Source organism: Phyllostomus discolor, chromosome 1 (genome assembly GCF_004126475.2).
Source record: "Phyllostomus discolor isolate MPI-MPIP mPhyDis1 chromosome 1, mPhyDis1.pri.v3, whole genome shotgun sequence".
Taxonomy (NCBI): Eukaryota; Metazoa; Chordata; class Mammalia; order Chiroptera; family Phyllostomidae; genus Phyllostomus; species Phyllostomus discolor.
Window position 1 is genome coordinate 41,827,504 of NC_040903.2, and position 119,230 is coordinate 41,946,733.

At 35.3% G+C, this 119,230-nt stretch overlaps 2 protein-coding genes across 2 annotated transcripts; both read right to left on the reverse strand.

Moving 5' to 3' along the window:
* Positions 1–3,127: 3,127 nt before the first annotated feature.
* On the reverse strand, positions 3,128–38,857 carry LOC114491857 (transmembrane protease serine 11G-like). Its single transcript, XM_028506188.2, has 10 exons — positions 38,700–38,857; positions 23,620–23,741; positions 22,939–23,057; positions 19,968–20,035; positions 19,162–19,319; positions 12,732–12,770; positions 11,819–11,990; positions 10,588–10,847; positions 6,564–6,706; positions 3,128–4,214 (listed from the first exon to the last, which is right to left on the reverse strand). The coding sequence occupies exons 1-10, from the start codon at positions 38,708–38,710 to the stop codon at positions 4,053–4,055; spliced, it is 1,254 nt and encodes a 417-aa protein (XP_028361989.2). The 5' UTR covers positions 38,711–38,857; the 3' UTR covers positions 3,128–4,052.
* A 6,886-nt stretch (positions 38,858–45,743) lies between these two features.
* LOC114491858 (transmembrane protease serine 11F) lies at positions 45,744–101,970 on the reverse strand. The gene is made up of 10 exons (XM_036021318.1): positions 101,472–101,970; positions 75,733–75,887; positions 71,187–71,305; positions 65,482–65,549; positions 63,267–63,430; positions 60,452–60,490; positions 56,947–57,148; positions 52,169–52,428; positions 49,720–49,862; positions 45,744–47,947 (listed from the first exon to the last, which is right to left on the reverse strand). The coding sequence occupies exons 1-10, from the start codon at positions 101,480–101,482 to the stop codon at positions 47,789–47,791; spliced, it is 1,320 nt and encodes a 439-aa protein (XP_035877211.1). The 5' UTR covers positions 101,483–101,970; the 3' UTR covers positions 45,744–47,788.
* Between the last annotated feature and the right edge of the window lie 17,260 nt (positions 101,971–119,230).

Sequence of the window (119,230 nt, forward strand, 5' to 3'; positions counted from 1 at the left end):
ATGATGCCTTTTTTAAAAAAAAGTGGGTAAACTCTTTCTAAGTGTATGGATTGTTTATGTTTTTATAAACAGAGAGAACAACATGAAAGGATATATAAAACTTTAAACTTTGATGAACTTAGGAGAAAATTGGGAGAGATTACCAGATTTTTCTTTGTATTAGTCTACATTGGAACACAGTTCATGTAAATTATAGCTTGAAATGATGACAACAGATAATTTAAAAATAACAATGACCAGGAGATGGCGGCATAGTAACACATTTGGTTTAAGTTTCTTAGTACCTTGCAGGGATTTATTTTTTTTTTTAATTCAACTTTAGTTGGCATGCATATTATATTAGTTCCAGGTGTACAATATAGTTATTCTACATTCATGTATTTATATATTTTCAGGATATTAGTGACTATATTCCCTATGCTGTATGTTAAATTACTGTGACCTATTTTTTAACTGGGAGTTTGTGCCTCTTGTTTCCCTTCATGTTTTTTGCTTGTTAGTCTTTCTCTTCTGGCAACCAAAACTACATCACAGATTTCACAGTCCAATCCTTGCTTTATTTGAGTTGGCTTCTTGCTTAAAACATCATTTGATATTTTCAACTTTGTGACGAAGTCACTGTGATTACTTCTCCATTACCTGGTACTCTTTGCTTTGGTTCTCATTAATATATCTTTTTGGGTTATAAGAAATTCCCTGCTTATTAAAAAAGCAAAAAAAATAACTCTGATTCTTTGATATGCCATTAATTGTGGCATTTCTGGGATCTTTGGAAGGTGGAAGGCTGGTTTCTAACCACTTCCATCTTCCTGTGAGGGTCTGGTGGGCCTGCTGTAGTTCATACAGAGTTTCACCTCTCCACTAGCGGACCAAAGATTTGCTACTTTCTACAGTGGTTATCAAAAACACTTTTTACCTTTTTATGTGGTTTTGAATAGAGGACTTGGCTTTATAACACAATTATGTACCCAGTGTCCAGAATACCCAATGTCTGACACATAGAGGCTCAAGAATTATTAAATGAATAAGTGATTATATAAGTCAATAATTTTCAACAGGTGTGCTACCAAATTTTTAAAACATGCAATATTTGACTATTTAATTAGGGGCACTGCCCTCGTTTCCTTTAAATTGTCAAATAAAAAAATAACAACAGCAACCCAATAGCCATTTGGTGTGAATGAATCAAAATTATACCTATTTTTTGATGTGCCACAGAATTTTTGTAATTAGTTTGTGTGTGCCATGAAATGAAAAAGGTTGAAAATCCCGATGTAAGTAGTTACATTGAATGTTCTAGGTCAATAGTTCCCAGTGAAACTTTCTGCGACGATAGAAATGATGTATCTCTGTGCTGCCCAATGTGCCAGAGGTGGCTATTTTGTGTTTAAAATGAGATTAGTATCACTGAGAAAATGAATTTTTGTTAGTATTTAATTTAAATTAATTTAAATCTAAATAGCCCCATCTGATTAGTGGCTACTGTATTGGACAGTTCAGCTTTTAGTGCATAGTGTGGCTGTGCACTTTTCTGCACTCTACACTGTTGGTGAATGATGGACTGGACCATCCTGCCTTAGCCAAATACAAAATGCTGTTTCAAGTAGTATCTATTTATGCATTTTGAAGAGATACTGATGAGTATATATGGTGAAAATTTGCAGGATTTAGGTGTTTGAGAAATCTCTCTCAAGATCTCTCTCTCTCTATATATATATATACACACACGCGTGCACATATACACACACACACACCTCTCTATATAGGTCTCTGTATAGTTCTCTATATCTATCTATCATCTATCTATCTATCTATCTACCTACCTATCTATCTATGTAACTATATATAAAGATATAGATGGACAGACAGAGAAGAATTATTGCCACTGCAGCTCAGCCTTCAAAAAGCCTCCTCCCTCTAGCCAGGTTTAGGTTCCAAATAATGGTAACGTGGCTAGAATGGTCTAGACACAAGTGTGATCATGATGGTCTCATAGTATCCTCAATGCATCAGCATTATAAAAAGGGGGAGAAGATATTCCCAAACTCAATAAGGAAATTATGGGTGCAAGGTTTTTTTTAAAGATTTTATTTATTTATTTTTTAGAGAGGGAAGGGAGGGAGAAAGAGAGAGAGAGAGAGAAACATCAATGTGTGGTTGCTGGGGGTCATGGCCTGCAACCCAGGCATGTACTCTGACTGGGAATTGAACCTGTGACACTTTGGTTCGCAGCCCGCACTCAATCCATTGAGCTATGCCAGCCAGGGCTTGGGTGCAAGATTTTAACAGTGAATTTTTCCTTTGAGTATTGACCTCATGGCAATAGTTCTTAATCGAGGGTGACTTTGCTCCTCAGGGGCCATTTTGCGATATCTGGATTTATTTTTGTCTGTTACAGCTTGGTGGGGTTACTGCTGGCCCCCAGTGTGTAGAAAGAAAGAAGGCTGCTAACCCTTCCACAAAGTGGGGAGTAGCTGCCACCCTCCATGTGCTGTGCCCCCAAAGATTAATCTCTGACAAAATGCCAGTTGTACTGAGGATGAGAAGCTTTGCTGTATAATAATGAGTCAAAGAGAACAAGTTTCACTTTATCATCATAAATATATTTTAATATATATAACAATACTATGTGCAGAAAAAGAGATTCTCTCTTGATATAAAACTAAAAAAAATCTTAACATTGGCACTTATTTCATTAACTAAATTCATTGTAAAAAGAGGAGGGGAAGAAACTAAAGGTTTAGTTGCACAGAAAAACTTTCAGTTTTGTGGCAGTTCAGCTTTTCAGTGTGGCAGTTTTGTGGTACCCTTCATGTACAGTGCCACAAACATATATTTAAATATATTAAACATGACTATTTTATCACAATAATTAAACCATATTACAGATGCTTTCTTGATTATTTGACTATTATCTACAAATACCACTCATCAAAGAATGGCTAACTTTTTAACAGAAAATTGAAATATTATACAAGGTCTTTCCCAAAATCTTGTATTGAATTGTCTACAAATGTCTAATTTTTTATTGGCTTCTGGTGTAAGTTATTTGTGAATATCTTTGTATTGACTTCTCATTCTATGGGTTACTTAATTGTTCTGAAGTTGATTTTAAAAACTGTTTAAAAAATAAACTGCATTGGGAGATAATTAAACAGAATTGAAAAGTAAATTTACACCAAGACTAGAACTTCTCCCATTTTTTGAGGGAAAGTTGCTCCTTTTCATCCAGTCGTTGCCTCTTCTTCTCACTCCTACCCAGTGAAAAGGCCAAGAAACTCTATTTTCTGAACCTCAAATGACATTTTTACAAGTTTAAAACAAAACCCGGTGCTAGGCAATATTTTCAGTTCTCCTGCTGTGTGATTCAAGGATTTAGTTATCATTCCAAAGTAAAAATCAGTGTAGTTGTTTAAAGAGATTAAAATCTGCTTTGTTGGGTGTAAGTAGAAATTACAACTCTTTCCAAGTTTCAAAGACAGGTTAAATATGCATCTGAGGGCACAGGGGGAAGGACTCACAGCAGTGCTACCTCTTAAGTCCCAGTTTCATATCTAGTGCCCCTCCATCCTTTGTGATAGCATTGGCCAAAACTAATTACCTTGATTTGTCTAGTATATGGGCCTATAGATTTTAATGAGAATCATATGATGAGGAAAGTAAAAACAGTGGAGTCAGATGAGAGCAGTGTGCTCTGTCAGGGAAAAACACAGAGAATGCTTAGCCGTTTGGTACTTAATGTTTAAATTACTGGATTACTCTAAAATGAGAAGTTGTGTCGTAGGGACAAAGGTGAGGAAGGTGGTCACCAGAGACACTTGGCAGCAACCTTGGATTTTTGAGGAGTTGATAAGTATCTTTTATGTTCATGGCCACAACACTTCAGATTATGTGGAAGAAAGCCTACTTTTTCCTCTTGTTTAAGGGGAAAGTTGTCAGATCATGCTTAGTTGCATCTTGAACTCGAAGACAGAATATATGGCAGCACACTCTAGACACAATTTGCTAGACCACACATGACATTTACATTTTGGAGGTAGATGATTGTTGCATTAGATGTTAGTTTTAGATTTAATCCAGTCCCGATAACGAGTCACTTTTGTATAAATTCCAGGCTTGTTTTCTTTTCCACAGTCTATTCCCCAGCTTACTATTCCAATAAGATACCAGATGTCTGTATCACGTGCTATAACTAGAGGTCCCCCAGAATCTCCCTAAAGAAGAAGAAAAAATATTGTTAATATAATAGATAAAGGAGTGTAAGAATGAGTTAATCAGCATCTAAATGTCTAATACATTAATATGTTGAAGTATGTAAAATTAATTCTATTTTTACTTACTTTTAGTATTAGTATGATAATTGCGCTTATCATATTATCTCTGCTTATCTCTATTAATGTCTTTGTATTACCCTACATTGGAATGCATCTCATATAAATTATAGCTTGAAATGGACCAGGACATTGCAGCATAGCATAGTAACACATTTGGTCTAAGTTTCTTAGTGCCTTGAAGGAGTGTTATTTTTTAAAATTCAAGTTTAGGGGTATAACATATTCAACATTTATATATTTAGATATTATTGTGGTATTAGTTGTTTGTATTCCTTATGCTGTATGTTACATCACTGTGATTTATTTTATAACTGGAAGTTTGTGCCTCTTATTCTCCTTCATGTTTTTTGCTTATCACCTCACCACCCACCTTCCCCTCTGGCAACCAAAATGTCACTAACATATTGCACAATCCAATTGTTACTTTATTCAAATTGGCTTTTTGCTTATCTCTACTAATATTTCAGTTTTATCCTTGTATAGATTTTTAGTTTTGCTTTATCTAAAGAGAGAGTGAAAACTTTACCTGAGTTTAGGCATTCAGTTCCTACATAAATGATAACCTCAAGCTTCAACTAAATAAAGCCTCTCCTAAGTCTATTATATAGCAAAAATCTCTTGCTTTGAGTTGAATTCTCTCTTTGTTCTACTCACACCAGTTGATAGGAAGGTGTCCGAGACACTGCATCACTGTTTGGCAGTAGGTTTGAGAGGATGAAGGTATGCAAAGGGCACTCAGAGCCAGTATACACCATTTATTGCACACATCATTTTGCTTCCAAACTAAGGTGGAATCCTTAGCCCTAGTGAGCTGGTTTGAAGGTTGTGAATCTTGAGGACTTCCCTAATATCTCCAACCATAGGTTTGAAGAACTGACTTGTAATTTCATCTTTTAGCAATGAACCTATGCATTCTAAAAAAAGTATTATGTGGAAGCAAGCACCTTACAGACTTCTTTTTTAAATAAGAGAAATAATCCCATTTAAAGTAGACATGGTATCTCAGTCTTGTGCCTTTAGTTCTCCTTCCTTACCATGCTGCTCAGTACACCTCAGTGCACTGTGGACCCAGTGTGAAAACCCTGGCCTACCAAAACCTATCCTTCTTAATTCCTTTCCCGTAGTCCCACAGCCTAATACAGGTTCTCAGTATGCTAGTGGTGAAGGAAGGAAGAGAGCATGAACTAATGCAGGGAGGGCATCTGCCCTCTTACAAACTCAAATACAACTCTCTACTCAACAGATTCATTGTTGTGGATTTGAAACTGTTCTAATTATAGACGTATCTGTGTTCCTCTTTGAAAGACATGTTATCCATTTTTATCTTGGACCACTCATGCTGTTTCACTTCTTAAGAAGTAAAGCCAATAGAAGGAGACTTTGTATTCCAGAATATGTAGCCAAATCCTTGTCTCTTGTTCATTGCTTTTAGTTACTTTTATGCTATATTATTAGACTATAAATTCTTTGTGGACTTGTGCTGTTCTGAATGTTTATGCTTCTTCCCTCAGTAATTGCCATAGCCCCAGTAATTCACAAAAATTTACATGAAAAAGTGAGTGAATGTTTACCATTACATGACAGACAGCCAATGGTAAATCAATGCTAGCACCTTTGCATGTAAGAAAATTGCTCATATGTGTGAAACTCTCAAAGCTATTCTTAATCTTTGAAGAATTGTGAAAATTTTGGACCTAGTTTCTAATGCTATAGATAAAATCTTTATTAATTTTGATATTTATTTTTCTCTTTAAATAGCCAGACTTTAAATGTGATATTCTCTTTAAGAGCTTTAAATGTTTAGACAGTTTTTTTTTTCCTCAATCATGTCATTCTATCTGCATGTAGACTATTTAAGGTCAATGGTTCAAGCACTCATAGGATGACATTCTATTGGCTATGGAGATATCTGTTGATCCCTTCTCACAGTGGCTTACAACTTGTAGGAATTAGATATCTAACCATCAATTATAACTATGGCTTGAAGCAATGATTATGTGATTTAGTTTCTCTTATCTGCTGCCACACCTTTTCTCTAATCAAAGCCCTAATGAGGATCAAGGCAATAATAGGAGTATTTCTTATGGTTCTCCCATATCTTGTTTTTATACTCTGGTCTCTCCTCCAAGACTTAATTGTATGGAGTTCCATTAAGTGACATTGATCTATGGTCAGTGAAGTCATCTCTATTCATCAGATTAACTTTTGTGGATTTGAGTCTATTCTTACCTCACAGGCATCGAGTTTTCCTGACAAGAATCCAGCACATATCATTCCTGATGACACAGCACCACCATATACATTAATTTGATTACATATATCATTACTTATGATCTCTATTTCAACTTGCCTCAGAGTATTGGGAAAGGGACCTAAAGAAAAAAAATACATAAATAGGTAAAGAATTTCCAAATTCTTGTTTATGATAGTTAATTGTGTCTTGCAAAGCACAGACCAATGACAAAACATAGTCTGGAAGTTGTGGGACTCCGGGCTTGATGACAGTGCCCAGAATCAAATTGTATTTCTTGGATGCCTTCTTACTTTCTACATGTTAGGTATCATTCTTGTCACATTTACTTCCACTATCTTAATTCTTGTAACAACCACTAAAGGTAGACATGAATATTCTCTTTTTCAATGAATAAACCAAAGCTCAGAGAGTTATGTGCCTTGCTATGATCACTAGCTAAATGGGGACAACATTAGATTTAAACCCAGAGCATTAATCACCATGTAATATAATCTGTGCCAGTTAACCTAATTTACCTGGCAATTTGCCTTCATTGCAAGTTGAGAATTTTTTAGGAAAAGCAATATAGAATGTGTCTTCACTCTCAGGAAGTAACTTCAATACTAAACAGATGGAATACTATTGCTTCATTAAAAAGGCCATATTTACTTTGGTAATAGCTCAAATTGCTATCCAAAAATAATACCAAGGTAAATAACAAATACCAACATAAGAGCTATATTTCATTTCATTAATGACCCACACATTTATGATTTGTTATAATATGAAAAGTATTATTTAATTGTGCATACTATAGTTTTAGCCAGTTTGTTCTCCTCATTTCCTTTTAGTAGCTTTTATTTTAAAGACTGTATTAGTTCTTCATATAAAGATGATACTCTGTTTATAACAGGTTCAAAGACAATTGAGAGGATGAAAGAGGACAAGGCTATTAATCTGAGGAGCAGGTCAGGGTAATTCTGTGCTAAGGAATCTGGTTTTGAGGAGAGAAGATATGAGTTTGTACACTTTGAACAATTTACATGCTGTTTGGCTACTTAATCTTACTAAATGCCATTCTACTCACTGTAAAAAGGGAGAAAATAATACCTATCTCACATATTTACTATGAGGGCTAAAAAATAATGAATACAATAAGTTATAATAATGCCTTGCCCCATATTTAGATTTCAATCAGTGGAAGGTATTGGAGAAATAAGGTTATGTATTTGAAACCCTAATGGTCTAAAAGCTGCACTTTAATGTTAATGAAGGATGGTAAGAGCAAGAGCTTTTAGAAAAGAAAATCTAGGTTACTAGGAATTGTGTCATTCATCATAAATAAACCTAATTCTCTATTTCTGAAACCAGTACATTCACTTACCTAGGACTGACCATCTCGCTGATAAACTAAGTCTTACTCCTCTATAGTCATTAAAGATTCTCTGGGGTCTAGTGAATCTTTCATCTCAGTCATCATTTTTAAGCATGGGAGGGTCATTAAATGACCATTTTCTCTTCACTTCATCTCTGAGTTTGCTTGAAATGCTCCCAGTGAATCTGCTTACCACCTCCACACAGCTGTTCTCCCCACAGCTTTTTTTTAAAAAGTATTGTTTATTGATTATGCTATTACAGTTTTCCTATTTCCCCCCCTTTATCCCCACTCTGCCCTGTACCCCCCAACCCTCCAGCATTCCCCTCTGCTTAGTTCATGTCCATGGGTTGTACATATAAGTTCTTTGAGTAGTCTGTTTCCTATACCATTTTTCCTCTCTCCCCGTCTATTTTATGCCTACTAATTATGCTTCTTCTTCCCTGTACTACATAGCTTTTTAAATAATACAAACTATTTATTTGTGTATGTGTGTCAGCAATATTCAATACTATCTCTTTTTCTGTCTCTAATCAGCATTTGAAATGTATAGGTATTAACAGGCTTTAATCAACTGTGCCCCAACTACTTTTAATTTCCATGTGCCTATTTTTATTTTAGCTCATTGTTATAGGGTGCTTAGTTTTAAATTGTAAGTGCTTTTACTTCTTTAAACTCAAACTTTAAAAAGTAAACTTAAGCACTTAACAATATAATAAATATAATAAGCTATTTTATATCAATACACTATTCAAGGAAGAAACTATCCAGAATAGAAAGTTTTTGTTATGCAAATTGGTAGTGAGATTTTCAATGAGATACAATGGGATAAATATTGGAAGGTAGAAAAAGAAAATCTGGGTAGTTTTTTTTTTTTTTCAGTTTAAAACTGCAGGGAAAAAACACATAAGCAAATATCTAATACTAAACCTTAGTCTGATGCCTAACAATTTCATAAGGTTATTCCTGAAAAGTATGCAACTTGTTGGAACAGAGAAATCAGTGCACAGTAATCTGTACATTCTTGGGCATTGAATAATTCATGATGAAGTCACAAGTCACTCCTAAACTACTACTCTTGAGAGAGGTGGTCTTAAGTTTAATTAGATTTTAGAGGAAGTACAATAGTTCTGCCCTATTGGTAGATGCTGTATGTTCCTACTCTAATCAGTAAGTGGTTTGTCTAATCCCAAACGATTTACTTCCCCTTCGTATTTATCTCCATTGTCTATAGAACAAGGCAGAACTCCCAGAGACAAGGAAAAGAACTCTCAGGTTATAACAACAGTGTATCAACCTGGATCCCATGTCAAAATTTTGAAGAACATATTGAAGGAAAACAGACTCCTATGAAATTCAACTGATGGACACTCAGTAGATAAAAGCTATACTTTGAGCCAAAAAATAAATAAGAATATAACTTCATAATAAGAGCCTGGAACGAGAATCAGAAAATCAAGGGCAGATTAAATCATATATAAAAAGTGCAACCAAGAGAGACCCATATTAGTATCTAAGTGCCTATCTGTGGTTTATTGTGTATTTATTACTAATTATAGTGAAATATCTACTTGTTAGCTTTATAAACTTTCAAATTCAAAAACTGTTTCATAGACACATGGATCACATGACCCCATGTAATATTTAGCATTAGAAATGCTATTCAAATTGCTTACCAAAGACTATTGCTGTTTATTTATGATACATTACAGAAGCTTATTGTTAGTACTGTTCACAAATAACGTACTTGAAGACTCATGCAAAACTCATATGTAGAATCTCTATATATGAAACACAGCAACAAAAGAAAAATCCTATGAAAAATTTTGTTTGAAAAGAAAATTATAACTACTTTTTTGGTTTTTTATTTTATTTTAATTGTTGTTGCAGTACAATTTTTTATCTTTTACTACCATCCCAGCCCACTGACCCAGCTCTCCTCTCCTCCCTCCCATTTTCACTCACCCTAGTTTTTTATCCATGTGTCCTTTGTACTTGTTCCTGTAAACCCTTCCCCTTTTCCCCTGAAATTCCCCTGAAATTCCCTCCCCTCTCCCCTCTGAACACTTATACTGTTCTCTATTTCAGTGTATTTGGTTATATTTTGCTTGTTTCTTTGTTTTGTTGTTTAGGTTCCTGCTAAAGGTGAGATCATATGGTATTTGTCTTTCACCGCCTGGCTTATTTCACTTAGCATAATGCTTTCCAGTTGCATCCATGCTGTTGCAAAGGGTAGGAGCTCCTTCTTTCTTTCTGCTGCACAGAATTCCATTGTGTAAATGTACCATAAGACCCTATGCACCCCAATGTTCATAGCAGCACAATTTATAATAGTCAAATGTTGGAAGCAACCTAGGTGCCCATCAGTAAATGAATGGATCAAAAAACTATGGAAAATTGTAACTATGTTTTTGAGAAGCCCATAAAGAAGACAATAGACATAGATACTGTGAAATAGTATCTAAGCCAAAGTTTTCATGATTCACTATATCTAGGCTTTTGCTTGTTGTTTTCACCATGTGTTTCATGGGACCCATTGATTTCACCTTTTATTTTCTATATTTTGATTTGGTAACTTATTTTATATCTCTATTCAGATGGAGGTTTTTATCTTTTTGCTTGGGTGTTTTTACTAAGATACTCACCATTTGCTTTAAATGCTCCCCATCCAGTGACAAACACTTTACTCTCAGGCAAGACTTCAAAAGTAGTATCTGGGAGACAGACCGTGTGCACATCTTCGGAAAATAGGACAGGGGTGGAGAGCTTCACCACAGCGATGTCGTCATCATGCTTATGGGCAGCATAGTTTTCATGAATGATAATTGACTGCACCTTTCTTCTCATTAGTGGAGGGCTTAGAGTTGTTCCAAAACTAGCCATCCAGAGTTTGGGGTTTTTGTAACTGATCACAGATTGAAAGGATTATGGTTGGTTCATTTCTGATCTAAAGTAACCAGGGAGGGACTCTGGATGAGCATGGGTGGGAGAAGGGCAAATTGTTTAAGATGATAGTTGATTGGGATCCTCCCAGCTTCTCATCTGAGGCTTCTCCCCTAGCTCTGCTTTGTGTTCATTTAGCGGATGACAAATCCCCCACCCTTCTAATGTAGCTCTAATTACTCTCCCACAGGCACAGTTTGTATGCTTTTTAAAGGAAACAATGTGTGTATGTTATTGCTATGTTGAAGAAAATGTAAATAAATAAAAATTAAAGATATACACACATATACACTCATATCCATGCATAGTTATACATATACATTTTTGTACATATATATGTATATGGTTATAGAGAGAAAAGAACAGAGAGAGCAAGTGGGGGGAGAGGGAGAGAAGGAGATGGTAAAATCTGAAGCAAAATAGATAAATTCTTCAATTCTTTTCTCATCATTTCTTTTAGGTTAACATTTTATCCAGAATATTTTCCCATTTTATATGAATTTCCCTAGAGGCTTCATTGTTTCCAAGGTTCCATATGTTAAATCTTCAATGAGGATATAAATAATCAAAGTAGAGACCAAAGATATTCATGTGGGATAATCAGATGTAAATTTGTGAACTGGGACATTATTAGCAGAATTTTTAAAAAATCTACAATATAGATCCGGAAAACTGGTGTGTTTACATTTTGACAATGTTGGCTTATTCCTAAAGTTGAGGCTGCTGGGTATATATATTCAATTAGAACTGAAGCTATTCTGTTTACTTTTTTCTACTATTCAGTAATTGTTACTTCTCCTGAGCCTGCAGGAAAATCGTCAGTACCATTGGTGGGGGGGGGGCTAAGATGACTAATGAAAAAATGGATAAGTACTATAGAAAGTAAAGGTGAGAAAAATAAATGAAATCTGTTGGTACAGACAGAGGACTTACGTGTCAAAGCAATGAGCAGCTGTCAGGAGCCACTCCTCACTGATCAAAGATGCCCCACAGAAATGCACGCCATCCATTTGCAGGCTGGCTTGCCATGGCCAGTCGGCTTTCTTGGCAACATAACCAGCAGCAATTTTTTCCATGGACGGGGACTCTCTCCCTAAACCACAACCTGTCACAAGACAATAAGACGGTTATTTCCAGAGTTATAAACGTGTGTGAGTATGTTGGCACATAATAAAGTTGGAAACATTCATAGGTTTGCCTTGCCTTAAAAATTAATCAAAATTATATGATAGAATGATAATTATTCACATTGAAAAAAAGATTAACTTTAAAAATGACATATTTAACACCATCCCTGATATATTTAAAGCAATTTCACTCAATTTTTTAAACATATATTTTTTGGATCATGTTCTTATTTATCTGCAGCATTTACCCCAGTGACATTTGACAACTTTGATTTTAAATGTACACTAATTATTGCAGAAAAATGCTATTTTTACTATATTAAAGTACTTGTCTAAAATTACAACCATTACATTACTATAGTATAAATGTGACAGTTTACATATTAAAGTTAGTGAGGATCATTCATTTCTAAGCAAGGTTTTCTACTTAAAGTGAGCCAAATAAAAAGAAATAAGATAAAATGAAGGCATTTTTAAAGAAGTCATCAGTGAAATCTTCTGTAAGGAAGAGCAACTTATTTCCAAGGAGTCCATATGACATTCCTCACTATTAGTAGTAATTATTTTCTCTTGAGGAGACTTAAATCATGTATCCACTCAGAGATATTACATATGTTTGGAAATGTCAATAGTAAACATGAGAGTAAAGAAACTCTCCCAAGTGTTTTTAATTTCTATTATTTGATTTATAACCATCTCAGGGGTGTTCTTGAACTTACCACTGTTGAGAAGGTGCTCTGCTTGTGCTTCATTTACAGCTGGAAGACAACACAAGATGATCACTCCACAGTGGAACAATTATAACTTAAAGCATTGTACTTATATGACATGAATATTTCTGGTTTAGTTTAAAGGCAATAGAATAAAATCCTACAAAAAGAAGAGGCTTAGAAATTTATTATAGTCTTCACTGACTACTACACACAGACTCCAGGAAAACACTGGTTCATGATTATAAAAACATTGGCCGAGAGAACAGCATGTAATTAATTAATGCCATACCAATTTATTAAAATATAAGTGAAACAGAAGAGGGTCTAAGAATATTTTTACGTGCTCTACCATACGTTGGTTACCATTCTCCACTGCCCTCATGTGCACGGCAGTCTCACTGTAAAGTGCTCAAGAATCTCAGACACCTGGAATCTAGGGTTGGTCCACAGATGCTCCCTGTGGAATCAAAATCCACCAATGTGCTAATGAATCCTCAAAATAAGTTAGGTATGTTTTCATGAAGTAAAATAGAAAAAAATGTGATTAGTCACTGTTCCCCACAAGAAAGATGGACTCTTTCTTATGCCAGATAGTACCCTGAGCGACCTAGAACCACACTTTGTTACAGCAAAAGCTACTGTAGCGTTTCAGTAAGCCTGCGAATTAATGAGCCTTTAATGTAGGGCAGACACTGCAGAGGATTATCAAATTTTTCTGCAGATAATGATGGGTAGGGAGTTTATTAGAATAAGTCCCTTAGAATTAAGTTTTACCAACAATAACACTTCTTTAATGGCCCCTGTGGCCTTTAGAGTAAACCCAAACTTCCTACCTGATCTGCATGCCACAGTCCCTATTTATGTCTTTGTTTGTATGTTGAACTACTCTTGCTTTTAGCCAACCCATTTGCCAACTTGATCTTCCTGCTTTTTTATTGTGCCCAGGTGTTTCTGCCTTTTCTTTGTTCTAGCTGCCCCTTCTGCCAGGAATGTTCTTCCCTTGGCCTTGTGTGTGTGTGCGCACGTGTTTGCGTGTGTGCGTGTGTGTTGGCTCCCCATTGTCATTTAGAGCACAGCTTTAACTCTTCTCCTCAAAGAGACCTTCCATGCCAACCAAATCTAAATTTTCCTTCTATTCTTTGCATAAAATTTCATATTATTGGATATTGTCTTGCTTATAGGATCACTATCTTTCTTACCCCAGTTAGAATGTGTGCTCTGTGAGAAGGGAGAATTTAGTTCTTGGCAAAGATAGATTCTCAATAAATAGTTACTGAATGAATAGATGGGCAGTAATGACAACTAATAACTTATTATTATATGCCAGGGATTGTGACAAACATTTCACATTACTTAGTTATTATATCTTCACAATAATATTACCAGCCAAATTAAAGACATGACTTAAATAGTTCTTGTGGCCAAAAGCTTGTCCTGTAACCATTTCACTGTAAGGTCAGTTATAGTTCAATGTCACCTTCTTCATGTTATGGATCAGTGAGAGAGAGCTGAAATTATGGTTGGTTCACAGCTAATTTTAACCCAGGCTCATATATATGAAGAAACTATTGATGAACCTCTATGATGATGCTATATCTCACATGTGAACATTATCCAATAGATGATTCTACCTGCAGCATACAAATAACTAACTACTCTAAAGATTACTCATCAGATAAAAAGAAAAGAACTCTGGAAGCTGGAAGGAAAAAAGGCAGAATGACTAGACACTTCACAATTTCAGGAAAGACAATATGGTGGGTTTCCTTGGTTTTCTCCTGTTCTCACATATACTTTGGACTGGAGACTGAGAGAGGCCTGCAATCTGGAATCACTGAGAGGCATAAACAAAAAGTCCCAAGAGGAATGTTTTACTCTCCATCCAAATCCAAGGAAAGAAGAAGCACAACAGAGACTTAGTGGGGAGCCCAAAACTTCTGCTTTACAACCCAGGACTGGCCATCCATTCTGCTAGCAGTAGTAACATCAATGACAGCAGAAGTCCCTGATCATCCCAACGTTCACTTCCCAACCAGGCCCCCAACTGGCAGACTGATATACCCACAGTAACAATATCAACCTGCATCCACCAACCAACATAAGTAGGTTCAGGCTCATTGTATGCCTCCACAGTGTGTGGTCCAGGGATAGAAGGCAGCCCAGAGAATCATGTTCTATTTCCACACATGGTACCAGCAGCAGGATTAAGAGGAAACCTCAGAAAACAAGAATAGCACTGTAAGGACTCTGAAAACTAAATTGTTATCAAAATGACAAAAGTAAGTGAGAATCAAAACTTTAAATCTAAACAGGTTGGCTGTTTCTCCCACAGAATGGGAGAACATATTTGCCAGTACATCTACTAAGGGGTTAATATCCAAAATTTATAAAGAACTTACAAAGCTCAACTCCAAAAACAACCCTATTAAAAATGGGCAAATGTCTATTCAGGACCTGAATAGACACTGCTCCAAGGACATACAGATGGCCAGCAGACATATGAAAAGATGCTCAAAGTCATTAATCACTGAAGAAATTCAAATTAAAACCACAATGAGATATCATCTCATACCTGTCAGAATGGCTACCATCAATAAAACAACAAATAAGTGTGCTGGTGAAGATGTGGACAAAAGGGAATGCTTTTGCACTGTTGGTGGGAATGCAGACTGGTACAACCATTATGGAAAGCAGTATAGAGATACCTCAAAAATTTAAAAATGAATCTGCCTTTTGACCCAGCTATCCTTCTGGGAATATGTCTGAAGGAACCCAAAATACTAATTTGAAAGAATATAAGCACCCCTATGTTCATTACAGTGTTATTTACAATCACCCAAGAAGTAGCCCAAGTAAAGTAGGTCCATCAGTAGAAGAGTTTATAAAACAACTGTGGAACATTTACCCAATGGAGTACTACTCAGTCATAAAAAAAATAAAAGTTTGCCCTTTGTGGTAGTGTGGATAGACCTGGAGAACATTAGTCTAAATGAAATAAGCCAGTCAGAGAAAGACAAATACCATATGATTTCACTCATCTATGGAATCTAATAACAAACTGAACTAACAAGGCAAATGGAGACAAACTCATAAGTAGGGAGCAGGATGACAGCTAATGGGTGGAGGGAAGGTAGGGGGTAGAGAGACTGAGCAAAAAGGAAAAAGGACTCATGTGCATGGACAACAGTGTGGTGATTGGTGGGGGAAAGGGACATAAGGGAACTAAATGGTAATAAAAAATACAATAAAGATTAAAAAATAAAGAATTTTTTAAAAAGTCTTGAATATTGCCAAAAAAGGAAAAAATTAAAAAGTACATTAATAATTGCCCCATGGAAAACAAAATATTCACTTTTAACTATAATGAAAGTGTGCAGAATTTGTATACTAAAAGTTACAAAATATTGTAACAAAATATTGTAACATTTGTACAAAAGAAGTTACTCAACATAGTAAAAATGCTAATTATTCTCAAATTATTCTATAAGTTTAGAAAAAAATTCTATCAAAATCACAGCTGGTTTCTTAGTAGACCCAGACAAAATTATTGTAAAATTTATATAGAAAGGAGTCAGAGTATTCAATACAGTTTTTTAAAATCTTCACCCAAGGACATGCTTATTGTTTTTTTTAGAGAGAGAGAAGGGAAAGAGAGGGAGAAAAACATCAATATGAGAGAGAAACCTTGATCAATTGTGTCTTGTATGTGCCTTAATCAAAGACAGAACTGACAACCAAGATATATTGCCCTCACCAGGAATTGAACTCATGAGATTTCATTCTAGAGGAGGGCTTTCTAACCAAGTGAGCCACACTGGCCAGGGTAGTTTTGATAAAGAATAATAAAGTGGGTGGAAGCATTTTCCTCAATGCTAAGACTTGCTATATAGCTACAGTAATCAAGAAGGCAAGATCCTGATGAAAGGATAGGCAAATCAATGAAACAGAAGAAAAAACTCAAAATAAATCTACACAAAAATGCCCAAGTAATTTTTGACAACAGGGGAAATGGAATTCAATCAAGGACAGACAGCCTTTGCAATGAACAGTGCTGAAGCAATTGGGCACGCATTCGCAAAAAAGTGAGCCTCTACCTACACTTCACGGCTTATACAAAATTTAGCTCAAAATGGCTTAGAGATCATATGTTATACAAAACTATTAACATGTATAAAAATAAATATAAATATATAAAAGATATAAGTAAAATAATGTAAAATTATAAACATATAAATGTTGGGAACCGCCCTGACTGGTATCAGAAGCTGAAACCCCCGCCTAGGCTAAGGCTGAGGGAACGCCCTTGGAACCATAAGCCAGCAAGGAGACAAGGGCTTATCTCCCTGGCAGGAATGCTGCTTCTGCTGCTGAACCCCAAAAAGCTTGGTCGGTTAGCCAAAGACGGGTAAGATTCCCCACGGGGGGAATGACCTAAGCCAGGCACGATCACTTTGGGAGGCCCCCCAAAAGAAGGACTTTGGGGGCTGCAGCCAAAGAGGGTGACGGACCCTTGCTCCTCGGCTTTGACAGAGCCTGAGTTCTCATCGTCTGGGAGAAAATCTCCTTATTGCCTTAGTTCCCACCTAAGCCTGAAACAATGACAGGGTGGTGCAGCTCTGTGCTGAAAAGGGGCGGATTCCCTGGGTGATCAGGCCTAAGAAAGAACATGTAAATTACTGTGAAACCTTCTTTGTTTCAAATGCTCTCAGCTGAAAGAGAGGGGTCCAAGGAGGAAGTTTGTTCCTCAAAGTCTTACAGCTCTTTGACCCCCACTCAATAGACCAGCAGAGTTCCTTGTTTTCTATGGTTCCTTACTTCCCCCTGATAAGTACTGTACTTTACCTGAATTATTATGCAAAATGAGCCCAATAAAAGCATGTATGGACGGTAAATCAGGGCCCTCCCCCACTAGGGGGGCTGGCCATTCTGTCCCTACTTTCCCACAGAAACTAGTTTGTCTCTGTATATGTTTGTTTCTCTTGTGTTTTTCGGCGAGCCATCCACAGCGTTCCGTGGTCACTGCTGGCCGGTGACCCACGCGCAACATATAAAAGAATATAGGAAGAAATTGTCAGAGACACAAAACCAGGGGAAAAGTTAGATTTACTACCCAAAGCCCTATCTATAAGAGGGAAGTTTGAATAATTGGTGTCATCAAAATTCAAAACTTTTGCTCTGTGAGAGATTCTTTACAGTATGAGAAGGCAAATAATATACCAGTAGAAAATATTTGCAAATCACATATCTGACAAAGGCCATATATCTAGAGCATATATGAAACTCTCAAACAAGGGTGGGAGGTGGGGATGGCTGGGATGGGGGGGAGAGGTGGGGCTGAAATGGAGACAACTGACCTTGAACAACAATAAAAATGAAAAAAATAGAAAACAACTCAATAGAAAAAAGTTGCACAGACACTTCATCAAAGAGGATATACAGATAAAAAATAAGCACATAAAAAGATGTTCCTTATTATTAGCTATTGAAGAAATGCAAATTAAAGCTACAATGAAATATCTATCTATCAAAAAGCCTAAGATGAAAAGTAGTGATTATGCTAAATTCTAGCAAGGATGCAAATAAACTGGGTTACTCATACATTGCTGGTACCTATAGGGGAAGGAAGCAACATGGTACTCTAGAAAGCAGTTTGTTAGTTTCTTTCAAAATTAAAAAGAATAGATTTACCAAGCAACACAGCAACTGTATTCTCGGGCATTTGACCTAGAGGAATGGAGACTTATTTTCATGTAGGAACTTGTACACAAATAGCAGCTTCATTGTAGTAGCCAAAATCTTGAAATTACCCAAATGGTCTTTAATAGATAAGGCATTAAACAAACTACAGTACTATGTGATTGATACTACTTGGCACAAACAAAACAAAAAACTATGGATGCACACAAAAACATGCATAAACTTCAAGAAAATTATGCTAAGCCAAAAGGTCAGTCTCAAAGGATATAAAGGGTATGATTCCATTTATGTAACATTCATGAAATAATATAATTCCATAGCTAGAGAATGGATGAGTGGCTGCCTTGGGCTACAGACAGGCAGAGGGCATGGACATGGCTACAATGAGGTGACACAAGGGAGCCTTGTCATGGCACGGTAGTAGAGCGCAGGTTTTTATCATATCTGTGCTTAATTAATTCCAATGATTACACTAAGATCTCTCCTTTAGAAAAGTAGGAAATACTAGTATATTTCTGTTATCATATAATTATTCTTTCATAGTTATTTTCATATTAACCACCAAAGGAAGATGTCTTGGTGTTGCTTGTGTGTGGTTTTGTTTATTATCGAGTAAATGAGAGACTTAAAAATGAAAAGAGGTTTCGTTTTGTGGTGAAATAAAGAATCTTTTTTTCATAGCTGAGAAGATAGTTAAAATAATTGACTAAAACAATGAAAGAAAAATGGTATTTCTTACCTGTAAGATAAGGTAATGTATCTATCCTCAAGAAGCTTTCATTTAATTTTAACTTCTGATATAAAATGTCAGCAGCTTGTCTCTTTATTGTGTCTGCGTTGTTAGAAACAAATTGAAATTTAAGTAATACATCTGTTTCCAAACCATCATTACTTGACCTGGAAAACAAAAACACCAGAATAAATGAAAGAGGTTGTAGCCATATTATTATTTTATACCTTATTATTTAAACATTAGTTATGTCATCAAAAAATACTACATAAATATTTTATATACTTTATTATCATGGATTTATTCCCTTTCATGTATCATATAGGTGTTAATATATTAATTATTTCCTGCTTGTATCGCTCAATCATGTTCAGGAAGGTAAGAACTAAGAGTTGTAACAGAGAGTTCTAGCATTTTCTTTCTGGAAAAATACATCAAAAGCACCTGTTAAATTCATCAACTCTGTCTACATATATTTTTTCTGCATTTTTAAAAAATTATAATATCTTTTTATGTTTAAAATTTAAGTAAAATTTAAAAATTAGGTAACTTTATTTAATGATTATGAAAATCTTTAACTGAAATGCAGGTCTTTAAAAGGACAACCAGTAGAATATATTTCATCTCTATCTAGTTAAGGAAGCCTCTTCCTATAGGTATATACAGGAGGGGTAACAATTAAATGTATTAATATTAATTTATTTTTGCTCTTGACATATCTAAAATTTTTGGATCCTGACCACAAAGCAAATAATTGAATAACTAAATAATACAAAATTGCCTTTTTATTATACAAATTGATTAGTTACAATTACCTGAAGTTGATAGCATGAGACTTGATGTAATGATGATTTAAACTGGAACTTTGGAATATATTATCTATCTGAGAAAAGAAAAAAAACAGTATAGAACTTTGCTAAATATGATTTTCACACATTTGAATGCATCACAAAAGAGTTTGTATAAAACATGCAGTGATTCAAAAAGCATTTAATTGTAAGTTTGTTTATACTTAACTATTTGGGCATAATCCTCTTATCATAAAGGTCATCTTTGAAATTAGATGGTGATAGTTGAACAACTTGTACCATGGTAAAGATGGCTGATAGAGAGTTAAATTAATTGAAATATTTCAATAGTCAGTATAAAATATAGAGTTTGAGGTATAAGATCATTTCTTTGAAAACTTGGTATATATGGACTTAAAACCCACTATCACTGAAGCTCAGTTATTCTCATGGAGATGATTAAGAAATCAATTTTTTAGGCTTTACTAAAACTTTTTAGGGCATATTTTTATCCTGTGGTAAATGGGAAAAGGAATATATATTTATGGAGTATGTTTTTAAAATAAATACACTCAATAAAAATCATAAAATAATTACTTAAATAAGACTATGCTATTTATGTGTCATTTTAAACTTCTCTGGGATAATTTCTCTGTAGTATAAATTCCTACAGAAAATTATTTCTTACTAAAGTCATAGCTTGTTACAGAATTTGTGGTTTTACAAACCTTTTCATTAGCATCAGTCTGGCTTTTCAGGGAAAATAGATGGATCATGTACCAAAATTAAGTGAGCCCAAGTCTCAGTAATGGTTTTCTCAAATCAGGAGTGAAGAACTGCCAGACTGTGAAACTAGGTGTGTGGTGAGCACATACTTTTCATTCATCTGATTTGGTTGTAAAATTTATTCTGATAGGGTGTCATGTTATATCATATTACATAGGTTGGTGAACATAAGTTTATTGAGAAATTAATAGTTATTCAAAAATCAATGACCATCTGTTTTTCTCCTATGAAGAATAATTTGTTTTTTAATGAAATCATTTTATATACCACACATGTCCATTTATATGACAAAACTAATGCATATCCATTGTTAAAAAAGTTATAAAAAGCTAGCAATACAGAAACATTTAATGAAAAGTATTAAAATAATTTAAAATCACTGTAGAAAACATGCTATTTATATTTTGGTATATGTACTTCCAGATTTTATATATTTTATTACAAATTCTGTGCCTATCTACTTCCATTCTCTTTTCAATTTTTTTTATTGTTTCCCTTTAAATCACAACTTTATGAACCATTATTGCCCATGGCAATTAAGCATATAAACAGTCTGGAGTATTGAATTTCACAAGATGTCTCTAAATTTCATTTTAGGTACTGGTTTGGGTCATCTCTTCCAGGAAAATGTTTGCTAGAACTGAAACTCACAGTCCAACTCAGGTATCAGCAAATTATAGCCTATAGGACAAATGTAGCCAGCATTTGTTTTTGTGTGCCCATCACCTAAGAGTAGTCTTCACATTATTTTGGTAGTCGGAAAAAAAAAGGAATAATGTTTTTTGACACCTAAAGATTTTACAAAATTCAACTTTCAGTGTCCTCAATAAAGTTTTATTGAACCACAGCCACGGTCATTTGTGGCTGTGTCCTCTGTGGCTGCGGAGGCACTACAACGACAGATTGGAACTTCAGAGAAGCCAAACAGCCTGCAAAGCCTGAAAATATTTACTGTCTGGCATTTACAGAAAACATTGCCAATTCCTGGTCTCAGTTACTGTGCTTCTAAATATGATACTTCTTATCTTGACATTGTCACCATTTATACTCTAGAGGAAAAGTCCTATCCTAGTGAACTCATTTATTTCCTCATCATCTCTCTGGTGAGTACTTTTATTATCCTACCATGGGGCAAATGCTGTGACAGGCACTAGAACTGTAAGAATACAAAGACTTCACCTCTCACAAATCCAGAGGGGCCTAGACATATGAAATAATAATGACGTCACAAAGTGGTAAGGGCTCTAGCAGAGGTGTGTGAAAAGCTCCATGAGGGCACTAGAAACAGATGTTAATGTTCATTCAGACATTACTTTTCATACTTTTTATTTCCAACATAAACTGATTCTCAGACTAATTCAGAGGTCAGTGTGATTATCCTTATTTCATAGTGGAAACCTTCAGGGGTCAGGTAGCTTTCCCAATGTTGAAAAGCTGGCAAAGGGTAAAGCTGGGATAGGAATCTAGATGTTCTGACTTCAAAGCTTAGGCTGTCTTTAATTCAATAGATTTCTTCTTGTAACAAAATAGTCTATGTTCTGCCAATTCCACTTTGTAGCATCCTTCAACTCATTTCATCACCTTCTGCTTTTGGTTGGGAAATGGCTGAAGAAATGTTTCTGAACATGGCAAGAATAATCTTTCGCCTTTGGTCAACACGCAGTAGAAGCAGTGTATATAACTGAAGTCTTCAGTTGAAGTCTGTGTGTTTCTGTGCTCCAGTTTTCAGGAAATGTATTAGGGTCACACATACATAGTAGGTGTGCAATAACTGATATACGGTAAGATTGTCTGTGCCTCAATGATTGAGTTATTCAATGAATGATTAAGATACTTTTTTTGTATTTAAGCCATTTATTGTCCTAATAAGCTTGTGTTGTTCAGTCTTTGGTGCAATTATCCTTTTTCCAGTGTACCTGAGATGATGTTGGTTAGAGTTGCCAGGATCACCAAATAAAAATACAGTTAACCTTTAATTTCAGATAAATAATAAACTACTTTTTTAGTAAAAGCATGTTTTAAATATTGAGTGACATATAGTTTGGGGAAGATGTAAAATTAAAATATAACTGGGCATTCTGTATTTTATCCAGAAAACCCAGCATAAGTGTGTAGTTTGGTGTGTTCTCAACTTGCCTCTCACTTTCTTTTATCCCCCTTCTTCCCAACAGTATTGTCAGAGTAGGAACGATCCAGAAAAACTTAGACTTACCTCTTCACTGATTTTTTGTTTCAGGTCAGTCCTAATTTTTGAGTGTTCTACTGAAAAATCAGGATTATATTTAATACTGGGGATCTGGAAGGAGGTTTGGTAATAGTGTACCGTTTGATCTGGAAGGGAAAAATGCATGGTTTCTCTTTAGTTCACATGAGTTATATAAGTAAGACAAATGGAGGGGATGGTGTGCAAAAGTGTCTTATAATTGTAAACTCCTGAGAGTCAAACATTCAATAGCTGCAGCCAATACCTCCCTCTTCCTTTTTAAGACCACACATTCTCAGTCCTGTAGTTTTCAGTTGTGTCCTGACACAAGTGCACCTCAAAGTTAGAATTGCTGGTAAAATCAATATTTTATTCTCAGTGCACTGAGTAATATTAAACCATACAATAACATAGGATGTAAATCTATGGCATTGATCAAGAGATAATCTTATATGAACCAAGTCAAATTTTAATGCTAGAAGCAATTTTTTGTACATAAAGAATTATAAATTTCTGAACTGTTGATAAATTTATGCAAATCAACATTACATTATGCAGTTTGTATGTACTCATGAAAATCCTTGCTGCAGTGAAAATTGTATTCTAAAACATTAGGAAATATTAAAATTTTGAAATAATTGAATATTTAAACCTTTAAATATAAAAAAATACAATGAGATAGATTCTTACCAAATGCCAAAAAATACACCAGGAGACTGATGATTATTGCTAGAGTCAACACAACAGCTGTAATGATAAGGGCAATCATCCATGGTTTCAAGGAATTTTTTCTTCTCCCTCGTATTGGTGGCCTTTTGAGAGAAAGTTGTGTTTTATGAATTTAAACACTAGAATCTCACTTTCACATAGTTTTTGGCATAGAATTTTTTTGAATTCATGGTTAGCTCATACTGCATTTGGTAGCATTTAAATATATTTTCTATAAAAATATAGAAAAAATACTGTCAATAAAAACTCATTGATGTTTGATTTTATATCTTGATTTTTAAAAGTCAGAATTATACTGTAGTGGCTATTGTTTTGTATATATCCCAGTCCAGTAACTAAATGTACTGAAATAGTTTTTCTTTGTAAATAAACAAATACCAGACATTTGGTTCATGTGTTCAAATCACCATGAGCCTAATGGAGTGAGGGCATGTGGGCCACTCCTCTCATTCTAGCCTGAACAAACAGAGGCTCAAAGTTGGATACTGGAGAATCTGGAATGAGGATTTGAGCTCTTAGGGCTTTCTTCACACTTCTGTACTTAAACTCATAATCCCTGTTTATAAAACAAGTAATCTGCAATACATACAAAGAGCATCTAAAACAGGAAACATAGAAGAAAACAATAGAGAACAATGAGGAAGAACTAATAAATACAACAAAAAATATCATTTATATAATGAACAAACAAAGATAGCTCAGGACATTGAAGCCAGGAACTCTGTGGCGTGAGAACCAGTGGTGATGTATGACGAATATCTATTTCATAGAGTTACAAGATTCAAACCTGTGATTTTGATAGATAATATTTCATAGAATAAGGCCATATTTAGTTGCACAAATAATGAGCAATTTAAAGAAAAATGATAATGCAATAATCGTACCAGTGGCATGCAAATATGGCAAAAAATATGAAAGAGGCATCCAGATGCTTGACATTTAGCACACATTTGTGGAAACAGGAAAATGTGACACAGCCCTTCTCCCCCAGTTTCAGGGCCTACAACCTAAAGACCAAGTGTGAATAATTATGAAATTGAGACAGGCTAGGAACAGACCAACAGGGGCTGTCCAGGAATATCTAACCCACAAGAGAACTGGATGGGAATATGGTTCTGATAGTTAAAGGAACTGCCTCTTTTTCTGTTACAAGTACACACAGGAGTAAAGAAGAAGGAATTACCTCCCTGGATTGGCTGCTGGTAGTGTTCAAGTGGAAAATATAGGCCCCCTGCTAAATAATTAAAGATATGACTGAGGTGTGCCTTTTGGCATCAACAATCTGGAAGGAGTAAAAATGCTCCTGTATCCTTGTATCTGGGCAAAGGAGCTAGAAGCAGTTTCCCCACCCCAGAACCTATAACCTGAGCTCTAATAAATACCTCATGTTGTATTCATTCTGAGTGCTGCTATGTTTCTGGAAGGATATAAAATTACTCTGGCCAGCTACTCTTTGGTTGGTGGCAAGACAAGAGCACTCGAAACAATCCACAAATATCTGAAGTATCTTTAGAAAAGCTGGGATCCCACTGGGGCACAGGCAAGAGCTGATAAACATATTCATCAGCTTTATTAATCCTTTTATTAATAGAAGATCATGTTCATTGTAGTGCAGGAAAATATAGACTTACAGAAACTTGACATTCAAGCAAAAGAAAAATATAAGTGACCTCATCTTTGAGGTATTCCTGCCAAAACAAAGATGAGCAGTGATAACAGCTACCTACTCAGCAGGTCAGTCTAGAAAATCCATTACGAAGAGTTAAAAAGTGTCTCAAAGAATGTCTTCCTTTTAATCCCTCCCCTATCTTTGTCTATATTTTGAGTGGCTCATTACCCACACTGTTTAATGGGGAGGTACTTTTTTTACTTCAACAGAATGGAATGAACTCTTCTTGCTCTTTTCAATGTCAGCCGTTTTCTTTCAGTAAACAATCTTTTACCAAGGTACATCTTCAGGTCCTTGTCCTTTAGATAGCTCTCCCGACACCTGTTATTTTCCCTCATGCTTTTTCAAGTGCTTTATATTACCAACTATTGTCACTCAATGATTCAGGGATGAGAACTAAAAGGATTTCCTTCTGCCATATACATGGCCACAGGATTTGAAGAGTTCATGGTCTCTGAAAGAGGGTGTTCTGCGTAGTGGTTAAGAGTATGGTTTCTGCAGCCAGCTGACCTGAGTTTCTGCTCAGCTGCATCACCATGAGACATTGGCAGTCATTCAACCTCTTTGTGTCTCAGCTCCCTGATCTATAAAATGGGACCAATAATACACACATTGTGGGTATTACACATTCTTGCAAAGACAAATGAATTCATATATGTAAGAGCACTTAGAATAGTAACTAAAACATGGTGAGGACTTATGAGTTTTGTTTATTTTATTATCAAAAGCAGCAGAGAAAGGATACTAAGGAGTGTGTGATGGAGTGGAGGGAGCTGATGGAAAGTGTGTGCTGGATGGTAGACATGCTGCTCTTGAAAGAAAGGGTGGAAACTGGTGCCCAGGACCTTGAAATTTGAGGGGCAACACTGAGTACAATCTATGCACAGGTTGGGAAGCAGTGGGGTAGCCTAGCAAAGCTCTGCTAACCTCCAAGGAGCATTCTAAGCTTAGGGGAAGGGGGGCCACCAGAGTTTTCAAGAGTAATGACAGGGTTCAGAAGTAGGTATCATATAGTGAGCATATTCTGGAGCATCTACTGGGAAAAAGTTATGGGACAACAGTAATTGATATGGAGAAATTTAAGACAATATAAGATGGGTGAATCAAGTAGTAGGGTTTTAATTCACTGCCTAGGGAAGATAGAAGAACTCTGGAAGCAATATGTTATTATGAAAATTTCAGTAGGTGGTGATGTTATTTTTCACAATAACAGTGGCTTAGCAATGATGATGATGATCACTTTAATTGTGCCACCACATATGAGGAGACTTTTGTAAAATCTGTGTTGTGAGTAGGGAAACTAAAAACTGTGCAAAAGATTAGAAAAACATTTGTGCTTCCTTTTACATTTCATGTTCTGACAAGCTGTGTGTGTTTTGCCTAAAATCCCACATTATGCAGATAAGAAAAACATGTTTCATTAGTGACATCATAATTAAAATACAATGAAAATAACTGACATTTTAATTGTTGAAGAGTTCAAAGGAAATACTCAAGTTCAACGAATGCTATTCTTCAAATGTCTGTTCATTCACGTGAATTTGCACAGTGAAGTTCCATGAGAAGCTGTTCTTTAAAGGACATTTTAAGAGTCCCGAGGTACTTAAAACCCTTGAGGATCAAAAAGAATGTGGATACTATTGACCTGGGCAATGAAAGAAAGGTGAGTGTCCAGAGCAGTACTTCACATCCACTTTGGCCAATATTGCTTCAGTTTTGTTGGTACGTTTTCCTATTTTTTTTCCTTACTAATGTTTTCCACTAACCATCACTTATCCTTAATTATCTTTCTCCCTCCTATTGGTATTTAACAACAAATTCTGACCTCTACAAGAAAGTAGGACTTGTTTTGAATGTTAATACATGCAAAAATGTATGAGCTACAAATCCTTTCTACTGAACAAGTCCTAATGCTACTGTATCTGACAGTTGGGAAATAGTTTTTATTTAAAAAATAAAATTTGGAATGTGAAAAGAAAGTTAAACAAGGCCTTTCGTGAGCAAGAAAGAAACAGTGAAAGAACTATTTGATTCTGCTGGAGATGTCACATGAGTGCCAAGAGGGGAGGATAATGACAGGTAGGTGACTTTCATAGCTTCAATGAACAGTACTGTCAGGAGACTTTACTTTTGATTCAAACACACATTTGAGCTTCCAGAGACTTTTGGTGTTTCCTTACTGCCTTTCTTCCTGCCTTCCTGTTCTCTCTTTCCTTCCTTTCTTTCTTTAAGAAGCTATACTGATATATAATTAACATACGTCTATTTCACTCATTTAAAGTATATCATTCAATGACTCAGTATATTACAAAGTTGTACAGCCATCTTCAAAATACATTTTCAAACATTTTATCATTCCTGAAGACCGTGGCAAGGTATTATTAATTCTAAGGGTTATAGGAATCCAATTTTAAGTATGAGAAGGACATGATATATTTTACATTTTAAAAAGGAGGGCCTTTCCTTGTTATGTTTAACTTACTTTTGGTCTCTTAATGTATAGTACTTGCCCTCACATGTGTTCTGCTCCTTACATTCACCCCAGTTTTGCTTACAACATACTCTCTGCCTAAAATGTTCTCCCGCCCCCCATAACTCTAATCTCCTTTTCCCCAGCTGCTGTCATTTCCATTTCTCTGGAAGCCTTTTACGGTGCTGCCTAATGCCTTCTCCCTCCTTTCAGGGCAGGCAGTTCCTCTGGCAGCTCTCCCACCCCAGTTAGCAGCTGCCCTCAGGTTTCCTATGGTGCTTTTTGCTGTCTATTTTGTTGTATTGGTCACATTCTACTTTCTCTTCCGATTATTTGTGCCCATGACTTTGTTCTTCTGTCTACTTCAGTGGCCCACTCTCATACTCCTACTCTCTATCTCTACCAACAACTTCAATTTCTTTGTGATGTGAATTTTAATTATCCAGCTCTTCAACTACCGGCACTCATTTTTCCAGTCCACTGCCTTTGCACCTGACTTCAGTCCTGCTGGGATGAATGATCCTGTCATTGTTTTACTGTCTCCCACCACCCTCTTGTTTGCACTGCTCTCTTCCCCAGAGTAAATCCCAGGGTCCCTCATTACACTCATCCCCTGGCATATACCCCCAATCCTATAATCCTCTTTCTCTTAGCCATAGTCATGCAGTAAAACTCCAACCCTGGTTAAATACAACTTTATAGCTACTTTGTGTTCATACACAAAGAAATCATCAAGGGAAACACTAAATAATTGGACTACTTTTTAAAAATGTAGTTGGGGGAAAAAATGCTCACTATGCCTATGCTGATGAGTCTCATTTTATATGCAAGACCACTAACCTTAATTTGGCCCTCATAGAGTTACTCTCCCCTAGTACAAGAAATAGACAATTATTTTTCCTAACTTCTCAAATCTCTAATACCTTCTCCTTCATCTTCACCCCTAGCCAATGGCCTTGTTCCATTTTACTGAGAAATAGAAACAATCATAAGAGAGCATTCACAAGTTCCTACTTACCCACCTGCTACCCCGTTTTGCCTTTTTTATGGCTTATTTCTGTGCCCGTGTTTCTCTGCTTTTCTTTTTATCAAATAGTAACTTTTAAAATAGTGCTTAGCCAAAATTCTGGTTAATTTATTAAACTGACACCTGTTTTCTGAAGAGACTGAATTTTAAGGGAAGGGGTTATGAGATGCCAAGTGAAAAGATTGGTTCTTGTCTTATCCTTCCACTTTCTTTTAATTGCCCAGATAGTTTCTTCAATATACCATTCATTTGTACAATCTGTTCTGTATGTGATCTATCACACAGTAATATAGTTCTCAGTGTTGCTGTTGTCTCATGAGCAATAAAGAACCTGAAAGTTGCCAACTTATTATTATTGGGTTGCATGTTACTGCATATATTGTGGACTATTATGAGTAGGGCTCCTAAGAAAGTATTTGATGATGATGCAGTGTTACACTATTTCATGCATTTTTGCACAATATTCCATGTCTCTTAGCAAACTCTCAAAGTCTTGAGCAGAAAATAAGCAATATTTCTCTCACATTAGATTTTTCCTAAAGTACTTTGGTCACAGAAGCCTCACCAACTCTCCGAAGAGAGTCTGCATATGTGGCGGAAAGAGGATGGATTCTTTTTAGATGGGATGCCTCGGTACTCATTAGTCATGTAACCTTGCCTCATTTGTTAGAGCTGAGTTTATTAATTTGTGAAATGCAGATGGTTCCCCCAGAGATATAATGAGAACCAAAAGGGATAGTAAGTTCTCACTCAATGCTAGCTGTTGTTATCAGGCTTGACTGAAGAAGCGACTGTGACTGACTCACTCTGCAACAAAATTATGTGGTTTGAAAATGTAAGCAGTAACTGCTCTGACCAAAGCAGTCCAGTCACTATGTAGAAGTTACACTCATTTGGGTGATTCCTGTCTACAGGGTAACCAAGGGATCTCTGTCCAGCTAGTGCTCTTGTCTCCAGTTTTTATTACTCACCCTCACATTTCAGCGTCAAAATACCTGCCAGAGGATAACTATATTACTTCAGTTAAGTATAGACAGAATTTATAAGTAACTGATGAGCTATCTCAATTGTCAGGAGTTTTTTTCTGTTTGATAAACCTGCACAGTGTAATCAGAGTCTCATGAGGGTGGTTCTTGGGAGTCTAAGGGCCCCTGAAAAGGTAGGGAGTGGTCCTTTACTCAAGGTGGCCCCACCTTATTCCAAACAGGTTTGAGAGCAAAGGGTGAGGTATAAAGGAATAAGGGTGAAACATAGGTTATCCTAACAACAGTAATAATGATGATGATAGTTTTCATTTACATAGCACTTTATAACTTTTAAAGAGCTTTAGCATACTTTATATCACTCAACATTTCTGTAAAATTCACATGATAAATATTATGCCCAATTTTAAATTAAGGCTAAAGTGACTTGCTCAAGAAATTAAAAGTACTAATTACTTGAACTCACCTAAGTCTCCTCTTTTCTATTTGGGAACATTTTCCTCTGTAGGACACTGGTTCTAATTAAACCACAGCAGTAACCAATAAGGCATGGTAGAAGAAGAGAAGCTTGGAAACAGGGAGGTAAATTTTGCCAAGCAGAATTTTACTAAAAATAATTTTACTCTCATCCAAGATCCAGGGGTCTGGAAGACAAGTACGGGGTAGCACTCAAGAGCTTCTAGCACTTTGTGGAATAACCTCGGGGTCCAAAGCCTTACAGTGGAGCTGCCCAGGAGACGATGTGGGAGAGGCATGCCTGAGTCACTTGGTGTATGAGTCTCAAGACTATGAAGTCACCAGCTGTCTGGACTGTGCCCTTCAGGGAACCCCCTGAAAGAGGTGGTGGCCAGGAAATGATTATTCCTTTTGGAGAGACCCAAAACCCTTTGGTGAGGAGAGTTAATTTACTTATTAGTGGGAACACATAAACCATTCTATTGGGACTGTTTTCAAGAACCTGGCTAGAAATCCAAGTCAAAGTAGTAAAATAAACCCTTAGAAAATCACTCGGTCATTTGTTACACAGGTGCCTCTGGCACAAGGGTCATGATCAAACCCTACTATAATATATGAAACTCTCTTTCCAGCGGTACCTCCATTTGGTCCATTAGCGATGATAACCTTTTACATTTATCTTTTGTAGTTTTCATGGTGTTTATCTCAAATACCAGTACAGAGGTAAAAACAGGACTTGAGTCTGGTCTAATGATTCATAACTCTTAACTGGAGGAATCTTGACTCAAAGTTTGTTCTGACCTCAAACCCAGTGCTTTTTTCTCTAAACTGCTCTTAATTTTGTAATGAAAGTATGTAAGTGGTCTGAATTTTAATCTATTAGTTTTTCATAAGAAAGAAAATTGTCAGAACATGAGTATTTTGCCAGAGAGTCAGTTTTTTAGTCAATTGCAAGAATTATAGAGGATTCCAGTTGTATAAGCTTGAAAGGATTGGCAAATACTTGTAGAAACTATCGAGACAATATTTAATTATAGTCATTATAAAAATAATAAAATTTAAAAATAAAATTATTCATAGAATTTCTCCTGCCTTGTGATATATTTTTATGACTGCTGAAGCATATAAATTGCCCTCTGCAATAAATGAGCATTTGTTTTCTAAACAAGGGTGTGTAATTTTGTATTTTGCTTGGAGATACCAACCTGGTCAAAAACAAAACAAAACAAAACAAAACAACACACCTCTTGCATTAACTAAGAAGGCATTCTGCATTGTTAGTCTGACAATCTCAATCTAGAATGGCCCTTTCCTACTTTCCTACTTGCAAAACACATACTCAGCTTTAAGACCTCATCCAAGTGCTCTACTAAAAGTGTTCATTTTCTGTCCTGCTTAAAGTTAATTGTTCTTTCCTTTTTTGTTTTTATAGCATATTCCAAATTTCCATTGCAGTCATAACAATTTTGCCATAAGCACTAATAATTCTAGATCAATTTCCTTAAATTTTTAAAATAGACTGATTTTTAATATGGCCAATCTCTAAGCAATAATATTCACCAAATACAGAGTTTGATGTACTAGCTTTATTTTCTTGAATATACATTAAAATAAACCCTATATAAAATCACTTCATATATCACCAGCAGTACGAATACTGGCCTTTTAGGTAATACTGTTGAAGTGTGTTGATTATACCTGTACTTAACCTTCATTCAGTTCTAAATTGCATTATATTTGTTATCATTCACTGTTCTTTTTCTTTCCCTTACCAGCAATCATGTTTCCTTTATCCTTCTACCATGTGCCCAGTTACTACTACAAGTCTTGTCCTTGGTAGGAATTGAGTACCTTTTTTGATGTTGTTGAAATGAAGTAACATTGAGCCCATCTTATTATTATTTAGATACTTGGTTGGCATGAGAAACATTTTTAGTATTCACTCACTACGTTCCCTGTGTATGAGCCTGAGATTCTCTGTCTGGTTCATTTGCCAAACCTGAGGGTAATGATAATATTCTAACTCAGTTATGTATCAATACTGAGGGAATTCAGTATTGATATTTCAGATTACTAATAAACTGGGAAATAAATTATAGCCTGGGCCGTGAATTTGTGAAACAAGATTAATTGTGGATGGATTAGACAATTGTAATTTCAGATTACAAACTAATCTTTTATCTGTCTCTAAAATAAAATAATTATTGCACATTACTACTATAGGGACATTTAAGTATTGTACTAGGTCAATGTTCATCTAAAAAACATTAAGTGTACTACTTAAATTCCATGTGAGGGGGAGAACTCTCCTTACAAAACTGCCTTATCTCTATAAATTGTATACTTTTCACTGTTTTATTATATTTCCTTATAAAGTTCTTGGAACTAAGAGTTAGAAAATTATTTACATGTGATTGTGGCTTATTTTTACTCTTTGCTATTACATTTATGAATGAGATATCTACTTCCTAAAAACAACACACAGAGGCAGAAATCATCAAGGGAAACACTAAATAATTGGACTACTTTTTTAAAAAAGGAAGGGAAAAACATCTGTTTATCAAATTTTCAAAAGAAAAGTCAAGTGGCACATTTTAAGTTGTATATTTATAAATATGGAAAGGAAAATTTAATTTATCAACATGAACACAAAGCCATTACATATGCATTGCTGTTAATCTAGCAATTTCACTTTTTCACTTCAAAATGCCAGGCCTGTATGAAGTGCATCATTGCATTTTTAGCACATGAAATATAGTAGATACTTAAGAATATTTTTTATTGAAATAATAGGGAGAGGAGAAGACTTGGAGAAGAATTGTAAAGAAATCTAAGATTTAAGATATGGTCAAAGACTGAGGAATCCTGAAAACCATAGAAAGAAATAAGAAGGAAAATACGTGTGATATGATAACAAAGGATAAAGAATATTCAAGGAGGGATTGACCAGAGTGTTAAAAGCTGTTGAGAACTAAAATATGATAAAAAGTTTAGACTACCCATTGGATTAAGCACTAGTGAATCACTGGTGACCACGGTAGCAAAAGAAACAGAATAGTGGAATTATAAACTGAATGTCAGTGAGTTTGGGGAAAAATTAAAAGTGAGGAGATGGGACAGTGGATATCAACTATTTTTTTCATGAGTTTGACTATGAATAGAAAGAGACAAGTCATCAAGGCATATGGGGTTAAGAGAGGATTTTTTTTCTTGTGAAAGGGACAGTTTTGAGTATAGTTACAATAGTGTAAACTAGCCACTAGAGATCCTGAGGTTGAGAGGAAGATTGAGTTGGGAGAATATTTGAAGGATCATGGATTCTAAACTATTAGGTTCACTCACATGAAATATACTTGTGTAGATCAGAAGTGGTTGCAATGTCCTGGCTGATGTGGCTCAGTGAATTGAGTGCTGGCCTGCAGACCAAAGGGTCACCGGTTCAATTTCCAGTCAGGGCACAGGCCTGGGTTGTGGGCTAGGTCCCCAGTTGACATGAGAGGCAACCATACATTGATGTTTCTCTCCCTCTTTTTCTCCCTTTCTTCCCCTCTTTCTAAAAATAAATAAAGTCTTTTTAAAAAGTGGTAACAATGGCATTTTCATATGGTTCAACCTAATATAGGAGAACTTGGACAAACTGTAGGCATCCTTAGGTTTGTTGGTTCCATGCCAAGAAGTTGAAGGAATTCTGATCTAACCATGATTAGATCACATTATCTCTTTGAAGTAGTTGAAACATGAGAGGGCTCAGGGTGAGACTAGGAACTTTGAGGAAGCTAGAAAAGTTGAAAATAATCTTGTGGAAAATTGAAGTATTAACCTAGGTGGTATAGTAGGAATAGTGTGTCAGAGTTGAAGGGTGAAACAAGCTGGCACTTCCTGTACAGTTGTGAGATTTTCTGTACCATGCCTCAGTGGTATGGGCAGAGTGAGTCATTGCTCAGATAGTTGTATTTTCTCTAGAATTTATCCAGATATAAATGAAGAAAGAAATATGGGACAAGAGAATTTAGTGGAGTTTACAGCATCATTAAAAAGTGGTTGTAATGGTGAAGCTAAAGATCACAAAAGAAACAAAGATGAGCATGGATGTGTGTGCATGTGTGTGTATGTGTGTGGACATGACAACTGATGGTGATGAAGAATATATAGAGTGGAAGAACTGTTGAATTTTTTTAAATGAGGCATTAAAGTAACTAAGTCTGTAAGAAGGAAGATTAGAATAGTGATAGTTGTCCAAAGTTATGATTCAGAGGGAGTAATTCCAAGTCATGACAAAGTCTAGGGTGTGGACATGAAAGTAATGTTTGAAAAGAATTAGAGATGAGATCAAGGAAATAAATGTCTAGGATGTTGAAGATCAACCATATCGGCACTGATGCAACTTCGACGAAACATAGGACTTGGACTGCAGAAGGAGATAGGAAAGCAAGAGTCAGCCTTCAGTGAATTAGGGCATAACCATGCATCCATCTGACAGTGATGAAGAAGGAAAGAGGGTGGAGAACAGGACTGTGAGAGCCTCAAAGGAACAAAGCAGTTGGATGGTGTGGAGAGTAATGGTTCGAGGTGGCATTAGGGAATAAGAGGAAAAAGATAGTTTTTTTAAAGATTTTATTTATTTATTTTTAGACAGAGAAGGGAGAGAGAAAGAGAGAGAGAGAGAGAAACATCAATGTGCGGTTGCTGGAGGTCATGGCCTGCAACCCAGGCATGTACCCTGACTGGGAATTGAACCTGTGACACTTTGGTTCGCAGCCTACGCTCAATCCACTGAGCTATGCCAAGCCAGGACAAAAAGATAGTTTCCAATAATAAACCCTTACTTGAAAGGGCTGTAAATATGATATGTCCTGAGGGGGAAAAAACTATATTTCAATTTTTTAGGTATATAGGAAATATTCAACAAATAAAAGAGAAGTTTAGGATGTACAGTAGTTTGTTAATCAATGGGTGGCTTTCCAGAAATTGTGAAAGTGCACAAGATAATTTATCATACAAAAACTGATTGGTGTGCAGAAGAGAGATGTTCATTATAAATGTGTTGTTTACAATTTTACCAAGGTTGAGAAAGAATAAAAAAGTAGAACAGGCTTAAATTAATCTATCATAACATTTTCCTGTAAAAATACTTAACTATATATAAAACAGATATGTTTTTACCTTGCTAATCTTACTTTTTAACACTATATGATAAAATATAAATGTATACATGTATATATGTAGCATAATATGTGTGTATGTTCTGATAAAGCTTAAATTGCACTTTTAAATTTGGAATTATGCTACTTTAGAGATATGCTTATTCATTTTAGAGGACATCTGTCTTTTTATTTTTTTGTATCTAGTTCTAGTCCTATATTGTCAGTACAGAACTTCTAAAGCTCAAGACACTATTATAGAAAATGAGGGCAAGCTTTCATTTAAATTACAACTTTGGTTTACAAATTAAAATCATTAGGCCCTAATGATTTATTTTATTTTATTTAAGTAATTATATATTTTATTTTTCTTTATATGTTTTCACTTGACAGAGTCTTTTTATGCTTATTGTTATAAAACTCAAACTTGATTTTAACAATGAATGTGGGAAATAAGTTCAAATCCAATAATGGGTATTACTGCATGAACGACTCGAGGTGGTTGCCAGAGCTGGAGTTGAGGGATTGGACAAATGGACGACGGTGGTCGAAGGGTACAAACTTCCAATTATAACATAAACAAGCCATGGGGGTATAATACACAGCATGGTGACTAGTTTTTAATGCTGTACTTTACATTTGAAACTTGCTAAGAGAGTAGATCTTAAAAGTTCTTATTACAAGAAAAAAATGTTACTATGTTTGGTGACAGATGTTAACTAGTTTTTCTGTGGTGATCATTTCACAATATATACGAATATTGAATCACTATGTTGTACACCTGAAATATAATGATATATACCAATTATATCTCAATTAAAAAGACTCTCATATTTCTGTGTCAGGCAAAGAGAAATGTAAAATTATTCAGAATCTCATTGTAGGAACACAATAATCCAAGGAATCTATTTCATAGTTATTCATATTTTAGAAAAAAACAAAGACTAAATATTATAAATGTATCTATATTTATGAGGAGACCCCCTCAAAACAGAATTATCTTCTGGAGGGCAGGCCCCTTGTAGTACAGTCTTCCGCTGCACTATGTGAGTGTTCTCGGAACCCATCTGTATCAGTGTACCAGCTGGCATTGCCCTGAGAGGCTGAGTTTAGCTTCAGTGAATTATTCTGAAGACTCTTTCAACATGTTTGTCCATTTCATGGTGGGTGATTTTTGAGCACATGTGCGCACACCGTGTTGAGTGTTCAGAAGTTTTAGGCCAAAAAATCAGATGAACCCCATCCCCAACCCTTCCTATTCACCTGATCTCACCCTCATTGAATTTTGTTTATTTGTTTCCCCAGATGAAAAAAAGTCCTCAAGGGGAAACGTTTTGCTAATGTGGAAGAGGTGAAACAACAAACAACAACAACAAAAAAAAAAAACAGGAAAAGCATTAAAAGGCATCAAAATTGATGAGTTCAAAAAGAGTTTTGAGTCGTGGAAAAAATGTCTCAATAGGTATTCTAAATCAAATGCAGAGTACTTTGAAGCTGACTTAAGTTTAAACATGTATGAATAAATACACAATTTTTTAATAAATAAATCCATTTTGGAGGGTGCCCCCATATTTATATCATGATATCCACATACAGAGTGTTTTACTGGAAAAGTAAACAGACTATTTCAGTGTAAAAAGAAGTCTTTCAATGTGTTATGAAATCTAGTTAAGTCAAATGGAGAAGATTGAAACAACCAGTAGGTGATGAGGTGTTACAAAGAAATCAATTGGTCCCAAATAAATTTGAAATACAAGTAAATGGTTCAACTAATCTACACATGCCACACATTCTATTAGATACTGACATGCAAAACAAAGAGTAAGGTATACTTCCTTCATGTTACAAGTGACAAAAATTAATAAATTTTTATATATTTCAAATTGGGGAAAACTCTCTGAACTTTATTAGACTGAGGCATGGATTATCAACTGGAAGAGTAGGGGTTGCTTTTCAATAGCACCTCCCTACTCATCCCATCCTCTGAGCAACAAAGCCAAGTAATACCAAAGCAGAAAAGTATAAAATAGTCATACTAATTTATCTTGACATGGAATGGAACAGTAGAATTTTCAAGGATTTTGGACCTTCAGGGGACAGTTTTGAAAACCTTTAAAATAGAAAGTAATAGGGTCCTGGCTAGTGTGGCTTAGTGGATTGAGCACCAGCCTGCAAAGCAAACGGTTGCCAGTTTGATTCCCAGTCAGGGCACATGTCTGGGTTGCCGGCCAGGTCCCCAGTAGGGGTCTTGCAAGAGGCAACCACACATTGATGTTTTTCCCTCTCCCTTTCTCCCTCCCTTCCCTTTTCTCTAAAAATAAATAAATAAATCTTAAAAAAAAAAAAAAAGAAGGAAAGTAATAGGAATGAAGAGACCAAAATGGTTTTTGGTCTATTACCAGATGTAGGTCTTTTGCGTTCCTCAGATTTTTATTTCAGTCTATTTTTCCTAATTCTCTACCTCTATGTCATTTTTATTTCTATAGAAATATTTCTATTGAAATAAAAAATCTTATGACTATTTATTTGCTTCTCACTTTTATATTCTTATGTACAAATTGTTCTTATATTTTTTTCTAAATTTTATTTTAAAAGGCAAAGAATTTCTCAAAGGACATTAAATTTTGGATATATCTTTTGCAGTTTTAATTATATTCATCAGTTTCAAAACAGGAGTTAAAACACAATACTTCTTACACAATTTGTGTATTTCCTCCATTTTCAGTATATCAATTAAGTGCATAATCTAGGCTCTTGCCGGGTAGCTCAGTTGGTTAGAGCATTGGTCCAATATACTGATGTTGTGGGATCAATCCCTGGTTAGGGCACATGCAAGACTCAACTAATGAATACATAAATAAATAGAATAAATCAATCTCTCTGTAAAATCAAGCCATAAAAAACTCATAATTTAGGAAGATTACAAATAGCATTATGTATTTTAAACTCTGGATTGAGAGTGAGAAAACACCGTCTTCCTTGCCCCATCCTTCCACTGTTACAAATTTACAATATTTTATTACCCTAGGCTCTCTAATTTCCGTCTTCTCCATCATTATCTTACTCTTACATTAAACTTTTCAATTAAAATCCAACCTGTTAAACTTTTCAAATCCTAAATATAAATTTGTTAGCATGGTTTCCTGAAATAAAGAGTATTATCATTATTATGTTATTATTTTCTCCAACAACAGTAGGATAAAAACTATTGAATTCCCAATTCAGAAGAATTGCCTTCATTGGAAACCACAGTCTGAAACGAATCTTTTTTAACATGAAGTAAAGTTAAACTTACTGATACATCATACACTGTTGAGAATGCAAACTCCTCCACCTCCGTGCTGCTTTGTGATTTCCCGTCAAATGAGCAGCATCCTGGCATTCTTTTCAGACTTGTAAGCTGACTAAAGAGAGACTGCTTAAGGGTTTCAAATAAACTAGTTTGACAAGTTGGGATGGGTGAACTCTAACCAATACTGTGGTTTGAGGTAAAGAATCACTTGATAAGCCTTTATTGCAGGAGAAATTTCCTGGTTCTGGCTAATTAAGTGAGAAACAACACCGTGTTCTAACCCAAGCAACACCCTTGAATACTCTGCATGATTTGTGTTTCACTTCTAAGAGGTGGCACTCTTCTTTCTGAGTCAGAACAAGTCTGGTGGTGTTTAGGCCCTGCATTTCATCTCTTTCAGAGGCAAGATCAGAGGTTTTCATCAAGCATTTGATACCCTTGACTTGCTTTTTTTAGTGCAGTGCTACATGTGTTCATTATATCTGGCTCAGGAATTCATTTGCCTCTACTCTGAAGTGGAATCTGGCTTTAAGGAGGGAAAATGAGAATGAATTTGTGCCAACTGCTGTTTTAAAAGGCTTCACCCGCTGATTGTCTCCTCTTCATGTGCTCTCCTTTGTAGTCATATTGTTCTACCTGCTTTGACTTTGAGTTTTCTGTTCATCCAATACTTTCCTTCCCATTGTGTCTTTGCCCACATGTCTATAATATCATTTCCCTTATTTATGGCACAGTTCTCAATTCCAAGTCCATCTCACGGTAAGACTCAAGTCATTTATTCAGACTGTCTACACAGGGTATGTAGATTCTGAAGATAACTCCTTCAGGATGTTTTCCTTTAATTCCCCAACATTCACACTATCTAAACAACGCCCAACCCACCCATACCTTCCCTTCAAGCATGAATCTGGTTTTAGTTTTCTGACTTTTAGGTGTATAGATCCATTTATCCTGTTAGTGAAATATTTGAGGCCAGAAACTGTGGTCCTTTTTTTTCATTTTGTTTATTTTTTAAATTCTTGTTCAATCACAGGTGTCCCCATTTTTTCCCACATTACTTTCCCCTGCCCTACCCACCCCCCACCTCCCACATTTAATCTTCCCCCCAGCTTCTCCTCCCCACCTTATCTTCATCCATGGGTCCTTTATACAAGTTCCGTGACTTGACCCTTCCCTTTCTTTCCAGTTATCCCCCTCCCTACGTGAGTCTGTTTCTATTTTGTTCGTTTGTTTGTTTTGTTGATTAGGTTCCACTTATAGGTGAGATCACATGGTATCTGTCTTTCACCACCTGGCTTATTTCACTTACCTCCTACCCTCATGACAGCATGGATGGAACCAGAGAGTATTATGCTAAGTGATGTCTTTTTAAATGCATGTGCCAGCACCTCTGCAAACACTTGATATTCAGTACTTAACTGAGTCTTTCAGTTGATTTGACAATCTACATTCATATTAAGATTCAGTCCCTCTTTTGTTTTTTAAAAAATGTTTTTTTGGCAAAACAGGAACATAAAATTAATAAATGCACATATAAAAATGTTCAAATTGATTAATAAATAAAAATTCTATAGCTTTGTCAAACTTCTATTCATGTATAACAAATGACAAACTTAGCTACTTAAAACAACAGCCATTTATTATCTATTATTTTGTAGGTCAGAAATCTGTGTGAGCTCAATCTTGTTTTCTGTTTAGTCTTAAGGCTGTAAACAAGGTGTAGATTCATGTGGGTTCCTCTCTGGAGGCTGTGGTGAAGAATCACTTCCCAGCTCATTCAGGCTATTGGCAGAATTAAGTTGTTTGCAGAAATACTAAGGTTCCTGTTTCTTTGTTGCCGTCAGCCTGGGCTGACCTTGGCTTCTGAAGGCTACGAATTCCTTGATACCTGGTTCCTTCCATCTTCCAGCCAAAAATAGTACATCTTCTCACACTTAGAATATCTGACTTCTCTGCTACCCTGAAAGGAAAATTCTTTACTTCTAAAAGACTCTACATCTAAAGAAGCAGATTAGATCCACCTGGAAAATCCTTTTTTTGATAAACTCAAAGCCAACTGATGACTAACCTTAATCACATTTTCTAAGAATTGTCACACTAGTAGATTTTTTAAAATATACCCCAAGTTCCATAATTTCCACCTGAATCCAAACTGAAGATGCAAGTTTGAGGTTCAACAAAATATATTTGTTTGAAAACAGGTGAAAGGTAGTTATTGAAACCATGAGGAAGGCAATCCTAGGCAATTATAAAATTTCTCTTTTTGGAAATATTTGAAAGGTGGACATCCAAACATCTTTTAGGGAGAATACCTAGGTTTAGAAGTGGAGAGAAGGAAGACCTAACAGGATAACCCCCTTATCTACAAAACTACATTTTACTGTAAAAGTTGGGGTACAGAGTCTGACCAGGCAACAAACTTTAAAAAAACAGAACTTCACAGGAAATCTATAATATCTGATTAGAAAACTCAGTGTTGCATAGCTTTGTGACATAAGTGGAAAAACGTTTAATAATTCAGAATATAGATTAAAATATTACTAAGCCAAATCTTTAAAATGTACTAGCAATGTTGACTTTGATATTTTCCACTGTTGGCTACAGAATAGCTCTAAAAATGTTTCTAATAGATTGATTACAGTGTTCTCCCAAATGCTATAGTAAAATGTAGTTTAAATAAAATGAATTTGAATTATATTAATTCTTAAAGCTATCAAATGAACAACTAATTTCATTTACCTGGTATATTTCTTTTTTTGGAATAAATATTAACCATATGAGCTATATTAAATATTATTTTTCAAGAAAATGCTGCATATAGGACTCCAAGCAAGAGGGAGGCATAGGTAGATACACTGTGCCTCCTTGCACAACCAAAACGAGGACAACAACAATTTAGAAATAAAATAACAACCAGAACTGACAGAAAATTGAACTGTATGGAAGTCCGACAACCAAAGAATTAAAATAGACACATTTATCCAGACCTGCAGGAGGGGCACAGTCGGGCAGCTGGGTGGAGAGGGGTCTCAGCAAAAAAAGCAGTGGTCCTAGGTGTGCAAGGCAGCAGCTGACAAACCCTGGGTGCACAAAACAGCAGCAGGCGGACTCTGGGCACTCGGGCGGTGGCTGGCAGACCCCTGGCGAGGAGTGGCAATGGGCAGACCCAGCAAGACAGCAATTGTGAAGCGAGGCATGGCGTGCTAGGCAGCTGGCTAATCTGGTGGTCCCACATTTGCGCACATTTAAACCAGGTGAAACTGAGGAGTGAGACAGACCTCGCAACCCAAGGACCCAGCGTCAGGAAATAAAGGCTCAAAACACCAATTGAAAATACCTGTGGGGGTTAAAGTGCAGGGAGAGACTGCCAGCTTCACAGGAGAGTTTGTTGGAAGGACCCAAAGGGTCCTAGAACGTACACAAGTCCACCCACATGGGAATCAGCACCAGAAGGGCCCAGTTTGCTTGGGGGAAGTGGGGGAAAGGACTGAAATCCAACAGACAGTGGAGCAAGCACCATTGTTCCCTCTCAGCCCACACATACTGCGTCACAAACCAGCGACTGGGTTGCCCTGCCCTGGTGAACACCTAAGGCTCCACCCCTCAATGTAACAGGTGCAACAAGACAAAAGAGAGAGAGAGAGAGAGATGGCTCAAACAGAAGAAGAAATGAAAGCCCCAGAACCTATCAGATGCACAGTTCAAAGCACTGGCGATCAGGATGCTCACAGAATTGGTTGAATTTGGTCATAAATTAGATGAAAAAAATGAAGGCTATGCTAAGTGAAATGAAGGAAAATGCACAGGGAACCTATAGTGATGGGAAGAAAGCTGGAACTCAAATCAATGGAGTGGACCAGAAGGAAGAAAGAAACAATCAAACAGAACAGAATGAAGAAACAAAAATTCAAAAAAATGAGGAGAGGCTTAGGAACCTCCAGGACATCTTTAAATGTTCCAACACCTGAATTATAGGGGAAGAGGAAGGGGAAGAGGAAGAACAACAAGTGGAAAAGTTATTTGAACAAATAATAAAGGAGAACTTCCCCAATCTGGCAAAGGAAATAGACTTCCAGGATGTCCAGGAAGCTCAGAGAGTCCCAAAGAAGGTGGACCCAAGGAGGAACACAACACGGCACATCACAATTACATTACCCACGATTAAAATGAAGGAGAGAATCCTAGAAGCAGCAAGAGATAAGGGGACAGTCACCTACAAAGGAGTTCCCATCAGACTGTCAGCTGATTTCTCAAAAGAGACCTTGCAGGCAAGAAGGGACTGGAAAGGAGTATTCCAAGTCATGAAAGACAAGGACCTACATCCCAGATTGCTCTGTCCAGCAAAGCTTTCATTTAGAATGGAAGAGCAAATAAAGTGCTTCTCAGATAAGGTCAAGTTTAAGGAGTTCATCATCACCAAGCCCTTACTATGTGAAATGTTAAAGGGATTTATCTCAGAAAAAGAAGATAAAACACATGTATAGTAAAATGACAGCAAACTCACAATTATTAACAACCACACCTAAAACAAAAACAAGAACTAAGCAAACAACTAGAACAGGATCAGAACCACAAAAATGGAGATCCCATGGAGGGTTAGCAACAGGGGAGTGGGAGGGGGAGAGAGGGGGAAAAGGTATGGAGAATAAGTAGCATAGACAGTAGGGAGAAAATAGACAGGGGGAGGGCAAGAATAATATGGGAAATGTAGAAGCTAAAGAACTTATGACACATGGACATGAATTAAAGGGGGGGAATGTGGGTGGGAGAGAATATGGAGGGTGGGGGGGAATCAAAGGGGGAAGTGGGACAACTGTAATAGCATAATCAACAAAATATATTTAAAAAATAAAATGCTGCATATAATTTCAACAAAACAGTAGTATTTGCAAAGTGCACAGAGCAACACTATTGATAAGTGAAAATGCCAACATATGAAACTTAATGACAGCCTTAGTGCCTGAGCAGCATCAGCTGAGCTGAAACTGGTTTGCAATACCATACATTGCACTTTCTAAACAGATTTGAAACATTTTATGACATTTCAACTGTATTATTCAACAGGATAGTCTCACAACATCATGAAGTAGATTAATTTTCTATTTGACACATCCAGTGCAGTTTAGGGCAAAGGAATATTTCTCTTTTAAATTGTGTGACATGATTGCATTTCTGTTATTTCTTATTAGGCATAGTTAAAATTGTCAGGCAAGAAAAATATTGAAACCCATAAAGGAGGTTTCATTGTAAACATTTACAAAAGCAGCTTAATAAACTACTGCATTTAAATGGGCTTCCTGTAGTTCTATTTGTTTATAAAACAGATTATCTAATGAGGCATTATAATAGCAAATAAAAAAAAACTGTTGTTGTTTTAGTAGGTTTCAAAATCTTTTGCTGCTTCCCATTTTGAAATATGTTGCAGATTTTTAATTTATACCATATCAAGGCTTTAAATTATTTAATTATAAAGCTTATTGTGGAGGGTGAGAAAAAGAATGAGTAAGGCATGGATTTGGTGGGTAAACTTTCCATGGAGCATTCTGACCTGTGCATCTGAGTGGCTCTATAGCTTTGCCTGCAGTAAAATCATACTTCATTTCCTTAGGGATAGTTGTATATAGTGTTGTGGTGTTGTTTGACTTAATTGTAAAACTGTTTCATCTATTGATATGCTTTGCTGAGCACTATAAATTTAATTTATGTCATATTTTTGCAAGGAAAAAACATGATTTAGTAACAATCATTTAATTCCAATGACTTATAGGACTGCAGTGTTACTGGCTAGTGAAATCTGAATAACTCGGATTAGAGTGATGAAGAGATAGCTGGCCTGGATGCAAGGGTCTCCTGGGTTTTGTTTCTATGCTGGCTAAGGCTTATTATGTAACTTGGAAAAATTCTCTTTGCTTTGCTTTCACATCAGTTAAAAAGGGGAGAGTGTTGAAGATAATCTCTTAGGTTCTTTCAGGTTATGACAGCTATGATTCTAGCATTAGTTTCAATAATCTGTAACAAGTTTACTTTCCATTTCCACCATTGCATGAAGGAATGCCTCCCACAGATTCCCTCTCTGTCAAATAAACTAACAAAGCAACAACTTTATTCAGTTGAAAGGTATAGATTTCTGTTAATATATTTTTGTTCTTGTTGTTGAATCATGAAGATTTCACTGAGAGAATATGATTAAGAATTTGCAAAAATTTGGGTTCAATCTTGTTCTAGCATTAAAAACTTCATTTAAGAACTTCAGTTCTTTTTCATGGCACCTCCAATTTCAAGATCCCACTGGGATTATGTGCTATGGTATTTACTGTTAGCTTAATGGATTTGACCTGTCTTTTAAAACAATGAGTCAGACGAATTAAGTGGTTTTTTTCTATAAAAAGATGTGAATATTATTTGAGCACTCACAGCATAAGAAGCAAAGGCCTATATATTTTGTTTTTAACCACAATATATTTTGCAAAATTCACAAAGCCAGAGTAGTGATAAATAAAATGCTAATACTGTAAAAAAAACTTCTTTATAATCTTAATGCATTTGCAGCATCATCTGTATTGATATGTTTACAATAGTATATTTTCCACTTTTTTGAGCACATTTTAAACATTCTTTGACTTTTCAATTTTACTATTCAACAGGAAATCCTCACAACCACGCCATGAGGTAGATAGCTTAATGTTCCATTTGGTAGATAGAAAACTTGAGAAGAAGCTATTATTGCATGATTCCTATAACACCATTCAATAGGTGAGACAGAATTGAACTAGAAATAGTACATATAAATTCTGTTTTGAAAATCCACTTTTCCATCTTAAATTTATTTAGTGGCCTTTTAGGTTTATTCCTCTCATTTTTTAAATTAAAATGTAATTGAGTTGAATTAGTTATAGAATTATTTAAATCAATGTATACAGTTTCACAGACACATGTGCAAAAAGTTATCACAGTCTTCTGAAATATAAACAAACATATTTACACAAAAGCACATATCCATTGTAATAGAACTTATAGGGTAGAAAATAAATTTTTTGTAGACAAATTTTTTTCTACCAGATACTGTGTTTAGCTTTAATATAAAAAGGGTCTATCGTCCATCAAGCATATCTTGAATATGCTAAATATTCTCCAGGAAGCTCTGAATACAGAAAAAGTGTAAAGATTTAAGTTTTTACTTTGCTTTTTCTGTTGATATTTAGTTATTAGTCTTCATTAACTCCAAAATTTGGTGTCATTTTCTTTTTAAAAGGAAAGTATAGATAGATGATCCTTTTCTGTTTATAATATCTTAATATTGAGATGCAATTAAGTAGGAGTTTTTTTATATTTATCTTGTTTACATGTATTACATATAAACACATACAGATAAATTAACAAAACTTTCAGTCATTAAAGAAACAGGCAGGCTACATTTTTCCCTGATAAATCAGAGCAACAAATCCAGCACTTGAGGTCTCACATTGGAGGCCTGGAAATGAATCCAGCTACTCTGTAGTTATAACCCTGAGGCCAGATGGCCATGCAGCATATATTTTGAACCAAGTCTATAGGCAGACATGGTTCAAAATATATTAGTGAGACATAAAATGTGATTTTGAAAATCTAGTGGCACCTAATTTTTTTTACAATGTGATTTAAAGTATTTTGAAATTGATTAAATGACTTTTAAAATGCAAGGAGCAGTTTTTGAAAAGTGTATTTTTTTATTGAGTCCAAAGGACATGAATAATTAATAGTAGTTCATACTATTGGTCTACTGTGTGCAGACACTGTTCCAAGTGCTTTATTTACTCATATTAGTGCATTTAATCCTAACAACAATCACATGAGTGGGCACCATTTTTACTGCCTCCATAAAGATGAAAGAGCTAATGCACAGTGATTAAGAAACCTGTACAAGGATAAACAGCTCAGATGAGGCACAGCCAGTCTTCAAGCTCAGGCAGCCTAATTGCAAAGCCTACACTTTCCACCACTAGATTTTGGTCTGTGTTAAGCCCCAAAGTCATTCATTCATCTGACAAATTACATTAACGTATCTTAAAACTCACAGAAGCATTTCTTTCCATTATAGGAAACATTTTATAGTATGTGATGTATACCAGGCACTGTCCTAAGTGCTTTATACAAATCAGCTCTCCCAACCTGACATTCTGATTGACATGTGACCTATCAGATAGCTGAAGACTTACAGGAGCACCAGTTACCATATATTAATGTAGGTGTTTCTAAATAAATAATTGGATAGATCATTCCCTCAAAAATCTAGAGTGTTTGTCCTGTTACTAAATAATTTGACACCAACTCTGCTAGCCTAAGTCTCATCAGTTCTTTTCATCCTCCTTGCACCCATGAAAAAAATGTTCCCAAGAGTCTTTTCTATTCTCCATTCTGGTTTGACACTAACTGATGATGCTATTAAAAAATAAATCAGAAATGCTTGCTAACAATACAACATACATCCTGCAGTTAGTGCTTTTGTGTATAAAACAATGCAAGTTCAAATACATTTAAAGCTTTTTTAAATGGCAACTCTTGTGGTTAATGATAATGCTCTATTATTATTTAGAAGCCCAGGTTAGAGTTCAAGTTATATTGCAAATCCTATGCTTCTCCATTCTAGCCATTGAATGTCCAATCATCAGTGCTGGTATATTGAAGCCATGAATCCTTAGGGAAGGTTGTTGTTTGATTTTTTTTTTTTTTGCGAGAAGAATTCCAAGTGCTCCAAGTATTATAGGAGGTAAGAATTTGGCAGCCCCAGAAGCTCTTCATATCCTGTGGAAAATGATGGTCTTCATCTTCCATTGAGGAAAACCACTTATAAATATTCAGCATATTAATAAGTAATACAGTTTCCCTTCTGAGTGAGGAGTTAGTGCTACCTATCATTCCCCGTGTCTTCTTCCCTCAGGGTAGAAAGAGAGTTTGGTCACAGAGGCCACCTCGTAATATTGGATTGGTCTGAGTCTGAAGGACTTCTTGACCTCCAGCAAAAACACCGATCCAAACCACATAACTATGAACAATATACAATATGCAGGAGTTTTAACTTTTGTGTCATGGATATAATTCATGGACAATTCACACTAGATACCAGTCTTTGAAGCAATCCAGTTTCGATACTGAGTCACTCTTGTATAGACACCAGGTTTTTTGGGGAGAGCACACGATTGTCCCCAACTTACTATACCAACAATGTACCAGATATCATGGTTATCATAAACCAGAGGTCCACCGGAATCACCCTGCAGAAAAAAACACAGACATATTTAAAATTGTTAACTCTGATTTAATTCAGTAGGAAGGTCATTGCAATCATCTCTCTTCCACAGGGGAAACAAAAAGGGAAATTGATACAAAGAACATGCAGCCATACTAGAGATAGATTATATGATTATATAATGTTTCTCTCAATTGAGTTAAAATTGTATGCTAAACTTTAAACTTCATTTTTTAAATTCATATGGAATTTAAAACTTCATTTTGTAACATTCATATGGAATGGTTACATTATTTCTCGCTCAGCATCCTTGGATGTATGCATGATTTAGTAAGCATGTATATAAAATATTCAATGTGAAGTTAATGCATAGATAAGGGATAAGGAAAGTTAGAATGGCTTCAAGTCTTCTGGCTTGTTAACAGAATGAAAGGGGATACCATTCACAGAGAAAGAAAACATAGGACCAAGGTCAGGTGATGAGGGGAATAAGAGGAAAATCAGATGCAACATTTTGAGTGAGATGTCTTTGAAATATCAAAGTGCAGTAGAATACACATATAAGTCTGGAGGTAAAAGAAGAGGTTGAGGGAATATATAAATCTGGAGATCAAAGAGAAGGTTGGGGGTCTAAAAGTATAAATTTATGAATCATCTGCAAAAAGATGATAATTGATGCAATGGAAGAGAGAGAGATCCTCTAGGGAGAAATTATAAAGAGGAATAGGCACAGGGCAGACCAAAATTTAATGTCTGGGGTTAATGGAATGTGAGAAGGCAGAGAAACAATGGTCCACAGGTCTCTACAAAGTTGAAGAAAGACATTTTGTTCAGCTAACAAATATTTGTGCCTGGCACTGTTTTGGGTGTTGGTGATACAATGGTAGGCAAAATAAGCCCCCCAAATCTGTACCTTCATGGAGTTTATGACACTAAACCAGCTAAGTATAATATGTTGTGTATTGTATGGTGATAAGAGCTAAAGATAAAAATAAAACCAAGAAGGGACACAGAGAATATATGTGTAAGGTGTGTATGGGGGGTGGGTAATGGTTGGTAGGTTGTGGTGTAGCACAGAGTATGGCCAAGAGGGCAGGAATAGGTGAAAAGGAGGCAGGAAAGATTGGAGGGAGGTGTTAAATAGGAAGATTTGGGGAATTAGTGTTTGTATAGTTGGAACAGTTTTTGGTGACAAAGTTCAGGATGTAGCTCTAGGAATAGGTGGCTGCAAAGTGGTGGAGATCACTGGAAATCAGATCTAGAAACTCAGAATCCAGTATTTATATGTATCAGTGTTAATATTATAGGGCTTGGGATGAAGAAGAGACCTGTTTCAGGTTTCAAAGCCATTAGAAAATGAGAGAAAGGAGAGAGACTCAGAGGTGGGGGTAAAACAAGACACATGAGAGATGATAACAGACCTGAATAAAGCTGTCATCAGAGGAAAGGTTTCTGTGTTTTTTTGTTTTCAACTTTAATAAAATAACAATAGACCATAAGAGTAATTGTGTGAACCAGAAACAGAAGCAACAGACTTCAATTTTCTAACTTGTAATATAATTAACGTACTTGTTTGATCTCATATTAAATAAAATAACATATAAAAAGTACTCAGTATTTTGCCTGGCACACAGTAAACATTCAACATAATAATTTTTGTTATTGTGATTATTAAGTAAACTGAGTCCTTGGTGAAATAGATGCCACTTTTTTCCTTCCAAGTAAAATATATGCCAAACTTAGAAATGCCTAATGGAAACTTTCCTTTTCATGTTTTGACCTTGACTTTGGACTTACCTTACATGCATCTACTTTCCCTTCCATGAATCCAGCACATAACATTCCTGAAGTTATCATACCATCATACACATCCTTTCTGTTACACACATCACTGCTTATGGTTTCCACCCTGGCTTGCCGAAGTTTATTTTGTGTAGGTCCTGTTACACGGACAAACAAATGAACAAAAACATGCTCTTCAAATAAAATTGTATCTAAGACATGGAAAACATATATAGTGTATATACCTAGGAGCAAAAGCACAATAATATTCTATTAATATTAATTGTTTGTTGGGGACCGCCCTGCTTGGTCTCAGGAAGCTGTAACCCCCCGTGACTTAGGCTGAGTGAGAGACCTCCGGACCAGGAGCCAAAACTTATTTCCCTGGCATGAACGCTGCCTGTTCTGTGCCTAACCTCCTATGCTTGATCAGTTAGCCAATGACAGGTAGGATTTCCCACAGAGGGAATTGCCTAAGACAGGCATGATCACTAGGAGGCCTCTGGGAAGAGACTCAGGGGCTGTGGAATGAAGGGGTAATGGACATCAACTCCTGCCCCCTCGGCTTTGTCAAAGCCTGAGTCCTTGTTCTTAGTTGTGAGAAATCCAAGTCTCCTGGATGCCTTTATCTCCTCTGTTGACTCAGGCCTGTGGAAATAACAGGGGCAGTGCAGCCCAGACCAGAGATGGCGGACCCCTGGGGTAATCATGCCTGGGACATAGAATATGCAAGATCCTGTGATATCTGTTTGCTGGAGGATGTTATTGGATTAGAATTTGAAGGCACAGACAGGAAACCAAAACTAGCCCTTTGAGTCCTGTTAGTCCTTTCAAATATTAAAATTCCAATCTCTGCCCAGAATCACAGTGGGGGTTCTGTCTGCACCTTTGTAAGTCACCTACTTCTTTTAATCTTTTCTGCCAGACTGTGAATCCACAAACTAAGTCTGTATTCTCAATAAAAATCTGCTTGGGAATGAAAACGGGACACTCTCCACTAGAGAGAATGGCTGTTTCATCCCTACTTCCTCATAGGACCTGCTTGTCTCTATGTATGTTTTTCTCATGTTTCATCGAGCCATTCACAGTGTTCTGAGATCACTGCAGGCCAGTGAGCATGCATCAATTGTTGCCTAATTTTATTTCTGTTTCATAAATGTCTACATTTGAGGAATCATAAACATACACAACCGAGAATTATATCAGTGGTTCTTCAAAAGCTATTGGAACCCTTGCAACTAAATGCAATATTACATATGTGTGTGTGTATTACACATTTTTTCCCATGAGGAGAATGCCCATCACACTGATCTTGTCTAATTGGTACATTTTTCCATATAAAGAAATTAAGTCTCAGGGAATTTGACTGATTTTCCAAAAGCTATTCAAACAGAGACCAGGCTATGTGCTGCATAGAGCTATTTGTTTGCCCTACACTAGGATGTAGTGTGTTATTTGGGGGCACCCTGAAGTATGGGGAACAGAACTGATGTCCAGGACAAGCTAGCAATTGGACACCAGCAAGGCCAGGAGCTGGGAGGAGAGAATACTGCACAACTGAGTACAGGAAGAGAAGGAAGTAGCTCAGAGTTCCTGATTGAAACTGTCAGTGAGTAGCCCTGAGTTAGTGGGAAGGGAAGGGAAGACTGAAGGAGACTTATAACTGCATCTCACAAAGTCAAGTTGGAGGTGCATGGGGTATTTGGAAAATTTTACATATGATCAAGTTCTGTCAAAAAATAATAAAAATCAGATTAAGATATATTATCATTTGTCTCCTAGTTTCTTCAGGATATCCCTGATAAAACCTTAAATGTTTCTCATTTCCCCTTTTAAAATATTTCATTATTCTCTCTTTTTAAAACAGAATGAACTAGTATATAGAAATTTAAGTTCCGGTCTTCAGCTTGTAAAATTTTAGTACTGATGTCTTTTAAATCTCTTAGGAAGTGGGACATAGGAAAAGAAATACAGATTCTATTAACTAACCAAAATAAAAATTCACAGAGCACTGTTGTGGTTATAACCAACGTAAATCCTCATTAACATGAGGAGGAATTTTTTTTTAAAAAAAGAAAAAAAGTGTCATAAGATTGTGATTTGAAATATAAACTAACCAGGGGTGTTTACATATGGGAAATATGCAATTCGGAATCATTTGCTCCCTTGTACTCCCGTGACATTTTGTCCCTTCTTACAGCATGCAAAGCAGTCTGTTTATTTCTTCTATATTAGCCTCTCTCCTTTCTCACCATTGTTTCAATTAACTGTGAACTCCTCAAGGACAGGAACCTGATTTCTTTTACTTTTTAACCCACAGCCAGCCCCCCACCCTGATCTTCTTGGGGCCATACACATTGGAAGCATCAACACTATTTTTATGAAAAATCTGGAGGGATTTCCTAAGCTAGCTTGTCAGAATTTAAGAGATACTTATATTGACAAATTATGTTGCACTACTCACCATCATCTACAATGGATCCAAACCCCGTGACAAATACACTTGCTTTAGGTGGCAGCTTTGTAGCTGCATCTGGGAGGCAAACTCTCTGGACTACATTTGAATAGTCAACTCGGGGAGTGAGCTGAGCCAAAGCAATGTCGTTTTCATTTGTTTCTCTCCGGTAATTTTCATGAATAATAATTTTTCTCACATTTCGTTGTACTGAAGGTGGCGTTATAGTGATACCAAAAGTAGCAATCCATTGACTTGGGTCTTTATTTCTGTAAAACATTAAAGGGTAAAATTTATGACACTTAACTATATATTTAAAAAGATTGAGAGTATATTTCTTCCCAGCTATTGGCATTATGTGCCTGAAAAATCCCTATAGTGAGAGAATTTGAAATTGGTGACCTTATTGCAAAAAGAGGTTAAACACACTGATGATGTGAGCCTATGAAAACCCTTCACATATTTTCATCCTCTAAAATTTCATACTCCAAAAGAGCACAGCAACTAAATAAAATTTCAATGCTTCATTTGGGTTAATAACAATAATGGGTATTATACAATTAATTTCCAATCTTTGAAAATCTTGTTTATTAGAAACTCATTAGATTCTGTCTTCTATAATTTAAATGAAATGTAGCAATAGTAATTTTAAGTTGTTTTGGCTATTACACATGCTAAGAGACATTTCCCTCTGTATCAGACACTCTACCCATTCTTATTTGATGACTCATGTGTTGGCTCTTGTTTACTGGGTCTTACTGTTATCCTTGAGATAAAGTGTACCTAATTTGTCTCTTGTGTATACATACTCTTGTGTGAATACAAGATTGCTTCCTCACCTACGCCCAGACCCTGTCTGGATATTAAGGCCTAAGCAGCCCTGACTCAACATCATGCTGTGAGAGTTCTCATCACCCTTTGATCCGTCCCTTCTACTATTTTTGAGGCTCTCCCTTCACACATGCTTTAGTCTCCCACAAAATTACAGCACAAGCAACTGCTATGTCAGACTACAATCTCTTCATCTTTATATTTTTCCCCAAAGTTCATTTCTTCTTTTTCTTCTTATCCCCATCAACGATTAGAAATACATAGAAACTTGAAATTCTCTGTGTAGAGGAAAATTATGTAGAAGGAAATCACACAGAGGAGAGTTCATAAAGGGGATTTCCTTGTTTATACAGGGTTACTGTGTTGATGAATCACAAAAGTTTCAGTGTAATGAGAAGCTGAAAGACCAGTGGTTTTCAAAGTACTAGACAATGCCCCAGGGTGAGCAGGTAGAACAGGGTGTGGGGGAGTGGGGAGGGGACTGAGAAATGCCAAGGGCTCCTCTCTCAGCTGTTTTATTTCTTTATACTTAAAGGACATTTTTATTTAAAGCTGAAATCTTAGGGCTGAAGAACTCATTTGAAAAGTAGAATTCTGGAGCCCTGGCTGGCGTAGCTCAGTGGATTGAGCGCGGGCTGGGAACCAAAGTGTCCCAGGTTCGATTCCCAGCCAGGGTACATTCTTGGGTTGCAGGCCATAACCCCCAGCAACCGTACATTGATGTTTCTCTCTCTCTATCTCCCTCCCTTCCCTCTCTAAAAAATAAATAAATAAAATATTAAAAAAAAAAAAAGAAAAGTAGAATTCTGAGAGATAAAAGATACATGTGACTTCAGTCCTCAAGGAGCTAATTGAATGGATAAAATAAAGTACCCCATCTCTTCATTCACTGTCAACCAGAAAGGAAGCTTCATGTAGTAGTGTAACAGGGTACAGCCAAGAGGGGGACCCCAAATAGGGATTTGGAATGGGGTCCAGAACTCAAGGTGTTCAGGAAATATTAGGATATCCTCACCACCCCCCTATAGGTGTGAGTTGGAGGAAGGGACAAATAGAACAGGGCCATTGAGAGCTGTTTTGCATAGCAACAGCTTTGCAGCTAACCTCTGGTGTGGTGATTTAACATATCTATAATCTTTAACTGGTTGCATAGATATGTTAAATAGCTGTGGCCATGCTCTGAGCCAGGGGGATGGAAGTAACTTCCCCACCAAGATGTAACTGGAAGGCAGGTCCCCCAGTTACAGTGCCTGCATGGGAGCTTGGAGATGATTGGCTCCACGACATGGGGCCACACCTACCCAGACTCATGATGGCAGCCCAGTAAAGCTGGAAGGCTTTGAGAGTACTGGCAGGTGTAACTGAGTGTGGGAGGAGTTGGACATGGGGCTGCAGAGGAGGATTGACATAGGGATTTAAACCCAGATGCGGTAGCCATTGCCGGGAGAACCACGCAGCTTTGGCAGAGTGGAGACTCCTGCGGCCATTGTGCAGAGAGAACCATGCGGCTGGGGCAGTGGAGGGAGAACCACTCAGTCTTTAGTAGAGTGGGGACTCCCACAGCCCTGTGAGAGAGAATCACCATGTGGCAATAGAAAGGAGATCCACGAGGCTTTGCCAGAGTGGGGACCCCCACAGCTTTAGAATGGGGAACCACCACCTGGCTTTAGCAGAGATCCTGGCAACACAGCTGATGGTGCCAGGAACCGAGGGAGGCCTACCAGCCGAGATGGATTACTGGGAAGAACTGGAGGCTGCCTGAGACACGGACTTCTATTTCTTTCCCTGAGATATGGTACCCCAGACTGGGCAAAGTGGGGAAGGAAGGACTGTGTGTGTTTGTGGGTGTTTAAAGGGACTTTGGGATTTTGATGAAGACACTAGGTGACTACTTTAAGTCTGTATGGCATTAAATAAAACATTTCCTTTCCTTTTCATGAATCTCTCACATTGAGAGATGTCTTTCCTCTGGCGGCAGACATAATGAACCTAGGGGGTTTCTTTTGGGTAATAGTATTTTGTCCCAGCCCCCCCACCCACCCTTGTTGCTCTGTAACAGTAGGCCCCATTCAACATGCTTGTGGCTAGGGATACTGAGACTCAGAAGCTAAAAGGCTTGCCCCTGTGAGGAACATATCCAGCTGCTTAGTGTCAGAAAGAGAGGGCCCAGGCCTCACGCTCTCCTGTCAAAACCTTTTTTCCCTGCTAACATTATTTCACAAAGACAGGGATCTTTTTTAATGGTTGTAAATAAACTAACGTTTGTCTTAAACATGATTTTAAAAAAAATACTTTTTCTATAGAATAAAAATTTAAAAGTTCTTTGGATAATTGTGACAGTATCTTCAAAAAACACTGTATTTTTCCTTCACAACACTATATATCATTGTGCATTGAAATTGTTACCATCCACCAAATTGAACCCTATCCAGGGTCATTCTATTTCCCAACACTTTTAAGTTATAATTACCAGCATAAAATATACCATCATTCATATTTTAAGAAATCTTTCCTGTGAGTCCACAACCACCATCACCTGTCAAATTTCTCTGTTCCCATTTATTTAAAAATTACTTGAAAGTGGCATCTAAACTCACTGCATCCAACCCTTATTCTATCCTCCATTCCATTCATTCCCATCCCACCTTATCACCACAATTTCTCTTATTAAGGTCACCAGTTATCCCTATTTTACCATACTCCTGGTCAATTCCCATTTGGGTCTTTTAGCACACAAAGACTACACTGGACCTGCTGAAACAGATATGTTAATTACTATAGCTTATATCCTTCACTAAATATTAATAAAGTGACATCTAGATTTATTTTTAATTTACATAAATAGAGATTAGTTATAAACAAAAATGGATGGTACTCCCCAAAACAAGTGTTAAAATTGGAGCACTATGTGAACAAAAATTCAGAAAGCCTTAAACAATTAGTAAAACAAGTTCATGTAAGGCATAATGCTAGTTATTTTGTCAATATAAAGGAGTCTCTTCTCTCTTCTCTTGAGAGTGACAGTCCCTTAAATTCATTAGGTCATTCCCCTGACACATCTACCCCCACAAATAAAAGTATAGGTACCTTATAAGGACAGTAAAGAGCCTCTTAGACTTACCAAAGATAATTTTCTTGAAAGGATGGTGTGAACAGTGCCACTGGCCAGGGCTGCATTCAGAGCCTTTACCTTTTGAGAGTTTAAAAGGAAAAACTTTCTGTACCCTAATGCTGAAACCTCTGGGAGGAAAAAAGGTGTGTCCCCTGATCACCTGGGGCAATAGGGTGCTTTGTATATCTGCATACAAGTACTGACAGAGCTAAGCTTTAAGAGCTACAACTATGAAAGCTCAAGCAGATTGCTCCTGCTGGGTCCCATATGACCAGGCTTCCTTACTGTGAGGTCAGAGACAGGATGGCAGGTCTCTCCTATCATCCACATACCTTTCTGGTCCACACAAGCAACAGGGGTTATTGGGGGATGCAGTTGGAAGGCATAACTTCAAGAGCAGTATCTTAGATTTTATCTTATTTATAAAGATATAGTGGATGTTGGTTGTGGGAAAATAGGACTAATTTTAAAAAAAGAAGTAGCTAAATTTTCTCCTGGCATATACAGAAAAGTTTAAACTTGTTACATGTATAATAACCAGTCTTTAAAATAATTTATGATATAATAGGAAAGGTAACAATAATGTCCTGATAATACAGGAAAATGTAGGGTGAGAGCCATGAGAGTGATGTAAACCACACTCATAGTCATTTAGAGCTGGGAGAGGAGATGAACATGATCAAGGCATACAGCAAGCAAAATGCATTTTAAGGGACAGAGGAGGGTCCACCCATAATGGAGCAGAAGATAAGCTGGAGACATTAGACTCTTCTCAAGCTTTGAATCAACTGATGGCAACTAATTACTGAATAAAGAAGACTCACAACAGCCCCTGTGAACTTACTTGCGGAAGCAGTGAGCTGCTGTGAGGAGCCACGTGTTACTGATGAGGGTGGCTCCGCACTGATGTCCCGCCCCTTTCAGCTGGAGGCTGGCTTGCCAAGGCCACTCTCCTTCCATGGCTGTTTCGCTTCCTTGGACAATCCTTTCTATAGAAGTGTGTGCTGGTAATGGCAAGTTTGAAGATGTCATCCTTAGTCCACAGCCTGTCATAGAAATATACATTAGCTTGTTTTCATGGAAAGGAGGACAGAAAAGCACATATACTAACTTGCATTGAGTGCTGATGCTTAGATAATCCATTGCACCTGCTATTCTTTAACTCATTTCTAACACTCAGTCTCTGAGGTTATCTGTAGGGTTCCTACTAATCTTATCAAGGTTCAGAAGAAATATTTACTATTATTTCAAGGCATCCAATCCAGGAATCAACTTCTGTTTCTCTACATAAAGCATATATAGATGAATAAGTAGATTGGTAGATAATTTATTGATCACCAAAAATGTATAGAACCCGTATGATGAGTACCTGTAAGAAGGGGACTGGGGGAGGTAGAAGAGGGTATAGGCGAGTTAAATGGTGATGAAAGGAGACTTGGCTTGGGGTGGTGAACACACAATATAATATAGAGATGATGTATTATAGAATTGTACACCTATACATTTATTAACCAATGTCACCCTAATAAATTCAATAAAAAGACTTAACATGCTAAGTGTTTTAGATACATTTACAAAAATCACTTTTCAAAAGAGAAAATTCAGCCTTGTAAAGAGAACATAAATTGCTGGAGGTCACCCAGCTGGGTGACAGTTGGTAAGTGACAGTTGGATATAAAATGAAAAGGATCTACATCAAAGTGTATAGTTTTACTGCTAAAAGAGAGCTCAGTAATGTAGGCCATGATTCTCCCTTGACATAAATCTATATGTTGTCTTTGCAAAACCCTGAATTTCAACAATAATGACCTTTTAAAGTACCATATGATTTATTCATATGGAGAGTCTAATGAACAACTAAACTAACAAACAAAATAGAGATAGACTTGTAGACAGAGAGCAGGCTGAGAGCCCTGGGAGGGTTGGGTAGGTGGGAGAGGCATAGAGGGATCAAGTGAAAAAATAAAAACAAGAGAAAGAACTCATGGACACAAACAACAGTGTAGTAATTGTGGAGGGGAGCGGGTAGGCAGAGGTAGAAGAGTGTATGGTGGTGGAAAAATAATAAATATATATATCTCTATATATAGATAGATAGATATATCTCCTTGAAAGAATAGTTTCTTCTAAAGTTTATTGGGGTTGACATTGGTTAATAACATTATATAAGTTTGAAATGTACATTCTATAATACATTGCACTGAAGATTGCGTTGTGTGTTCACCACCACAAATCTAATCTCCCTCTGTTGCCAAAATATTTGGCCCCCTTTATCTTTTTCATTCTCTTCCCATCCCCCACTCTCTCTAGTAACTGCCTTTCAGTTGTCTGTGTCCCTAAGATACAGCAGTATCAGGGCCCCTTACATCAGATAATATATAATCTCCGAATACAAATATATTACTGAAAGTTATTTTCTACAAAAACTTTTAGGACACATTTGCTTGGTATCAGCAAAGACATGCAAGAAAATATGACCTTAATATAACAAAAGCAGGCAACTCTAAGAGAATATACGCTGAGATAAGATCACATATAACAAAAGTGCTTTATATAATGAAATAAAGTTCAAGAAATCACTAAAAAAAATTAACAGATATAAAATCCATATGGATGAAGTAATGAGAAAAAAATGAGACCCGACAATTGATACAAGTTGTTTACATAAGTATAGAATTGGTAAAAAATAATAATAATTCTTTCAGAATGCAGTGGAGAGTAACTTGAGCTGGAACTATAAATAATAATTGATATGAAGGGCAGAATATGGACATTCAAATACATCATTTGTATTCCTGAGTAAGAAAGAAATGAACAAATGAAACAGAATCAATCATCAAATTTATAATGGAAGAACATTTTTCCAGAATAAGAAAAAATATAGTGTCCACATTGAAAACACTCTTGGTGTCCTTGTCAAAATTCAGTAAATATACAACCACTTCTACATCTCTTGGTAAACAAGTTATAGAGATTTCCTATATTCATCAGAAACTAAAAAGATACCCTACATAAGAATAAAACTCACACCAGCCTTAGATTTCTATTCTATAGCAAAAATACTAGAAGAAAACAGAATATCCTGTATAGAATTATCAGGAAAAGTTTATGAACAAATGATCCTAGGAGACATTGAAATAAAGGAAATGGAAAGATATTCTTACATCTGCAAACACTCAGACAATATACCATTTGTATAATTTTGTTTAAAATGACTTAAAGATATGGCTTAGCAGACCAAAAGGTAATGCTAAATTAAGACTCAAGAATGGAAAATAGTAAATATTAATATAACAGGAGATTTTAGTGATAAGTAAATAATTGTAACTATGGGGATAAAATGGAACATAATGTTTAAAAAACAATATTAATCAACTATTTACAGATTAAGTGATAAGTAAAATTGTGAAGTTATTTATATAAGACTGGAAAGTCAATTGAAGTTGAGGAGAGGAATTTAGACTATGTTTTTCATTATGCATAATTCTTGCTTTATCCTTGAGTTTGATAACTAAAAAGATAAAGGTTCATATACGGATTTAACAAACATAAAGGCAAGCAAGAAGATATGTGTATTAAAAAATGTGTTAATAAAAAAGACAGAACTCAATGGAAGAAAAAATATTTACCAAAAGCCTGAAACATGAATAAGAACAAATATATATGAGCATTGACAATATTTGAAAATATGGTAAATTTTGCATGTTACATATAGAGAACATTCATTGTTTTTTAGTGTTCTTATAATGTTTTAATAGACATATATTTTTCCATAAAAAAACATAAATATGTATCAGTTTTGGGAGTGGTGATACAAAAATGACTATAACAAATATTTTAACAAAAATGCAACCCCAAAGAAACCCCAAAATTTTAACAGGAAGAAGCCTAACTAGTTACAAATTTAAAACACTCTCTGAATTGTGATAGTATATTAAAATATAATTATTTAATAAAATAGTAAAATAAAATGTTAGATATATAGGTACATATGTTATATCAAAAATGCTATGTACTTTTTATCATAATCTGTAAGCTGGAAATTTTAAAATCACATTTAGTATAAATTTATAAATTTAAATAGCTTAAAAGTAATAAACAATAATAAAAAACTAAGCGTTTGACAAAAATATAAAATGAACAAAAATTCTTGTTTCTTGTGGTGATTATTTTATGTTATTGTATACATGAATATGAAGTCATTACATTGTACAGCTGAAATTAATATCATGTTATATTAATTATACCTCAATTTAAAAAACCCTTGCTACATTTTACTAACTTTTTATGGCTTTTATACAGTATCTTTACTATAAAAGACACAGTTAATTGTGGGTTTTGGAACTTACGGCTGTTTAGAAGATTCCTCATCTTTTTGCTGTCAATAGCTGAAATAAACAAAACATGAATTAGTTGGTAGAAGAATATGTTCTTATTTTTATGTAATTTTTCTCAAATTGTCTCTTTAGGAAATGCTTACTATCCAAAGCATGTGTATTTCAAAAGAACATGAGATTTTTCATAGCCAAGTTCTAAATAACCCTCTACTCTGATTTAATCTCAAATGTATAAGTTTAATTTAAAATAAAAAGGGAGCATTTTGGTTTTAATTTTTGCTGAGAAATTAGAAAATTAGAAAAGAACGGTAAAGATAAATGTCCCTGATTGCTTTCTTTGGGAGCTTCAGTAAAACTCATGAAAGCAATCTCTGATTCCTATTACAATTGGTGCTCACTATATCAGGTGCACTAACCTATGTGTAGTTAGTTATGTTGAAAAGGCAGCTCCAGAGAACTGAAGGCATTGCAGACCCGTCACAGCTCAATTTTCAGGCTTCGGTCTACAAGGGGTTGGAATACATTTAATGCAGGTTGATGGCTTTCTCTCACTGAGGATTCTCTCTCAGATGATTGGGCTCAGGCACCAGGCACTAGAGGCAGGAAGCTCTCTCATATACACCCAGTCCAGGGACACCACCCCATCACAATCTGTCCTCCACTTTATGCCTCCCTCTGTGACATCTTTTTCCTTCAAATGTATCTCAGTGTTCATTTAAGCTCTGTGTCATTTAATTTTTGGTGGTTAGGTGTTTGTTTAATTTTGGTTATTTGTTCAGAAAAAAAGAAAAATATATGATAAGTTGCTCAGGAATGTTGACTTTCCCAAAAGAAGGATGTGAGTCCCAAATCATACTAGCGGTTTTCTGGATATTCCAATTCTCTTTGTTTAACAAGAGATTGGGTTGGCCTAAAAGTCTGTCCATTTTTTTCCATAAGATTGCTCTAGTAGCACTTAGTTGTCTTCAACGTCATTCAAAACAATTTTGTTAGATAGTATTTTGATAGCTGTCATATCACTGTGCATTAAAAAAACTTACCAAAATTGATGAATTTTTGTGTAGCTATTTTAATGTTGAAGATGGAAAAATACACATTTTTTTGCATATTATGCTTTATTGTTTCAAGAAAGGTAAAACACAACTGAAACACACAAAAAAGATATTTGCAATGTGTAGAGAAGGTGCTGTTACTGATCGAATGTGCAAAAGGTGGTTTGAGAAGGTTTGTGCTAGGGATTTGTTGCTGGGCAACATTCAATGGTCAGGTAGACCCATTGAAGTTGATAGAGATCAAATCGAGACATAAATTGAGAACAATCAACATTACACTATTAGGGAGATAGCTGACATACTCAAAATATCCAAATCAATAACGTTATTGGTAAAACTAAAATGTATCTTTTATTTTATAGGAAAAACCATACAGACTTTTGGCAAACCCAATATGCATATGGCAGAAAACAATATATACAGTAGAATTTTGACCACAAAATTCTATGATCACATCTGTTAAATAGAATATAGTTATTTTTATATTAAAGCAATGCATATAATAAAAATTCGGTGTACATGACCAAGAAGGCTGAAAAAAATTTTAATGGTAAAAGGAGAAAGCCTATACTTTATCACCCATTTGATGATAGATCTTTTACTTTAGTATACGTGATCATGCATTAGGGGCAATTATATTTTCAGAAATTGAGATTTAGTTTGAGATCACCATTTGTAATATCCTGGAAAATACCAGGTTTTGTTTTAGAATATTATTGATTGATAATAAAGGTGGAAACCATACTCTTCATTATTACTAATTACTTCTTAAAAATCTTGTCATTAATGTCTATGGGGATTCCATCTCACAATGTATTTATAGGAGTTTCCCAATTTCTAACAACATAGAAAGTAACTTTAGACCATCTATTTCTTAAATTCTTGGCTGCTGAGAGGGGAAATACTTTGACATCCAAAGAACAAGTCTTATTTTCTTGTATTAAATCAGAAGTAACTGAACTTTGAAACACTTAAGCAGAAGCAATGAGCAGAGCTGGAACACCTTTGGTATATTAGAATATGCTAGAATTTGGGGAGAGGGATAAGAAAATAAAAAGACAAAATCCTGACATTGACACTTACGATCTTATTTGAAATACATTTTTTTACTTTCTCTAATTAAGTATTGATATAAAAAATAGATATGCCTCTCAACTAGGATTGCAACTAACTTTGAGGTAATCTTAGTGTGAGTTTCATAACCTTTTTGAACCTAATTTTCCTCCACTTTTGAGGGAGAACATAACAATTTTTCTAATTTTTGTTTTATAAGGAATAAATGAAGAGATAAATAAAAAAAGCTTTAAATTGGAAATAAACTGGAGAACCACTTCACAGTTCATGTCATTGTTCTTCCTATAGGGGAAAACCTTCATAAAGATGTCTATTGCTTTGATACTTCAGAAGCTAATCCTGAACTAACCTGTAAAGACCAAGTCTGGCCCCAAGGCTTGCTAGTCCCGTGCCTTACATCTTCCTTAAGTCTCAGCTTTCTTAAAATGATGAAAACAATGCCCACTCTTTTATGTTTTTGAAAATACCTAACATTACAATACATAGGGAAAATGTAGAAAGTACAGAAGAGGCCTAAACAAACATAAAACAAATATTCACAAAACTAAACTTTGCCTCAAAGTGAATTTTTATTTTAGTTTTATTCCATACTGATATATGAATATATCACTGGTGAATTCTTAAAATGAAAGGTCACACTGACATAAATTCTTATGAGAGGACTGCAAGGAAGGGAATCACAAGGTAGTGTAAGAACTTACGTGTGAGTGTAAACGATGGTTTGTTTATAGTCAAAGGCAACTGCTTTGTCTTCAGATTTTGATATAAAATATTCTCAATTCTTTTCCTAATTTGCTCAGCAATCCCAGTAGATGGGTATCGAAACATGAGCACCATAAGAATGTTCACACCGTTTTGATCTGGACTAAAGAACAAAAAGCAGATAAATAGGGATAATAATAAAGCCAGTTCTCTAATCATTAATTACTTTTAGATATGATTCACACTAAATCTAAAGTAATACAATGGATGGCATATGTGTATATCATATTTCTAAATTATCTCTGAAATGCTGGTTAAAATACAAAACTGAAAAAAAATTGTTCTCTGCCCTTACTTAGCTCATAGTCTGGAGGAGTTATGGGAGAAGGAGATGTTTATGAGCTCATGCTTTACATGCACTTAAAGGATTTGCTGTCTAAGGTACTTTGAGCCAAAGGTGTAACCATCATTATTCGTCAGAAGTGATGTGGAAAAGACAATGCTTTGTGTTCACGAAACCCAGGTTTCTTTGCCTTCTGAGAATAGATCTAGACTTAATGTCCTAGCCTCTCCTGCAGTTTATTGAAACTCCCTAGTGAATTCTAAACAATAGAATGTGAGCAGAAGTGACGTACCCCACTTCTAGGCCCAGACCCTAAAAACCTCTCATTCCATCTCCTGTGCCTTCTTTCTTCCATATCTACCAACCAGGTGTGGAAAATCCAGGGAGCGATTCTGCCATCCCTGCCAGCATCCACATCCCCTGCTGCCACTTCTGACTCTTTGAACTGAGCCACCGAAATGAAATAAACCTTTATTGTGTTAAGCCATTGGTTAACAATGGGGTTGTTAACCCCATTGGGGGGTTGATGATCAGTTAATACATGATAAGTAGATGATTAGAGAAAGCAGTTATACAAGGGAGTCTATTGATAAATATCAATTTATACTATATATATCAAATATATACCAAATATATTTATACCAAATATATCAATTAATACTATAATGTATAGGTCTTGAAAAAGCCTCTGTCACCTTTTGAGAATGAATTTAATTGGAAACATATCACAAATATGTGAAGGATGAAGGAGAGGATGAAGAAAGTAAGGAAGGAACAAGTGTAGAGAGCAGAGAAGTAAGAAAAGGCAGGAGCTCCTTAACCATATGCATATTTACTTGACCATCAAGGAGTAAAGCAGACAAATAAGTATTAAAAATACATATTTTATATATTGATATCCATAGAAAAATGTAATAACTTTCATCAAAAATGGGTAGAAAATATATTCTAATAAATGTCAAGCCTTGGATGGATTACAGTAATTTATCTTAGTCTCTGACAACAGTGTATGACCACTTTAAGAATTTATGGGTATCACCCTGGCTGGCATAGCTCAGTGGATTGAGCTCGGGCTGTGAACCAAAGTGTCGCAAGTTCGATTCCCAGTCAGGGTACATGCCTGGGTTGCAGACCATGACCCCCAGCAACCACACATTGATGTTTCTCTCTCTCTCTCTTTCTCCCTCCCTTCCCTCTCTAAAAATAAATAAATAAAATCTTTAAAAAAATTTATGGGTATTGCCTTTTATAGGAGCATAAAATTGAAAGCATTAAAAATGTAAAAATTATGGGGGAGAAGGGGGACTGTGTTTTCGGGAACAACTATAAAGGACACATGGACAAAACCAAGGAGGGTTGGAATCAGGGGAGGAAGGTGGGGATGGCTGAGGTTCAGGGGGAGTGGTAGGGGGTAAATGCAGACAACTGTACTTGAACAACAATAAGATTTTTTTAATTAAAAAATAGCAATAGAAATATAATGGCATGAAGGAAAATCCTTATTGCAGATCAACTCATAGGCTGATTGCTGGGAAGGCTTAAAATGAGGACAAACAGAACTGGGCTAAGTTCTGCTGGGTCCCTTGCTTAAGGAGCAGGATATGTTGGCAGCATTGTCCCTCCTCTGTGCATTAATTTCCTCTTGGAGAGCACCTTTATTTTTAATCCAATAAATGACAGTGTCTCTTGTCATAGAGCACCTTACATCTTTCTATTGAGACTGGCAAATGACTAGGTAGTATTAAATGGGCTACTCAAGATTCATGACATCTTTGTGTTCCAGCAAACATTAGCTCAGGGGAGCTGGGCAATTGTGTTGATCCAATGGTTCTTAATGTACTGGTTTGAAGTTGCAAACCAAGGTTACCTACCTTATTTTGATAACATGAGATTTGACAAACCGACCTGCTCCCGAAGAACGTTGAAATATCCTAGACATCTGATTAGAAAAATTTTAAAAAGTATTAGTCTTAAGAAAAATGTTATGCCTCATCTTATTGAGAGACTTGAGGCACAACAAGGATTTCAGTTTATTCTCAGATATGTGCACAGGCTATTCACAGCAGTAAGACTAACTCAGGCTCTAATCCTGAGAACTGAACAACTGTAACAAAACTGTTCAATTTTGCTGAGCTCCTGTACATGGGATAATGACAATAGCTACCTCATAGAGTTATTTGGGCATTAAATGAAGTAATGTATATCACACATTTCACACCTTGCCTGGCATATTGTCAACTAGCAATAATGTTCATTTTGATTATCATGAAATGAATTAAAATATCTGTGCTAATTTTCAAGGCAACATCCTCACTTTTAAGAAAATCCACTGTAAGTTTTCCTTATTCTCAAATATGGCATGTAGTTCATTATTGATATTAATGTGTTGATTTCTTAAGTTATTATCCCATTACTACAGCATTTGACATAATACATAACGACATCTATTGTGTGACTCTGACACCCTCACTTGTTACTCATCTCTCTGTGGCAGGCTTGCTTTCACAACTGGTGCTAGATTTAGAAGTAAGTTTCACCACACTCCATACTGTTAGCATTTTATTACTCAGCTTTTCTGATCTGAGCCAGTCAGAGATTTTGAATGTTCAGTGAATTGATTTCCCAGAGGGTTATGATTTCCAAAAGGCTGTTAAGTTGCTGTTTTCGAGACAAAAACAACAACAACACAAAACAACAAAAAAACCCCACTGAACTGAGAATCAGATATTACAAGTCCATGTAAGTTTACATAGGCCCATATCCCTGGTTAATCTTGCCCCTCAATTACTGTATGCTCTGGGAAGAGGGAATATTGCCTTCTTCCCCATAAGATTCCTCCTTCTAAACTAGTAACAATGCTTGGTAGGTTTTACCTCATAAAATATTGATTCTGCATCCTTTTCTGCAACCCCACTGCTATGCTCTAAAATCAGCTCCCTTGAACCTTGTGCCTTTGCATCTGTCCCTTTGCTGGCATGTTTGTGTGGTTCTACTCTATCTTTCCTCTTGTCAGTTGCCCTGCAATGCTGGCAACCAGGATATTTCTAGATAGAGTAGACACCTCTATATATATCACCACTAGAAATCTAGCCAGGCGAAGGGAATAACACCACTAGATAGAGTACAGTACTAGTATGACCATAAAGAACAGCTTACATGTGTTGACCCCACACTACAAGGTAGGCATGGGACTGATTCCTTTGTTTAAGCCTCACACAACCAAATGAGGAAAGTATTTCATTTATCTTTAGCATCCCCATTGTATACATGACTAAACTGAGGCTCAGGATACTTAAGTCAACTTTTCCAGAGTAGCATAGAAAGGGGTGGCTCTGCACTATGTGGTATACCTTAAACTAATACAATATTGAATGTCAACTGTAACTGAAAAGTTAAAAAAGTAATGAAAAATATTCAAACAAAAATGCACATGTATGCAGGGCACTAGGAAAGCATAACCAAGTCTGAGGTTGTGAAAGCATAGTGGTTAAGCACATTGTCAATTTGTGAGGTTGTCTCTTACTTAGGAGGCGACCGTAGAAACATCATTTAGCGTCTCTGCCTACGCATCTTCACTTGTAAAAGGGGAGTTATACGATAATTACCTTGTAAAGTTGTTGTAAAGTTATAAAGCGTGAGGAACAAGAACAAAAGAAAGTAGTGGTTCTGGCACAAGAACCCAGGGAATCTGGCCCTAGATTTTGTGTTCTTAAGTCCAGTAAGTGACACTGACAATCCTGTGTTACTTATGTGACAACAGATGTTTGGCTGGGTGGGGTAGAGCTGTCCCAGGTTGGGAAACTCTGAAAGAAGGACTCAATAAACTTTTACTTCCTGACTCTGAGTCTCATAAAAGATAGCCTCTTGGTAGGTAGCTCTTTGCTGCTTCTCAGTTTAGCCAGGCGAAGGGAACTGTTGCTCTCTAGATGCCTAGTTATCGTAAGCAGTTTCTGGAGATGTTTAACTCATGTTTATATTTTTCTAATAAAAACTCACTAGTATTACATTTAGTCCAAATTACAAAAATTAATTGTATCCTTCCCTGTTTTTGATTCAAACCATAAAGAACAGAGTATTTTATTGGAGATTATTCTATTTAAAACAAGAGTGTGTAAGTTTGTGGTAAAACAGAAGAGCTCTCCTTAAGATCAGATGCCAATTGTAGTCCTTGAACTCCAGCATTAAAAATGATACAACATGTTTGGAACAAAGTGTGGCTCTAAGAGGACACCCAGTTACTGTCTCTGGCAAGACTGGGCTCGCACTTTCCCCTCTGGCTGGGAACTACATGCGGACTGTCCTCATGGAAGATAAGTAGTTACTGGATGCCAACTAAGGGATCCCTTTCCAGATCCACCTACGAAAACAAGTCAGGCAAATTCTGCAGGTTTCCTGGTACTGTCAGGGAAATATGTACCAGCAGAGGGCAAATATACTAAGAAAACAAATCCCGTCTCCCTTTTCTCTCCAAGAAGGCTTCTTGCTAGCTCAAAGGGATTTTTCTTTCCTCTGATCTCTTAAAACACTGATCATTTAGATCATATATTTGACAATTATTTTCTGCACTGTAGTAGCTCTCATACTGTTATATCATGTTTTTAGTTCTCATATTATCTACACTTTTAGTTTATATTATTTTCCATGCATAAACTTCCATATGTAAACCACATTGTAGACTCCAGTAAGGAAGGAACTGTATATTATACAGACTGGCATTCTCCACAGCCTTGCACAAAGTAGGTGTACAATAACATTTTAATTTAAGGATGAATTCTTTGACTCTGGTTAATCTTAAACAACAGTGTAAGGAAACAACAGTATGAAGAAAAAAATTCTGGCTTTTGCATCCTTTTGTGACTCTTTCACTAATTCCAACCTCCTTCCCTTTTTCACTTTTCTATTTGTTATTCAACAATTGATTGGGAGCCTCCTATATTACAGGTACTGTGAAAACACTGGATAAAGAGCAGGGAACAAAAAGTTGTGGTCCCTGGACTCACCGACTACAGAGGTAAACAGATAGACAGTAATAAATAAATGGGCAACTAGTACAGTGAAATGATATAGAGTAATGGCGGGGGGGGTCTATAACAGGGAGGGGTTCTCCATGGAGGAGACATTTAAGTGATATCTGAAGGATAAAAAGGAGTAAGCTACCAGGAAAGCAGTGCTGTGGGACAATCTTCCAGGTAGAAGAAACAGAATGTGCAGAGGATCCAAAAGAATGTCAATACGGGTAGAGCAGGAGAAGAGTACGAAAGTTAGGAATTGTTAGAGACCAAACATCTAGATCATTGGAGACCTTCATGAGGAGCTTGGAGACTTTTTTGTTTTGGGGTTTTTTTTTTTGGTCCTCCAGGAAATCTTTTTTTTTAATTTGTCAATTATAGTTGACATTCAATATTATTTTATATTAGTTTCAGATGTCTAGGATAATGGCTAGACGTTTACATAATTTACAAAGTGACCCCCCCATAAGTCTAGTACCTAGCTGTCCATAAGAAAGAATGATATCTTGCCATCTGTGACAACATGGATGCACCTAGAGAGTGTTATGTTCAGTGAAACAAGTCAGACAGAGAAAGACATGTACCACATGATTTCACTTACATGTGGAATCTAAAGAACAAAATAAATGAACAAACAAAACAGAAAGACTCATAGAAGAGCTTGAATTTTATTCTAAGTACATTCAGAAACCACTTATGAAATTTTAAACAAAATAATACTATAATGTGTTTTTACAAGATAATTCCAGTTGCTATGTAGACAAGATATTAGAGGGTGCCTGAAATGGAAGCAGTTATTACTGTGAGTTGCCTATAGAAAGAAAAATATTAGTTAGATATAGGATGGAGATAGTGAATTAGAAGTAGAAACATGACTTGTGAATGGATCAGACATGAGCATATGGGAAATGTAGGTATTCTAGAACTAGACAAATAGTGATATCACTTGTTGAGTGGGAAAAAAGGGGAATAAGAGAGTGGGATAGGGAAGCACTTTCAAGAATTGGATTTAGATATGATAACTTTGAGGTATCCGTGGGAGATTCAAGTGGAAATGTCACATAGACAATGAACCTCACAAGTCTGGAGTTCAGAGAAATCTGGGTTAGTGATTAAAATTCTTGAAATAAAGCTACTGTATATGTCAGTACTTCCCCACTTTTTTCTGCTGAGAGGACCCCTCCTTTCCTATAGAGAAGTCATCCTGTACTTCCATATATAGCTAAATTTACCCCCTCCTTTCATTTCTCACATGGGTAGAACAGTTTTATTCTCTTAGTTAAAGTGATTATTATAAGGATGGGCAGGTATTCCAAATTTGACCTAGTAGATTGGTTTTCCATACTTTCCTCCAAGGACTATCATGGAAAATTGTCTTTTTTTGCCTCAGTAAATAACTTGGGAACATGTAGCTATTAACTATCTTCTCTGCCACGTGCATAACAATTTCTTTTCATTAAAAGCCTGTGGACGTTGTTCAAGTCTCTGAATTCCTGCATACCTGAAGCCAGATGAATCTCTAGATTTTTCCAACAGTCTTATCCATCCTTCCTTCCTTCCTGCTTCCTTTCTTCCTCCTTCCTTCACTCCCTCCCTCTTTCCTTTCCTTTCTTCTTTCCTCTCTCTCCCTCCCTCCTCACCTCCCACTCTCTTCCATTCTTTCTTTTTTTGATTCATTAATTGGGTTTCTGTTATTTTCTTCCAAATGTGTCCCATTCAACATGTGGAAGGATGAGGTCATTCATGGAGCAACAAAAGAAAGAGAAGCACAGAAAGGATCATGCCTTTGGCAATCAGGAGGCCTATGTAAATGGGACTTGTACTCTTTATAATCACATATAAGCAAATAAAGCTTTTCTTTTTAAGAAATTTCTTAAGAAGCCAAATTTACTTAAGTGATGATGAATTGTGATGAAAGAGGAATACTAGCAGATATTTGTTTCCCAGCCATCCCCCAGCTTCTATAAGTCTTGACTGAAAATAGCTCACACTTATATTTCTCCTGAGGCCTGACCTTGTCTGACCTGAGCATCTGTTTCTGTGATGTCTTGTAACTTTTTCTCCACCTTCTCTGGGCAGCCTTTGTTGTTATAACACAAATAGCCCAACCCTCTTACCTTTGTGTAGAACCAACCGTCTGATGTATCAATAATTTAGGTTTCAGACTCCCTCAGAAATGAGTCTGAGCCTGCACTTCTGAAAGCACATCTTGGTCTAACTTCTTGCTCTGTCCTTTGCTGTTGCCCTCATTTTCTTAAAAGAAGTTTCTGAAAGCCTTTGCTTAATAAATAGCTTAACCAAGAGTCTTCATCACAGACTGCACTTTTTGGGATATAAACTATATAAGGATAGAGAATTTGGAGCTAGAGAATGCTCTGCTATGCTTCTGCTCAAGTTATTTTGTCCTCATAATTGTACACCCTAGGTACAACCTAGGTGTACCACCTTATCTTCAGTTCACAGAAAAAGAAATTGAGGCATGGGAAACTAAGTACATATGACAACCACATTCAAAGTGAGGCAGAAAAACACATGTATAAACTTTTAAAAATTTCTATTGGACTTACCATTCTCTCAATCTGATGACTCCTTTGTGTAAACTCTTTTGAGGTTTTTATTCCATAACTTTCTCTGTATTTTATGTTTGTAACTTGAAAAGAGGCAAGGTAATAAAATGACTTATCATCTGGAAGGTAAAAATAAACAAAAAAATCCATGCTTAAGTACAATCAGTTCCTTGTCCCCTAAACCCAGGAAATAGGCTTATTATAATGCAGCTTATTTCTTCTTAGTACAAAATTGATTGTGAACATTTTTTCAAATACTTTGTAATTTCATCAGTGTACTCAGCTAAAATAGAATTCAGGCCTTAGAGTATACTTTCATAATACCTCATTTATAGTGTTTTTGCATACCATTTTTTCCATACAATTGGATATGCAATGTACAATGAAAAGTAAATATTAAAAGCAATTGTGAAAAGTCACATAAAATTATCATGTTCTCAAAGAATTATATGTTCAAAAAATTATCAATGTCCTCAAAGAATTACAATATAGGTACATCACAGCTAAGCTGTATTTTGAAGATACATCAAACAGGCTATCATTTTTTTCTATATTACTGATAAGTTTATTTAAATGGAAGCCTATATTTATTGTTTTCACTTTCTTTTTGCCTGTTCACTTTTCATTTCTCTGAATTTTCTACCGATGCACCACTGAAACTGCCATTGTCAAGGGCTACAGTTGTAATATCAAATGGCCAGATTTTTTTTCTTTCTTTTTTCTTTCTTAGTTTCTTTGCAGCCTTAGCCATGTTCCCTGAAACTCCATCTTTAGCATTATGAAGCCATCTTCTAGTATTTTTCCTTCCTCCTTGTCCATTCCTTTTCATTTACCTTGAGGAACTCTTTATTCCTACTTTTATCCTGAGCCACCCAATATTCTATCCTTGACTGGTCACATTAAATACGTTCTTCTGAGTGATCCTAACTGTGAGAGCCTCAATTATCAACTATCTGTTGATATTAAAAGATAAAACAAGCCATATTTAAATTTTCAACTTTCTTAGCAAATTCTAATGGGACAGTGACAAATCAAAAGTAGTTAGGAGCACTCCATCGACAGTAACTAAGGGAAATTTTTATAGAGAAGACACAGAAGAAAAGCAAGGATATTATTTGTTTGGCTACAGCTTAATTAAGTGGTTGCCTTATGTGAGAAAGCCTGTTTGTGATTGGTTGTTTTTAAGTTTCATTTTCTCAGGTAAGAGTGGATGGACTCCGGTTTAGGTTTTGGTTTGCTTACATAGACTACCAAGGTATTAGAACCACCTCAGTTCAATGACCTTCCTGTTTAACAATTGATGACTCCAATATTTTTATCTCTAGATCAGATTTCCACCATGAGTTTCAATTCTGTAACAACTGACTTCAAAGATTATTCATTGGACATCTGATAGGCATCGTATGTATTTCCAAAGGGAAATAATTATTTACCTCTTCCTCTACTCACACCTACTCTACTTCTTACATTTTCTGTCTTCATGAACACTGCCATCATCCACACAGTCACCCAAAGCTTGGCTTCATCTTCATTTTCAATATTAAATCAGTCTTGCAGTTTCTAAGTTCTATGAATGCAACCTATTGATAATTCTCAAATCATTTATCCCATCCAGAAAAACTACAACCTTAATTCAGGATCAGTCACCTGGCTACTGTCTATCCACACCAAATGACTTTTCTATAAAAAAAAGAAGTCCCCCTATCTAGATAATCTATCTTAAATGCTTAAATGTACCATTACAATCCACTTCATCACCCAGACAAGAAATTTGGGGGTGATCTTTGATCTCTTCTTAATAAAACAGCAAGGTCTGACAATGTTGTCACCCAAATTGTTAAAATCCATTCTCTATTCACAAATGCTACTGCCAGCAGTGTTCTAGGTCATTTCCTCATCTTTTATTGTCTAGAAAAGGTAATAGCTTTCTAATTATTACCTAGCTTCAGGTTCTGTTTTCCTTAAATCTATTTCCCACATAGTGGCAGAATGATCTTTCTCCATTTAAAAAAATTGAACAAATTGCTTCTCCAGCTAAAGAACTTTGGTTTTTCTCCATTTCCTCTGATAAGGAGTCTCAACCCTTTGCAATGATCTACAGAGGTTTTTCTTGACCTAGATCCTGCCAACCTCTTGAGCATATTCTTTACCACATTACCTTTAGGATTTATATTAAAACTACAGCAAACAGTATGCATTTATCTGCATTTAACATACTGATTTTTTTGCATTTCAAAATGAGGTACTATTTCAGGTGATACAAGTAAAGAGACCAATACCTTAGCTTCTCATAAGCAAAAAATTAAATAAATATTTCAATATTCAACATTTATTAAGTACATTCTATATGAGACTATGCTCAGCATTCTAATTTTTAATTAGATTATTAATTATTCATTTTTAAACATTTTTCAAATGATAAATGCTATATCAGAAACTTTGGAATTAATAGATGAGTATATATAAGAGAATAAAAATAATCTGTAGCCTTAACATCTAGAAGTAACTTATATTGTTATTTTTGCCTTTCTTTTTAAAAAAATATTGTTTTAATTGACTGAAGTTTGGTGAAGTAAAAAAGTAACATTCCTAAGATCTCACAACTGGTATATATTGGGTTTGAAATCAAAACATTTAGACTTGACCCTGAATCTCATGGCGGAACACACTGGATGCAGTCCTGGGAGTGGAGCCGGTCCTGAAGAATGAGAGGACACATGATGCTATCCTAGTTCCTAGTTCAGGCTTCACTTGCAGTTTCAAACAGTAAGCTTTAAAAAAGCCTTAGAAAGTTGAGTTGCTGGCTTTTGTGAAAATACAATACTAAAGACTATGTTCTTCAAAATAAAACAGATTCATATTTATACCATATCAAAAGATGTACTAAAAAATCCTAAATAATCCTGAAAAAATTAATCTGGATCATAAAAATATTTGTTGAAAAATGTAACTTACTATATAATTCTAAGTAACTAAAAAATAAATACCAGATAACTGGGAAACTCAGTTTTTGAAATTTTCTAGTTATTTTCATATTTCATGTGAATGGTGGTAGTGATTTCATTCATTAATATTAAAGATCCTTATATAATTATGAAGGTATAGTCATTATATATATATATATAGAGAGAGAGAGAGAGAGAGAGAGAGATACCTCCCATTATATTTCTCATTGGCATAACATATTTGTAACACATACAATGACAATAAATATACATCCAGAATACAAAAAGAACTACCCAGATCAATAGGGAAAGACAGATAACAGTAAAAAAAATGGAGAAAAGATTTGAATACCCATTTCACAAAAAAGGGAGATCTAAATGGTCAATTAATATATGGATAGGTGTCCACTGGTAGTCAGAAAAATACAAATTAAAATTACAATGATAACACTACAATGTACAACAAGTTAGCAAATATATAAAGGTATGCCAACAGCAAATATCATGTGTATATAAGAAGCAACAGGAGCGCCTATGCAGCTCTGGTAGAAAAAGTTTGGTAGTATTCGTAAAGTTAAAAAATCATATGCCCAGCAACCCAGCAATTCTACATCTGCATATGGTCCCCAGACAAACTGTAACACAGGCGTACCATATATATATACATATATATATATATATGAAGGTTCATAGCAGTATTGTTTAATATCTAAAACCTGGAATCACCCACACCCATGAATATTTGAATAGATAAGTCAATTATGGCATGTTTAAGACAATGGAATATTAGTAGGTAGTATTGAAAGAAGATTGTCTAAAGCTACCTACAAAAAATTGGCTGTCTCCTGCAACAGTATTGAGTAGAAACAAAGCTCAGAAAATATTTATAACATTGCTATACTTTTTTTATGTTCAAATGGGATTATATTTTAAAATATTTTATTTTCTTTTGATTAAATTCAAAAGGTGAATCAAAATGGAAATTCCAAGGATAAACAACAATCCAAAGGTTAAATTGTAAGTCATGTGATTCTGTAAAATTTTAGGCAAAATCTCAGTCACATGTGATTATAAATATCAAATAAATCTTGGTTGATTGCCATTTTGTTTAACTGTGGTATTAACAATCTATTTTTACACATAATGTAAAAGTATTCCTAAAGTTTTTCTTCTTTCCCCCTGTCATGAAATGATCTTTTTCCTTCAAAAATAATGTTTGGTCTTTAACCCTTTAAAATATTTTTAGGTAACTTTTCTCATATCATCAGCATTTCTTGGGGCAACTCAATGTATTGATTTTGAGAAAAGTATGTTAAACTCAGTACATGATGTGGTTTATCTTTACTGTGAAGATAATCTTTCATTCTTTCTCTTTTTAAATATGTATTTCCTTTAGCTGTGTCTATCCACATTGCAAGCTTCACTGGATAGAAATATGTAACAAAGAGTTTGATACCAGAGCAAACTATAATTTAACATCAGTAAAAGATTAGTAATTAAAATGTTAATATCATGCAAATGGCACTTTTTATACAACAGAGAATTTCAAGATATTAAGTAATGGAGCTCTTAGGCAATAGAAATGTGACCTGGATACTTACCCTCAACAACAAAATGAGCAACAATGCCAATTGTAATTCCTATGATTGCTACTATTACCAATGTGAAAATAGCTAGTCGGATAGGGTCCCAATATTGTTGCTGTCTTCTCTGGTACTCAACTTGAGGGTAATTAGCTTCTGAAAATTCAACTGGTCTGTGATAATAGAAGGAAACAAACAGTAAACACTAAGGCAAAATAATATTCATTATGACTCTATCTTCACTTGCTTTATCACTCCATGAAAATAGTTTATACTGCTGAATCACAAGTTTACTTAGATATTGAAAAGAACACAAAATTTAATTTACTTACTCTCCCCCAACATGCTAATTGCAGTATAAGTTTTAGTTAAATATCTACTGATACTGACATTCAAATGGGAACATCTTCCCACTTTATTCTGTCTGATGTATTGGCAATTTGAAATGCAGGGGATGAAATACAAAGACTCAATTAAAGAAAAGCTACTTAATAAACAATATCTTCATATTTTAATGTGGGAGTTTAGCAATAAAGTTATATAATAATTTCATCAGCTTTATTTGAGTAAAGATAAAAGATCTTAATATGAACATTTCTTGAATTTAATACTTTTTACAATTTCTTAGTGGCTCGTTTTAAAAGTCACAGTGTTACTTTTGAAGACCTGATCCTGGTTCTTCACATTTTATTAGCACCTCCCCATAAGTCACAAAACTTCAACTGCCCTTGAGAAGACTCTAGTCCCCGGGAAGACATTTTATTTCCACTTGACTCTTACCTGTCCAACTTAGGCACTACCTACCCACCCCCAAATTTCTTAAGCCATTTATAAATTATCTTTCTCCAACTTGAAAGTTGGCATTATTAATTTATTTTCTGAACCCCCTCATGGGATTCAGTGTATAACATCTTACAAGTAAAATATTTGGCAGCATTTTTGTTTTTATTTTTTTTAACAAATATCTATTTAAAATTTATTCATTAAATGAGATAATAAAAAGTCCTTAGAATAGCACCTACCACATTGTAGTAGTATTTCAGAAACTGTTCTATTGTCCTAGAGGTATAACAATTTTCAGATTTATTCTTTGCCCCTAGGATACCCACACTATAAATAGAGATACAGATGTGAAAACAAGTATTTAATGTGTAGTGTGAACTGTGCCAAAATAAAACTGTATGAGAAAACAGTTAACTTTTTGGAGGGCTGCAAGTGTTGGAAGATTTTATCAAGAAGGCAACATGATTAAAACTTTGAGTGATAAAAGTTCTCCAAGTATAGAAAATGAAAAAGAAAACTAGTATATGGAGGGGGGAGCAAATAAAAACTAAATAAAACCAACATTAAAAACAGCATTCATTACTAATAACTAGCACTGGAAATAAAGATACATACATAAAATATGCTTTTGCCCTCAAAGAATTTATGATCTCCCAAAGTATGTCCACAGCTGAAAGTTATTCATAGCACTGCGGTACTAGAAGGAGGATATGACAAAGCTGGTGGGCTGGACAGATCACCAGCAATCTCATAACCCCGAGTAAAGAGCTAGGAATGGACTCTGCAGAAGATGAGGGCAAATAAAGGTTTTAATCAGACTGAGAAAATAGAATAATCAGAGAGGAATGAAGGAGAATGGGAATTAGAGCCAAAGTGCAGACAGGAAGATGGTTTAGTGGTCGTTTTGAAGGTTCCATAGAATGACCATGAGGGTCTGAACTGTGGCGGAGGCAGTGGAGGGGAGAGGAGGAGATGGACTTAGTCCTTGAGTGTTGTTGACTGGTTGCTTAGCTGTGAGACAAGAAAAGGAATAATGTTTCCCTTGTTTCAATGTTCAGGTAAATGATTGTGCCTCTAAGCAAAATGCGGAAGACGAAATGAATAGAAAGTGTTTCCAATGTGGCATCAATGTTGTTAGTAATGAGTGATGTGTTGTTCTTATGCTTGAGTCTGAGCCATGTGGAAAGTATTCATTTATGCCCTTTGTCCTGGGCTCATTTTATTTTAGTTGTGTCACTGACACCTGTTTGCGTGACTCTAATAAAAGTAACTGTTAAAGCTAGTGCCACACAACCCCAAACAAGTTTCTAATGTCCCCAAGTACAATGTCTACCTTCTCACCTAAGTGATGTTACCATTTCAAAATCTCTCCCCCGCCCTTTGCCCAAGTTTTGTTAATTTGATTGCTATACCCTACGCTCTTCAAGAAGCAAAAATAAAATTCTGTCAGATTTACAGGGGTGATGACTATGTGTTACATCATGATAACACCACATCATAATAAAGGGGATTTTATCACGGTCATAGAGAATTTTAAAGTGACTTTTGTTTGCCTATGGGCTATTCTCAGTTTGATATTTTGGAATGCTGACTTTTGTTTCATGTGGAAGTTGAAATGTGTTTTACCAAATATTTATATCAGTGTTTGGAAGTAGAAACTGGCAGGACCAGTATGCTGATATCAGCTAATTGCAAAGGAACTGGTGTTGACCCTCAATAAACAAAAATTCAAAGCACTCTTAAGTTTGCAATAAACTTTCAGTTCTTTGCTACAATAAGTTAGAAATATATGTTTTAAATGTGTAACTGGTTCAAAATTTGAAAAATACTTTTTATTTTGATGATATTTAAATCCCCTTTATATAGTTCTACATATGTTTATATTTGCACGTGACATTTATTCATTTATTCTGAATATGAAACTTTTTAATAGTACCTTGTATTGCATCTGTTTAAAGGAGAATATTAAACATAAATTTATTTCTTAGTGTTTAGTTTTTGGAAGAAAGGTTGTTTGCTTTGTCTTGCTTTATTCTCTTCTTGATAAAGTAAAATTAAAATAAAAATGGAAAAGATAAATGAAGAAGGAAAGGGCAACTCAAACTTACCCCACCATTAAAGCAAACTTTTTAAAGTTAAATGCAAAATATTGGTATATGTTCAAACTTGTTGACAGCATTTTTATGATGGAAGTGAACAGAGATCAATGGGGTTTAATTCTGGTTTTCCTAATATCAGTAAGTTAGTTAAATTCTAGACTTGGTCTTCTCATGTGTAAAATGAAGACAAGAAACCTTTTGTGACTTTGTTAAGATCCAAAACAGTACAAGTACATAATACAAGTAAAGAATCAGGGGGGGCAATTCTGTTTATTTCCTTCACAGAGCTAACTGTTTTGTTTTGCTTCATTTTGTTCTGTTTTAGGTCTTTAAATATAATTCTTCAGAACAAATTGGTAGTTACAAAATAGTCTCAGGGATGTAAAGTATAGCATAGGGAATATAGTCGATAATATTGTAATAACTATGTATGGTGCCAGGTGAGTACTAACATTATCAGAGGGATCACTTTGCAAATTATATAAATGTCTAACCACTATGCTGTGCACTGAAACTAATGGAAAATAACAGTGAATGTCAAATTTTTTTTTAAAGATTTTATTTATTTATTTTTAGGGAGGGAAAGGAGGGAGAGAGAGAGAGAGTGAGAGAGAGAGAGAGAAAGAGAGAGAGAAACATCAATGTGCGGTTGCTGGGGGTTATGGCCTGCAACCCAGGAATGTACCCTGGCTGGGAATCGAACCTGGGACACTTTGGTTCCCAGCCCGTGCTCAATCCACTGAGCTACGCCAGCCAGGGCTTAAATTTAATTTAAATATATATATACAATTTTTTCAGATGACCTGGCAATTGATAATAAAGTATATTTCATATTTTCTGCAGTTATCTATAGTTTAACACAATTACTTTCAAGGCCATTCATATACTTTTCTTTATGAAAATCATAGTTTCTGATTTATAAAATCAATTAATAAACTGATCTCTAAATGCAGAAACATTGAGAATATAAATCTATTAGTTTTCAGTGCAAAAATGCTCAGACCAGTTAGACTGATTCTACATACTAACCACTCAGCACAATTAAAATAAGAGCATAAAATTCAGCATCAGAAATCCAAGGGTTCAAACCTTGTTTAGTCACACACTGACTCTGTTATCTTAATGTCTCTAATTCTAAGAACACTTTGTGTGTTAAATTAGTACTATACTATCCCTCACTTCTCAAGGTGGTTGTGAGGATTTTTTAAAATATCATGTAGAGATAACTTATAATTTCTGAAGAACTATAGCAATAGGAATTGTCAGAAAACATACCATGGAGAAAAATAACAAATTATTGTATTACTTTTGAACCCTAATATCTAACATAATTCCTTACATGGATTCTGTTGTTCTTTGAATAAATGAATGAATAATAAAGAAATGCAGTCTAGATCCTAGATCTAGAAAAAAATATTTGTATACAAAAGCTAAAGAATTCTAAAACATAAGTGCTACTATTAAATACTCAAGAAAAAATTATTCCATAAACACACACCATATTTTAGGTGCTAATACTTACTGGACATACAATGAACCAAATGCAAACACATGGTCCTTGTTGTCGGAGTGCTCACTATATGAAAGGGGAGGCAGGTAAAACTAGGAAACACAGACACCCTTATGAGTGATGAGAGTGAGGGTGAAGATGAATAAAATGTCTATGATCAAAACTAAAAAGGTATGGATTGGGTTAGGTGAGGAAAATACTTGGAAAGAGTGACTAAGAAAGGCCTCTCTGTGAAGGTCACGTTTTTGCCAAGTCATGAAGAATAAAAAGAGATCTGCCATGTGTAGAATGGCTGCACACTTGTTTCTGGCATATGGAAAGTGTATGAAGTGCTTGCATTGAAAAATAACTAGGCCTCTTGGATGAGCTGGCCATTGGAAAAATGTTATGGAGAGGCAGCTATAAACCACTGAACATTTCATGGCTTAAGATTTTGTTAATAAGAGAAGCATTTGTTTCTTTAGTAGAAAAAGAATATTTTCTATATTCTTAAAGAGGTAGCCCCTGCTTACAGTACATTTTTCCTGAGTCTAAACTGCTATTTCATTCTTACGACTTAACTCAGCTACATGTAGCAGACTAACTACATTATCCTGGACAGAAAAGACGTACATATGAAAGGCTCGGTCTTGTACCTTTATCCCTAGACAGTCACAAATTCTGTTCAAGAGAGCAAACAGAACCTGTAATGTTGCCTCCTCAAACTGCCACCTGTGTGGACTATCAATTATGCCTGAGAGTTATGTCCTCTTTTAGAGGCAGCATCTCTGATAATGAGCACTGTGGTCATGCCTAAATAAATAAGTGAGAAAGCCTGGCCCCTCCCAGGAACTATATCATCTTTTGTAATGAGCTGTGATTAGTATGTTAGTACATCAGAGATGGCCAAACATTGAGCATATGACAGTTGCTTAGACAGAAGCTACAGCTAGTTCAATCTTGAACTTTTAAAAAGTTTATTTGAGCAATTGGAATAGAGTTGTTGTTCCACTTTGTTTTTATGGACTTTTTCCATAAAGTTTTTAGAATGGAAGTTTTTATGAAAAATTCATTAGGACTCTAACTAGTGTAGTTTAAATAGAAGTGTGCGGAAGTAGGCTACCTTCACCACATATCTGTGCATTAAATGGCACGAGTGTCTTTTCTGTTAGGCACAACAGAGACTGTTACCTGAGTAAGACATGTCCCAGTCTGTCAAACTTCAACCAGGGTATATGTTTTAAATTATTCATCTTAATGTGGGAATCCATGGGACAAAGCTATTTAAAAAATCCAATGAAGTATAAAAATACATTGAAAAATCAGTGTTTTTAACTATGTTAAAGAATAATAAATTACAAATAAGTCATGAAAATATAGTCTATTCATGCCCAAATGTGTCTTATTACAGAATTCTCAAATTTGATCTACTTGTACTGTTTTAAAGAGTTAAATTAAAATTTATTTATATAGTATACAAATATAAATATTATAAATACCAAATAGATATATCCCAGCCCATCAGGCCTCAATGTAGGTATATCTTTATATTGTTATTTATATTTATATTATTATTCCCTCATGTGAGAATCCATACAACAAGCCCATTCATATATATGTATAATTTATGCACATATATTTTTGTGTATATATATATAATAGAGCCATTTAATAATAAATATCATTAAAACTAAAGTATTTTCTTTGTTGTGGCAGAGGCAAAGCTTGGTCTAAGCCTTATAAACTTGGGTATCATCTACTTTTTCTGAACTCCAAACAGATGAGAAGTTTTTCCAGTAATTTTTCTCCTTTACGATTTTATTATATGACTATTGAGTTCATGGTAAAGTGTCCCAAAACTATATTTTAATAATATGATAATTGGTTGGTTTATGTAAATGTGTCATTTCTAGACAAACCTCAACTAGTACTGAACTTGGAACATACCCAGAGCCGCATGATGTGTGATCTGGTCAGCAGGATTGTTCCATGTCCTTTTGTTATACTTAATTCAATTCTATTTAACAACCTTTCATTGTGTGCCAAATATATTCTTACACTGAGAATACAAAACTTTTTAAAAAACAAAATGACAAACTTTGTGGACATAAAACAGTAAAATTAATATAGTGTCATAGTGAAAATAATAGATTTACCAAGTCCTGTCATCTGAAAACATGGAGGACTGAGTAATAAAGTTGTTTGGGAAAGGGACAGAATGGGTACAGGAAAGACATCAACAACAAATAGGTACAGACAATGTGACGGCTGAGCCAGCACTTGAAGGACAAAGGGCGTTTCCCAGCATGTGACACTCATTAAGTGTATTCTGTGCCTAAGACTTGTTACTCACAATCACAACAATGTCTCCCTATCATTTCAAAACTGTGACCATGAATTTATCTGGAAGTCAAAGAAAATTTACTGATTAATAGCATTTTTCAGCACCACACAATAAAAAATGCTATAAAATTTACTAAATAAAACAATTCACACATTTTAAAAAGAACATGAGAAGTAGTAAGAATTTAAGAGAATGTGGGAAACCACATTAATAGTTTACACAGTCTAGTTTAGTTCAGCTGATGGGAGTGCAATGTATTTCTTTTTTTGGGAGATCTCTTTCTGTGGGAAGACTTTGACAATTCTTGAACACATGAATCAGAAACATTGACAAAGAATAGGTCATAAGAGAGAAGAACTGAGTGTGTTGTTGCAACATTTAAAATGACACAGCTATCTAAGTAGGAATAGCACTGGTATTTCCATGCTGAGGCAAAATTTGCTTATGACGTGACAGGAGTTTCAAAAAGTAGGATCATAAAGGCCTCTGGCAAGAAATGTCCTTGGTTTTGTCCAAAAGGCATATGAAGGCATATTGTAAAAATGATGGTAGGTGACTACAGAAAAAAAAAGAACTCACCAAATGGTGGAAAACTGGGGGAATTTTAAATATGAGTTAGTCATTAAAATTAGCTTCCCTATCAGCTAGACATGACTGGTTTGGCAGGCAATGGAGAAGAGCAAAGTTGCCTAGTGTGGGCAGAATTACATAGCATCCTGTTCCTTTAATAAATGTGTAATAGCTCTTTACATAGGGAGAGGGGAGGAAATATTAGGCCTATCAAATCCTATTTACATAATACAATATGATAGTAAAAAGCATATTTAGGATTTTCAGGATACTAGTGGTAAGAATTTCATGTTTTCCAAAAATGCCTTAAAAATATGTTTAGACCAATGAGTTTACATCTAGCACATGATCTATCTCCCTTTATAGCTGACCTTCAAAATCATGATTGCCATCTTTAAGCATACAGAACCAGCCTCTTCCCAGGCTATAATATCAGCAAGATCAGCTTCACCTTTGAAAGCAGCTATACAATCAACAATATTTGGTAATTTAGTTTAATTCTTACAAATATTAGTAACATTTCTACAGTTTCTCCATGTCATTCAAAAATGTACCAGTCTCTTACAATTGCATCAAAAAAATACCTAGGAATAAATTTAACCAAGGATGTAAAAGATCTGTACTCAGAAAATTCTAAGACATTGAAAAAAAATGAAGAAGATACAAATAAATGGGAACATCTACCATGTTCATGGATAGGAAGAATTAGCATCATTAAAATGTCCCTACTACCCAAAGCAATCTATAGTTTCAATACAATTCCTATCAAGATACCAATGGTACATTCCACAGAACTAGAACAAATATTTCCAAAAATTAATATAAAACCACAAAAGCCCTGAATAGCAAACATCAATTTTGAGAAGAAAGAGCAGGGTTGGAGGAATCATGCTACCTGATATCAGACTATACTACAAGGTTATAGTAATTAAAACAGCATGGTACTGGCATAAAAACAGGCATACAAATCAAACAGAATAGAAAGCCCCAAAATAAACTGATGCTTATATGGTCAAATAATATTTGACAAAGGAGACAAGAGCACACACTGTGGTAAAGACAGTCTATTCAATAAATGGTGTTGGGAAAATTGGACAGATACCTGCAAAAAATGAGACCAGAGCACCTTCTAACACCATACACAAGAATAAACTCAAAATGGATTAGAGACTTAAATGTGAGACTCAAAATTATAATGCTAAAAGAAAACAGAGGTAGTAAATTCTCAGACATTTCTCTTAGCAATATTTTTGATAAATCACCTTAGGTAAGGGAAACAACAACAATGAAAAAAACAAAAACAAACAAATGGAGCTACATCAAACTAAAAAGTTTTTGCACAGTAAAGGAAACCATCAACAAAATAAAAAGACAACACACAGAATGGAAGAACATATTTTCCAATGATACGTCTGATAAATGGTTAATATCCAAAACTGATAAAGAACTTACAAAACTTAATACCAAACAAACAAAAAGTCCACTGAACAATCCAATTAAAAAATGGGCAAAGGACCTGAACGGACACTTCTCCAAAGAGAATAGGTCAATAGACATATGATAAGATACTCAACATCATTAATCATCAGAGAGAGGCAAATTAAAACCACAAAAAATATCACCTCACACCTGTAAGAATGGGTGTCATCAATAGTCAGCAAACAGCAAGAGCTGGTCAGGATGTGAAGAAAAGGGAAACTTCATGCACCATTTGTGAGAATGCAGACTGGTGGATCCACTAGGGAAATCAGTATGCGCTTTCCCCCCAAAATTAAAAATGGAACTGTCTTTTCACCCAGCAATTCCAGTTCTGCATATATAGCTGAAGAAACTCAAAACACAAATTTGAAAGAATATGTGCACCCCTTTGTTTATTGTAGCATTATTTACAATAGACAAGCTATGGAAACAACTCAACTACCCATTAATAGACAACTGTATAAAGAAGGGTGGTATACATAAACAGTGGAATATTCTCAGCCATAAAAAAAGAACAAAATCTTACTATTTGTGACAGCATTAATGGACCTAGAAGGTATAATGTTAAGTGAAATTAAGGCAGAGACAGATAAATACTATATGATTTTACTTACATTTGGAATGTAAAGAACAATGTAAAAGAACAAATAAAATGGAGACAGACACTTATATAGAGAGAGCAGACTGATGGTTGCCAGAGGGGATGGGTTTGGGGGACTGGGTGAGAAAAGCCAGGGGACTGAGAAGCACAAATTGGTAGGTACAAAATAGTTACGGATGTAAGTACAGCATAGAAAACATAGTCAATAATATCATAATGACTATGTTTGGTCCCCCCACCATATCATGTATGGTGCCAGGTGGGTACTGGAAATATCAGAGGGAACACTTTGTAAAGTACTATCTAACTACTATACTGTATACCTGAAACCAATACAAAATAAAATTAAAAGTAAACTGTAATTTAAAAAAATTTTAAACAAAAAAATAAATTATAACATGAAAATTACTAAAGCACACAGAGACACATGATATATATCGAGCTCTTCAAACTCTTCTGCCTTAAGAAAACTGTATGGTTACCATGACTGTCAAGTAAACTGTTAATAAGACACTTTTAATTTCATTCATTTAATATATGTTCATTGAGCACCTACTTGTTTCGGGCACTATTTTAGATTGTAGAAATATAGCAAGACTGAGGATATATTCTTTGACTTTAAGGATGTATTCCCTGGCTTTACATCTCCTGGCTGTCTTCTGGGAAGACAGTGAGCAATCAATAAATGTAGACATAAAAGTAAAGTGTCAGGTGAGGGCATAGAGAATGAGTCAAAATGAGTGCGGGTGTGGTCGGGTTTGATAATCAGGGGACACATCTCTGCAAAGGTGACATCTAAGCAGAGACATGAACAAAGTGAAGGCTGGAATCATGCAAATATTTGAGAGCAAAGTATTACAAACAAAGGGAACATTAATCCAAGTGTCCTGAATCTGAAGCTGTCCTGCTGAGTTTGTGAAAGAATGAAAAGGTGTGCTCATTGCACAGTGTGGCCAGTGTGCAATGTGCAAGCCGCAATGGGGGGAAGGTGAGAGCAGAATTATGAGCTGGGTCATAACCTAGCAGGTCACAATAAGAACTTTTCTTCATGTCATTCTGTGTTTAAAGGGAAGCTATTCTAGAATCTTGATCAATGGAATGGAGTGGTTCTGTTAAAAAGCTCATTCTGTGGAGAATACACTGTGGTGAGGGGTGAGGGTAGCATGAAGGACAGTAGAGATAGAAAAACTGGTTAGGGCACCATTGCAATAGTAGTTTATGTGAGAGAATGATGATTTGGACTAGGATGGTAACAGTGAGGACATTAGAATTTATCACTGGATTTAGGGTATTATTTCAAAGGCAGAGCTAATAAACTTCACTGATAAATTGGTTGCAGAATGGAAGAAAAGGAAGAGATAAGGGGATTTCAAGGCATTTAGCCAGAGCTAGAGAAGGAAACATTTTGAGGTAGTAAGGTCCCTTTCTCAAATTAATGAATATATGGAATTCTAATGTACAACACCAATTTAAAACAGTACTGTTCTGGGATGGAGAGAGCATTTAGAACTTGGCCTGTATGTAACCACCCCACTGAGACACACTTGCAAGAGTCAACACTGAATTTCACATTCACATACACACTCCCCCAGGTCCCTCATGGTGTAGCCGTCAGCAAACTGACCTGGCCCACAGCCTTTACTGATTTCTATCGCTTTCCATTCCCCATCCTTCACCTGCCAGGTACCCAAGGAGCACCTTTCCATCTCCCAAGTGTCACCTCTGTGAGGTCTTCTCTACACAGGGAACTTCTGAGAAGGCTTTGACCTGTAAGTAAGGATCCAGCAGTCAGGCAGTGGGTATAGGCATGATGAGCTTTTTATCAGTCTCAGACCCAGAGCCTCAGAATAGACAGGAAAGGCTGAAATCTAAAGAAAGGTAGCTTTTTACAAAGGGACTTGCTTCCTCTGAGATTGGTTGCAGATACATATGTACTTATAAACATGGGGTAGGAATTTAAAGATTCCTTTCTTGATTTTTTATTCAGGAGCACATACAGAATCTCAGAATTCATAATTAAAAATAACTTATTATGAACCCCCTTCAATCACCAATGGTAAGATTGATCTCCTTCTTTACATAACAACTATAATGTTGGTTGGCTACTCTTAAAACCTTTTCTTCCTAACTTCCCAAGGAAACTTTTCACCTTTGAATAACCTGATGATGGCTTTTAGAAATGCATTCCTAAAGTTTACATCTATTTACACTAGTTATATTTCCGTAGGATCATACAAAGTAACCTAACCCTTCTGTCACATGTAATTCACTCAGCACATTGGCACATAAATTAAAAACAGGCGAATATTTCCAGCTCCTTCCACCAATTAGCCAAATCCCCTGACTGTCTCGGGAAAACAGTCAGGGACATGTTAAGAAAGCATTTCCTGTAATAACAGGAGTTATACAATGATATCACTATAAATGATGATAGCACATTTCCCTGAGAACTGTGTAAGTCCACTTTTTTTCATTCAGAATTTAAGGATATGAAAAAAAAGAATTTAAGGCTATGGCTTTGCTTTAAACTCAGTCAACTAAGTGGTGTCACTCAAACTTAGAAACAAAACACCAAGAGTTTATGTTTAATAAAGTTGTATATTAGTTTGATTCAGTAACACAAAGAAAATGAGGATTAGTAGCCAAGGTTTAAAGTACAAAATAGAAGTTACTTTGTAAGGACTCTATAAACAATCCTTTAATGATCGTGACGAATATTACTCAAATCTTTTTAATCACTCTCACATGACTTCCTCATTGGGAATATTTCTGTGTTTGTGTCTAATGTCATTAAAATGTTATAATAAAACCCAGGACAATTAATCTGAAATGGGTGAAGTGAATTCATCAGATTAATGATGCCACCACGATGAGAATTTAAATGCCTGACTATCCTTAGTAGTAAAGAAATGTAAATAACAAGCTGAAGGTAAATGAGGTTCACTCCTCCGTGTGCAGTGTAAATAATTATGTGCTAGTCAGGTGTTATCCAGGCAGCAGCCCTGAGGGGAAATTCTTTTTATCTCTTACACACGTCTTAACACATCCATATTCAACCTGGAGCACAGAGATACACATTAGATATTCTGTTTGGGCACAGTTATCTCTACTTCTTGCCAAAAAGCCTTCATTTCTGGGAACGATGGTGATTAGTAATACCTTCTTAATGAAATGGGTTAACTGAGGTTAAATACCTCCCTTACAATAAACACATGGGTAATAATATACACATGATAATGGAGACAAGTAGCAAATTGTTTTCTGAGACAGAAAACAAATACAGCATTCATTTTAAATGCAACTTTGAATGCCCAATAGAACTATCAAACCTCAGCAATATCCAGAGACTCATAACATTGCTCTCCAGTGTTTAGCCATAGATATAGTGCACAATGGAATTAAATCAATAGCAATAGACTTTTTCATTATGGCCTGTGCTGTATAGTCAGTTAAAGGGCATCAAGTTTGTTTTGAATGATTTGGGTTGAGATATAGCATGGTAGAGTGATTACTAATACCTTCTGGAGCCTTGCTATTTCCTTTGAAATCCCCCTTGTGGCTTTAGGCAAGATACTTATCGTTTCTGTGAGTCAGACTTTTTTAAATCAGAAAAATGGGTATAATAGTATCTACTTCATAAGTTTCTTGTTAAAGTAAAATGAGGCCATATATGCAAAGTGCTATAAAAGATTTTGCTGTTATTAAAATGCCACTAACTTATCTTTATAAAAACTCATGTTTTCCCAGGAATAATTGAATCCAAATGTTATATATAAGAACCAAAACCTATATTTCCATATATTAGCATTAAACAAGTAGACATAGAATTTATAAGAACAATACCTTATACAACAGCATTAAAAGACATGAAATATGTCTCCAACAAAATTCGTAAAAGATTTATATAAGGAAAACTTTTATTTCTATGACCTTCATGAAAAATAAGTTATATAACTAAAAGGAAGGAAGGACTAAAATTCTCCTGTAACATATCTACATGGGGTCCATGCATATATGGCAAATGTCTTTGTAACCTTTTTTGTATACTTCTTCATGTTAACAATCTCTTCTACTAGTAGTACCTTACTTCTTAAGACTGTCACTAGCTGAGCGGTTCAACAAGGCTTAGACCATTTCATTTCCACAGACTCAGTTATAACAAGAAAAGAAAAATATCATAAAATATACTTCACTTAAATCTTACATAATGTCATGAGAATTTTTCAATGCTTATTATTGATACATTGAAATGTCTGCTTTAGAGACTATAAGATATCTATCACTTCCCAAATGGAGAATAGAAGTTTGTAATTAGAAATTTCTATTATCTTGTGTAACAAATAGGAAGAAGTTATTCTCTTAAGGGAAAAGAAATAGTATTCAGATCATATTCATAAACAAAACAAAGTCAAATGCCTTTTCATATTCACCCTTAAAATGGTAGTGGGTAAAGGTAAATTCTTAAAATTTTGCACAGGTATTCACAATAATAAAAAGAGAAAGATATTGCCCCCAAAACCTGAGCACCTCATGAAAGTAATAACCAACAATTATTTAATGTTATCTTGAATAGGAAGTTGGACACCTCAATTGAAAAACATTTCTGGCTAGTGTTGCCTCTTAAAGTTCTCAATCACCAATGCACCAAATTATAAAAAGAACTTTTAATTGCCATTGGTACATCAGCAAAAATTCCATTAAATCACATCAGTACATCTAGTTAGCCCCCAGGTAATTAGTGTCAGTTAAGCCTGATTGTTCCATCTCTCCAGCCAGTGGTTGTTCAAAAACAGGCATGCATTCAGTTCTGGCCACCTATGATAATGTGCAGAGAAGTTAGCTGGGGTAAAGAGTGAGGGGTGTGGCTGGTGAACATTCCTTTCTTCTAAAATAAGTTAAACTAAGAGATGGCTCCTTTTCTTTTCCTCTAGACATTGTGTGTCAATGTCGCCCCTGGGACTGCTCCAGCTGTCTTTCAACTCTGAGAGAAACCAGCCAAAATAAAAGACAACCTACTAAGAACAGCAAAGTGCCAAGAAAGAAGGAACTTGGTTGGGTCTCATATAATGCATCTGAGCTGCTATATCAAACACCATGGAGACTGCCCTGCTTTGGGGTTTACTGTTACAGTAAATAAAATTTTTTTCATATATAAGCAAGTTGGAGGATGGGTTTTTAATTCATTGCAGTAAAAACCATCAAAGTAATACCCTAGTGTGCTGTTAGTGGGAATGCAAACTGGTGCAACCTCTGTGGAAAAGAGTATGAAGTTTCCTCAAGAAACTAAAAATGGAATTGCCTTTTGCCCCAACAATTCCACTGCTGGGTTTATACCCTAAGAATCCTGAAACACCAATTCAAAAGAAACTATGCATCCCAATTTTCCTAGCAGCACAACACTTTACAATAGCCAAGTGCTGGAAGTACAACACTTTACAAGCCTAGGTGCCCATCGCTAAGTGAGTGGATCAATAAACATAGCACATTTACACAATGAAATACTACACAGCAGAAAGAAAGAAGGAGCTCCTACCCTCCATGACAACAACATGGATGGAATTGGAAAGTATTATGCTAAATGAAGTAAGCCAAGTGGTGAAAGAAAAATATCATATGATCTCACCTGTAAGTGGAACTTAATTAACAAAACAAACTGGCAAGCAAAATATAACCAGAGACACTGAAATTGACAACAAACTGACAGTAACCAGAGGACAGAGGGGAGGGAAATAACATGGAAAAGAAGGGAAAGGGATGTAAATGAACACGAGTGAGGGACCCATGGATGGAGCCAAGGCGGGGTGGGATGGAGGGTGGGAAGTGGGCGTGGGTAGGGGAGGAGAAAGTGGTGGTGGGAAAATGGAGACAACTATATTCGAACATCAATAAAAAAAGGAGACAAAAAAGACATGAACCTCAAAAAAAGTAATACATATATTTAAATGTTAATTATACCACCTCAAGTATCTTCCAAGAATATGAAAAAGTTTCCTTTGAAACTTCAAGGAAGATCTAATTCAGGATCTATTATAACAATTTTCAATAATTCAGACAATGGCTTTTGTATTACATGCATAGAAAAACATTTAAAAAGAAAATACTATAACCCATTGAAGAGAGAAACTTTGTCTATATTTTATGCGATTTGGAAGTATCCATTACATATGCATGATATGCTAACTATAAAAGATTTCTAGCAGTTTTTTAAAGTCAGATCTTCAGTGTTATAGTTGGTAAAAAAATTCTTACATTTATATATTAATTCAAAAATAGTTATTGAAAACTTGTACTGTTTTCGAGTGGTATGTTTAAACACATTACTTATAGAGTATACCGCCTGAGGAGAAATGCAGAAATTAAAAAATATTATAGGATTATGTATATAATTACCATGAAATGCTAAGAGAAATGCAAGATGAGTATAACAGGGAAAACTTATCTAGAGTAAGGAAGGGATCAGGGAAGGTTTCTCTGGGGACATGTAAACCAAAGCCTGAAATGTTATCCAATTAAGTAAAACTTAGAGCAGCAATGGCAGAAGAAGCAACTCCTGCTGTCTGTGGGTGAGTGAAGTGAGAAGCTCATCAAGTTCATATACTGAAACAAGGCTAGTATGGATGAAACACAGTGTGAAAGAGAAAGACCTAAAGTCACTGCAAAGAGATATGCAAAACAATTCCACAAAATTTTTGTGCATAAATGTACAAAATTAGCTTTATAAATCTGGCCAATATTGTAGCATATAAAGTTCATTAAAAATAGGTAACTACAGGGTATGGCACAAATAACGTCCTGTTTAATTACATAAAAATCTTTTATTACAAAATCAAAATTATGTAATTCTGTAACATAACAATATCACGCTCAAGCACGCCATACGACATTTTAGGTGAAATGTTCAAACTGCTGTCCATCTCATGTGAGGCATTCACGTACCCTACCAACCACACTCAATAGCGTTACTTGTGCCAGACCCTGTATTACAGTTACTTCACATTACTCAAAATATTTTTAAAATTTAGTAATTGTGAAACTTAGAATAATTCAGTATTAACAGAGATACTATATAGACCCAGAGTATACAAATTACACAAATACTACCTGTGATGATTATATATAAACATCCGGACATATGATTAACATTCTTGTGGGGATTTTTTTCACCTGTGATTTATAGTCTGTTACCCTGTTCAGCCCTTGATTGCATGCCAATTTATTTTTTGCTTATGTATATAAAGTTTACTCCACCAAGATTGTAAGCTTCTACAGGGCAGAGGTTTGTCTCCTGCTTTTTTTTTCTATTTCAAGAAGGCCTTTACATAGCAGTTATTTAGAAAATCTTGTTGACTTGGAAAATTTCAAAATTTTCACTATGAACATGAATCACAATGTACCCTAGATTCACAACTTGCCAGCATTTCCCAAAGCCAAGGAGGACATAAAACAATGTTTGACAAACAATAATTAAGAAAACCGTAATAACTTCTCAGAATCAAATCAAGAATTTCTGGTCTGAGGTTCTATTTTGTCCCTTAGAGTATAGACAAATGATACACATGCCACCTAACAGTAAAGAGAAAAACTAGATTTTTCCATTAGATATTTGGTGTTCAAATCAGGTAATAGGCAGGGCATTTACCTTTTTCCTAAAAAATAAGCCAGTAATTCTCTTTTCAAGTATTGACATAAGGGAAATTGACAAAAAACGAGCTAAATTAATTTCCCTTCTGTTTAACGCACCTAGTTGACTGAGTCCATACTGGAAACATGCCTCTTATGTCAATTTTTCTTTCTTTTTTCATTTTTAGTTTTATGAGAGATCCCGATGGCCTCTGAATGAATTCTCTTTTTAACTCAAGTCCATTTCTTTCAACTAAAATGATTTTAACCATCTTCATCCAACACAGCACAAACACTTCTTGAGAGATCTCATTTTGCTACTTGTTACCGAGTTTGAGAGAATATTTGGGGGAGAAAAAGCATACTTAATATAGTCTTAGGCCCTGGCTAATGTGGTTCAGTTGGTTGGAGTGTCGTCCTGCACTCCCAAATGTCCAGGTTCAATTCCCGGTCAGGGCACATGCCTAGGTTGCAGGTTCCAGCCCCGTTCAGTATTTGAATGAGAGATAACCGATTGATGTTTCTTTCTCACACAATATTTCTCTCCCTATCTCTTTCCTTCTGTTCCCCTATCTCAAAAAAAATAAATAAATAACTTAGCATGTACTTGGATGAGAATTAAAAAAAATGGTGCCTGATAAAGAATTCATAAACTGTTAAGCACATATTCTCCTGACAAATATTTTATATATTTGTTGAACACTTTTGGTATATCATCCATAAAGAAATCATCAACATTTTGTCTACTATTTAAAAACTGAATAGTTATACAAAGTGCTATTAATTATAATAAATTGAACTTTCAGTAAATACTAGCTCTATTTTATATATTCAGGGTGGGGCAAAAGTAGGTTTGCAGTTGTGAGTACACGAACAGAATTTCTTCTTGTATTATGGTCCATATGAATAACTGTAAACCTACTTTTGCCACATTCTGTATAAGACAGATGCCAAAGAGAATGCTATTACTATGTAGTTTCTGGCAAACTAAATAATTATATGCAGAAATACGTATTTTATAACAAAGTTGCTTTCAAGAAGCAGCCAATGTTTTTCTCATACCTTTCTGTATGATTGACTGGTACAGGGATTATATTTCAGTGGTATTTTGCAATCCAGTTTAAAGGGAGTGGCTATGATTAAGATATAAATGCCCTAGATGAAAGACATCAACAATGTTCTCATTTACAAATGATACAATCTGCATATTAAATCAGCAAAATTAACATGTCCCAGAATCTTCGTCACATTTCTGGACAGCCACGTGTGAAGGAAGTAATGAGTAGGTTAAAGTGCTGCATACAAAGATATTCAAGGGTTTCTCATTCTTGGAATTTTTGCCTCAAAGGCTGAGTTGCCTTAGCACTGACTAGTGAATGAAAATATCATGCAACCCAAAGGCTATTTTATTAGATTTATAATTTTTTAAACAGCTATTTTTTTTTTTACTTTTTGAAGGTCTTAAGTGACTCACTGATTGCTATAATAAAATCTCTTCCAGAAGTTTAAAAAGAGATACCGTGCAGCTATGGAATCACATAGAATAATTGAATTTTAACTCCTGAGCTTTTCAAGAAAACTTACAAATCATGTGTATAGTTCAAGCAATGTAAGTATTACATTTTGTATTTGTAAGAATACCTAGGGTTCTATTATTGAATTTCATATTGAGTTAGATTCTACTTTTACTTCCAAAATAGGTTAACAGAAATTTATTTCTATATTTCCATGAAATCCATTAATCAATTTATAGCATTACATCTGAGTACAGATAAAACTCTAAAAAGGAATTACAGAAATAAAGCTTAAAGCTATATCTGTAATAATAGTGATATTTCATTAGGTATATTGTGAGATTTGAAATTGAGTTTTCATGTGTATTCTTTGTATTAAGCATTATAAATGCGACATTAGCATATGAATCAAAGAAAATACAATTCTAATAGTAAATTACATTCTAAATAATGTTTATTTTATTTATTCTAATGTATAGATAACATAATTGAAACAGATAATCCAGTTCCAGAAACCTAAAGCAACTACTACATAACCTGCAGAATGAAAGTACATCTCAGTCCCAGCTGGTACGGCTCAGTGGATTGAGTGCTGGCCTGTGAACTGGAAGGTCCCAGGTTTGATTCCCAGTCAGGGCACATTCCTGACTTGAGAGCCAGATCCCCAGATGGGGGTGTGTGGGAGGCAACTGATTGATGTTTCTCTAGCACATGTTTCTCTCCCTCTTTCTCCTTTCCTTCCCATCTCTCTAAAAATAAGTAAATAAAATATTTTTTAAAAGTATGTCTTATTTAAAATTTATTCAATTACATCCAGAAAGACAATAATATTTTTCCTGATGCTTAAATCTGAGCTCAGCTTTACTATATTCCTTGAAAATGAACTGTGACTGTACATAAGCCACCCCAAATTTGCAACTACTGGAGGGTCCTGAGAGTCAGGGCAAATACATTCCTGCAATACAAATAGATATATACAACACTACTAAAAATTATTAAAGATTTATAAATTCATGAATGAAGAAGTTCTTGGCTCATAAGCTATATCTTCCAACTTGACACAATTTAATTATATAAGTAGTGTTTAATGTTCTTTAAAAAGCTGTTGTCAGCAAATGAAGGATGGCAGCTGACCAGCTAAACTAATTGAAAGAAGGAAAAATGAATAGTTGTCCCAATATTAAAGTAGTAAATACCGACTAAACGTTTGCTGCTTCTGTTGAGCCAAGGGGTAAAGAACATAAGAGCAGTACTGAGCAAAATGTAGTGGCCCCCAAAAAGATGATTCATGAAAGGCAAGGAATCTAAGTCTGTGTTTACCTCTAAGGAGAACATATTAACTGAGTTAGCTTCACTAAAAGTGTGAAAAGATGAAGGTACTTGTCTCAGTCATTTTATCCAATAATATCCCATGAGTCAACACATTCTTAAAAGTGATATGATATATAAGCAAAGAAAAAATGAATTAACCTTTTCTCTACCTTATCAATAGTGAATTAATGCCCAGAACCACTAAAGCAGCCAGCGTTTGAGATTGGAAATGAAGGTATAATCAGAGAGAAGTAACCATCAAGGAGAAAGATGATTATGGAAGGATGAATGACAAGTGGGAGTGGAATGTAAGCAGTAGGGTCATAATGGGGCAGGACATGCCTCACAGTCTTAGTAGAGAGGAAAGCTAAGATGATACCATTGATGTAGTTGTGACATGTAGTTCTGTCTGTGATAATTGAAAAATTCAGTCTTTAACAGGTCTCTACAACTGGTTCAGGTCTACACATATGACCAAAATAACGAGTTCAGTGTGAATGATGGGAGTAACATAACTATCCTTATTTTTAATATATTTTTAGAAACTTTAATCAAGATGAAAGTGTAGATTCTTCCTTAGTATCACTTCTCTTGAGATTTGACACTACCATGTTGTATTAAAGGCCTCATTCATTTTAGGTCCTTTATGCCTGTTCAGGTTTACTTGGCAGATTATACAAGAATCTCTCAGTGAGTCTAAGAGGGCAGAAAAACAGTTAAAGCAGTTGTTTGACACCTTGAGATCAAAGAATTAACTGGATTTTTCTGCATTTTTTCATATAATAATATCTAGACACACCATTCACTCTGTTTTGCACTGAATTTTTTTCTATTTACAGGAATTAATTCTTGCCAGCTGGCTCTATTATATTTCACCTGTTGGGGTGTTCATTCAAGATCATTGACATTCTAGTATATAAGCCAGTGTATTTTAGACAGGACAAATTTTTCTTTCAAATGCTACCTTGATAATTTTTTAAATTACGTGATTTAAAGTCACATTAGTCATTGCATATATTATATTTTAAGATAAATAAAATAAGACCTGGAAGAGACTTGATGTTTGAAGCATATAAAATTTCTGGTATTCAGTCATTTTTAACCTAAAAAGTATCAATTTCATATGGTCCCCACTAATAGATAATGCTACTGTATATTTTCTATAGTTATATTTTATATCAATTCATTTTTATGTTATATAAAATACCTAAGCCCTGGCTGGGTGGCTCAGTTGGTTGGAATGTTGTCTCTATACACCAAAAGATTCCAGGTGTAATTTTGGTCAGGGCACATACCTAGGTTGTGGGTTTGATACCTGGTTGAGAAACATATGAGAGGCAACCAATCAATGTTTCTCTCTCACATCAATGTTTCTCTCCCTTCCTCACTCTCTAAAATCAATGAATATATTATCAAGGCTTTATTAAGTATAGTAGGAAATTTTTCAATATTTGATATTTTAAAAATACATCTCACAAATTTTTCTTACAGATAAACAAATATAGAGTGTTATCATATAAACTAAATATCCATTGTGAAATAAAAGCCATCAGTTATCAATACCAGCATTATCATCAATTCCAGGAATTATAAAAAAATTAAGTAAATTAGAAAAAGTTTTTGGAAAAGAGTATGTACAAGATCTTCACCTCATACTTATATTTATAATTCACATCCATTTGTTGGTTTAGTTGTTTATTATGTTTCCTCCTTTAGATTATAAACACCATAAAAGTAGAGAATATGTTTATTTATATGTGTATTTATGTGCATGTGATGTCTATGTATACACATAATATACATGTACACTGCATATAATGTGTATGTGTAATATGTACAGATATGTTGATACATTATATGTATGGTATACTATCAGTACACTGTAAGCTACAATAATAAGCATTTTGAATTAATGAATAAATGAAACTTTATCTGGCACTATCATCTCTTCTACAATAAATTCCTATCAGTATCACAACATGTTTACTTAGAATGAATTCTCTCCACTGTTCAGCTTTTTATTTACCTTCTGAATTACTCCATTTCAAGTATCTCATAGGCCTTCTTGAATAAGAATGTAAAGAAAAGTTAACTTAAAATTTCTATTTGTTCCCATGCTTTCCTCTTTCTCAACATCTGTTCTTTGGCTTTAGGCATATTTCATTGTAACTCAACACACAAAGGTTGAAAGTCTGTGATGGACCAGGGGATGTGTCTGGCACTGGGAATACAGAGAGCTCTCTGCTTAACTGAGGAGATATAATTTAAAACAAATAAGCATACAGAGAAGTGCCAGCAGAAGTACCAAGTATATACAATGTATTGTGCAAGTTTGAATAGGATGGCTGTGCTTCAGGAATAATTAATATGCAAGGTGTGCAGTAGGGGAAAAATATCACAGTGACTGTGATTAGAATCTCTAAGGAAGACTATATATATAGTGTCTCACTGAATGTGAGAAGGAACATTCATGGTAGGCAGAAGAGGCATGTGCATAGGTGGACTCCCTGCCACTCCCTTCATTTAGTTCTGCTACTGTATCCAGAAGACAGTTGAACCATCAAACTGCTTTGGTCCACTCTAATGTTTCTGAATTGCAAATTTCATCATTTCTTCCTCTTGTTTAATTTGTTTCTCAATTCTCCTAATGTAGTTCAAAGAGTTTCACCTGTACAAAAGGTCTTTTGTAGTCTGGCTGATTGATTATTCAGTGTTATCTGATAATTTCTAGTGGTTATTTGTGAGTATATCTCAAGTCTCTTGATGTTTGCAAGGGCTATGTTCTCACACCCCAGAATACCTCCTTCTGTTTCCTTCTGCTAGTGGTACCATAGGTAGTTACCTATTTACTAGTAAGAAAGCAAGCAAAGGGAATTAGCATTTAGTTTAATGAATTGGGGAGCATGAGCCCATTTGCTTCACCAGGAAGCTACAGCTTCACTTCCTAGGGTGTCACAGCATTGCGCCACCAAGGGTATTAACACTCCTTCTCCCCCCATCTGGTACCAGATTGTTGGGGGGCACAGGAGGAAGTAGTTGACCATAGAGCTCTGTCAGTTTAACTAGGGAATGACCCTATCAGAAGCCTGCAAAATCTTGGGTAGTTGACTGGTTATTTTGAAAAAACACCTGGTCCATCCTAAACCCAAGCTAATATAATCCCAGAGGAACAAAGAATCTCACTCTCTCTCTCCCCCGCCCTCGCCTGGTGACCTGTACTCACCCCATGTGTCCAAGCATTCTCTCTTGCCTGGAACACATGTGCCTGTGCAGGTCTAGCAGTCTTGTGTGGGCCCAAAGCAACTGTGCAGGCTCAGAAGGACTAAGCTTTAATATGAAGCAGAATTTCTGTATATTAGCTCTATCTGGCCTTGATTTTCCATGGCAGGATAGAGGGAGATGGGAAATTGTAAACCCAGTGGTAGATTTCCACCTGAATAATCCTTGCTACATCACAATCACCTATGTATAGGTCCTTGGAATGCTTTTCTCATGATCCCGTGGAAGGGCCTGATTCCTACCAGCAACACTAATTCCTACTTGCTTTTTTAAGATCGAACTCTGGTATCATTATATATTCAGAGAAACTTTTATGATTGAATGGGTACTCCCATATCACTTTGTTTATACTTCTTTTTTGATTTGTTTTGTTTTTTACATTTATCAGATTGTGCCATTAGGATATGGCTTATTGATTTGCTTCTTGCCTCTGAGGTCTCTACTTTCAGGTAACTGCATCTCTTATCTCTGCCTCACTGTGAAGGGCACAAGATATAAGGACTAAGAAACAAAAATTATACTCTGGAATAATTTAAGTTGTTCTCCAGCCCTTCAGTAAGTTAATCTTTTCCACATTAAGTAGTTATGAACTCTTTAGAAATCATAGAATTTAAGTATTCTGAAGAATTTAAGGCTATTTAATGCAGCATTTTTAAAAATATTTTTGACCATGATCCACAATAAGAAATATTCTATATCGCAGCATTGGGCACACATATAATAATATATGTATTCACAATAAAATACTTATACTTACTACTGTACTACTTATGATATAGTAAAATATACAAAAATTAATCAGATAAAATTTTACTATTATTTACTACAAAAAAAAGAAAAAAATCAAATAATACCAAAATAAACCAAAAACTGCTTTGTGCTGATCCACAAAAATGATTTCAAGTCTCATTAATGGTGATAACCTCCTTCCTATTTATTTTAGTGTAAACTCTCCCCACATTTTATAGATAAAATACATGAAGTCTTGAGAGGTGGCTTGTCCAGACAAATGAGTGCAAAGCTCTATCTAGACACATTTAAATCTCATGCTACTACTTACTCCTCTACACAATGAAAATGACACACTGCTGCTAAGAAGCTTTGCACATCTAACCCATTCAGTCTTTGAAACTGCATCCCTTGGGCAAAATACCTTTACTAATGAATTCAATTAGTAACTTTATTATTTTATCTGTGGCACAATCCAAGGTTTTTGACAATATCTATTTTTAAAATATAATACTGATCTGCAATGCAATTAAAGAGGCTACTTAAAATCCTCAGAACTCTAAACTCTAAAGTTGATGAGGCTTCAGTATAGAAACTTTACATCTGCAGTGATACTTTCAGAGTGGGCAAGTGAGAGAAAGGTGTCATAAATTGGGAAGAGGAGAACCAGGTTCATGTAAAAGCCTTACCACGGAATTCTGAAAAAAAGAGACCAGAACTTCAGGCTCTTTGCTCACTAATTTTTTAAAACTAAAATTGTTAGCATATCATATTTGTATAAATATTTGTGAAATAAAATAGTAAGTTTTTCCCACAGCACATTTTGTCTTACTCTGCCCTTATCTCAGTAAATAAGAAATACACTCTGTTGTATTTGACCTGGAGTCTCCCTCAGACTCACACTGTTTTCCGAGGACAAGAACATCCATCATTGAATGTCCCGGCCTACAGGCCTACGGTATTATATTTAATTAAAGATAAAATCAGTCAGGGCACATGCCTGGGTTGCAGGCCATGACCCCCAGCAACAGCACATTGATGTTTCTCTCTCTCTCTTTCTCCCTCCCTTGCCTCTCTAAAAATAAATAAATAAAATCTTTAAAAAAAGATAAAATCAAATAACTGCACAGCTATAATGATCATAAATTCATGAATAAATTTGACACAAGTCAGTGCAGAACACGTGGGAAATTGGTGTCTGCAGGGAGGTCAAGAGCCTCTTTAAGTAGCAAAGTTAAATTAACCCAAAGTTTGGAAGAAGACATTCTGATCATTTCTGAGTCTGTAAAACAACAGCTTGAAATTACCTAAATATAAATATATACAAATTAAGGTAAAGACCTTAAATTCATTAATTGATTGATTATTCTGGAGTTCAATTATGACAAATGTCACATAGACTCTATATCTTGTTAATTCAATAGTTTTAGATATAATCATTTTCTCATATGTTATAGATAATATTCCCATTGCTACCATACTTTTTATTATTTAGAGTTAAAGAAATAAAAATTCTAATGGACTCTCTACTTACATTTATACTTTATTTTCCCAAAATATACTTCATATAAAAGCAACATAAGATGAAAATTTATACCAAGCTAATGATTATACTAAAGAAATTAAGTGAATTATATTTTAAAAACTTCACTTTTTGAAGTATAGGTTTTTTTCTAAATGTTTAAATATGATAAATTTATTACTTCATATAATTTCTATTTCTATTACTTAGAAAACAAGTACTGCATTGATTCTTTTTGTTTAACAAAAACTCTTACATTTAAAAACAACAAAATAAAACTTTAACACAAAATACAGTAACAAATGAAAAACTTATTTTCAAAGCACTCTCCACCAGCCATCAGTCCTGCCTGTCCCAGGAGTTGTAAACCTCTGTCCCAGTTGATAACCCCGATGAGAATAGCCTCTGAGTACTTACGCATACATCATGGACCCAGGACTGGGGCAACTTCTATCCAGTCACCATCTGATCTATATCAGCCAAGTCAAGGCTCGGAAGCTGGAAAATAATGACAGTCATTGGCATCAAGAAAGGAAACAAGTCGGACAGGTTAGTGATTGAGGTCTGCAGCCAGGATATAGCCTGATAAGAGCATGATCAATGTTGTGACAGCCGGTTCCGCAGAAGAGCTCCAAGCCATGGAGGGCACAAAACGTGCCGCTGGTGATGAATCATAAGGCCGCACTTTTCCGGTCGGGGAGGTATGATCAGCACTGAGGTGTGGCCCCAATTTGTGTTCAAAACAACAACAACAAAACATTAAGTTACATTCATAGCTCTTCTTTTTCATTAAAATTGTCTCTTCCCTTTGAGGAAATCCAGAGTTCACAGTGGTGCAGGAAAAACCTGTGCTACAGGGCAAGGGTGCCTGTTTTTACCCCCTTGGTCATGTAACCATAGGCCAGCTCCTTTGCTCCTTGGAAGTTATTTTCCTCATAAAACACAACAGCAGGGCTGTATTAGCTTTTTCTAATGCTATTCATTTTAGGTCTAAAGAGAACACATTTTATTTCAAGATTTTATTTAGCTCCAAAAAGGCAAAAGAAAGAAAGAAAGCGAAAGAAAGAAAGAGAGAGAGAGAGAAAGAAAGGAAAGGAAAGGAAGGAAGGAAGGAAGGAAGGAAGGAAGGAAGGAAGGAAGGAAGGAAGGAAGGAAGGAAGGAAGGGAGGGAGGGAGGGAGGGAGGGAGGGAGGGAGGGAGAGAGAGAAAGAAAGAAAAAGAAAAAGAAAAAGAGAGAGAAAAGACCTGTTTTTTCCCTTACCCTGGGAAGTATCGTAGTTCTGGTGTATGTAAATTCGCCATTATTTATACATAATCACTTCAGATCATTGTATTCATCCACAGAAATCTTAGTCTGAACACATGAACTTCCAGTTAAGATCAGTAAAGTTGTAGGAAGGATAATTTTAAGAGCTATGTTAAAGTATCAGAGCCAGGACACAATAAATAAAAAAGCCATAAGTACACACTTTGTTGCTCATACAGAATACCTTTATTTAAAATACTACAAATACAATATTAATCTAATATTAAAATGTCATTATAATATTCCACTAAGACATTAATATGTAACATATTTCCTAAATCATTTTGCAAGTGAATAAACTGAGGCAGACTATCAATATGCATAATCATCAACAATATGACAAACAGAACAATATAATTTTCAGAAGAAAAAATTCTGTATAAATAGTTCACAAAACTTAGAAGATCACTTAACTAAATTGAAAATCATGATTCACTTTAGCAAAAGTAACTTTGTTCTTTGGAGCTTTGATTTATAAAGTAAAAAATTATAAAACTCTAATAAAAAAGACGCTAGAAGTCTATTTTAGTTTATGGTTATGACCAATTATTATTTTGATTTTCTATACAGTCGTACTGTGCTAAATTTAAATTAGCATTGTGCAAATGTTTGTAAAGGTTTAATGGTTACATTAAAATATTTCTCAATAATAATATTCTCATATTATTTGTTAAAATTCATAAAAATATTCTCAATTCTTTATAATAGTAAATAATAATACAATAGAAAATATACTCTGTGGCTTGTGAAGAAAATTATGCCATAAGAGAAGCATGTCCAAAGTAAGTACAAGAACCAACTTTGAGGTTCTGGAATGAGGCATGTAGTATGTACATATTTCTTCTCTTATAGAAGAAAATCAGCATTTTCTTAACTAGGAAAAACTGGAGGGGGAATTTAGAGATACAGTAATATTTAACTAGTAAAAGATTACAGTACAAGCTATCTTATTTTTAAAAATTCAAAAATAAGGACTGAACTGTCTCCCACAGGAAGCTTTCCTTGCTATGTCATTCTTTCAAATTATCTTCTGTTTGGTTGGAAAGGCTCTATTTCTTGTTCATTTTTGGCTTTCTCCCTTCCTTTTACTATCAGTGAATATGTGAAATAATTCACTTTCATTCTCTCTGGTGGAGTGGGGCGTGGAGCTCTCCATGCTCCCAGCAAGATGCCTGGGTTCAGTTGACAGTTCTATTGTTAACTAACTGTGTGAACTTGGGATTGTTAACTTTCTACATTTCAGTTTCTCTCTGTAAAGTGAAGATAATACTTGTACCTAGTTTTAATGAGATAGTAAGTCTAAAGGACTTAAAATATTTCCTGATCCATAATAAAGCCCTCAAAAAAAAATCAGGTATTTTAGTCTCTCTCTACTCTCATTCCCTCCCCCACTCCAGAATTAGCATTATATTGCTAATTGTTTTCAATATACTTCAAAAATGATATTCTCCAAATTCTTCTCTCTATGTGGTTCTATTTTCAGCAATGTATTGTCTCTGGTCTTTTGCTTTACTTATAATAAACAAAGACATTGATGTATTATGTTCTAATTAATGTAGCATGTGGAGATGTTTCAATTAATGTTCTTATAAGGCTGAAAAACTAGCAGCTAATTCTGAGAGTTAGTGGCCATTAGTAATTTGTACTATGGTTGTGAAATTACTACATGAGAATTTTGTTTCGCTGGTTCTCAGCACCCTCAGCTACATGTGGGCAGGCACCATACTAGTTTTTAATGCTGCATTGTTGATTGATTTATTATGAGTCAAAGACAATGAGTGTATGATGCAAATGTCAATGAGGAAAAGTCAACAGTAAAGTAACATTAATTACATCAGGACATCAAGGGAAAAGTTATCCCAGATTTATTGATATAGAAAAAGATAACTGGAGTCTATAAAGGGAATGTGTACATTTTCCTGTAATTGCAGACTTAATAGTAATTAATAAAATTTATGAACTTAAAGTCATCAGCAAAGAAAACATTTAACCTCATATTTACTAATAGCCTAAGTTCTGAGAGCTGACCTTACATTTTGCTTTGTACTTATTAAGGTGATTAGTATACTATTTTTCCATTGAAGAAAGACATAAGGGGATTTGAGGAGGATCACATCTTCACTCATGTGAGCACTGCCAAAGGGTGAAAACGCAGAAAAGAGGTGACTCTTGAGGGAGACAATGAGTGTCATGTATCAGAATGAATACATCGCTGACCAAGAAAAAGACCATTTTACATAACCATTTTCCAATATAGTATAAGAGTTAATAAAAATTATTTGCCCAGAAAACTGAAGTAACAAAAACTGGGGACATACACTGTAAGATTAAGTCTTCTCAAGAATCATTTCATGTGCTCATTAAATTATGGAACTGAGATCAACAAATAATATACATACTTTTTTTTTTAATTTCAAAGAGCAGACCTTGGAGTTGTTTGAACCAATGTTTGAGACAACTTTTTTTTTTTAGATTCTAAATGTTTCTTTCAGAAACCTTTATTTTTAAACAAAATGTATATTTCAGATATGAGAAATTATTTTATTTCAACATACATTGCTTAATTACTTCATTATAACTGTCATCAAAGTTGTAGACATATTCTACTATCATTCAAACATAAACTACTAAAATGATGTCCATGCTGATAAATTTCCATCATAGTAACTACGATTTTTCTGTTTTAAGCAGTGTAATGGGACTTCAGGAATGAACTAACATGCCACTATTTGGATGGTCCTCTCACGGTTTTGGAGGTTTCTGTTTTGAACCATGTAATAGTAGCATTAACTGAACATCAAAGATGTAAAAAATATTAGTCTTTTACATCCCAGAAATTTTCAAAACCACAAAATTTTACAGAATTTTAGTTCTTACTCTTTATATTTAAGCATCCTCTATATTTAAAGATACTTTGTTACCTAAGTTATTTTACAAGTAATTATAAAATGTATTTCTGCATTTTTATATGTACAGTTCATTTTGTTTTATACTTTGTGATCCATCTATAATCTAGCTAAATGTTGGGAATACAGCAGATACACAAGTAGTTATACTGAAATGGACAATTATCAATAGCACTGAAAATCTGCTTCTAGTAATCAAACAACCATCTATTTTTATTCTTTGGATGATGTTACTGAAAATATTTTAAGTACAAATTATTTAATTCTTGAAAAATTTTGCAAATTCTTTTGTTATACTCTCATTATATCTATAGTTTATAAATTATCTTCATTAATGACCATTTCAACCTTGGTTCTCTACAAAGAATAGTTCTTATAGATAAATGGCTTAATAATATCTGTGTTACATGGTTGAGAATGTCTACAGATATATGTTTCTGGGGTTGTATGATAGTAACTGATTGAAACTTATAATCTCAAAAAAACAAAACAAACTTGAGCCTGATCTCCAACCTGATAGGCATGTGAATGTTAGATGGTAGGAGAGGCTATAAGGAAAAATTACAATAACACAAGGTTCTTTTTTTAATTAATTAATTAATTTAAATTTTTAAAATATATTTTATTTATTATGCTATTATAGTTGTCCTATTTCCCCCTTTCATTCCCCTCCACCCTGCACACCCTCTCCCACCCACATTCCCCCCTGTAGTTCATGTCCATGTGTCAAGTTCTTTAGCTTCTACACTTCCCATACTATTCTTGACTGTCTATTTTCTATCTACCATCTATGCTACTTATTCTTTGTACCTTTTCCCCTCTTTCCTCCTCCCACTCCCCTGTTGCTAACCCTCCATGTGATCTCCATTTCTGTGGTTCTGTTCCTGTTCTAGTTGTTTGCTTAGTTTGTTTTTGCTTTTGTTTTAGGTGTGGTTGTTAATAATTGTGAGTTTGTTGTCATTTTGCTATACATGTGTTTCATCTTCTTTTTCTTAGAAAAGTTCCTATGACATTTCATATAATAAGGCCTTGGTGATAATGAACTCCTTGAACTTGACCTTATCTGAGAAGCACTTTAGCTGCCCTTCCATTCTAAATGAAAGCTTTGCTGGATAGAGCAATCTTTAATGGAGGTCCTTGCCCTTCATGACTTGGAATACTTCTTTCCAGCCCCTTCTTGCCTACAAGGTCTCTTTTGAGAAATCAGCTGACAGTCTGATGGGAACTCCTTTGTAGGTAACTGTCTCCTTATCTCTTGCTGCTTCTAGGATTCTCTCTTTCATTTTTATCTTGGCTAATGTAATTATGATGTGCCTTCATGTGTTCCTCCTTGGGTCCAGCTTCTTTGGGACTCTCTGAGCTTCCTGGACTTCCTGGAAGTCCATTTTCTTTGCCAGATTGGGGAAGTTCTCCTTTATTATTTGTTCAAATAACTTTTCCACTTGTTGTTTTCCCTCTTCCCCTTCTGATACCCCTATAATTTGGATATTGGAATGTTTCGAGATGTCCTGGAGGTTCCTAAGCCTCTCCTCATTTTTTTGAATTCTTGTTTCTTCATTCTGTTCTGTTTGATTGTTTCTTTCTTCCTTCTGGTCCACTCCATTGATTTGAGTCCCAGCTTTCTTCCCATCACTATAGGTTCCCTGTGTATTTTCCTTCATTTCACTTAGTGTAGTCTTCATTTTTTTTCATCTAATTTACAACTAAATTCAACCAATTCTGTGAGCATCCTGATCACCAGTGCTATGAACTGTACATCTGATAGGTCAACGATCTCTTTGTTGCTTAGTTGTGTTTGTTCTGGTGCTTTGATCTGTTCTTCTGTTTGGGCCATTTTTTTTTTTGTCTTGACACACCTGTTACATAGTGAGGGGAGGAGCCTTAGGTGTTCACCTGGGCGAGGCAACCCAGTCACTGGGTTGTGACACTGTATGTGGGGCAGGGGTTAAAGAGGGAACAATGGTACTTGCTCTGCTCTCTGCCTGATTTCAGTCCCTTCCCCTGCTTCCCCCAAGCAAACTGGGCCCTTCTGGTGCTGATTCCCATGTGGATGGGTTTATGTACTTTCTAGGACCCTGAGGGTCTCTCCAGCACACTCTCCTGTGAGGCTGGGAGTATCTCCCGCTGCCTCAACCTGCACAGGTGTTTTCAATCAGTGTTTTGAGGCTTTAGTTCCCCAAGTTGGAGCCCTGGTTTTCAAGGTCTGTCTCACTCCCCAGTTTCACCTGGTTTATCTGAGCATGAATGTGGGACCACCTGGTCCTCCAGCCACCTTGTTTGCCACGCCATGCTCCACAATTGCTGCCTTGCTGGGTCTGCCAGCTGCCGCCTATGCCTGGGCTCCATCAGCTGCTGTCTTGTGCTCCCGGGGTCTGCAAGCCACCACTTTTTTTGCCGGGACCCCTTCCCACCCAGCCGCTGGACTCCACCCCTCCTACCAGTCTGGATGAATGTGTCTATTTTAACTCCTTGGTTGTTGGACTTCCATACAGTTCAATTTTCTGTCAGTTCTGGTTGTTACTTTGTTTCTAAATTGTTGCTGTCCTTATTTTGGTTGTGCAAGGAGGCACAGTGCGTCTACCTACACCTCCATCTTATAACACAAACTTCTTAATGCCAAGTATCCTTCCACCAAAAGAACCTGTCTTTAAAAATTCTCTGAGTACAGTAGCCCTGGCTGGTGTAGCTCAGTGGATTGAGCGCAGGCTGGAAACCAAAGTGACCCAGGTTCGATTCCCAGCCAGGGTACATTCCTGGGTTGCAGGCCATAACCCCCAGCAACCGCACACTGATGTTTCTCTCTCTCTCTCTATCTCCCTCCCTTCCCTCTCTAAAAATAAATAAATAAAATATATAAAAAAATTCTCTGAGTACAGTGATGGCATCAAAATCAAATAACAAAATCACAGGTGGCCAATATCATACCAAAGAGAGACACAAGGAAGGGTTTCCCTGGGACTTTATAAAGAACGTATGTGCTGCTTCATCATCAAAAATATCAGATAATTAATGCCCTGTACATTGAATGCCCAGTTAATAAGAAATGGCCAAACTCATGAACAACAACAGGAAAAATAAACCATATTAAAAAGCTTTCTGAATGGCATATTTAACATCATCATGCAAAATGATGATGGCTCATGACTAGGTGAGACTGCATTTCTTCCACGCTGATTTCCCTATATTAAACTGACAGCTGGGAACTCCACATCTGAGTTTCTGATTCATCTCCCAGGTAAATGCATCCAGTTCTCCAGGAATATACTTCCCCAAGAACTGTTGCATTTCCTAAACCCAGTGAATCATCACTTCTCATTCTCCTCTCTGTCTTCGGACTATGATAATTTTCCAAGTCATGTTGTACTTTGCACTATTAGTTGTCAGAGGGACAGCTGGCACCTTGCTGGATCACAGAAGTTTCATGCTGCACTGCCAAAATGCTTTTGTACAATTAATCTGTTTCACTCTGGGAGCTAAACTAGTAGTAAAACTAATTTAACTTTAGTAGCACAATTCTACCGACTTGGTCATACAGGGTATATTTTTAGTTAAGACTATGATGAGGTTACTAGTTGGAAATGGAAAAGCTAAAACCATTTCATGTAGGAAAGTCAGCATAGGTGTAGGAAGAATGATAGGAATTGACCACAGGAATCCTATAGCACTGACCCGGCATACCCTAGTATTTCTTTACCAAACATGTGAACTGAATCGTTTATAGGCATATAGCTATATTAATTTTTAAAATAGAGAAAAGGAATTGTTTACAAAGAAAATCTATGAGAATGCCCAAGATGTGCAAAAACAAAGAAACAAATATTCTTTCTCCCTCTTTTTTCCTGGAGGAGCATTAGGAACATGATCAGTGAGCTGGGTGGCAGTGACCAGAGCTGACTGCCACCTCACGGTTGTGTATCTGAACAATGGGAATAACATTTCTCCATCTAATTTTCTACATGGATGGGTAAAAGAATAGATAGATAAGATAAATGTCAGGGTTTGGACTAGGTCCTAGATCCATGGATATGTTTCAGTTAGATTTACTTATATTACTGTAAAATTTGTTTGTATATTATGTGTGTACATTTTTTAAGGAAATTTTCTTCAAATTCACCATAGGCTATATGATACAAGACACATTAAAAACTATTGAAACAGATGATCATTGAGATCCTGTTTATTGATTGTATCCTATTGTCCTAAGTGTAGTACCCAATCCACCACTAATCTGATGCTCTGATATTTATTTGCTTGACAGTTTATCTGGAAGCCTCAAGAGACAGTACATAGGGAAGGCAGTTTATGTGGAAAACAGTTGTTTCCAAATTTTCAGGACAGTCTTGATAATGTTTGTATGGCTATACTGTTTCCTTTTCTTTCTTCCTCCCTTTCTCTTTTTCCTTTTCTCTTTCTTTCCATACATGTAACTGCACTGCCTTGTGTGACTAAAAATTAATAACCCAGACGCTAGAAGAAAAATCAAGGAGAAACAGGAAGAGGAGAGACCAGGTAAAGAGGAGAAGACAGAGAAAGAGAAGCAGAAAAAAAAAAGAGAAGCAGAAGAAGGAAAAATAGGAAGGAAAGGAAAAGCAAAAAAGAAACAATTCAATTTAGATTACAACAGATGTATTTTTTTTTTGCCATATGGTTAAGAGTTTTCACAATATCCTTAATGAGGGGGCAATACAAATATATACAAAGATTTTGTCACTTATCTTATATGGTTATACTTTTTATTTTTAAATAATCAAGTAGTTATATCTATATGGTTCTCTTTCCAAAGTATGCGGTTCTTCAAAAATAATCAAATACCTTTCTCATTTTTTTAGAAATTTTCAAACTAAGAATCCTTCTAGAAATTGTACTCTTTATTTATTCATGCATTGTCATTAAATAATACTTATTGGGTACGTACTATGTGCCAAACAGTGTGTTAATTGCTGAGTACACTATAGCAAACAAGATTAATTGCTGTCTGCAATGACCTTGTAATTGATCACAGAAGGCAACACCAAGTGGATAATCACAGTAAAGTTTGTTGTGATAGGAGACGTACAATTTGCTACAGGAGCCACTACAGTGAAGATTCCAGGATTCAGAGAAGCCAAACAAGCAACACTTTCTGTCAGCAAATATTCACACACAATTTTATTTCATTCTGTATTTGAATTAGTTTAAGTTACTGACCTTGCATTTCATATAATACCAAATTAAATAGTCTGTATTCTCTGTAGAAGCTTTGTGGGATGTATGAATGTGATTCTATAGAATATTTCCAAGACATATCTAATTTATTCACTTTCATGATTTATCAACTCATTTCTAGCCTCCTTTTAATAATTAGTAAGAAAGAATGGGAGAGAAGTAGGAAGGAATTTTTACCCAATGCTTTGTTTTATATATTAAGTACAAGAAAGCTGAAGGATGCTTAGCAGGTTCTAGAAAAAGAAATCTAGTTTTCTGGTGTCAGATTGTATTTATATCTTCAAATTATGCATTGTTCCCCAACATTCTTTTAACTCATATCCATGGGTCATGCATGTATGTTCTCAGGCTAATCCCTTCACCTTCATTCATCCAGTTTTTAGTTTACTTCTTATGCATACATTTTAAATCTGTTCTGTTCAAATTTTCTTCTCTCTACTGAACCTTAAGGGAATGATTAGGCATTTCAGTTTATTGCTTAGAAATGCACTTCCAGTCCATTAAAATGTCTTGGAAGGTTTGTAAAGGCATTTGTTTAGTTTGAAAAGCTTAACTCAATTCTTCTCAAAGTGTGAATCATGGTCTTGTATGAAGTCCTGAGATGTTGTGGCCTGCCAACGTCACAACAAAGGTCTCATTTGCTGTTTCACTGTTGACATTGCACTTGATGGAGCAAATGCCATGTGGTCTGAGCTGCTGGTACCTTAATGTAAACCAAGACCATGGTGCAAAACTGCACCAGGAGTCATTATAGTAATCCTTTTAGCTTTCAAATACTCCAGAAAAAAAACTCCAGTTTCACTTAATATTCTTGATGAAACAGTAAAAATTATTAATTTTATTAAATCTCGATTGTTAGGTACAGATCTTCTTAATATGCTAGGCAACAAAACTGAAAGCTTGCATAAACACTGCTGCATACTGAGCTGCAAGAGTTGTTTTAAGGAAAGTTCTCAGACATTGAATGAAAAGCTGCCATAGCTACTTTTAATACATTATCAGCATTTTTACTTGAAAGAACAACTAACTGACAAACTAATTGTGGTTATTTAGATTTGGTTCTCTGGCAGACAGCTTATTAAAAATTAATTAAATGAGCCCATCACTTTAATAAAAACAAAGAGGAACATATAACATACAAGATTAGTATGTGACTCATTCAAGAACTAAAATCTGGGTTCTTAATCAAATACTCTTTGCAGTATACTATTTATTCTCTACTGATCTCCACTTTCTGACAATGTAAAATCTTTGTTTTTGAGTGCAAAATATTGAGTTACAGTGTTACAGCAATTCCATAGACCTAAGTCCACATGCTTTGAAATGTGCACCCACTCCTTCAATTGACTAGAAGGGCCCAATTTTATTGTCAGTGTTTTGAGGTATTAAATTAGATATGGAAAGACTAAACACTGTAAATTAAATTTGGAACTTTAGCTTAATTTTACAAGCAGTATTTTCCTAGTTGCTGATGTGTTTTACAAAAAATATATTGTGATGATTTGGGTAATGTTGCTAAACTGAAGCCTCTGAGAGATTATAGATAAATGGCATTGGAAGAGCCATGATCTGAGGACATGCTGAAGTTTACACCAAAAACAACATTAAAACTTCATAATCTTCAGGATTTCCTATGTTCCTTCTCTCACTTTCTTCCTTTTATTTTTTTATTGTTTTCTTCTTTGCCTCCTCTATTCCTCCCCTTTCCCATCCTCAAACCTAAAATAAATTTTCTCATTTTAAAATAATATCAAATTTATTTAATAATTATATGTTGCCAATTTTTGTATATAAAAATTATCTTAGGCTTATATAATATGTCTCTTTTTATTTTGCATATCTCCACAGTATTTTTTCTTCTTTTTAAAATGTATATAGCTCTCTTTACATTGGTCTTAGGACCATCACTAGTTATATTGTACACTTTTTGGGTTTTTTGAAAGAAATAATTTTATTATTTTCAGTTAGATAATACTAATAAAGTTATTAAGTTTGGTATATTTACTTGTTAAATCAAATCACTTTGAAATCTTTTAATAGTTTGACAGTTTTCTCCTTAATTAGCTTGGATTTTTTTAATAAAAATAATATTTTTACCTACCAGCCTTTCTTTTTTTTAATTTTATTTATTCATTTTCAGAGAGAGAGGAAGAAAAGGAGAAAGAGAAGCAGAGAAATATGAATGTGTGGTTGCTTCTCACATACCCATACTGGGGACCTGGCCTGCAATCCAGGCATGTGCCCTGACTAGGAATCAAACTAGTGACCCTTTGGTTTGCAGCCTGCACTCAATCCACTGAGCTACGTCAGCCAGGGCTATCTACCAGCCTTTCCATAGTTAAATGTCACCTTATAATTTCTTGCCACATCATATTATCATAAGCATACAGAAAACTGTTAAGTAATATTTAAATTCCTCATTTCAATAATGAGAAAAACCATGGCTCAGAGTAAATAACCTGTCAGTACCAGCTAGCTTAAAAAGAATATATATTAATCTGTAATCAAACTCTACAATCCCTACTGAAACAAGTTTAAAATCATTTTTCTGTTGACATAAAATAATGAAATGATAATTCAGGTAGAAAAAACAATAAATCATCCTCTTTTAAACCTTTACTTAAGTGATATTTATAAAATTCCCATTGTTTATAATAAATTTCTGAAAATTGTATGATAATAATTAAGTCTCTATTTACAGCTAGTCTCTTTCCTATACCAAAAGGTAGATAAGAGAGAATTACCTGCAGTGTTTGAGATGTGTCATTAAGCTAATTAGGAGTAAAATAGTTCACTCACTGGAGATAAATCAAACAAAACATGTGGTAGAAAACAGGATGGAGATTGGTAAACTTCGTTGCCATATGAATTTGGAATGGAATAAGAAATTGGCCAGCATTTAATGAGAATAATAATAAGTACATATTTAGGTGGGACATATGGTTGGGGAGAAGAGAGGTGTGGCTCAGGTTCAGGGCCAGACTCGGGATGAGGAACTCCAGAGAGTAAAGGTGGGGAGTCTTTAGGTGACACCCAGCCCTCAACCTGGATATTGTCTTTGAGGGAACTATTATCTCTATTAGCTATACTCACTAGTGTAGTGACCAAAATCAGCTCCTTAATTTCTGTTTCCCTCCCACTCAATGTTGGAAGTCCAGTTTAGTTCCAATTTTTAAATTGCAGCTAATTCACAGGATCCCAGGAGAACTACTGAATTTATTCTAGTATCATGGTAGTTCTAATTTGGATGGCTAAAGACCAATTTGGAGCAATATTTTTCAAAATCCGTGCCATTACCTGTTGGTATTAAAGATGACTGTTTTATTACATATGTATGTGTATTTCTGTGTGTAATCCCCAATATTGACCAGGAAAAATGTAATCTCCACAAGGATAACTTTAGAACATGATGTGAGAGGAAGGGTGGGAGTAGGGCATTAGCAGGAGTAGTCCATCCCTAACACAGAGAAATATTTTATCAATGATGTTTGGTTTGCTGGTGCATGGTGACAGCAATAACCACACCAACTTTAATCAGATTCCTTTCATTTTTAAATTGTTTATAGCCAATGTACCCCCCTTATTTCTTGCATGCAGAATAGACTGCTTGTATAACCCCTGACTCCAGCCTCCATGTGCCATTGCTTTAGGGCAGCAGTGCAAGTTCCAAGTTATTATGGATCAGACTCTTTTGTCATTATCAGTAAAGATAATACACCACTTATGAGTATAATGTAAGCCACTGCAAAACTTAAACCAGTCACAATTAAAGAAAGAAAAGTATTTGAGGAATGCCTATCCTGATTTTTTCTGAGTGTAATTTATTAGAAAATTCCTTTTTCTTAGCAGCTAAGGAGAACAAAGTGTTCTTAAAGAGTTCTGGAAAGCTAATAATACAATTTTTATGCTTAAAAATGTTTCTTTTACTTCAAAGGTGAAAATAAATAGAGTGAAAATTATAGTTCAAGCTTCCAAAAGTTATGTATAGTGTAAAAGTGAGTTATAGTTTTAAAAGGAATGAAACAAATCAGTCAGTGAATTTTAATTAGGCACCTATACCAAACACTAAAAGGCATTTCAGAATCAAAAAGTTACAGTTTTTGGTCTTTATAATTTAAATATAGTAGAAGAGGTGAAGCTAGAATACATAAGACAATAACAATGAACAAAACAATGCATATCATAAGGGACAGATTATGTGCCATAGGTTCCCAGTGCCAGAGAGGTCTAACAGAGGAGAAGGTAGAGTTCTGGAATAATTCACCACTGCTGCTGAACAATTGATGGGGGCAAGAATGATGAGGATGATATAATGTCTACTGAGTGATTACTCTTGTTAGATACTTTTTCTGGTCATCTACATTCATTTTCCATTTGCTACTCACAACTATTCTAAATGATAGATACCATCTTCACCTTTTTCTTAACAGGTGAAGAAATTGAGGCACAGAGAAATTGAGTGACTTCATTAAAGTCACAAAGTTAGTGGCAGATCAAAAATTTAAATGAAGTAGTCGGTCCCTAGGAACTGCACTTTAAACTGCTATCATATAAACTGTCAGGAATTTCATGACAGAAGTGGTAATTGGGTTGGGCTTTTACCAAATATCATATTTAAGTGAGGGAAAATAATAGGGAGAACAACCCAGGGGAATGAAGGCTGTGATTATAGAAGAGAAATTACAAAGCCAGAATGAATATTACATGTTTTAGGGATGAGAAAACTTGATTAAGGTTCATGATGTGATATATCATGGGAAATGAAATTGAAATAAATTTTATTCTTAAAGGGTTTCAAATTCCATTGAACACATTATTAATGAAGTAGAAAATAGGGAGACATTAAAAGATGTTTTAACTTGTCACATGATGAAAGCCATGTTTTTGGACTGTTAGTTTTTAATGAGCATGAAAGTGAACTTGAAGGAGAAAAGAACAAGAGTCATGGTGTTCAAACGAAAAGCTGTAATAAGCTAGACTAGGAAGAGAAAGGAATATATGGACCAAAGAGACAATTTGAAGGAATAATTATCGGAGAATAAAATTGAGGGCTAAGTCCAGGATACCTTTCAAACTCTGAGTGTAGGTGTTTGGGATATTGGGTAGCACAACTGATAAAGACAGTGAAACATAGAGGCAAAAGAATTTTTGGTTCCCAGATACCCAATTAGACTGCAAAACTCTCTGAGAGCAAGATGGTGTCATATTTACTATTTTAGACTTAATGAAATGATAGGCATGCTGCCTGGAAAATAGTAGGTAGTCAAGAAAATATTTTTAATACATAATTGAATGTAGTCATGGTAGGATAATGAAACAAAAACTTAGTAGGCATCTATAGGTCTATAACTTCAGTGAGGGAGTAAAGTAAGGACACAGATTTAGTAGTTCTCTAACTAGAAGAGAATTCTGTAAAGTCACGAGAATGGATTAATACATGAAAGATAAATTCGTTTTGAAAGAAAATCCAGAGAACTTAATATAGGAACTAACTACTTGAGGTCTGAAAGGACTTCCTTCGATTTAAAAATTATGAAAAAAATGAAATAAATGCTTATGTATAGTGTTTGTGTCACAAATTAGCCTTTTTGGATTAGATCCTGCCTGGGGAGCTTTTGTGATGTGTTCATCAGTTTAAACACATTTTTTTTTCTTTCAGTCAAAGCCAATGAGATACAGCTAATACATAAGAATGTAAAGTAGATTAGTCTGTTGCAGATACAGTATCATTTGGTAAAGAAGAGAATATCTAAGTCTACTTGATCCCAAATGAGAATCACCTAATGATTTTTGAAAATGTACAGGAAAAAATGTAGATCATAAGTAGATCATACTCATAAGTAATGCTCTCTCATTTAGGGGTGGTAAACACAAAAATGATGGCAGTAGTTGACTTTGAGTGGTAGGGGAAGAAAGAAGAGACTAGCAGAGTGACTGAAGTTTAATTATAATTTAGGAGGAGGCTAGATGCATTGTATTATCTAAAGGTAGGAGAAACAAAAGTTTACACTTTCTCCCATGCTCCTCTGAAAGAGGTAAATACTTCCCAGTAGGTCAAAATTCTGTTTATTTATTATTTATACTCAACCCTCTCTATTTTTATGAGGAGAGTATAACTAAAACCAGATTATTTTATTCATAAATAATTCACCTAAACAAATAAACATAAAAGCAATACGACAAAAGACAGTGACAGCCAACCAACAAATGTCAGTGCCTCTGTCAGTGAGCCCCTCACCTTCCCTCAGCGTGCCTGGGATGCCACATGGAACATATGACCTGGCGTCCAAGGCTGAGGGGAGATTCCAGGGTTAATCAAAGTATTAAACATTAGTAATGCTTTACTTCTTTCTTAATATTGGGGATTGCCTGACAAAGGAGGGGCCTGGGTGGATGTGGACAAAGGGAGAAAAAGTGAGGACAACTATAGTAGCATAAAAAATACAATACAATTAAAATTGAAAAAAGAAGTAAACCAAATAAAATCACACCATAGGAAACTATCATAGGGCATAAGGGAGAAAACAAAAAGACTTTAAAATATGCATGAATCCCTTTAACCATTGTTTTTCCATACCTGTAATTAGTAGTCTGGAAGTGGTTCTGTCATTCCATAGCATCTACTTCTTTGGCTGGCAGCTGTTGAAAATAATCCTAGAAGGAAATTTCAGACTCTTTCTTCTGAGATCCAACACATATGAAAGACAATGCTGAGTTAACCTCCTTCTCCCAGGACTTAACCCTTCCCATGCGTCAGGCACGGACCATGGTTTCACAAGTGTTCTTGCCAGCATGAAGGTAGTTACATGCCATCTTTCTTTAGCCAATCACAGGGCCATTCTAAAAACAACAGCTTGTTAATGAGGCATTTTCTAACACGCCTATAATCTCCATTATCATTAACCCTGGCTGTTTTCCAGAGAGCTCTGAGGACAGCCCACATGCCATCAGGTCTTACAGCTTCCAACATGTAAAAAAAAAAAAGAAAAAGAAAAAGAATAAAAAAGAACATTGTACTCACTCTATACAAGGTTTATACAGTTTGACTACAGCCTCATAGTAAGTCAGAAGTGAAAATATAGATGGAAGAACTTGAATACATGTTCCTTATTTCAAGAAATACCTTTTTTCTCATTCATATTTCTTTATTTTGCTGAAGGAAATGAATGGGAACTAGCCTCTACAATACTAATTTTTAGAGTGTTCTTTGCTAGTACACAAAATGACTTGGTGATTATTAAGTATCTTTCCAAAGAAACATTACATTTAATATTTATTCAGTTGTTAACTACTGCAAGGCATACTTTTAGGCACTAAACTTTTGAAGATTTGAGCAGACATTTTTGTTACATAAATTAAATTATTCACAGTACCTTTAGTGTTTGATTAAAAGATTTAATCAGAAGGTTTCAAAGGTTATTGAGCAAATACCCCAAGAAAATAATTTGTAGCTGCATTTTGGCTTTAATTTATTGCTAATTAACAAAGGAGGTATGTTCAGATTAGTGTACACCGTGCTGTTCTTATTATGGGGCAAAAATTCAGGAACTTTTTGCTGAATTCCCTACTTCTTTCCAGCTACTAAATAATCTTGCACATTTTCAGGGCTGAGCCTTCAGATATCTTCTCTACCACACTGACTCTCTGAAATACGCACTGTAACATGTGCAGGTAATTGGACATGATGACTGCATGTTACCTATTGTGCAAATAAAAAGTTCTTATAATTACTTGCAAATTTTCTCTAATTTTAAAATCATTTTAAAAAGAAAATCCTTATTAAGATAACACAAAAGAGAAAACCAAAGTCTTCACATTGTTTTTCGTAACAGGAAGGAAGGAAAAATAATTAAAGTTCAGGGAAAGGGGTACACTTGGCTGGATTTGTAGAAATTTTATCTTTCCAAATTAACTCTCAATAGTAGCTGGCACAATTTTGTGTGTATTAAAACACTCAATAAATATTCTTGGATAATTCTGGTTATGTTAATATCTACAGATAAATAGCTATTTCATAATTAAGTTATATAATAATATTAGCTTTCTAAAACTTGTAGCTGAAAGTTTTAAAATCTTGTTTCAGTATTACTTACATCTTGTTAAATCAAGACCTTCTGTATTTCCTTAATAATTAAGATTCTATAACCTACAGAACAGATTCTAAAATGCTTGATTCTTTGCCTAAAACAGATATTAACTGTGATTTTTAATACATAAAATCCTATTTAAGATATAGTATTTATTTTGTAAAAGTGGCTACCTCAAGACTTTTTAGTTTCTTGAGAAAATAACTGATGATCAAGTGATCATCGTTATTTTAATATTTATGTAAAATTAAATTAAAAATCAGCAATGTGTTAAAATATTCAGTATTTCTTCTTTATTGATTTGTGTTTTAGATTCTTGCTTTGTTAGATCATTTTTTTTACTGTTTGTTTCTTCATCATTCATGATCAAATGAGTTAGACTAATTCCCCATTAGGAAATGATGCTTATAAAATATCAAGTTCTATGTGGATCTATTGATTACTGCCCTTGACTTCTTTTATATGATGCTTGATTCCACAATTACCTTGAAGATATCCCATAAATATGATTGAAAAGTATGGTAGGTGCAGGGAGAGACTGTGGCTTGAGATTTAGCTCTAGGTATTTTCCTCTATTCTTCATTTACCCACTTTACGAGATGTACTGAGATCCATGTTTACTCGCCACACTCAGATGTACAAAGAAATGTGATTTTTTCCCTTATTCTGTTC

What these genes read in the sequence shown, in the direction of transcription:
- LOC114491857 (XM_028506188.2), bottom strand. An exon ending in GCTGCTCATTGCTTTGACAC is followed by an intron (nt 10,848 to 11,818) that starts GTAAGTCCTCTG and finishes ATCTGTGATCAG; the next exon opens with TTACAAAAACCCCAAACTCT. An exon ending in GGGAGCATTTAAAGCAAATG is followed by an intron (nt 6,707 to 10,587) that starts GTGAGTATCTTA and finishes TTTTTTCTTTAG; the next exon opens with GTCCCTTTCCCAATACTCTG.
- LOC114491858 (XM_036021318.1), bottom strand. An exon ending in GTCATCAGATTGAGAGAATG is followed by an intron (nt 65,550 to 71,186) that starts GTAAGTCCAATA and finishes TTTTCTAATCAG; the next exon opens with ATGTCTAGGATATTTCAACG. An exon ending in ACCATCGTTTACACTCACAC is followed by an intron (nt 60,491 to 63,266) that starts GTAAGTTCTTAC and finishes TGTTTATTTCAG; the next exon opens with CTATTGACAGCAAAAAGATG.